The 143,966-nt window shown below is 43.0% G+C and overlaps 3 protein-coding genes and 1 long non-coding RNA gene across 7 annotated transcripts in view; 2 read left to right on the top strand and 2 right to left on the bottom strand.

Moving 5' to 3' along the window:
* Positions 1–20,916, top strand: part of LOC133562618 (troponin C, slow skeletal and cardiac muscles-like) — a 24,327-nt gene extending 3,411 nt beyond the window's left edge. The window contains exons 4-5 of the mRNA XM_061916634.1: positions 17,361–17,627; positions 20,733–20,916. Coding sequence (XP_061772618.1) covers positions 17,361–17,627; positions 20,733–20,761 — 296 coding nt within the window. The 3' untranslated portion in view covers positions 20,762–20,916. The remainder of the gene's footprint in view (positions 1–17,360; positions 17,628–20,732) is intronic.
* Positions 20,917–24,009: 3,093 nt separating this feature from the next.
* lonrf1 (LON peptidase N-terminal domain and ring finger 1) lies at positions 24,010–66,590 on the bottom strand. The gene is made up of 12 exons (XM_061887801.1): positions 65,736–66,590; positions 60,611–60,729; positions 54,270–54,392; positions 45,179–45,361; positions 44,895–45,093; positions 41,098–41,185; positions 40,898–41,012; positions 37,194–37,315; positions 36,964–37,122; positions 36,729–36,891; positions 36,500–36,652; positions 24,010–24,579 (listed from the first exon to the last, which is right to left on the bottom strand). Exons 1-12 carry the CDS (start codon positions 66,373–66,375, stop codon positions 24,421–24,423), a joined length of 2,223 nt encoding a protein of 740 aa, XP_061743785.1. The 5' UTR covers positions 66,376–66,590; the 3' UTR covers positions 24,010–24,420.
* Positions 40,924–43,044, top strand: LOC133543355 (uncharacterized). The gene is made up of 2 exons (XR_009804362.1): positions 40,924–41,286; positions 42,754–43,044. It is a non-coding gene; the product is annotated as an uncharacterized LOC133543355 (long non-coding RNA).
* Positions 66,591–97,517: 30,927 nt separating the features above from the next.
* Positions 97,518–143,966, bottom strand: part of dlc1 (DLC1 Rho GTPase activating protein) — a 261,583-nt gene continuing 215,134 nt past the window's right edge. For all 4 annotated transcript variants that reach the window (XM_061887484.1, XM_061887563.1, XM_061887643.1 and 1 more), the window contains 11 exons: positions 138,951–139,014; positions 129,663–131,305; positions 126,999–127,178; positions 117,155–117,314; positions 110,437–110,644; positions 109,128–109,344; positions 106,835–106,949; positions 106,171–106,371; positions 102,242–102,459; positions 102,000–102,173; positions 97,518–99,239 (listed from right to left, as the gene is read on the bottom strand). In XM_061887484.1, coding sequence (XP_061743468.1) covers positions 99,140–99,239; positions 102,000–102,173; positions 102,242–102,459; positions 106,171–106,371; positions 106,835–106,949; positions 109,128–109,344; positions 110,437–110,644; positions 117,155–117,314; positions 126,999–127,178; positions 129,663–131,305; positions 138,951–139,014 — 3,280 coding nt within the window. In that variant the 3' untranslated portion in view covers positions 97,518–99,139. The remainder of the gene's footprint in view (positions 99,240–101,999; positions 102,174–102,241; positions 102,460–106,170; positions 106,372–106,834; positions 106,950–109,127; positions 109,345–110,436; positions 110,645–117,154; positions 117,315–126,998; positions 127,179–129,662; positions 131,306–138,950; positions 139,015–143,966) is intronic.

Genomic DNA, 143,966 nt, shown 5'->3' with positions numbered 1-143,966 from the left:
TCACACCTCACACTAACACACCTCACACTAACACACCTCACACTAACACACCTCACACTAACACACCTCACACTAACACACTCACACACCTCACACTTCACACCTCACACTAACACACCTCACACCTCCACCTCACACCTCACACTAACACACCTCACACTAACACACCTCACACTTCACACCTCACACCTCACACCTCACACTAACACACCTCACACACCTCACACTTCACACCTCACACTAACACTAACACACCTCACACACCTCACACTTCACACCTCACACTAACACACCTCACACTAACACTAACACACCTCACACACCTCACACTTCACACCTCACACTAACACACCTCACACTAACACACCTCACACTAACACACCTCACACTTCACACCTCACACCTCACACTCACACTAACACACCTCACACTAACACACCTCACACTTCACACTTCACACCTCACACTAACACACCTCACACTTCACACCTCACACCTCACACCTCACACTAACACACCTCACACTAACACTAACACACCTCACACACCTCACACACCTCACACTTCACACCTCACACTAACACACCTCACACTAACACACCTCCCACCTCACACTAACACACCTCACACTAACACACCTCACACTAACACTAACACACCTCACATTCACACCTCACACCTCACACTAACACACCTCCCACCTCACACTAACACACCTCACACCTCACACTAACACACCTCACACTAACACACCTCACACTAACACACCTCACACTAACACCTCACACTAACACACCTCACACTAACACACCTCACACTAACACACCTCACACTAACACACCTCACACCTCACACTAACACACCTCACACTAACACACCTCACACTAACACACCTCACACCTCACACTAACACACCTCACACCTCACACTAACACACCTCACACTAACACACCTCACACCTCACACTAACACACCTCACACTAACACACCTCACACTAACATACCTCACACCTCACACTAACACACCTCACACCTCACACTAACACACCTCACACTAACACACCTCACACTAACACACCTCACACTAACACACCTCACACTAACACACCTCACACCTCACACTAACACACTCACACTCACACTAACACACCTCACACTAACACACCTCACACTAACACACCTCACACTAACACACCTCACACCTCACACTAACACACCTCACACCTCACACTAACACACCTCACACTAACACACCTCACACCTCACACTAACACACTCACACCTCACACTAACACACCTCACACTAACACACCTCACACCTCACACTAACACACCTCACACCTCACACTAACACACCTCACACCTCACACCTCACACTAACACACCTCACACTAACACACCTCACACTAACACACCTCACACTAACACACCTCACACCTCACACTAACACACCTCACACCTCACTCTAACACACCTCACACCTCACACTAACACACCTCACACTAACACACCTCACACTAACACACCTCACACTAACACACCTCACACCTCACACTAACACACCTCACACTAACACACCTCACACCTCACACTAACACACCTCACACCTCACACTAACACACCTCACACTAACACACCTCACACCTCACACTAACACACCTCACACCTCACACTAACACACCTCACACTAACACACCTCACACCTCACACTAACACACCTCACACTAACACACCTCACACCTCACACTAACACACCTCACACTAACACACCTCACACTAACACACCTCACACCTCACACTAACACACCTCACACTAACACACCTCACACCTCACACTAACACACCTCACACCTCACACTAACACACCTCACACTAACACACCTCACACCTCACACCTCACACTAACACACCTCACACCTCACACTAACACACCTCACACCTCACACTAACACACCTCACACCTCACACTAACACACCTCACACTAACACACCTCACACCTCACACTAACACACCTCACACCTCACACTAACACACCTCACACCTCACACTAACACACCTCACACTAACACACCTCACACTAACACACCTCACACTAACACACCTCACACCTCACACTAACACACCTTACACTAACACACCTCACACCTGACACTAACACACTAACACACCTCACACTAACACACTAACACACCTCACACCTCACACTAACACACTAACACACCTCACACTAACACACTAACACACCTCACACCTCACACTAACACACCTCACACCTCACACTAACACACCTCACACCTCACACTAACACACTAACACACCTCAAACTAACACACTAACACACCTCACACTAACGCACCTCACACCTCACACCTCACACTAACACACCTCACACTAACATACCTCACACCTCACACCTCACACTAACACACCTCACACCTCACACCTCACACTAACACACCTCACACCTCACACTAACACACCTCACACTAACACACCTCACACTAACACACCTCACACTAACACACCTCACACTAACATACCTCACACCTCACACCTCACACTAACACACCTCACACCTCACACTAACACACCTCACACCTCACACTAACACACCTCACACTAACACACCTCACACCTCACACTAACACACTTCACACCTCACACCTCACACTAACACACCTCACACCTCACACTAACACACTTCACACCTCACACCTCACACCTCACACTAACACACCTCACACCTCACACTAACATACCTCACACCTCACACCTCACACTAACACACCTCACACTAACACACCTCACACCTCACACCTCACACTAACACACCTCACACTAACACACCTCACACCTCACACTAACACACCTCACACTAACACACCTCACACTAACACACCTCACACTAACACACCTCACACCTCACACCTCACACTAACACACCTCACACCTCACACTAACACACCTCACACTAACACACCTCACACCTCACACTAACACACCTCACACTAACACACCTCACACCTCACACCTCACACTAACACACCTCACACTAACACACCTCACACCTCACACTAACACACCTCACACCTCACACTAACACACCTCACACCTCACACTAACACACCTCACACTAACACACCTCACACCTCACACTAACACACCTCACACCTCACACTAACACACCTCACACTAACACACCTCACACCTCACACCTCACACTAACACACCTCACACTAACATACCTCACACCTCACACCTCACACTAACACACCTCACACTTACACACCTCACACCTCACACTAACACACCTCACACTAACACACCTCACACTAACACACCTCACACTAACACACCTCACACCTCACACCTCACACTAACACACCTCACACCTCACACTAACACACCTCACACTAACACACCTCACACCTCACACTAACACACCTCACACTAACACACCTCACACCTCACACCTCACACTAACACACCTCACACTAACACACCTCACACCTCACACTAACACACCTCACACCTCACACTAACACACCTCACACCTCACACTAACACACCTCACACTAACACACCTCACACCTCACACTAACACACCTCACACCTCACACTAACACACCTCACACTAACACACCTCACACCTCACACCTCACACTAACACACCTCACACCTCACACTAACACACCTCACACTAACACACCTCACACCTCACACTAACACCTCACACCTCACACCTCACACTAACACACCTCACACTAACACACCTCACACCTCACACCTCACACTAACACACCTCACACCTCACACTAACACACCTCACACTAACACACCTCACACTCACACTAACACACCTCACACCTCACACTAACACACCTCACACCTCACACTAACACACCTCACACCTCACACTAACACACCTCACACTAACACACCTCACACTAACACACCTCACACTAACACACCTCACACCTCACACTAACACACCTTACACTAACACACCTCACACCTCACACTAACACACTAACACACCTCACACTAACACACTAACACACCTCACACCTCACACTAACGCACCTCACACCTCACACCTCACACTAACACACCTCACACCTCACACTAACACACCTCACACCTCACACTAACACACTAACACACCTCACACTAACACACCTCACACCTCACACTAACACACCTCACACCTCACACTAACACACCTCACACTAACATACCTCACACCTCACACCTCACACTAACACACCTCACACCTCACACCTCACACTAACACACCTCACACCTCACACTAACACACCTCACACTAACACACCTCACACTAACACACCTCACACTAACACACCTCACACTAACACACCTCACACTAACATACCTCACACCTCACACCTCACACTAACACACCTCACACCTCACACTAACACACCTCACACCTCACACTAACACACCTCACACTAACACACCTCACACCTCACACTAACACACTTCACACCTCACACCTCACACTAACACACCTCACACCTCACACTAACACACTTCACACCTCACACCTCACACCTCACACTAACACACCTCACACCTCACACTAACACACCTCACACTAACACTAACACACCTCACACACCTCACACTTCACACCTCACACTAACACACCTCACACTAACACACCTCACACTAACACACCTCACACTTCACACCTCACACCTCACACCTCACACTAACACACCTCACACTTCACACCTCACACCTCACACCTCACACTAACACACCTCACACTAACACTAACACACCTCACACACCTCACACTTCACACCTCACACTAACACACCTCACACTAACACACCTCCCACCTCACACTAACACACCTCACACTAACACACCTCACACTAACACTAACACACCTCACACTTCACACCTCACACCTCACACTAACACACCTCCCACCTCACACTAACACACCTCACACCTCACACTAACACACCTCACACCTCACACTAACACACCTCACACTAACACACCTCACACTAACACCTCACACTAACACACCTCACACTAACACACCTCACACTAACACACCTCACACTAACACACCTCACACCTCACACTAACACACCTCACACTAACACACCTCACACTAACACACCTCACACCTCACACTAACACACCTCACACCTCACACTAACACACCTCACACTAACACACCTCACACCTCACACTAACACACCTCACACTAACACACCTCACACCTCACTCTAACACACCTCACACCTCACACTAACACACCTCACACTAACACACCTCACACTAACATACCTCACACCTCACACTAACACACCTCACACCTCACACTAACACACCTCACACTAACATACCTCACACCTCACACTAACACACCTCACACCTCACACTAACACACCTCACACTAACACACCTCACACTAACACACCTCACACTAACACACCTCACACTAACACACCTCACACCTCACACTAACACACCTCACACCTCACACTAACACACCTCACACTAACACACCTCACACTAACACACCTCACACTAACACACCTCACACTAACACACCTCACACCTCACACTAACACACCTCACACCTCACACTAACACACCTCACACTAACACACCTCACACCTCACACTAACACACCTCACACCTCACACTAACACACCTCACACTAACACACCTCACACCTCACACTAACACACCTCACACCTCACACTAACACACCTCACACACCTCACACTTCACACCTCACACTAACACTAACACACCTCACACACCTCACACTTCACACCTCACACTAACACACCTCACACTAACACACCTCACACTAACACACCTCACACACCTCACACTTCACACCTCACACTAACACACCTCACACTAACACACCTCACACCTCCCACCTCACACCTCACACTAACACACCTCACACTAACACACCTCACACTAACACACCTCACACTAACACACCTCACACTAACACACCTCACACTAACACACCTCACACACCTCACACTTCACACCTCACACTAACACACCTCACACCTCCACCTCACACCTCACACTAACACACCTCACACTAACACACCTCACACTTCACACCTCACACCTCACACCTCACACTAACACACCTCACACACCTCACACTTCACACCTCACACTAACACTAACACACCTCACACACCTCACACTTCACACCTCACACTAACACACCTCACACTACACTAACACACCTCACACACCTCACACTTCACACCTCACACTAACACACCTCACACTAACACACCTCACACTAACACACCTCACACTTCATACCTCACACCTCACACCTCACACTAACACACCTCACACTAACACACCTCACACTTCACACCTCACACCTCACACTAACACACCTCACACTTCACACCTCACACTCACACCTCACACTAACACACCTCACACTAACACTAACACACCTCACACACCTCACACTTCACACCTCACACTAACACACCTCACACTAACACACCTCCCACCTCACACTAACACACCTCACACTAACACACCTCACACTAACACTAACACACCTCACACTTCACACCTCACACCTCACACTAACACACCTCCCACCTCACACTAACACACCTCACACCTCACACTAACACACCTCACACCTCACACTAACACACCTCACACTAACACACCTCACACTAACACACCTCACACTAACACCTCACACTAACACACCTCACACTAACACACCTCACACTAACACACCTCACACTAACACACCTCACACCTCACACTAACACACCTCACACTAACACACCTCACACTAACACACCTCACACCTCACACTAACACACCTCACACCTCACACTAACACACCTCACACTAACACACCTCACACTTCACACCTCACACCTCACACTAACACACCTCCCACCTCACACTAACACACCTCACACCTCACACTAACACACCTCACACCTCACACTAACACACCTCACACTAACACACCTCACACCTCACACTAACACACCTCACACCTCACACTAACACACCTCACACTAACACACCTCACACCTCACACTAACACACCTCACACCTCACACTAACACACCTCACACTAACACACCTCACACTAACACACCTCACACTAACACACCTCACACCTCACACTAACACACCTCACACTAACACACCTCACACTAACACACCTCACACCTCACACTAACACACCTCACACTAACACACCTCACACCTCACACTAACACACCTCACACCTCACACTAACACACCTCACACTAACACACCTCACACCTCACACTAACACACCTCACACCTCACACTAACACACCTCACACTAACACCTCACACCTCACACTAACACACCTCACACTAACACACCTCACACTAACACACCTCACACCTCACACTAACACACCTCACACCTCACACTAACACACCTCACACTAACACACCTCACACCTCACACTAACACACCTCACACTAACACACCTCACACCTCACTCTAACACACCTCACACCTCACACTAACACACCTCACACTAACACACCTCACACTAACATACCTCACACCTCACACTAACACACCTCACACCTCACACTAACACACCTCACACTAACACACCTCACACTAACACACCTCACACTAACACACACCTCACACTAACACACCTCACACCTCACACTAACACACCTCACACCTCACACTAACACACCTCACACTAACACACCTCACACTAACACACCTCACACTAACACACCTCACACTAACACACCTCACACCTCACACTAACACACCTCACACCTCACACTAACACACCTCACACTAACACACCTCACACCTCACACTAACACACCTCACACCTCACACTAACACACCTCACACTAACACACCTCACACCTCACACTAACACACCTCACACCTCACACTAACACACCTCACACACCTCACACTTCACACCTCACACTAACACTAACACACCTCACACACCTCACACTTCACACCTCACACTAACACACCTCACACTAACACACCTCACACTAACACACCTCACACACCTCACACTTCACACCTCACACTAACACACCTCACACTACACACCTCACACCTCCCACCTCACACCTCACACTAACACACCTCACACTAACACACCTCACACTAACACACCTCACACTAACACACCTCACACTAACACACCTCACACTAACACACCTCACACACCTCACACTTCACACCTCACACTAACACACCTCACACCTCCACCTCACACCTCACACTAACACACCTCACACTAACACACCTCACACTTCACACTCACACACCTCACACCTCACACTAACACACCTCACACACCTCACACTTCACACCTCACACTAACACTAACACACCTCACACACCCTCACACTTCACACCTCACACTAACACACCTCACACTAACACTAACACACCTCACACACCTCACACTTCACACCTCACACTAACACACCTCACACTAACACACCTCACACTAACACACCTCACACTTCACACCTCACACCTCACACCTCACACTAACACACCTCACACTAACACACCTCACACTTCACACTCACACCTCACACTAACACACCTCACACTTCACACCTCACACCTCACACCTCACACTAACACACCTCACACTAACACTAACACACCTCACACACCTCACACTTCACACCTCACACTAACACACCTCACACTAACACACCTCACACTAACACTAACACCTCACACTAACACACCTCCACCTCACACTAACACACCTCACACTAACACACTCACACTAACACTAACACACCTCACACTTCACACCTCACACCTCACACTAACACACCTCCACCTCACACTAACACACCTCACACCTCACACTAACACACCTCACACTAACACACCTCACACTAACACACCTCACACTAACACCTCACACTAACACACCTCACACTAACACACCTCACACTAACACACCTCACACTAACACACCTCACACCTCACACTAACACACCTCACACTAACACACCTCACACTAACACACCTCACACCTCACACTAACACACCTCACACCTCACACTAACACACCTCACACTAACACACCTCACACTAACACACCTCACACCTCACACTAACACACCTCACACTAACACACCTCACACTAACACACCTCACACTAACACACCTCACACTAACACACCTCACACCTCACACTAACACACCTCACACCTCACACTAACACACCTCACACTAACACACCTCACACTAACACACCTCACACTAACACACCTCACACTAACACACCTCACACCTCACACTAACACACCTCACACCTCACACTAACACACCTCACACTAACACACCTCACACCTCACACTAACACACCTCACACCTCACACTAACACACCTCACACTAACACACCTCACACCTCACACTAACACACCTCACACCTCACACTAACACACCTCACACCTCACACCTCACACTAACACACCTCACACTAACACACCTCACACTAACACACCTCACACTAACACACCTCACACCTCACACTAACACACTCACACCTCACTCTAACACACCTCACACCTCACACTAACACACCTCACACTAACACACCTCACACTAACACACCTCACACTAACACACCTCACACCTCACACTAACACACCTCACACTAACACACCTCACACCTCACACTAACACACCTCACACCTCACACTAACACACCTCACACTAACACACCTCACACCTAACACACCTCACACTAACACACTCACACTAACACACCTCACACTAACACACCTCACACCTCACACTAACACACCTCACACTAACACACCTCACACCTCACACTAACACACCTCACACCTCACACTAACACACCTCACACTAACACACCTCACACCTCACACTAACACACCTCACACTAACACACCTCACACCTCACACTAACACACCTCACACTAACACACCTCACACCTCACACTAACACACCTCACACTAACACACCTCACACTAACACACCTCACACCTCACACTAACACACCTCACACTAACACACCTCACACCTCACACTAACACACCTCACACCTCACACTAACACACCTCACACTAACACACCTCACACCTCACACCTCACACTAACACACCTCACACCTCACACTAACACACCTCACACCTCACACTAACACACCTCACACCTCACACTAACACACCTCACACTAACACACCTCACACCTCACACTAACACACCTCACACCTCACACTAACACACCTCACACCTCACACTAACACACCTCACACTAACACACCTCACACTAACACACCTCACACCTCACACTAACACACCTTACACTAACACACCTCACACCTCACACTAACACACTAACACACCTCACACTAACACACTAACACACCTCACACCTCACACTAACACACCTCACACTAACACACTAACACACCTCACACCTCACACTAACACACCTCACACCTCACACTAACACACCTCACACCTCACACTAACACACTAACACACCTCAAACTAACACACTAACACACCTCACACTAACGCACCTCACACCTCACACCTCACACTAACACACCTCACACTAACATACCTCACACCTCACACCTCACACTAACACACCTCACACCTCACACCTCACACTAACACACCTCACACCTCACACTAACACACCTCACACTAACACACCTCACACTAACACACCTCACACTAACACACCTCACACTAACATACCTCACACCTCACACCTCACACTAACACACCTCACACCTCACACTAACACACCTCACACCTCACACTAACACACCTCACACTAACACACCTCACACCTCACACTAACACACTTCACACCTCACACCTCAAACTAACACACCTCACACCTCACACTAACACACTTCACACTACACACCTCACACCTCACACTAACACACCTCACACTAACACACCTCACACCTCACACTAACACACCTCACACTAACATACCTCACACTAACACACCTCACACCTCACACTAACACACCTCACACCTCACACTAACACACCTCACACTAACACACCTCACACTAACACACCTCACACTAACACACCTCACACTAACACACCTCACACCTCACACTAACACACCTCACACCTCACACTAACACACCTCACACTAACACACCTCACACTAACACACCTCACACTAACACACCTCACACTAACACACCTCACACCTCACACTAACACACCTCACACTAACACACCTCACACCTCACACTAACACACCTCACACCTCACACTAACACACCTCACACTAACACACTCACACTAACACACCTCACACTAACACACCTCACACTAACACACCTCACACCTCACACTAACACACCTCACACTAACACACCTCACACTAACACACCTCACACTAACACACCTCACACTAACACACCTCACACTAACACACCTCACACTAACACACCTCACACTAACACACCTCACACTAACACACCTCACACCTCACACTAACACACCTCACACTAACACACCTCACACCTCACACTAACACACCTCACACTAACATACCTCACACCTCACACCTCACACTAACACACCTCACACTAACACACCTCACACCTCACACTAACACACCTCACACCTCACACTAACACACCTCACACTAACACACCTCACACTAACACACCTCACACTAACACACCTCACACTAACACACCTCACACCTCACACTAACACACCTCACACTAACATACCTCACCTCACACCTCACACTAACACACCTCACACTAACACACCTCACACCTCACACTAACACACCTCACACTAACACACCTCACACTAACACACCTCACACTAACACACCTCACACTCACACCTCACACTAACACACCTCACACCTCACACTAACACACCTCACACTAACACACCTCACACCTCACACTAACACACCTCACACTAACACACCTCACACCTCACACTAACACACCTCACACTAACACACCTCACACCTCACACTAACACACCTCACACCTCACACTAACACACCTCACACCTCACACTAACACACCTCACACTAACACACCTCACACCTCACACTAACACACCTCACACCTCACACTAACACACCTCACACTAACACACCTCACACCTCACACTAACACACCTCACACCTCACACTAACACACCTCACACTAACACCTCACACCTCACACTAACACACCTCACACTAACACACCTCACACCTCACACTAACACACCTCACACTAACACACCTCACACCTCACACTAACACACCTCACACCTCACACTAACACACCTCACACCTCACACTAACACACCTCACACTAACACACCTCACACTAACACACCTCACCTCACACTAACACACCTTACACTAACACACCTCACACCTCACACTAACACACTACACACCTCACACTAACACACTAACACACCTCACACCTCACACTAACGCACCTCACACCTCACACCTCACACTAACACACCTCACACCTCACACTAACACACCTCACACCTCACACAACACACTAACACACCTCACACCTCACACTAACACACCTCACACCTCACACTAACACACCTCACACTAACACACCTCACACTAACACACCTCACACTAACACACCTCACACTAACACACCTCACACCTCACACTAACACACCTCACACTAACACACCTCACACCTCACACTAACACACCTCACACTAACACACCTCACACCTCACACTAACACACCTCACACCTCACACCTCACACTAACACACCTCACACCTCACACCTCACACTAACACACCTCCACCTCACACTAACACACCTCACACTAACACTAACACACCTCACACCTCACACTAACACACCTCACACTAAAACACCTCACACTAACACTAACACACCTCACACTAAAACACCTCACACTAACACACCTCACACCTCACACTAACACACCTCACACTAACACACCTCACACTAACACACCTCACACTAACACACCTCACACTAAAACACCTCACACTAACACACCTCACACTAACACACCTCACACTAACACACCTCACACCTCACACTAACACTAACACACCTCATACTAACACACCTCACACTAACACACCTCACACTAACACTAACACTAACACACCTCACACTAACACACCTCACACCTCACACTAACACTAACACACCTCACACTAACACACCTCACACTAACACTAACACACCTCACACTAACACACCTCACACTAACACTAACACACCTCACACACCTCACACCGCACACCTCACACTAACACTAACACACCTCACACCTCACACACCTCACACCTCACACTAACACACCACACACCTCACACTAACACACCTCACACTAACACACCTCACACCTCACACACCTCACACCTCACACCTCACACACCACACACCTCACACTAACACACCTCACACTAACACACCTCACACCTCACACACCTCACACCTCACACCTCACACTAACACACCTCACACCTCACACCTCACACTAACACACCTCACACTAACACACCTCACACTAACACACCTCACACTAACACTAACACACCTCACACTAACACACCTCACACTAACACACCTCACACTAACACACCTCACACACCTCACACTTCACACCTCACACCTCACACTAACACTAACACACCTCACACTAACACACCTCACACACCTCACACCAACACACACTTACCAACACACACTTACAAGGTGGGTAATTGCGGAGAGGAAAAAAGACTCCAAAATGAAGAAATGCAAATCAGTTGTCATGGTTGACTTAAAAGAAGCGTTCAAATCTCTGACTGTACTTGTGAAAACAACCAGACCGATGCCATCTGCGTTGGTACCGATGTGATACTGCTGCATGGCATCCAGCGAAGCCCCTCAAGCTACTTTGTCTTTGAAACGTCATTTAAGTGTTGCAAAACAACCTCAGTGCTGATGTGACCAAGCAAGACAGATGTGAGATTCTGCTGTTTTTAGGCAGGCCTGGGAGGTTATTCAGAAATATGCCAAACAAACGACACTGATTAAGTGCTTTTTGTGATCATCAATTTTGAAGTGTGCTTGACGCTCCATTTATATTTCTGGTGATTTACACCTGCAAGTAGTCTCCAGGTAAATATAGTCTCATGCATGTCAAATAGCACCAGGAGCTCTTTATTGCACCCTCGCTAAATACCCACTGACTCATTTACTTATGTTACAGCCCGGTTCACAAATGTCCTCAAAATTCTGCACACAATACCCGATCATGACAGAGTTTTTTTTTTGGGCTCATTTATATTCACTTGAATATTTTGTTGATGCACCTTTGGTAGTTATTGCAGCCTCAAGTCCTTTGGAGTATGACACCACCTTTTCAGGTGTGTCAGTGGATGGTGGAGGGTGTGTCAGTCCATGGTGGAGGGTGTGTCAGTGGATGGTGGAGGGTGTGTCAGTCCATGGTGGAGGGTGTGTCAGTGGATGGTGGAGGGTGTGTCAGTCCATGGTGGAGGGTGTGTCAGTCCATGGTGGAGGGTGTGTCAGTCCATGGTGGAGGGTGTGTCAGTCCATGGTGGAGGATGTGTCAGTGGATGGTGGAGGGTATGTCAGTCCATGGTGGAGGGTGTGTCAGTCCATGGTGGAGGGTGTGTCAGTCCATGGTGGAGGGTGTGTCAGTCCATAGTGGAGGGTGTGTCAGTCCATAGTGGAGGGTGTGTCAGTGGATGGTGGAGGGTGTGTCAGTGGATGGTGGAGGGTGTGTCAGTCCATAGTGGAGGGTGTGTCAGTCCATGGTGGAGGGTGTGTCAGTGGATGGTGGAAGGTGTGTCAGTCCATGGTGGAGGGTGTGCCAGTCCATGGTGGAGGGTGTGTCAGTCCATGGTGGAGGGTGTGTCAGTCCATGGTGGAGGGTGTGTCAGTCCATGGTGGAGGGTGTGTCAGTGGATGGTGGAGGGTGGGTCAGTCCATGGTGGAGGGTGTGTCAGTCCATGGTGGAGGGTGTGTCAGTGGATGGTGGAAGGTGTGTCAGTCCATGGTGGAGGGTGTGCCAGTCCATGGTGGAGGGTGTGTCAGTCCATGGTGGAGGGTGTGTCAGTCCATGGTGGAGGGTGTGTCAGTCCATGGTGGAGGGTGTGTCAGTGGATGGTGGAAGGTGTGTCAGTCCATGGTGGAGGGTGTGCCAGTCCATGGTGGAGGGTGTGTCAGTCCATGGTGGAGGGTGTGTCAGCCCATGGTGGAGGGTGTGTCAGTCCATGGTGGAGGGTGTGTCAGTCCATGGTGGAGGGTGTGTCAGTGGATGGTGGAGGGTGTGTCAGTCCATGGTGGAGGGTGTGTCAGTCCATGGTGGAGGGTGTGTCAGTCCATGGTGGAGCGTGTGTCAGTCCATGGTGGAGGGTGTGTCAGTCCATGGTGGAGGGTGTGTCAGTGGATGGTGGAGGGTGTGTCAGTCCATGGTGGAGGGTGTGTCAGTGGATGGTGGAGGGTGTGTCAGTCCATGGTGGAGGGTGTGTCAGTGGATGGTGGAGGGTGTGTCAGTCTATAATGGAGGGTGTGTCAGTCCATGGTGGAGGGTGTGTCAGTGGATGGTGGAGGGTGTGTCAGTCCATGGTGGAGGGTGTGTCAGTGGATGGTGGAGGGTGTGTCAGTCTATAATGGAGGGTGTGTCAGTCCATGGAGGAGGGTGTGTCAGTACATAATGGAGGGTGTGTCAGTCCATGGTGGAGGGTGTGTCAGTCCATGGTGGAGGGTGTGTCAGTGGATGGTGGAGGGTGTGTCAGTCCATGGTGGAGGGTGTGTCAGCCCATGGTGGAGGGTGTGTCAGTCCATGGTGGAGGGTGTGTCAGTCCATGTGGAGGGTGTGTCAGTGGATGGTGGAAGGTGTGTCAGTCCATGGTGGAGGGTGTGTCAGTCCATGGTGGAGGGTGTGTCAGTCCATGGTGGAGGGTGTGTCAGTGGATGGTGGAGGGTGTGTCAGTGGATGGTGGAGGGTGTGTCAGTGGAAGGTGGAGGGTGTGTCAGTGGATGGTGGAGGGTGTGTCAGTCCATGGTGGAGGGTGTGTCAGTGGGTGATGGAGGGTGTGTCAGTCCATGATGGAGGGTGTGTCAGTCCATGGTGGAGGGTGTGTCAGTCCATGGTGGAGGGTGTGTCAGTCCATGGTGGAGGGTGTGTCAGTCCATGGTGGAGGGTGTGTCAGTCCATGGTGGAGGGTGTGTCAGTCCATGGTGGAGGGTGTGTCAGTGGATGGTGGAGGGTATGTCAGTCCATGGTGGAGGGTGTGTCAGTCCATGGTGGAGGGTGTGTCAGTCCATAGTGGAGGGTGTGTCAGTGGATGGTGGAGGGTGTGTCAGTGGATGGTGGAGGGTGTGTCAGTCCATAGTGGAGGGTGTGTCAGTCCATAGTGGAGGGTGTGTCAGCCCATGGTGGAGGGTGTGTCAGTGGATGGTGGAGGGTGTGTCAGTCCATGGTGGAGGGTGTGTCAGTCCATAGTGGAGGGTGTGTCAGCCCATGGTGGAGGGTGTGTCAGTGGATGGTGGAGGGTGTGTCAGTGGAAGGTGGAGGGTGTGTCAGTGGATGGTGGAGGGTGTGTCAGTGGAAGGTGGAGGGTGTGTCAGTGGATGGTGGAGGCTGTGTCAGTGGATGTGGAGGGTGTGTCAGTGGATGGTGGAGGGTGTGTCAGTGGATGGTGGAGGCTGTGTCAGTCCATGGTGGAGGGTGTGTCAGTGGGTGATGGAGGGTGTGTCAGTCCATGGTGGAGGGTGTGTCAGTCCATGGTGGAGGGTGTGTCAGTGGATGGTGGAGGGTGTGTCAGTGGATGGTGGAGGGTGTGTCAGTGGATGGTGGAGGGTGTGTCAGTGGATGATGGAGGGTGTGTCAGTGGATGGTGGAGGGTGTGTCAGTCCATGGTGGAGGGCGTGTCAGTGGGTGGTGGAGGGTGTGTCAAAATGACAGTTGAGCCACAAAGTTGCTCCCCATCAACAGTTTCCTCTGAGAAGATCATATGTCTTTGTGAGCCGTCCTTCTTCCTGCACACTTGCGTCACAACCACTGCCATAAATAATGAAAGGAGAGACACATTAGTGACTTCACAGCAAGTGTGTGTGAATGAGAGCTTGTTTTTCCCACTTCCCCTGGCTTCCTCACTTGAAAAGCTGCTAGCACTCAGCACTCACGCCTCATGAGTCAATGTCGCCCCATCTGCACACTCAAGCTGTTTGCAGCTTTCCAGGGACCCCACAGAACCTGCGAGGCAGCGACTTGAGGGCGGGTCTGTGTCTTTGACATCTTCAGTAGAGCTTTAATACCTTTTGTCTCATGTGCTGCGTTCAAGACCACCGAGTCTTTCTCTCATCCTGCTGCTGTGTGCTTCCGTCCTTGGCAGTTTGACGGCGACGGCGACGGAAAGATCACGCCGGAGGAGCTGAAGGACGGCATGAAGAGTCTCCTGGGTGAGAAGCTGAAGAAGGGAGAGCTGGAGGAGATCCTGGCCGACATTGACCTCAACAAGGACGGCAACATCGACTTTGATGGTGAGCAGCTGTTGGAAGAGCAGAAGACTTGAACAACATCACCCAGCTTCTATTTGCCATCTTCAAGTACTGACCTGAGTAGGAGACGCCATTACTTTCTAAACATGGTTGAAAAAAGACCCGTCCTCTTAGGTTTGGGGTCTAGAGGAAGTCCGTTGGTGCCAAATATCTCCACAAGACGGTGCTTTTCTTCCTGTCACTCGCAAACACCTGTGACCCAGCAGGGTAGTTATGACCAGGACCAGTCCGTGGCAGAGACCAGGACCAGTCCATGGCAGAGACCAGGACCAGGCCATGGCATGGACCAGTACAGGTGTGCTGGGACTAAATGATGCCCAGTCAAGTACAGGTGTGCTGGGACTAAATGATGCCCAGTCAAGTACAGGTGTGCTGGGACTAAATGATGCCCAGTCAAGTACAGGTGTGCTGGGACTAAATGATGTCCAGTCAAGTACAGGTGTGCTGGGACTAAATGATGTCCAGTCAAGTACAGGTGTGCTGGGACTAAATGGTGTCCAGTCAAGTACAGGTGTGCTGGGACTAAATGATGTCCAGTCAAGTACAGGTGTGCTGGGACTAAATGATGCCCAGTCAGGTACAGGTGTGCTGGGACTAAATGATGTCCAGTCAAGTACAGGTGTGCTGGGACTAAATGATGTCCAGTCAAGTACAGGTGTGCTGGGACTAAATGATGTCCAGTCAAGTACAGGTGTGCTGGGACTAAATGATGCCCAGTCAAGTACAGGTGTGCTGGGACTAAATGATGCCCAGTCAAGTACAGGTGTGCTGGGACTAAATGATGCCCAGTCAAGTACAGGTGTGCTGGGACTAAATGATGTCCAGTCAAGTACAGGTGTGCTGGGACTAAATGATGTCCAGTCAAGTACAGGTGTGCTGGGACTAAATGATGTCCAGTCAAGTACAGGTGTGCTGGGACTAAATGATGCCCAGTCAAGTACAGGTGTGCTGGGACTAAATGATGTCCAGTCAAGTACAGGTGTGCTGGGACTAAATGATGTTCAGTCAAGTACAGGTGTGCTGGGACTAAATGATGTCCAGTCAAGTACAGGTGTGCTGGGACTAAATGATGTCCAGTCAAGTACAGGTGTGCTGGGACTAAATGATGCCCAGTCAAGTACAGGTGTGCTGGGACTAAATGATGTCCAGTCAGGTACAGGTGTGCTGGGACTAAATGATGTCCAGTCAAGTACAGGTGTGCTGGGACTAAATGATGTCCAGTCAAGTACAGGTGTGCTGGGACTAAATGATGTCCAGTCAAGTACAGGTGTGCTGGGACTAAATGAATATACAAAGCCTGTTTCCATATGAGTTGGGAAATGGTGTTAGATGTAAATATAAACAGAATACAATGATTTGCAAATCCTTTTCAAGCCATATTCAGTTGAATATGCTACAAAGACAACATATTTCATGTTCAAACTCATACACTTTTTTTGCAAATAATCATTAACTTTACAATTTGATGCCAGCAACACGTGACAAAGAAGTTGGGAAAGGTGGCAATAAATACTGATAAAGTTGAGGAATGCTCATCAAACACTTATTTGGGACATCCCACAGGTGTGCAGGCTAATTGGGAACAGGTGGGTGCCATGATTGGCTATAAAAACAGCTTCCCCAGAAAATGCTCAGTCTTTCACAAGAAAGGATGGGGCGAGGTACACCCCTTTGTCCACAACTGCGTGAGCAAATAGTCAAACAGTTTAAGAACAACCTTTCTCAAAGTGACATTGCAAGAAATTTAGGGATTTCAACATCTACGCTCCATAATATCATCAAAAGGTTCAGAGAATCTGGAGAAATCACTCCACGTAAGCGGCATGGCCGGAAACCAACATTGAATGACCGTGACCTTCCATCCCTCGGACGACACTGTATCAAAAACCCACATCAATCTCTAAAGGATATCACCACATAGGCTCAGGAACACTTCAGAAAACCACTGTCACTAAATACAGTTGGTTGCTACATCTGTAAGTGTAAGTTAAAGCTCTACTATGCAAAGCAAAAGCCATTTATCAACAACATCCAGAAACGCCGCCGGCTTCTCTGGGCCCGAGATCATCTAAGATGGACTGATGCAAAGTGGAAAAGTGTTCTGTGGTCTGACGAGTCCACATTTCAAATTGTTTTTGGAAATATTCGACATGGCGTCATCCGGACCAAAGGGGAAGCGAACCATCCAGACTGTTATTGACGCAAAGTGTAAAAGCCAGCATGTGTGATGGTATGGGGGTGCATTAGTGCCCAAGGCATGGGTAACTTACACATCTGTGAAGGCACCATTAATGCTGAAAGGTACATACAGCTTTTGAAACAACATATGCTGCCATCTATGCGCCATCTTTTTCATGGACGCCCCTGCTTATTTCAGCAAGACAATGCCAAGCCATGTGTTACAACAGCGTGGCTTCCTAGTAAAAGAGTGCAGGTACTTTCCTGGCCCGCCTGCAGTCCAGGCCTGTCTCCCATGGAAAATGTGTGGTGCATTATGAAGCGTAAAATAGGACCGCGGAGACCCCGGACTGTTGAAGGACTGAAGCTCTACATAAAACAAGAATGGGAAAGAATTCCACTTTCAAAGCTTCAACAATTAGTTTCCTCAGTTCCCAAACGTTTATTGAGTGTTGTTAAAAGAAAAGGTGATGTAACACAGTGGTGAACATGCCCTTTCCCAACTACTTTGGCACGTGTTGCAGCCATGAAATTCTAAGTTAATTATTATTTGCACGAAAAAAAATAAAGTTTATGAGTTTGAACATGAAATATGTTGTCTTTGTAGCATATTCAACTGAATATGGCTTGAAAAGGATTTGCAAATCATTGTATTCTGTTTATATTTACATCTAACACAATTTCCCAACTCATATAGAAACGGGTTTGTATATATATATATATATATATATATATATATATATATATACACACTTCATATCTGTATGTATAGGAGGTAATGGGAGTGACTCAACCTGCGTCTCCACGGCCACTGCACCTGCTCATTGTCTCACACCAGCACTTCCTATGCAACTCCTGTCATCATGTCATGACGTCATAATGTCATGATGTCATCATGTCTCTGTGCAGAGTTTGTGATGATGCTGTCTGCTCGCTGACCGGAGGACCACACACTGCTCCTGTCCTGCAGTCTGCCTTGCTGTGGATTCTACTTCGTGACCACGCATGGCAGGAGGGACAATGGATTGGATTTTCAAAATAAAATGGTGCAGTCTGTGCAAAAAGCGAGTTATGAAACGTTTGATTGAAAGAAGCAAAGATGCTGCAATGTCGCCCCCTTGTGGCTGCAGACGCCAAACACACACACACACACACACACACACACACACACGAAACTCCAAAGACGTGGGGGCCAGATGGATATTTTTCATACTGCAAACATTACAGATAAATATACTTTTTAAGCCTCTCAAGGTCGCAGTCATATAAATGTTTTAAAATTAAGTCATTTTAACATTTTTATTCAAGGCCTAAACCTCAAGATCAACTTCAGACCTTCTTGTTGGTATAAAGTTGCTGTTTTTGTTATGTTTTATGCCCTTTTTGTCAAACCCCACAAACACAAAATATGTGATATTTTCCCCCCAAAAAATATTTAAAAGTGGAATATTTGACATGATTTCAGCCTTAAATAGATCAACAGTTCATAACATTGATTTTAGTTTTTAAATTCTATTAATATTCTTGGGGATCCAAATTGACCCCCACTCATGAAAGTGTTAAAAATAAGTCATACTTTTCTCTCTCTTTTTTTTTTTTGCTTTTTTTTTTGCTTTTAGCACTCAAGTCTCTTGATCCACTTTAGATCTATCCATTGATTATACCTTCCTATTATTTTTGTCATGTTTTTTGTTTGTTTTATGGTAATTTTGTGGAATAAAACATGTTTTATAAGGCAAACACATGACATAAGTAACGTAACATAAGTAAATTAATCAATAATGCATAGCATTGATTTACATTTTTTTGTTTGATCAATAGCAATAAAAAAAAATAAATTAAAAAATAAAAGAGAGAATAAAAATGATTGGGGATCCAAAAGGGCCCCACTCATAAAAATGTTGAAAATACTCATACTTTTTTTTTTTTTTTCACTTTTTAAGGCTTAAGTCTGTAGATCCACTTCAGATCTACCAGATTATACACCTTTATTTTATTTTATTTTCCAAAGAAAACTTAGTTTTTATATAGCAAATACACAAGATATGCAAAATGGCCAATAATTTTTAACTTAGATTTTAGTTCATTATTTTTTAATCAATGACTGTTTTATTTTTATTTTTAACGCTTAAGTCTCTAGATCAACTTTAGATCTATCCATCAATTATACGCTTCATTATTTTTTTCAAGTTTTTTTGTTTGTTTGATGCTGCTTTTGTCAGAGACAACTTAGTTCAATCAATCAATCAATGTTTATTTATATAGCCCCAAATCACAAATGTCTCAAAGGACTGCACAAATCATTACGACTACAACATCCTCGGAAGAACCCACAAAAGGGCAAGGAAAACTCACACCCAGTGGGCAGGGAGAATTCACATTCAGTGGGACGCCAGTGACAATGCTGACTATGAGAAACCTTGGAGAGGACCTCAGATGTGGGCAACCCCCCCCCCTCTAGGGGACCGAAAGCAATGGATGTCGAGCGGGTCTAACATGATACTGTGAAAGTTCAATCCATAGTGGCTCCAAGACAGCAGTGAGAGTCCCGTCCACAGGAAACCATCTCAAGCGGATCAGCAGCGTAGAGATGTCCCCAACCGATACAGGCGAGCGGTCCATCCTGGGTCTCGACTCTGGACAGTCAGTACTTCATCCATGGTCATCGGACCGGACCCCCTCCACAAGGGAGGGGGGGACATAGGAGAAAGAAAAGAAGCGGCAGATCAACTGGTCTAAAAAGGAGGTCTATTTAAAGGCTAGACTATACAGATGAGTTTTAAGATGAGACTTAGTTGTGTATTTGGCCAACACACATTTGCAACACGGCCAACAATTCGTAACATTGATTTTAATCCATTCTTTTTTGATCGATGACCGTTTAGAAGAAAAAAAAATCCCACTAAAATTTTTGGGCATCCAAAAGGTCATAAAAGTGTTAAAAATAACCATACAATTTTTTTTGGGTACTTTAATTTTTTTGATGGTTTTATTTCGCTTTTGGCAAAGAAATATTTGCTGGTTTATATGGCCAACACAAAATATGCAATATTTCCACAACAAATATTTTCAAGTGGAATATTTGATGTGCCTTAAACCAGTGTTTTTCAACCACTGTGCCGCGGCACACTACAGTCTGGTGTGCTGTGGGAGATGATCTAATTTCACCTATTTGTGTTCAAAAATATTTTTTGCATAGCAGTAATTCTAGTCTGCAAATGTGTTGTTGTTGAGTGTCGGTGCTGGGCAGAGTAACCCTGTAATACTCTTCCATATCAGTAGGTGGCAGCAGGTAGCTAATTGCTTTGTAGATGTCGGAAACAGCGGGAGGCAGGGCGCAGGTAAAAAGGTGTCTAATGCTTAAACCAAAAATAAACAAAAGGTGAGTGCACCTAAGAAAAGGCATTGAAGCTTAGGGAAGGCTATGCAGAACTAAACAAAAACTGAACTGGCTACAAAGTAAACAAAAACAGAATGCTGGACAACAGCAAAGACTTACTGTGAAGCTAAGACAATCTGAACATGACATGGCCATCTACAATGTCCCCACAGAAAAGTGTAAAAACAACTTGAGTAGTTTTGATTGCTAAAACAAAGTAAATGCGGGAAATATCGCTCAAAGGAAGACATGAAAGTGTGACAGGAAAATACCAAACAAAAAGAAAAAAAGCCAGCAAAATAGGAGCGCAAGACAAGAACTAAAAGACTACACACGGGAAAAGAGTGCAAAGAAGTCAGGGTGTGATGTGACAGGTGGTGACAGTACACCTACTTTGAGACAAGAGCTATAGTCATGCTTTAAAGTCACATCCAACAATTGCAACGACCACTTTTTACGGTCAACTGAGTTTGTTTGAATATTTTCTGCTGGTCTGCCGCCGCATTTTTGTCTCTGCAAAAAATGTGCTTTGGCTGAAAAAAGGTTGAAAAACTGCATTAAAGAAAACAAAGTGTCGTAACGTTGATTTAATCCGGGATTATTTTTGAGCGGTGACAGCTTTAAATAAAATAACAACCTGCGTTGCATCTTTCTGTCATTAGAGTCAAACTTGCAACTTTTTCTTGTTACATTTGACTTGTTTGCTCTTTTTTTAATGGGGATTTTTATAGAGTATTTTTTATAACGGCCAATAATAAAAGAGAAAGCCAGATTGCAGCCCATTAAACTAAGCACAAGAGTCTGGAGTAGAAAAGAAGTCCTTTTATTGAAAATGCTTGATGTTCTCTCCAAAAAGCCGGACTACAAATGATTTCCAAAAAACAAGCCCCGCCTCCTCACCCAGGTGACAAAGAAAGGTGCGTGGTGACCTTGAGGCCGGGGGAGGACAAGATGGTCGGCAAGGAGATGGAAGGCATTGCGCTCACATCCAGCAGCTCAGACTTCTTCTTCTTCTTGGGCTGCAGTCGCCAAGCAGACGTGTGGAAGAGTTGATGTGGAAGAATGTGAAAGAGTGAAGCAACTTAGCAGCCAGGACACACCATCAACCTGCTTTTTTTTTTTTTTTACAACAGTCTGGATTTTTCCTGCCATCAGAAATTTGCTGAGAGTTGAGGAAGATTGTGGAAGCCCTAGTGCATGATGGGAAGAGGGGAGGTGCTAATTGTTGGGGGTGCTCTGTAGATACGTGAGGATGTGCTGCAGCTTCTCCAGCCGCTCCTTCAGGCTGCTCATGGACAGCAGGGACAGCTGGTACAGTCGGTCGATGGGCAGCACGGCCAGCAGCCACCAGCAGCAGGCCGGCCCGTCCGGAGTGGCCTGGACACAGTCAAACACACTCTTTAGGGGGGCCACAACAATCCTGGGGACAACATTCCATTCAAGACATTCTTTGCTCGCAGAATTCTACTGCAGGCCCGCCTACAGCTTTTATACAGCCTGCCAACAGCTTTTATACGGCCTGCCACCAGCTTTTAATGGCCCGCCAACAGCTTTTACACAACCCGTCAACAGCATTTATACGGCCCGCCAACAGCTTTTATACGGCCCGCCTACAGCTTTTATACGGCCCGCCTACAGCTTTTATACAGCCTGCCAACAGCTTTTACACGGCCTGCCACAAGCCTTTATATGGCCCGCCAACAGCATTTACACAACCCGCCAACAGCTTTTATACGGCCTGCCACCAGCTTTTTTCGGCCTGCCAACAGCTTTTACATGGCCCGCCAACAACATTTATACGGCCCGCCACAGCTTTTATATGGCTTGCCAACAGCTTTTATTCGGCCCGCCAACAGCTTTTATACGGCCTGCCACCAGCTTTTTTCGGCCTGCCACCAGCTTTTACATGGCCCGCCAACAACATTTATACGGCCCGCCACAGCTTTTATATGGCTTGCCAACAGCTTTTATACAGCCTGCCAACAGCTTTTACACGGCCTGCCACCAGCTTTTACACGGCCTGCCAACAGCATTTATTCGGCCCGCCAACAGCTTTTATACGGCCCGCCTACAGCTTTTATATGGCCCGCCAACAGCTTTTATACGGCCCGCCAACAGCTTTTATACGGCCCGCCTACAGCTTTTATACAGCCTGCCAACAGCTTTTATACAGCCTGCCAACAGCTTTTATACGGCCTGCCACCAGCTTTAAATGGCCCGCCAACAGCTTTTATACAGCCCGCCAGCAGCTTTTAAACGGCCCACCTACAGGTTTTATATGGCCCTCCACAGCTTTTAAACAGCCTGCCTACAGCTTTTATACGGCCCGCCAACAGCTTTTATACGGCCCGCCTACAGCTTTTATACAGCCTGCCAACAGCTTTTATACGGCCCGCCAACAGCTTTTATACGGCCCGCCTACAGCTTTTATACAGCCTGCCAACAGCTTTTATACAGCCTGCCAACAGCTTTTACACGGCCTGCCACCAGCTTTAAATGGCCCGCCAACAGCATTTATACAGCCCGCCAGCAGCTTTTAAACGGCCCACCTACAGGTTTTATATGGCCCTCCACAGCTTTTAAACAGCCTGCCTACAGCTTTTATACGGCCCGCCAGCAGCTTTTATACGGCCCGCCTACAGCTTTTATACAGCCTGCCAACAGCTTTTATACGGCCCGCCAACAGCTTTTATACGGCCCGCCTACAGCTTTTATACAGCCTGCCAACAGCTTTTATACAGCCTGCCAACAGCTTTTATACGGCCTGCCACCAGCTTTAAATGGCCCGCCAACAGCTTTTATACAGCCCGCCAGCAGCTTTTAAACGGCCCACCTACAGGTTTTATATGGCCCTCCACAGCTTTTAAACAGCCTGCCTACAGCTTTTATACGGCCCGCCAACAGCTTTTATACGGCCCGCCTACAGCTTTTATACAGCCTGCCAACAGCTTTTATACGGCCCGCCAACAGCTTTTATACGGCCCGCCTACAGCTTTTATACAGCCTGCCAACAGCTTTTATACAGCCTGCCAACAGCTTTTACACGGCCTGCCACCAGCTTTAAATGGCCCGCCAACAGCATTTATACAGCCCGCCAGCAGCTTTTAAACGGCCCACCTACAGGTTTTATATGGCCCTCCACAGCTTTTAAACAGCCTGCCTACAGCTTTTATACGGCCCGCCAGCAGCTTTTATACGGCCCGCCTACAGCTTTTATACAGCCTGCCAACAGCTTTTATACGGCCCGCCAACAGCTTTTATACGGCCCGCCTACAGCTTTTATACAGCCTGCCAACAGCTTTTATACAGCCTGCCAACAGCTTTTATACGGCCTGCCACCAGCTTTAAATGGCCCGCCAACAGCATTTATACAGCCCGCCAGCAGCTTTTAAACGGCCCACCTACAGGTTTTATATGGCCCTCCACAGCTTTTAAACAGCCTGCCTACAGCTTTTACATGGCCTGCCACAGCTTTTACACGGCCTGCCACCAGCTTTTATACGGCCTGCCACCAGCTTTAAATGGCCCGCCAACAGCATTTATACAGCCCGCCAGCAGCTTTTAAACGGCCCACCTACAGGTTTTATATGGCCCTCCACAGCTTGTACACGGCCTGCCACCAGCTTTTTTCAGCCTGCCACGAGCTTTTATACGGCCTGCCACCAGCTTTTATACGGCCCGCCAACAGCTTTTATACGGCATGCACAGCTTTTATACGGCTTGCCAACAGCTTTTATTCGGCCCGCCAACAGCATTTATACGGCCCGCCACAGCTTTTATATGGCTTGCCAACAGCTTTTATACAGCCTGCCAACAGCTTTTACACGGCCCGCCACCAGCTTTTACACGGCCCGCCACCAGCTTTTATACGGCCTGCCACCAGCTTTTAATGGCCCGCCAACAGCTTTTACACAACCCGTCAACAGCATTTATACGGCCCGCCAACAGCTTTTATACGGCCCGCCTACGGCTTTTATACAGCCTGCCAACAGCTTTTACACGGCCCGCCACCAGCTTTTATACGGCCTGCCACCAGCTTTTAATGGCCCGCCGACAGCATTTACACAACCCGTCAACAGCATTTATACGGCCCGCCAACAGCTTTTAAACGGCCCGCCTACAGCTTTTATACAGCCTGCCAACAGCTTTTACACGGCCTGCCACAAGCCTTTATATGGCCCGCCAACAGCATTTACACAACCCGCCAACAGCTTTTATACGGCCTGCCACCAGCTTTTAATGGCCCGCCAACAGCTTTTACACAACCCGTCAACAGCATTTATACGGCCCACCTACAGGTTTTATATGGCCCTCCACAGCTTTTATACAGCCTGCCACCAGCTTTTAATGGCCCGCCAACAGCTTTTATACAGCCTGCCAACAGCTTTTATACGGCCTGCCACCAGCTTTTAATGGCCCGCCAACAGCTTTTACACAACCCGTCAACGGCATTTATTCGGCCCACCAACAGCTTTTATACGGCCCGCCTACAGCTTTTATACAGCCTGCCAACAGCTTTTATACGGCCTGCCACCAGCTTTTTTCGGCCTGCCACCAGCTTTTACATGGCCCGCCAACAACATTTATATGGCTTGCCAACAGCTTTTACACGGCCTGCCACCAGCTTTTACACGGCCTGCCACCAGCTTTTACACGGCCTGCCACCAGCTTTTATACGGCCTGCCACCAGCTTTTATACGGCCTGCCACCAGCTTTTAATGGCCCGCCAACAGCTTTTACACAACCCGTCAACAGCATTTATACGGCACGCCAACAGCTTTTATACGGCCCGCCTACAGCTTTTATACAGCCTGCCAACAGCATTTACACAACCCGCCAACAGCTTTTATACGGCCTGCCACCAGCTTTTTTCGGCCCGCCAACAACATTTATACGGCCCGCCACAGCTTTTATATGGCTTGCCAACAGCTTTTATTCGGCCCGCCCACAGCTTTTATTTGGCCCAATTTTTGAATGAAAGAAACCGCGGTTGTAATTGTGTCCACTAGATGTCACAATAGCAAGTCTTTGTATGTTTGTATTTGATCCTCCATGTTGGAAAAGACAATCAAACATCAGCTTGTTATCTTCTTCTAACTCCCTTTCAGGTGAAACTGACATACTACACATTAACTTTTGCACTATATTCTTTTATCAAATGTGTTGTCAACTTTGTACTTTTTTATGTCATTACCTGAATTAAATAAATACTTAAATGGAATGAAAGAAGTCAGTGCACCAGTTAAAGAAAAATGATCAAACTACATAAATAATATTTTTAACAGAAAATGAGCAGCAAAGAGTTGACTGATGAACATCATCACAGCATTTCTTCAGAAAGTACAAATAAAGATAGAATACTATTAAGTGCAACATGGAAGTGTAAAAAGAAACAAACAAGGGCATGATTTGAACATTTTCAGAATGTGCTTATTATATTTAGAAAGAAAGAAAAGAATGTGAAGTTGTCTTCAGGTTGAAGTGATGCTGCCGTGATTTAACCACTTTGCCAACTAAAAGAAGTTTGACATGTTTCAGTCAGTATTCAAAAATAACAATTTTAACTTTTTAAAAGTGTTTCTTCTTCTTAAACGGTCAAATGATGGAAGCATTCAGCTGCTTGATGACATGTGGTCATGGCATGGTTGACATTTCACACCGTCTTCCACCCCAAGGTGGACCCCCATGGACCCCCATAACCACCATGGACCCCATGGACCACCATGGACCACCATGGACCACCATGGACCTCCATAGACCCCCATGGACCACCATAGACCCCCATGGACCCCCATAAACCCCCATAGACCACCATGGACCCCCATGGACCTCCATGGACCACCATGGACCTCCTTGGACCCCCATGGACCCCCATGGACCTCCTTGGACCCCCAAGGACCCCCATGGACCTCCATAGACCCCCATAGACCCCCATGGACCATCATGGACCCCCATGGACGCCCATGGACCTCCATAGACCCCCATGGACCCCCATGGACCCCCATGGACCACCATGGACCACCATTGACCTCCATAGACCCCCATAGACCACCATGGACCACCATGGACCACCATTGACCTCCATAGACCCCCATGGACCCCCATAGACCACCATAAACCCCCATGGACCACCATAGACCCCCATGGACCCCCATAGACCCCCATGGACCCCCATGGACCCCCATGGACCACCATGGACCTCCATAGACCCCCATGGACCACCATGGACCACCATAGACCCCATGGACCCCCATAAAGCCCCATAGACCACCATGGACCACCATGGACCACCATGGACCTCCATAGACCCCCATGGACCACCATAGACCCCCATGGACCCCCCATAAACCACCATGGACCCCCATGGACCTCCATGGACCACCATGGACCTCCATGGACCCCCATGGACCCCCATGGACCTCCATGGACCCCCATAGACCCCCATAGACCCCCATAAACCCCCATGGACCCCCATGGACCTCCATGGACCACCATGGACCTCCATGGACCCCCATGGACCCCCATGGACCTCCATGGACCTCCATAGACCCCCATGGACCCCTATAGACCCCCATGGACCACCATGGACCCCCATGGACGCCCATGGACCACCATGGACCCCCATAGACCCCCATGGACCCCCATAGACCCATGGACTCCCATAGACCCCCATGGACCCCCATGGACCCCCATGGACCACCATGGACCTCCATAGACCCCCATGGACCACCATAGACCCCCATGGACCCCCATGGACCACCATGGACCCCCATGGACCACCATGGACCCCCATGGACCCCCATGGACCACCATGGACCCCCATAGACCTCCATGGACCCCCATAGACCTCCAATGGACCACCATGGGACCACATGGACCTCATGGACCTCCATGGACCTCCCATGGACCTCCATGGACCCCCATGGACCCCCATAGACCCCCATGGACCACCATGGACCCCCATGGACGCCCATGGACCACCATGGACCTCCATAGACCTCCATAGACCTCCATAGACCCCCATGGACCCCCATAGACCCCCATAGACCCCCATAGACCCCCACTCCAAGCGTGCTGGAGACTGTGGACTACAATCCTGCACTTCTTTCTTCTTTGCTCGCCATCAGTCGTGCAAAAAGGGTCTTTATTGCGGCGACCGGCACTCGGCCGTGAGGTCACATGACTGATGTGCACGCAGCACTTGAGTCAGACCAGGGGATTCTCTCCACGCCACTTGTGACGTGAAAGCAGCAGTGGGGGGGGGGGGGGGGGGGGGGGGGGGGGGATTAGCTAGGAAGCGCCTGCAAAGCTCTTTAGCCAATATTGTCAAAGACTCCGCCCCCTGGTTGTCCTCGGGAGCTGTAATCCTCTCCAAGCACTTCCTGGTATTAATGACCTAAGGCGGGTTAAATCCACAATAATGTAGGCTTTCCTCCAAAAAGCAAGCATCAATAGAATTAACTGTATATATATATATATATATATATATATGTATACATGAATGTGTGTGTTTATAAATATATATATATATATATATATATATATACATATAAATGTGTGTATATCCATCCATCCATTTTCTACCGCTTATTCCCTTTTGGGGTCGCGGGGGGCACTGGCGCCTATCTCAGCTACAATCGGGCGGAAGGCAGGGTACACCCTGGACAAGTCGCCACCTCATCCCAGATGTGTGTATATATCTATGCATACATATATACAGACACAAATGTGTGTATATATGTATCCATCCAATTTCTACCGATGTTACATACATAATAAATAATAATAAATGGGTTGTACTTGTATAGCGCTTTTCTACCTTCAAGGTACTCAAAGCGCTTTGACACTACTTCCACATTTACCCATTCACACACACATTCACACACTGATGGAGGGAGCTGCCATGCAAGGCGCCAACCAGCACCCATCAGGAGCAAGGGTGAAGTGTCTTGCTCAGGACACAACGGACGTGATGAGGTTGGTTCTAGGTGGGATTTGAACCAGTGACCCTCGGGTTGCGCGGCCACTCTCCCACTGCACCACGCCGTCTCTACACATGTATTTACATACACTATATATATATATATATATATATATATATATACATATATATATATATATATATACATACACATACATACATACATATATATATGTGTATACATACATATATATATACATATATATACACAAGTATATGTATACATATATATAAGTGTGTGTGTGTGTATATATATATATATATATATATATATATATATATATATATATACATATATATATATATATATATATATATATATACATACACATACATACATACATATATATATGTGTATACATACATATATATATACATATATATACACAAGTATATGTATACATATATATAAGTGTGTGTGTGTGTATATATATATATATATATATATATATATATATATATATATATATATATCCATCCATCCATTTTTTCTACCGCTTATTCCCTTGTGGGGTCGCGGGGGGCGCTGGCGCCTATCTCAGCTACAATCGGGCGGAAGGCGGGGTACACCCTGGACAAGTCGCCACCTCATCGCAGGGCTACATATATACATATATATATATATATATATATATGTCATTAAATCCCTCCAGTAGTTGTCACTTGAAGACATTGCTGCCTACAAATTATTTGTTTATCAAACAGTAAGTTGTACTGGACTATTATTTACTGGCTGGCAAAGGCGTCCAAAGTGTGGCCTGCAGCTTTTTTTTTTTTTTTAACGGACCGCGCCACATTCTACAAATCCTAGTAAAAAACATAGAAAAAGTGCCACAAAATAGCCAGCAGTTAATATTGCATACTTTGTGTTTTCCATATGAATAAAACTAAGTTTTCTTTGACAAAAAAGGCCGACAACCAACAAAGACAAACAAAAAAGATGTGAGGAAAACGATAAAAATGAATAATAGTTGATCAAGAGATTTAAGCATTAAAAGTCTCATCTTAAAACTCATCTGTATACTCTAGCCTTTAAATAGACCTCCTTTTTAGACCAGTTGATCTGCCGCTTCTTTTCTTTCTCCTATGTCCCCCCCTCCCTTGTGGAGGGGGTCCGGTCCGATGACCATGGATGAAGTACTGACTGTCCAGAGTCGAGACCCAGGATGGACCGCTCGCCTGTATCGGTTGGGGACATCTCTACGCTGCTGATCCGCTTGAGATGGTTTCCTGTGGACGGGACTCTCACTGCTGTCTTGGAGCCACTATGGATTGAACTTTCACAGTATCATGTTAGACCCGCTCGACATCCATTGCTTTCGGTCCCCTAGAGGGGGGGGGGTTGCCCACATCTGAGGTCCTCTCCAAGGTTTCTCATAGTCAGCATTGTCACTGGCGTCCCACTGGATGTGAATTCTCCCTGCCCACTGGGTGTGAGTTTTCCTTGCCCTTTTGTGGGTTCTTCCGAGGATGTTGTAGTCGTAATGATTCGTGCAGTCCTTTGAGACATTTGTGATTTGGGGCTATATAAATAAACATTGATTGATTGATTGAAAAAAATGACTATTGTGAAGTGAATTATATTTATATAGCGCTTTTTCTCTAGTGACTCAAAGGGCTTTACATAGTGAAAGCCAATATCTAAGTTACATTTAAAGCAGTGTGGGTGGCACTGGGAGCAGGTGGGTAAAGTGCCTTGCCCAAGGACACAACGGCAGTGTCTAGGATGGCGGAAGCGGGAATCGAACCTGCAACCCTCAAGTTGCTGGCACGGCCACTCTATTAACCTAGCTATACCGCCTATGCCGTCTCTTTTCTTTTCTTCTCTGCCCCCCTCTCTGGGGTGGCATAGCTCGGTTGGTAGAGTGGCCGTGCCAGCAACTTGAGGTTTGCAGGTTCGATTCCCGCTTGCGCCATCCTAGTCACTGCCGTTGTGTCGTTGGGCAAGACACTTTACCCACCTGCTCCAAGTGCCACCCACACTGCTTTAAATGTAACTTAGATATTGGGTGTCACTATGTAAAGCGCTTTGAGTCACTCGAGAAAAGTGCTATATAAATATAATTCACTAATTTCACTCTCCTTCATGGAGGGGGGGGTCTCCACATCTGTGGTCCCCTCCAAAGTTCCTCATTGTCATCCCATTAGGTTGAGTTTTTCCTTGCCCTGATGTGGGATATGAGCCCAGATGTGGTTGTGGCTTGTGCAGCCCTTTGAGACACTGGTGATTTAGGCTTAAATAAGTAGATATTGATAGATTCTTATAGGCAGGTATGGAAATAAGCACACAGGTCTGGCTATCAGAAGAACACGATGCCAATAGTTGCTAGTCTGCACATGCCGTTTAGCACGTGCTATTAGTTAGCACATGAATTTAGGGTTATATAAGTAGATATTGATTGATTCTTATAGGCAGGTATGGAAATAAGCACACAGGTCTGGCTATCAGAAGAACATGACGCCAATAGTTGCTAGATTGCACATGCCGTTTAGCACGTGCTATTAGTTAGCACATGAATTTAGGGTTATATAAGTAGATATTGATAGATTCTTATAGGCAGGTATGGAAATAAGCACACAGGTCTGGCTATCAGAAGAACACGATGCCAACAGTTGCTAGTCTGCACATGCCGTTTAGCACGTGCTATTAGTTAGCACATGAATTTAGGGTTATATAAGTAGATATTGATTGATTCTTATAGGCAGGTATGGAAATAAGCACACAGGTCTGGCTATCAGAAGAACACGATGCCAATAGTTGCTAGTCTGCACATGCCGTTTAGCACGTGCTATTAGTTAGCACATGAATTTAGGGTTATATAAGTAGATATTGATTGATTCTTATAGGCAGGTATGGAAATAAGCACACAGGTCTGGTTATCAGAAGAACACGATGCCAATAGTTGCTAAATTGCAGATGCCGTTTAGCACGTGCTATTAGTTAGCACATGAATTTAGTGTTATATAAGTAGATATTGATTGATTCTTATAGGCAGGTATGGAAATAAGCACACAGGTCTGGCTATCAGAAGAACACGATGCCAACAGTTGCTAGATTGCACATGCCGTTTAGCACGTGCTATTAGTTAGCACATGAATTTAGGGTTATATAAGTAGATATTGATAGATTCTTATAGGCAGGTATGGAAATAAGCACACAGGTCTGGCTATCAGAAGAACACGATGCCAATAGTTGCTAGTCTGCACATGCCGTTTAGCACGTGCTATTAGTTAGCACATGAATTTAGTGTTATATAAGTAGATATTGATTGATTCTTATAGGCAGGTATGGAAATAAGCACACAGGTCTTGCTATCAGAAGAACACGATGCCAATAGTTGCTAGTCTGCACATGCCGTTTAGCACGTGCTATTAGTTAGCACATGAATTTAGGGTTATATAAGTAGATATTGATAGATTCTTATAGGCAGGTATGGAAATAAGCACACAGGTCTGGTTATCAGAAGAACACGATGCCAATAGTTGCTGGATTGCACATGCCGTTTAGCACGTGCTATTAGTTAGCACATGAATTTAGGGTTATATAAGTAGATATTGATAGATTCTTATAGTCAGGTATGGAAATAAGCACACAGGTCTGGCTATCAGAAGAACACGATGCCAATAGTTGCTAGTCTGCACATGCCGTTTAGCACGTGCTATTAGTTAGCACATGAATTTAGGGTTATATAAGTAGATATTGATTGATTCTTACAGGCAGGTATGGAAATAAGCACACAGGTCTGGCTATCAGAAGAACACAATGCCAACAGTTGCTAGATTGCACATGCCGTTTAGCACGTGCTATTAGTTAGCACATGAATTTAGGGTTATATAAGTAGATATTGATAGATTCTTATAGGCAGGTATGGAAATAAGCACACAGGTCTGGCTATCAGAAGAACACGACGCCAATAGTTGCTAGTCTGCACATGCCGTTTAGCACGTGCTATTAGTTAGCACATGAATTTAGGGTTATATAAGTAGATATTGATTGATTCTTATCGGCAGGTATGGAAATAAGCACACAGGTCTGGCTATCAGAAGAACACGATGCCAATAGTTGCTAGATTGCACATGCCGTTTAGCACGTGCTATTAGTTAGCACATGAATTTAGGGTTATATAAGTAGATATTGATTGATTCTTATAGGCAGGTATGGAAATAAGCCCACAGGTCTGGCTATCAGAAGAACACGATGCCAATAGTTGCTAGTCTGCACATGCCGTTTAGCACGTGCTATTAGTTAGCACATGAATTTAGGGTTATATAAGTAGATATTGATTGATTCTTATAGGCAGGTATGGAAATAAGCACACAGGTCTGGCTATCAGAAGAACACGATGCCAACAGTTGCTAGTCTGCACATGCCGTTTAGCACGTGCTATTAGTTAGCACATGAATTTAGGGTTATATAAGTAGATATTGATTGATTCTTATAGGCAGGTATGGAAATAAGCACACAGGTCTGGCTATCAGAAGAACACGATGCCAATAGTTGCTAGTCTGCACATGCCGTTTAGCACGTGCTATTAGTTAGCACATGAATTTAGGGTTATATAAGTAGATATTGATTGATTCTTATCGGCAGGTATGGAAATAAGCACACAGGTCTGGCTATCAGAAGAACACGACGCCAATAGTTGCTAGTCTGCACATGCCGTTTAGCACGTGCTATTAGTTAGCACATGAATTTAGGGTTATATAAGTAGATATTGATTGATTCTTATAGGCAGGTATGGAAATAAGCACACAGGTCTGGCTATCAGAAGAACACGACGCCAATAGTTGCTAGTCTGCACATGCCGTTTAGCACGTGCTATTAGTTAGCACATGAATTTAGTGTTATATAAGTAGATATTGATTGATTCTTATAGGCAGGTATGGAAATAAGCACACAGGTCTGGCTATCAGAAGAACACGACGCCAATAGTTGCTAGTCTGCACATGCCGTTTAGCACGTGCTATTAGTTAGCACATGAATTTAGTGTTATATAAGTAGATATTGATTGATTCTTATAGGCAGGTATGGAAATAAGCACACAGGTCTGGCTATCAGAAGAACACGATGCCAACAGTTGCTAGATTGCACATGCCGTTTAGCACGTGCTATTAGTTAGCACATGAATTTAGGGTTATATAAGTAGATATTGATTGATTCTTATAGGCAGGTATGGAAATAAGCACACAGGTCTGGCTATCAGAAGAACACGATGCCAACAGTTGCTAGTCTGCACATGCCGTTTAGCACGTGCTATTAGTTAGCACATGAATCCGCTGTATCGTTGCATGTTGGCACGGACACAAGACACCAACCTGGATGTCAGCTTCTCGCTCCGGCATGGCTCCGAAGTGCTGCAGGATCTGGTTGTGGAAGCGGACTTTGAGGTTCTGGAACCAGACCCGGGCCTGCTCGTACACGGCGTCGTGCAGCTCTTGGAGACTCTCCAGCTCCTTCCTGTCCTCCACCTAAAAGCCGAGGAGGAGACTTCAGTGCTGGACGTGCCGACACGAGGACTTGAGAGAGGAGAGTGCAGGCTGGTACCCGAGTGTCTTCCAGATGCTGGATGTCAGCGATGCTGTAGCCGTCCTTCATCCCTCGGGAGAGGACCCGGAAGCGCTTGCCTCCGACCGTGTCCACCACTGACCTCCCGTCAGGCAGGAAGTGGACACTCCTGATGATGAGCATGCATCCGTAGTCGGCGAACCTGCCGAGGAGGACCGCATGTTTTTAACGGGAGAAAGGAAAACCAAATAAGGTGTAGTTGAGGCGTGCTCACCCTCTCTGCGGGTCGCTGATACACATGCCAAACTGCCGCGTGCCCGTGTCCATGCAGCGGCGGATCATCAGGCGGTAACGCGGCTCGAAGACGTGCAGGGGACAAGGCACGGTGGGGTAGGCCATGGTGCACACGAAGATGGGCACCTGCTTTGTCAGGCTGAGAACAAAAGACCGTTAGCCCCGGTCCTCTTCCGGGAAACAGGAGCTGAAGGGAAAAGCAGAACTTACTCGGAAAGTTCTCTGGTCTCCTGCAGGTGAGTCCTGGAGCGCTCCTCGTACTCCTGACCCAAGTACTGTTGGATCAGCACATCCAGCACCCTTGTCACCGTGTACTTCCTGCAGGCCAGATACTGCGGAGGAGGACAGGCGCTTGACTAAAGTGTTCACTCCCGCACTCTGCATAGCGAGTCCAACTGCATGGCTCGCTAGCACCGCACACATCCTGCTTGAGCCACAATAACAATCTCTGACACCTTTGCTGGCAAAACATCCAAGCCAGAGGTTGTCAAACTTCAGTCCCCAGCTGAGAAAAGACCAAGGACCACCGTGCAGGGAAGTGCAGTATCATAGTAGGCCTAAGTATTCATTTAAAAATGTGTTATTTGGAACATTACGCACGGTTTGAATATTTCATGAAGTGATTCTTTGGCTTACCACACTTTGACAATCACAGATCTTTCATAATAAAAGTTGCACATTTATCTGGGAGTCTGACAAAAATATTTTAAATTGATGGACTCATTCAACCCTTCTTCGATTACGCTTGCACCTCCTGGTACCCCAGCACCTCCAAAACCCTCAAATCTAGACTCCAAACATCCCAGAATAAGCTAATCCGGTTACTTTTAGACCTCCACCCCAGATCACACCTCACTCCTACCCACTTCTCCAAAGTGGGCTGGCTCAGGGTGGAGGACAGAGTCAAACAACTTGCACTGAGCCTGGTCTATAAAATCTGCTACACCTCCTTGATACCGAAGTACATGTCAAACTACTTCCTTAACGTAAATGAGCGCCATAACCACAACACCAGGGGGAGCTCCACAAACCACGTTAAACCCAGATTCCCATCTAACAAAGGTCTTAACTCATTCTCCTTCTATGCCACATCAATGTGGAATGCACTCCCAACAGGTATAAAAGTAAGTGCATCTCTATATTCCTTCAAAAGCGCTCTAAAACAACACCTCCAGGCAACTTCAACACTTTACTAATATACGGCGAGTTCTTGGTTTCTTATGTGGGTTTATTGTTAGGCAGTTTCATTAACGTCCTCCCAGCGCGGTAACAACACACAACAACAGCAGTCACGTTTTCGTCTACCGTAAAGCAGTTCGTCTGCCGTAAACAGCAATGCTGTGACACTCTTCAACAGGACAATACTGCCATCTACTGTACATGCACCACAACACCTCCAGGCAACTTTAACCCTTTACTAATACCCTCCTCCCTGGATGATAAATAACCTAATGTAAATAATCAAATGTACTTCTAATGTATATACTTGTTCTTATGCTATGTGAACTCACTATGTTCTCTGCTGGCTGTACATATCCTACTAAGTCACACCTACACTGTTTCAATGTCCATTTCTCTGTTGATGCAATTGTTGATGACTGAAGTTCTGATATCAACCAAAGCTCCTCATCCCACCCCCCGGATTGTAAATAATGTAAATAATTCAATATATATACTATGATGATTAACTTGTGTGATGACTGTATTATGTTGCTAGTATATATTTGTACCATGAATTGATTAACGTGGACCCCGACTTAAACAAGTTGAAAAACTTATTGGGGTGTTACCATTTAGTGGTCAATTGTACGGAATATGTACTGTACTGTGCAAACTACTAATAAAAGTATCAATCAATCGATCAATCAAAGGTTTTCCGCTGCCTGGATGTTTGTGGTGTGATTCCCAGCAGTCGACTGCACACTAATTTCCCGTCACTTCCGACGCTAATTTCATTGAAAATACCGAACTTATTAAAAATACACTCCATGACCCTATATTTGTTCATTCCGGGCCACTAATTATCTTCTTTATGCATACTTTGAGAGCCACATTACTTAAAGCGAGGATTGGGTTCTGATTGTCTCTGGGACTTTATTTTGTAAACCTTGGTCATGTGCCTTCTCACGGTTTCCTGTTAAGTAAAGAGAATTACTTTGGTGGATTCCTGGTTTTCCAACATATTTTCATGGGTCTTATGTGCTCCTCACACCTTTTCCCTGCAAAAACTGAGAAGTTAATTGTGATTTCTTCACAGTATTCACGTTTTTTGAAATCCTGTTTTTGTGGGTTTTACGAGCTGGAAGCCCGAATTATGTACAAATAAACAACTTAACACTTGAAATCGTTGAAGTTGTGGGCCCTGAGCTGATCACCTGTGCCCAAATGCAGCTGAGATAGACTACAGCACCCCCGCCACCCCGAACGGGACAAGCGGTAGGAAATGGATGGATGGAAGTTTAACATTTTGACTGGAATTATGGAAATTAATACCTTTTTCCATGATATTCACATTTTTGGGAAATTGGTCTGTATGTGTGTACAAACTACAGCAAAACACTTATTGTTAGAATAAATATGTATAAGTTATCACACAAGTCTTATGCTTGAAGGCTGTTGCTATAGTTGTTATCAATTGTGCTGACGTTATACTTTTCTATCTGTGCAAAGGGACAACTCGCAATCGTATCAGTGTTTGTGTCCAGACAAAGCCGAACATCCTGTTTGTCACGCAGACAAAGCAGAGACAAGGCGATATCACGAGTGTTAGCACATTTCCATTTCTGAATAATTATTATATATTGTGTCTCACTGGGGCTGCTGAAATTACCCCCCGCCCCCTTCCTTCAGCAGCAGCCTCAGTGATGTAACCAGGGACCTCTCAAATAAATAGATGAGCACGTGGGCTGGACCTTGGAGCGTGAGTTGGATCTGTAACTAAGTGTACAGCCCAATACGTCTCTCCTCATTGAGCTAAATTGAACTCTGTCGCTGCGTGGTTCCTTGCTTCTTGTCTGTTTAATAGATGGCATCAGTGTTTGAACCTGACACTTATCTATAGCAAAAAAAAAAACTGCTTGTGATTCTGTGTTGAGATGTAATTCTAATAATATTAATTGTAGTTTTCAAATTCTGATGATGCTTGTTATCTTCATTTTTTTTTTTTTTACATCAATATTGCATGTAATAACTTATTTGCTTTCCAATGATAGCAACATTTTTTAAAAGGGGTGAATATAAAGAAAGTTATGATATTTAGAAAGTTGGATTTAATAAGAAGTCACAGCTAAAATGTTTTAATAATCCCTAACTTTTTTCCAACATATTTTCATGGGTCTTATGTGCTCCTCACACCTTTTCCCTGCAAAAACTGAGAAGTTAATTGTGATTTCTTCACAGTATTCACGTTTTTTGAAATCCTGTTTTTGTGGGTTTTACGAGCTGGAAGCCCGAATTATGTACGAATAAACAACTTAACACTTGAAATTGTTGAAGTTGTGGGCCCTAAGTTTATCACCTATGCCCAAATGCAGCTGAGATAGACTACAGCACCCCCGCCACCCCGAACGGGACAAGCGGTAGGAAATGGATGGATGGAAGTTTAACATTTTGACTGGAATTATGGAAATTAATACCTTTTTCCATGATATTCACATTTTTTGGAAATTGGTCTGTATGTGTGTACAAACTACAGCAAAACACTTATTGTTAGAGTAAATATGTATAAGTTATCACACAAGTCTTATGCTTGAAGGCTGTTGCTATAGTTGTTATCAATTGTGCTTTTTTTTTATTTATCACAGGAAAATGATGCAATGTTTTTACAAGACCTGTGTGATAATAAATACCGCTCCCATGGAAATGAATGATCTGTACAAAAAGATGCAGTATAGTTCTTAATGATTGTTCCTCACCTCCTTTAAGCTCTCTTTGCAGAGGGGACACTGCGGCGTGTGGTCCAAGCAGCGCTCCAGACAGGTTTTACAGAAGGTGTGTCCGCAGGGTGTGGTCACAGGCTCGTACAACAACCTGCTTTCAACAACGGACGACATTTCAAGCTGAGAGTCAGACGCATGCTGTGATGCAGCGCATGGCGGCGTGCGGCGGGCCTCACCGCATGCAGAGAGAACACTCAAAATCGTTGGGGTCAACGAGGTTCTTGGGAACACTTCTGCAGGTCTTAGCCCGGATTTTCGTCACACCTTCAAGTAGACACAATGACATCACTTTGGTCAGGCTGGAAAAGTCACTTCGTGAGTGCAGGACTTATATTTCATGCCGAGGGACGAGTTTGAAATGAAAGGTGAATATAATGTCAATTATAGAGTTTATATACAGTATTATACACTGTCAATAACTAAAACACTTAGTCAGTATACAGCAGGGGGTCACCAAGACCAGGTCGCCCGTAAGGACCAGATGAGTCGCCCGCTGGCCTGTTCTAAAAATAGCTCAAATAGCAGCACTTACCAGTGAGCTGCCTCTATTTTTTAAATTGTATTTATTTACTAGCAAGCTGCTCTCACTTTGTCCGATAATTCTAAGAGAGACAAAACTCAAATAGAATTTGAAAAGCCAAGAAAATATTTTAAAGACTTGGTCTTCATTCGTTTAAATAAATTCATTTATTTTTTTAACTTTGCTTCTTATAACTTTCAGAAAGACAATTTTAGAGAAAAAATACAACCTTAAAAATGATTTTAGGATTTTTAAACACATATACCTTTTTACCTTTTAAATTCCTTCCTCTTCTTTCCTGACAATTTAAATCAATGTTCAAGTCAATCTATTTGTTTTATTGTAAATAATAATAAATACATTTTAATTTAATTCTTCATTTTAGCTTCTGTTTTTTCAACGAAGAGTATTTGTGAAATTTTTCTTCAAACCTACGATTAAAATTAAAAAAAAAATATTCTGGCAAATCTAGAAAATCTGTAGAATCCAATTAAAATTGTATTTCAAAGTCTTTTGAATTTCTTTTAAAAATCTGCGTTCAAAGGACTCCGGCTTATTAGTGATTCCCAAAGCCCAAAAAAAGTCTGCGGGCTATAGAGCATTTTCCGTTCGGGCTCCAGTACTCTGGAATGCCCTCCCGGTAACAGTTCGCGATGCCACCTCAGTAGAAGCATTTAAGTCTCACCTTAAAACTCATTTGTATACTCTAGCCTTTAAATAGACTCCCTTTTTAGACCAGTTGATCTGCCGTTTCTTTTCTTTTTCTTCTATGTCCCACTCTCCCGTGTGGAGGGGGTCCGGTCCGATCCGGTGGCCATGTACTGCTTGCCTGTGTATCGGCTGGGGACATCTCTGCGCTGCTGGTCCGCCTACGCTTGGGATGGTTTCCTGCTGGCTCCGCTGTGAACGGGACTCTCGCTGCTGTGTTGGATCCGCTTTGGACTGGACTCTCGCGACTGTGTTGTATCCATTGTGGATTGAACTTTCACAGTATCATGTTAGACCCGCTCGACATCCATTGCTTTCCTCCTCTCTAAGGTTCTCATAGTCATTATTGTCACCGATGTCCCACTGGGTGTGAGTTTTTCCTTGCCCTTATGTGGGCCTACCGAGGATGTCGTGGTGGTTTGTGCAGCCCTTTGAGACACTAGTGATTTAGGGCTATATAAGTAAACATTGATTGATTGATTGATTGATTGAAAATTTTTGTTCGGGAAAATCTAGAAGAAATAATGATTTGTCTGTTAGAAATATAGCTTGGTCCAATTTGTTATATATTCTAACAAAGTGAAGATTGTTTTCTGTCTTTCAGCCTTGCTAACAGCCAAGGACGAGCCGGCACCTGCACAAAGATAAGATATATCCACGGCAGACAAAGCAGAGAGAGGAACGTAATCAGAAAGCCGCCAGCACATTCCGTCACGTAATGTGCGTACTGAGCTGCTTGCATAATGTGTGACCCCTCCCTCCTGAAGCAGCCTCAGCGATGTAACTAGGGAAGTCCCAAAATGAATAAATAGGGGAACGCGTGGACTGTTCCTCAAAGCGCAGGGTGAAACTGTAACTGAGTGTGCAGCTCCATGCCTTCTCTTCATGAGCTAAATTGAACTCTGTCTCTGCCTGATTCCTTGCTTCTTGTTCTGTTTAATAGATAGTTCCGTGCTTAAACCTTGACAGTCATCCGTGTGTATTTATTCATTTTTATTTCATGTATGTTATACTGTGTTAATAATACTTGGAATGCATATAATTACCATCAATTCCGGACTATAAGCCGCTACATTTTCCCTACATTTTGCACCATGCGGCTTATAAAACTGTGCGGCTAATCTATTGACTTTCCTTCCCGGAGGGCCATAATGCAAATAGTTTAACACAAAATACGACAACAGCAAATACACTGATAAGGTGTGTTGTTTCTGTGACATGTGCTGCAGTGTCCTATTTTGCGCTTTCAACCGAAAGTAGAAGCGCCTTTCCGTCTTTTAGCCGTCCATTGCGTTCCTACTCGTATGGATTATTCATTCGTCACTCCAAACAACGTTTGTAAGTTTCACAATAAAACTAAAACTGTTACAACTGATGTCTGTAGGCATATTTGTACGTGCTGTCGTAATGTAATCAAGCTGGCGTCGTTAGCATTAGCTAAAATGCTAAAACATTTGCGAGTGTCTGTGTTAGTATTATAGACTTACTACGATAGTTATTTTTATATTGTTCCAGTTCCCCAAATTCCTCAGTAAATTCACTGAAACTTCATTGTGGAGTTATCGAGTCTGTTTAGCTGATTGGAGAGCTAGCTTGCGCAGCTAGTGGGTCCCTGACCATGACTTCAGTTTTGTTTGATCAGCCGTTTTACTGCCCTGTTACAGACACCGTTTAGAAACAATTAAGGTATAAACATTTAATAAACATTTGCAAATCTTTCTGTATGAATGACTCTTATCCCAACTATATACTCCTCTTCCTCCTATCCAGGAGATGGCAAAAAGCCGCTGCCTGACCAGGGCTCAGAAAATCTTCAAAGACTCCTCCCACCCCCACCAAGGACTCTTTTCACTGCTGGACTCTAGAAAGAGGTTCCGCAGCCTCCGAAGCAGAACCTCCAAGTTCTGTAACAGCTTCTTCCCACAGGCCGTAAGACTCTTGAACGCATCATAAATTAAATGATCCCCTCAACTCCTCCCAAAATGGATTAACCCGCTGGAATGAAGTGAAGTGAAGTGAATTATATTTATATAGCGCTTTTCTCAAGTGACTCAAAGCGCTTTACATAGTGACACCCAATATCCAAGTTACATTTAAACCAGTGTGGGTGGCACTGGGAGCAGGTGGGTAAAGTGTCTTGCCCAAGGACACAACGGCAGTAACTAGGATGGCACAAGCGGGAATCGAACCTGCAACCCTCAAGTTGCTGGCACGGCCACTCTACCAACCGAGCTATGCCGCCCCGAATGAAAAAGACAATATAACATACATCCATAAACGTGGACGCATGCGAAAAAAATGCAATATATTTATCTGTACAGTAATCCATTTATTTATATGTATATATATTTATATATTATTTATATATATATTTATTTAATTATATATGCACCTTATTGCTTTTTTTTATCCTGCACTACAATGAGCTTATGTAAGGAAATATTGTTCTTATCTGTGCTGTTAAGTTCAAATTTGAATGACAATAAAAAGGAAGTCAAAGTCTAAGTCTAGTCGACTTTTAGTCCGCTGCAGCTAATATATAGAAAAAAAGATACAAAATGTCAAATGTATTGGGTGTGGATTAAATAAAGGTGTGATTTAAGTTTGTAAAATAACGTATTCAGACAATAATTGCTTGGTGTCGCTAGTCAAGCTGCACACGGACTACTCTGAAAATGTATCCAAGTTTGATTATTTACAGTATCTACTGTAACAAAAGGAGCTGCTTTTTTTTCAGACTTTCACCTTGTTTTTTATGCTCCACGATGCAAGCCTCTGCTTCGGAAACAGACAACTTCCTCTTCAGCAGGGTGACCTTCTCCTGCTCTCCAAGCTGAGGGGCGGAGCTAACCCTCTTCAGACTCTCCTCGCCGCGTACCGACCCGTTCAAGCGAAGCGAATGGGCTCGGCTCAGACCGGGACGCCGGAGACTCTCCCGCCGTTTCTGTGGAGTCCGAAGCAAGACGAGCAGGATGTTAGTTCGGCCAGGAGAGAACGTGGTCGCAGCGCTTCTGGGAGGCTCAGCTGACCTGCTGGCCGTCCGACGCCGCGCCCGACCGATGTGGGCTTTGTCTCTGGACCGGACCGTGCGCCACGGCTTGTGCGTCGGCCACCAGGGTTTTACTGCGCAAGTGAGCCGCCGTGTTTTGTGACGTTTCCCTCAGAACCAACTTGACGTCGTCGCCGGAAGAAGACAGCAAACTGCACAGGATCTGTCCCAAAAAAAAAAAAAAAAACAGTTTATCGTGACCGTGGTGGAGAATCTAGACGACCGAATGTTGTTTCTTAGTAAAACTAGTCTCTCACATGCATTTGTCAAATATGATGACATCATTTGTTTCCGGTCCAAGATGACGCAACATTGGCTTTTGTCAGCGTGGTTTCAGGCAGATATAAAAGTTGTTACAAAAGTGACAACTCTGGATGGATTATGTAACTGCAACATCCGCTAAGTGGTGCTAATGTTGTTACGTGACAGTCATGAGACTTCATGCCAGTCCAGTAAATACAGGACTTTATACAAACCCTGTTCCATATGAGTTGGGAAATGGTGTTAGATGTAAATATAAACAGAATACAATGATTTGCAAATCCTTTTCAAGCCATATTCAGTTGAATATGCTACAAAGACAACATATTTCATGTTCAAACTCATAAACTATTTTTTTTGCAAATAATTATTCACTTAGAATTTCATGGCTGCAACACGTGACAAAGTAGTTGGGAAAGGGCATGTTCACCACTGTGTTACATCACCTTTTCTTTTAACAAGACTCAATAAACGTTTGGGAACTGAGGAAACTAATTGTTGAAGCTTTGAAAGTGGAATTCTTTCCCATTCTTGTTTTATGTAGAGCTTCAGTCCTTCAACAGTCCGGGGTCTCCGCTGTCCTATTTTACGCTTCATAAATTGTCACACCTGTCTCCATGGGAGACAGGTCTGGACTGCAGGCGGGCCAGGAAAGTACCCGCACTCTTTTACTACGAAGCCACACTGTTGTGACACGTGGCTTGGCATTGTCTTGCTGAAATAAGCAGGGGCGTCCATGAAAAAGACGGTGCTTAGATGGCAGCATATGTTGTTCCAAAACCTGTATGTACCTTTCAGCATTAATGGTGCCTTCACAGATGTGTAAGTTTCCCATGCCTTGGGCACTAATGCACCCCCATACCATCACACATGCTGGCTTTTGCACTTTGCGTCAATAACAATCTGGATGGTTCGCTTCCCCTTTGGTCCGGATGACACGATGTGGAATATTTCCAAAAACAATTTGAAATGTGGACTCGTCAGACCACAGAACACTTTTCCACTTTGCATCAGTCCATCTTAGATGATCTCGGGCCCAGAGAAGCCGGCGGCGTTTCTGGATGTTGTTGATAAATGGCTTTCGCTTTGCATAGTAGAGCTTTAACTTGCACTTACAGATGTAGCGACCAACTGTATTTAGTGACAGTGGTTTTCTGAAGTGTTCCTGAGCCCATGTGGTGATATCCTTTAGATATTGATGTCAGTTTTTGATACAGTGCCGTCTGAGGGATGGAAGGTCAAGGTCATTCAATGTTGGTTTCCGGCCATGCCGCTTACGTGGAGTGATTTCTCCAGATTCTCTGAACCTTTTGATGATATTATGGAGCGTAGATGTTGAAATCCCTAAATTTCTTGCAATGTCACTTTGAGAAAGGTTGTTCTTAAACTGTTTGACTATTTGCTCACGCAGTTGTGGACAAAGGGGTGTACCTCGGCCCATCCTTTCTTGTGAAAGACTGGGCATTTTTTTGGGAAGCTGTTTTTATAGCCAATCATGGCACCCACCTGTTCCCAATTAGCCTGCACACCTGTGGGATGTTCCAAATAAGTGTTTGATGACCATTTCTCAACTTTATCAGTATTTATCACCGCCTTTCCCAACTTCTTTGTCACGTGTTGCTGGCATCAAATTCTAAAGTTAATGATTAGTTGCACAAAAAATAAATAAAGTTTATGAGTTTGAACATCAAATATGTTGTCTTTGTAGCATATTCAACTGAATATGGCTTGAAAAGGATTTGCAAATCATTGTATTCTGTTTATATTTACATCTAACACCATTTCCCAACTCATATGGAAACAGAGTTTGTAGCTGCAACATCATGCTGCTTTAATTAAGTGGTGCTAATGTTGTTACGTGACAGTCATGAGACTCCATGCAAGTCTACCACGAGTCCAGTAAATACAGGATTTTTTACTTCCAGGTCTTCTCTGTAAAATTAGTACTTTGATTGCTACTCAAAATAAATATTCATTTATTTTAAAACATGAGCATTCTTTGTCCCACCAAAACTCAGCTTTATCTAATCCAGTCCACTTAGGATAGGACAGGTCTTTATTGTCATTGCAACAAGTACAAGGAAACTATGTTTCTAGCACCAACCCAGGAAGATGAGACACAAACAAACAGTGTTCAGCGTTACAGAACAAGAACGCTGACGAGTCGCCACGTAAAAGGTGGGAAAAAGGTAAAACGCTGGGGAAGAAGAAGAGTAAAAACCGGGCTCCTGAGGGCTGGAGTCACATGACTTGGACCCGAGTCCACACCTCTGGTAACACTACATTAAAATAACAATAACAATACAACATTCCGAGAGCAGAGATTGTACAGTAAGTGATGAGATGATTAGTTTGTATGTTTAGCAGTGAGCGATGCTGCTGATGTTTTAATAATGCTGCGTCTGTTTAGCACTTCTTGTGTTGGGGATCAAGAATACAAAGTTCTGGAACATCATTTCCCCAAAATGTCTGTTTCCACAACGTCTGCTTGATTAGCATGGTTGTTGATGGGGAAGGGATCTGTGGTTCCTACCTCTGCGTCACGGATCGTGTGACTGGCTTCCTGGTGAACTCTAAGATTGACACTGGATCATATTTAGTGTTTTGCAACCCAAGTCTTTTGGTCTCCTTTTTTAGATACATATGATAATAGCTTCAATCAAGAGGTGGTACTTTAACTTCAAAGGGGAACATTAGCACAATTTCAAAAGGGTTAAAAACAATACAAATCAGTTCCCAGTGGCTTGTTGTATTTTTTGAAGTTGTTTTCAAAATTTTACCAGTCCAGGAATATCCCTAAAAAAAGCTTTAAAGTGCTTGATTTTTGCTCTTTGCGATGCCACTATCCATTTCCCTGTGACGTCACACAGTGCTGCCAATGTAAACAAACAATGGGAATACCACAGCAAGACATAGCGACATTAGCTCGGATTCAGACTCGGATTTCAGCGGCTTAAGCGATTCAACAGATTACGCATGTATTGAAACAGATGGTTGGAGTATGAAAATATTGAAGAAGAAACTGAAGCTATTGACGCTATTCATAGCCGTAGCATGGCCGAATAGCTGCGTTAGCATCGCCGGTAAAATGTGCGGACCAAACGATCAGGACTTTCGCATCTCGTGACACTGGAGCAACTTAAATCCGTCGATTGGTAAGTGTTTGTTTCGCATTAAATGTGGGTGGAAGGAAACGTAATATAGTTGCAAATGCATCTACAGGTTATCCATACATCTCTGTGCCATGTCTGCTTTAGCACCGCCGGTAAATAGCATGTTAGCATCGATTAACGTAGCATGTTAGCATCGATTAGCTGGCAGTCAACATCAACAAAACTCACCTTTGTGATTTCGTTGACTTTATTGTTGCAAATGCATCTGCATGTTATCCATACATCTCTGTGCCATGTCTGCCTTAGCACCGCTGGTAAATAGCATGTTAGCGTCGATTAGCGTAGCATGTTAGCATCGATTAGCTGGCAGTCAACATCAACAAAACTCACCTTTGTGATTTTGTTGAATTTATCGTTGCAAATGCATCTACAGGTTATCCATACATCTCTGTGCCATGTCTGCCTTAGCACCGCTGGTAAATAGCATGTTAGCGTCGATTAGCGTAGCATGTTAGCATCGATTAGCTGGCAGTCAACATCAACAAAACTCACCTTTGTGATTTTGTTGAATTTATCGTTGCAAATGCATCTACAGGTTATCCATACATCTCTGTGCCATGTCTGCTTTAGCACCGCCAGTAAATAGCATGTTAACATCGATTAGCGTAGCATGTTAGCATCGATTAGCTGGCAGTCAACATCAACAAAACTCACCTTTGTGATTTCGTTGACTTTATCGTTGCAAATGCATCTGCAGGTTATCCATACATCTCTGTGCCATGTCTGCTTTAGCACCGCTGGTAAATAGCATGTTAGCGTCGATTAGCGTAGCATGTTAGCATCGATTAGCTGGCAGTCAACATCAACAAAACTCACCTTTGTGATTTTGTTGAATTTATCATTGCAAATGCATCTGCAGGTTATCCATACATCTCTGTGCCATGTCTGCTTTAGCACCGCCAGTAAATAGCATGTTAACATCGATTAGCGTAGCATGTTAGCATCGATTAGCTGGCAGTCAACATCAACAAAACTCACCTTTGTGATTTTGTTGAATTTATCGTTGCAAATGCATCTGCAGGTTATCCATACATCTCTGTGCCATGTCTGCTTTAGCACCGCCGGTAAATAGCATGTTAGCATCGATTAACGTAGCATGTTAGCATCGATTAGCTGGCAGTCAACATCAACAAAACTCACCTTTGTGATTTCGTTGACTTTATTGTTGCAAATGCATCTGCATGTTATCCATACATCTCTGTGCCATGTCTGCTTTAGCACCGCCGGTAAATAGCATGTTAGCATCGATTAACGTAGCATGTTAGCATCGATTAGCTGGCAGTCAACATCAACAAAACTCACCTTTGTGATTTCGTTGACTTTATTGTTGCAAATGCATCTGCAGGTTATCCATACATCTCTGTGCCATGTCTGCTTTAGCACCGCCAGTAAATAGCATGTTAACATCGATTAGCGTAGCATGTTAGCATCGATTAGCTGGCAGTCAACATCAACAAAACTCACCTTTGTGATTTTGTTGAATTTATCATTGCAAATGCATCTGCAGGTTATCCATACATCTCTGTGCCATGTCTGCCTTAGCACCGCCGGTAAATAGCATGTTAGCGTCGATTAGCCTAGCATGTTAGCATCGATTAGCTGGCAGTCACGCCACGACCAAATATGTTTGATTAGCACATAAGTCAACATCAACAAAACTCACCTTTGTGATTTCGTTGACTTTATTGTTGCAAATGCATCTGCAGGTTATCCATACATCTCTGTGCCATGTCTGCTTTAGCACCGCCGGTAAATAGCATGTTAACATCGATTAGCGTAGCATGTTAGCATCGATTAGCTGGCAGTCAACATCAACAAAACTCACCTTTGTGATTTTGTTGAATTTATCGTTGCAAATGCATCTGCAGGTTATCCATACATCTCTGTGCCATGTCTGCTTTAGCACCGCCGGTAAATAGCATGTTAGCATCGATTAGCGTAGCATGTTAGCATCGATTAGCTGGCAGTCAACATCAACAAAACTCACCTTTGTGATTTCGTTGACTTTATTGTTGCAAATGCATCTGCAGGTTATCCATACATCTCTGTGCCATGTCTGCTTTAGCACCGCCAGTAAATAGCATGTTAACATCGATTAGCGTAGCATGTTAGCATCGATTAGCTGGCAGTCAACATCAACAAAACTCACCTTTGTGATTTTGTTGACTTTATTGTTGCAAATGCATCTGCAGGTTATCCATACATCTCTGTGCCATGTCTGCTTTAGCACCGCCGGTAAATAGCATGTTAGCATCGATTAACGTAGCATGTTAGCATCGATTAGCTGGCAGTCAACATCAACAAAACTCACCTTTGTGATTTTGTTGAATTTATCGTTGCAAATGCATCTGCAGGTTATCCATACATCTCTGTGCCATGTCTGCCTTAGCACCGCCGGTAAATAGCATGTTAGCGTCGATTAGCCTAGCATGTTAGCATCGATTAGCTGGCAGTCACGCCACGACCAAATATGTTTGATTAGCACATAAGTCAACATCAACAAAACTCACCTTTGTGATTTCGTTGACTTTATTGTTGCAAATGCATCTGCAGGTTATCCATACATCTCTGTGCCATGTCTGCTTTAGCACCGCCGGTAAATAGCATGTTAGCATCGATTAACGTAGCATGTTAGCATCGATTAGCTGGCAGTCAACATCAACAAAACTCACCTTTGTGATTTTGTTGAATTTATCGTTGCAAATGCATCTGCAGGTTATCCATACATCTCTGTGCCATGTCTGCCTTAGCACCGCCGGTAAATAGCATGTTAGCGTCGATTAGCCTAGCATGTTAGCATCGATTAGCTGGCAGTCACGCCACGACCAAATATGTTTGATTAGCACATAAGTCAACATCAACAAAACTCACCTTTGTGATTTCGTTGACTTTATTGTTGCAAATGCATCTGCAGGTTATCCATACATCTCTGTGCCATGTCTGCTTTAGCACCGCCGGTAAATAGCATGTTAACATCGATTAGCGTAGCATGTTAGCATCGATTAGCTGGCAGTCAACATCAACAAAACTCACCTTTGTGATTTTGTTGAATTTATCGTTGCAAATGCATCTGCAGGTTATCCATACATCTCTGTGCCATGTCTGCCTTAGCACCGCCGGTAAATAGCATGTTAGCGTCGATTAGCCTAGCATGTTAGCATCGATTAGCTGGCAGTCACGCCACGACCAAATATGTTTGATTAGCACATAAGTCAACATCAACAAAACTCACCTTTGTGATTTCGTTGACTTTATTGTTGCAAATGCATCTGCAGGTTATCCATACATCTCTGTGCCATGTCTGCTTTAGCACCGCCGGTAAATAGCATGTTAACATCGATTAGCGTAGCATGTTAGCATCGATTAGCTGGCAGTCAACATCAACAAAACTCACCTTTGTGATTTCGTTGACTTTATTGTTGCAAATGCATCTGCAGGTTATCCATACATCTCTGTGCCATGTCTGCTTTAGCACCGCCGGTAAATAGCATGTTAACATCGATTAGCGTAGCATGTTAGCATCGATTAGCTGGCAGTCAACATCAACAAAACTCACCTTTGTGATTTTGTTGAATTTATCGTTGCAAATGCATCTGCAGGTTATCCATACATCTCTGTGCCATGTCTGCCTTAGCACCGCCGGTAAATAGCATGTTAGCGTCGATTAGCCTAGCATGTTAGCATCGATTAGCTGGCAGTCACGCCACGACCAAATATGTTTGATTAGCACATAAGTCAACATCAACAAAACTCACCTTTGTGATTTCGTTGACTTTATAGTTGCAAATGCATCTGCAGGTTATCCATACATCTCTGTGCCATGTCTGCTTTAGCACCGCCGGTAAATAGCATGTTAACATCGATTAGCGTAGCATGTTAGCATCGATTAGCTGGCAGTCAACATCAACAAAACTCACCTTTGTGATTTTGTTGAATTTATCGTTGCAAATGCATCTGCAGGTTATCCATACATCTCTGTGCCATGTCTGCCTTAGCACCGCCGGTAAATAGCATGTTAGCGTCGATTAGCCTAGCATGTTAGCATCGATTAGCTGGCAGTCAACATCAACAAAACTCACCTTTGTGATTTTGTTGAATTTATCGTTGCAAATGCATCTGCAGGTTATCCATACATCTCTGTGCCATGTCTGCTTTAGCACCGCCGGTAAATAGCATGTTAACATCGATTAGCGTAGCATGTTAGCATCGATTAGCTGGCAGTCAACATCAACAAAACTCACCTTTGTGATTTTGTTGAATTTATCGTTGCAAATGCATCTGCAGGTTATCCATACATCTCTGTGCCATGTCTGCTTTAGCACCGCCGGTAAATAGCATGTTAACATCGATTAGCGTAGCATGTTAGCATCGATTAGCTGGCAGTCAACATCAACAAAACTCACCTTTGTGATTTTGTTGAATTTATCGTTGCAAATGCATCTGCAGGTTATCCATACATCTCTGTGCCATGTCTGCTTTAGCACCGCCGGTAAATAGCATGTTAGCATCGATTAGCTGGCAGTCAACATCAACAAAACTCACCTTTGTGATTTTGTTGAATTTATCGTTGCAAATGCATCTGCAGGTTATCCATACATCTCTGTGCCATGTCTGCCTTAGCACCGCCGGTAAATAGCATGTTAGCGTCGATTAGCCTAGCATGTTAACATCGATTAGCTGGCAGTCACGCCGCGACCAAATATGTTTGATTAGCACATAAGTCAACATCAACAAAACTCACCTTTGTGATTTCGTTGACTTTATTGTTGCAAATGCATCTGCAGGTTATCCATACATCTCTGTGCCATGTCTGCCTTAGCACCGCCGGTCAAATGTGGAGACACTCTGGCACATTCCATGGGGGTCTGGCGGCAGACACTTTGGCATCTTGGGGCCGGTGGTGCAACTTGAATCCCTCCCTGTTAGTGTTGTTACACCCTCCAACAACATGATGTCTCCAAAGTTACAAAAAAAATGTCGAAAAAACGGAAAATAACAGAGCTGAGACCCGATGTTTGTAATGTGTTGAAAATGAAAATGGCGGCTGTATTACCTCGGAGACGTCACGTTCTGACGTCATCGCTACAAGACCGATCAACAGAAAGGCGTTTAATTTGCCAAAATTCGCCCATTTAGAGTTCGTAAATCGGTTAAAAAAACATATGGTCTTTTTTCTGCACCATCAAGGTATATATTGACGCTTACATAGGTCTGCTGATAATGTTCCCCTTTAAAGGAGTCCCATTATAATGTATTTCTACATTTAAACCACTTCCTTGTGCGCTAGATAAAAAGGTGCAGCTCCATAGTATTCAGGTATAGGTTGAGTGTCCTTACACAAGACTTCTTAATGACAGCGTAAAGGAAGCAATCTTGTTTCGGAGATTTTAAAAGCATAGCAGGGTGTGTTCAACTCTCTCAGGATGAATCATCTCATTTGCAGCCTTTGCCAGAGCTTCAATCAAGACAATAAAGAGCTTGATGCAAGACTGACAAAGGTCTGCTGGGACCAAGCTCAACTTATATTTGATAATAATATTTTCGACAACAAGTTGTGAACGTGCAACTTTGCAGAGAAATAATAGGAGCTGGGGGAAAAACAACAACTTTGGACTTGGATTGACTTGATAAACTCACCTTCTCGACTTGTCTCTTGGCACAGGGGAAGTCCTCGTCCACGGCCAGGCAGTCCAGGAGGACTTGGAGAGACTGGTCCACTTCGCCCATCTCTTGCAGCACCATGGCTTTCAGGAATAAAGCCTGACAAGGTCATGAAGAGCACAGAACATGATTAGCTTGCGTTTCTCAGCCCTGCAATCTATTTGTGGTGGCGCTATCTTGGTGATGTCATTGTCTAATTAGCATCAGTGGCACTGTAGCAAATGCATAGATTTTTTTAAAGGCTATAAACAACAAAATGATACGTTTATTTAAAGATGAATATTAGTTTTATTATCAGTTGTGTCATTTGTTCACGACCAGGTCGCCCGTAAGGACCAGATGAGTCGCCCGCTGGCCTGTTCTAAAAATAGCTCAAATAGCAGCACTTACCAGTGAGCCGCCTCTATTTTTTAAATTGTATTTATTTACTAGCAAGCTGCTCTCACTTTGTCCGATAATTCTAAGGGAGACAAAACTCAAATAGAATTTGAAAATCCAAGCAAATATTTGAAAGACTTGGTCTTCGCTTGTTTAAATAAATTCATCAAATATGTTGTCTTTGTAGCATACTCAACTGAATATGGCTTGAAAAGGATTTGCAAATCATTGTATTCTGTTTATATTTACATCTAACACAATTTCCCAATATCATATGGAAACGGGGTTTGTACTAAAAATATATTATTCATTGTTCTTTTAAATTATATTTCAAATTGAGTTTTGGGGGTACAATAATGACTTATGTTTTTAAATAGACTCCCTTTTTAGGCCAGTTGATCTGCCGTTTCTTTTCTTTTTCTTCTATGTACCACTCTCCTTTGTGGAGGGAGTCCGGTCCGATCCGGTGGCCATGTACTGCTCGCCTGTGTATCGGCTGGGGACATCTCTGCGCTGCTGATCAGCCTCCTCTTGGGATGGTTTCCTGCTGGCTCCGCTGTGAACGGGACTCTCGCTGCTGTGTTGGATCCATTATGGATTGATCTTTCACAGTATCATGTTCTCATAGTCATCATTGTCACCGATGTCCCACTGGGTGTGAGTTTTCCTTGCCCTTATGTGGGCCTACCGAGGATGTCGTAGTGGTTTGTGCAGCCCTTTGAGACACTAGTGATTTAGGGCTATATAAGTAAACATTGATTGATTGATTGATGTTTTCAAATTAATCAATACTCCTACTGTTAATCATGATTTCGATATGAATCAAAACAATTGTCAATATTATTTTCTGCCATAAACACCTGGCTTCATTTCAAAAGTACTCTTGGCGGGTTGTTTCAAAGAAATGAGACTTTGTAAACTCTGTCTTGTTCGCTTTGACAAACATCTATGAAACATCACCTCCAAAATATGAATTGTATATAATGACTTTTTGTCCTGTCCGGCTTCTCAGGCACATCATATAGTAGATGTAGATGTAGATTAGGGATGCACCGATTAATCGGTAACCGGATATATTCGGCCGAATATGGCAAAAAAAGCCACATTCGGCCTTCGGTGGAATGAGTTAAAAACAAGGCCGAATAGTGGCGTGTGACGCAATTATTTGAGGCTGTGACGCAATCAACCAAGGTGCAGTGACGTTGGGATATGTTGTGTACCTGTATAAGTGTATGAGGTTACAAGCACACACTTATTGAGATTTAGCCTGTATCGGTTGGGGACATCTCTACGCTGCTGATCCGCTTGAGATGGTTTCCTGTGGACGGGACTCTCACTGCTGTCTTGGAGCCACTATGGATTGAACTTTCACAGTATCATGTTAGACCCGCTCGACATCCATTGCTTTCGGTCCCCTAGAGGGGGGGGGTTGCCCACATCTGAGGTCCTCTCCAAGGTTTCTCATAGTCAGCATTGTCACTGGCGTCCCACTGAATGTGAATTCTCCCTGCCCACTGGGTGTGAGTTTTCCTTGCCCTTTTGTGGGTTCTTCCGAGGATGTATGTTGTAGTCGTAATGATTTGTGCAGTCCTTTGAGACATTTGTGATTTGGGTCTATATAAATAAACATTGATTGATTGATTGATTGATAGTGGGGCCTCTGTTTACATTATTAGCCTGTTGTGTAGGCTACCTGTATAAGTGTATGAGGTTACAAGCACACACTTATTGAGATTTACTTGAGCCTTCTGTTTACATTATTAGCATATCTACTGTGGCTAAGCAGACTTTTGCCAAAAGGACAATAATTCATTTGTTGTGGGTTTATCCACTTTAATGGTCCGGTCCGATGACCATGGATGAAGTACTGACTGTCCAGAGTCGGGACCCAGGATGGACCGCTCGCCTGTATCGGTTGGGGACATCTCTACGCTGCTGATCCGCTTGAGATGGTTTCCTGTGGACGGGACTCTCGCTGCTGTCTTGGATCCGCTTGAACTGAACTCTCGCGGCTGTGTTGGAGCCACTATGGATTGAACTTTCACAGTATCATGTTAGACCCGCTCGACATCCATTGCTTTCGGTCCCCTAGAGGGGGGGGGTTGCCCACATCTGAGGTCCTCTCCAAGGTTTCTCATAGTCAGCATTGTCACTGGCGTCCCACTGAATGTGAATTCTCCCTGCCCACTGGGTGTGAGTTTTCCTTGCCCTTTTGTGGGTTCTTCCGAGGATGTATGTTGTAGTCGTAATGATTTGTGCAGTCCTTTGAGACATTTGTGATTTGGGGCTATATAAATAAACATTGATTGATTGATTGATTGACAGTGGGGCCTCTGTTTACATTATTAGCCTGTTGTGTAGGCTACCTGTATAAGTGTATGAGGTTACAAGCACACACTTAATTGAGATTTACTTGAGCCTTCTGTTTACATTATTAGCATATCTACTGTGGCTAAGCAGACTTTTGCCAAAAGGACAATAATTCATTTGTTGTGGGTTTATCCACTTTAATGGTCCGGTCCGATGACCATGGATGAAGTACTGACTGTCCAGAGTCGAGACCCAGGATGGACCGCTCGTCGGGACCCAGGATGGACCGCTCGCCTGTATCGGTTGGGGACATCTCTACGCTGCTGATCCGCTTGAGATGGTTTCCTGTGGACGGGACTCTCGCTGCTGTCTTGGATCCGCTTGAACTGAACTCTCGCGGCTGTGTTGGAGCCACTATGGATTGAACTTTCACAGTATCATGTTAGACCCGCTCGACATCCATTGCTTTCGGTCCCCTAGAGGGGGGGGGTTGCCCACATCTGAGGTCCTCTCCAAGGTTTCTCATAGTCAGCATTGTCACTGGCGTCCCACTGGATGTGAATTCTCCCTGCCCACTGGGTGTGAGTTTTCCTTGCCCTTTTGTGGGTTCTTCCGAGGATGTTGTAGTCGTAATGATTTGTGCAGTCCTTTGAGACATTTGTGATTTGGGGCTATATAAATAAACATTGATTGATTGATTGATTGATTGATTGAATGCACTTTATTTTTTTTTGGAATGCATGTTTTGTTTGAAGGCCTAATATAAATGAAAAACTTTGTGCTTTTTTTGAAAAGCAAAGGCTACTGGAATATTAAAAAAATGTCAATATTCAATAAAAAAATGACTCTATTTGAAAAACATGTCTAAATATTTATTCTAGGCTATTTATGCAATATTTTAAAAATTGTGAAAAACTGCATTCATTATTCGGTATTCGGCCTTCGGCCAAGCGTTTAAATTTTGTTCGGCTTTGGCCACAAATTTTCATTTCGGTGCATCCCTAATGTAGATGTAGATGTAGATGTAGATATTGGCTGTTGACATTGACTTCACACAAGACAAGTGCAGGAAACTTCTCTTGTTGCATTGTTTCTATTTGACTTTATTAAATGTATTTAAATTATTATTTGGTGCAGCCGGGCCGGAGCAGGAGGGGGATAGATATATTCTAACTATTTTGCTAGATAACCTAATAGCAGACTCTCATTTCCTTCCGTGGTGTTGAGTAAATCCAAGTGTTGTTGATTACAACAGTGTGCACTCCAAATATAGTCTGCATTCATTGGTTAATCTATGTTTATGGTGTAATCCGCCAGTAGGTGAAGTTGTTATCAGTCTGCGCTTTGTAGGTCAACCCTCTTTTAAAATACACACAGCGCTTGACTTCTTGGTAACGGCCAGCCGACCAACAGAACAGACACTTTTCAACTCTGACTTTACACAAAGACGTCTTTTGATCGTGCAGGTCGTTAAAGACATCCTTCAATGTCCAGAACCAGCAGAGTCCCTCTCTACTATCCAAGGTTGTTCAATGATACACTTAAGGAATAATAAAGCCTGACAAACAACCAAATAAGTGATAAAAACATGTTTATGTCAATGATGTAACATTGTTCTGTTACATTCTGTTCATTTTGATGATGACGCCGAGCCAACAGTTAGGATAAGAGTTCTTTGTTCTTACTTTGTGTTCATGAACTCCAACAACCTTGGAGATTGAGTCCACCAACTTCTGAACATACCCAAGTCAGAGAATATTGCCAAAAGGTACGCTCACTCAGGATTTGATGTAACGATAAACCAGGGGTGTCCAAACTTTTTCCACAGAGGGTCGCACACGGAAAAATGAAGCATTTTGATCTCTTTCATTTTCAAACCATAACAAAATGTATGGATTTTTTTTTTTTTTTATCCTTAAGGCTCCTGGGGAGCATAGAGGGTCTCAGTCACTAAAATGTTAAAAATAAGTCAAATTATTATCATTATTTTTTATTTCATGCTTACAGTAAATCTCTATATCAACTTGAGGTTGATATAAAGTAAAACAAATAAGGTTTTATGCCTTTTCTGTCAAAACAAACTTTGTTTTTTTATAGTAAAACTGAAATATGCAGTATTTAGATAGATAGATAGATAGATAGATAGATAGATAGTACTTTATTGATTCCTTCAGAAGAGTTCCTTTATTTAGTAACTAAAGCCCTCAAAGATCAATAATGCAGGACACCATTGGTTTTAATTATTTAATATTTTTGAGTAATCACTGTGAAAAGTTCAATAAAATCCTACTAAATATATTTGAGATCCGAAAGGTTCCCCACTCATAAAGTGATGCATTTTTATTAGTTTTTTTGTTGTTTTACTTTTAACACTTAACTTTCGACAAATAAGAATCTCAATTGAGATGTAAATCAATTTTTTTTTCACCTCTCGTGACAACCCTGATCATTTTGGTCACGATAACTGTGATATGAAATGTTCATTTCATTAAATCCCTGAATGTACGTGTCATATAACTCATAAGTTGGTGTGTCCAGCCAGTTATTACCGTATTTACTTGAATTGCCGCCAGGTATCTAGTGTGCGCTTGTCTAGAATTTCCGCCGGGTCAAACTGGTTTCGCCAAATAATTAGCATATGCCTAGAATTTCCACCGGGTCAAACTCGTCACGTCACGAGTGACACTTCACCTGTCATCATTTTCAAAATGGAGGAGGCTGATTTCAATCATTTGAAATCGCATAAAGGCAAGAAGATTAAGAGCTATTCAGTAGGATTTAAGGTCCAAGCTATTGAATATGCTAAGAAGAACAGTAAGCAGCTATGTTTTATTAATATACCGTAGCTGCGTGTGTCAAATATGAGTCATTAAATGACTCCTGCCTCCTGGTGGTAGAGGGCGCTAGTGATCCTTCTTGCGACTACTCTGCTGCAGAAGAAGTGACAACAAGCAGCAAGAGTGTGTTTATTTTTTCCTCTCGCTTGCACTTTTAACATGGAGGATTACATATCTAAAATAAAACTGTTTTCTAAACTGGACTTTCAATGGAAGCAGGAGGTAATAAAGGAAGATCTCCATGGAGACAGAGAGACTTTTAAAACTGAAGAAAGATAAGGAAGACTTCTATAAACAAGTTATCGATGCTTTTGATCAGAAGGAGCTGCGCATGGACTTCATTTATAAGTAAAGGTAAGACCATAATAACGTTTTTTTTATTAAATGTGCTTTTCATGATGGTATCCTTACATCACACTCAAATTTATAAGCGCAGGCTTAAATTTACCGCATGCCTTTGATAAGTGCCGGAGTGAGAAGAGGTTTTAAATTAATTAGCACCCCGGCGGCAATTCGAGGAAATACGGTATTCCTAACAGCCACCTGGCACAGTAAACAGTAAACAGAAGGCGATGCAGCCTCCAGCCGCTTGAACTACCTTCAAACAATGACTGCTTGTTTGGGGACTATCATGCATATCAATCAATGTTTACTTATATAGCCCTAAATCACAAGTGTCTCAAAGGGCTGCACAAGCCTCAACGATGTTCATGTTCTCCCCAAACAAATGTATGTGCCCGTTTACTGTCCTGCTTTCCAAGTACAGTTGATCATTGACAGCCGGAGACCCACCTCAGCAGACCAGCTGGACGCCAGACAAAAGTCTGCGTCGGCCAGAGCGCGGTCCAACTGCCGGAGAGACATGCAGGCCTGTGCTCGGGAGAGGCGGGCCCTCACCGCCATGTCGGGGTCTGCACAAGCAGAGACATTCACTGTCAGTATTCACACAGTCACTCAATCAGTCTTTATTTATATAGCCCTCAATCACAAGTGTCTCGAAGGCAGTCACCTCCATCAATGTCACATCACAAGTTCAGCAAAGGGATGCAACTTTTCCTCAAAAGTTTCTGGAAATTGGCAATTTAGGAAATAGACTGGCATGAAAATAAAACTTCTGAGGATCAACGCTTTGATGTTATTTTGTGGAATAAACGGCCATTTTGCACTTTGCCAGCCTGCTGGGAGGAGAGGTGAAAGGCCTTCGAACACAAAGGAGAAGTCCATTTGGATTGAATTGAGCTACCAGCCTAACACCTCTTCTTACTGTACATTAGGGGTGTAACTACCAGCCTAACACCTCTTCTTACTGTACATTAGGGGTGTAACTAGGGATGCACCAATTAGTCGGTAACCGAATATATTCGGCCGAATATGGCAAAAAAAGCATGAAATAACAAATAATAATAATAAATTGACTAATACTGTATTAAGCATTTGTTTCATACTGTACTAGCATTTGTTTCATACTGTACTAGCATTTGTTTCATATGTACTAGCATTTGTTTCATACTATACTGTCTTAAGCATTTGTTTCATACTGAACTAGCATTTGTTTCATACTGTACTAGCATTTGTTTCAAACTGTATTAAGCATGTTTCATACTGAACTAGCATTTGTTTCATTCTGTACTAGGCGTGTTTCATACTGTATTAAGCATGTTTCATACTGTATTATCATTTGTTTCATACTGTATTAAGCATGTTATTAGGCATTTCTTTCATACTGTACTAGAATTTGTTTCATACTGTCTTAAGCATTTGTTTCAAACTGTATTAAGCATGTTTCATACTGTACTAGCATTTGTTTCATACTGTCTTAAGCATGTTTCATACTGTATTAAGCATTTGTTTCATACTGTACTAGCATTTGTTTCATACTGTATTAGCATTTGTTTCATAATGTCTTAAGCATTTGTTTCATACTATACTAGCATTTGTTTCAAACTGTATTAAGCATGTTTCATACTGAACTAGCATTTGTTTCATTCTGTACTAGGCGTGTTTCATACTGTATTAAGCATGTTTCATACTGTATTATCATTTGTTTCATACTGTCTTAAGTATTTTTTCATACTGTATTAAGCATGTTATTAGGCATTTCTTTCATACTGTACTAGAATTTGTTTCATACTGTCTTAAGCATTTGTTTCATACTGTATTAAGCATGTTTCATACTGTACTAGCATTTGTTTCATAATGTATTAAACATTTGTTTCATACTGTACTAGCATTTGTTTCATACTGTACTAGCATTTGTTTCATAATGTACTAGCATTTGTTTCAAACTGTATTAAGCATGTTTCATACTGAACTAGCATTTGTTTCATACTGTCTTAAGCATTTGTTTCATACTCTACTAGCATTTGTTTCATACTGTATTAAGCATTTGTTTCATACTGTACTAGCATTTGTTTCATAATGTATTAAGCATGTTTCATACTGAACTAGCATTTGTTTCATTCTGTACTAGGCGTGTTTCATACTGTATTAAGCATGTTTCATACTGTATTATCATTTGTTTCATACTGTCTTAAGTATTTTTTCATACTGTATTAAGCATGTTATTAGGCATTTCTTTCATACTGTACTAGAATTTGTTTCATACTGTCTTAAGCATTTGTTTCATACTGTATTAAGCATGTTTCATACTGTATTAGGCATTTGTTTCATACTGTACTAGTATTTGTTTCAAACTGTATTAAGCATGTTTCATACTGTACTAGCATTTGTTTCATACTGTCTTAAGCATGTTTCATACTGTATTAAGCATTTGTTTCATACTGTATTAGCATTTGTTTCATAATGTCTTAAGCATTTGTTTCATACTGTATTAAGCATTTGTTACATACTGTACTAGCATTTGTTTCATACTGTATTAAGCATGTTTCATATGTACTAGCATTTGTTTCATACTGTACTAACATTTGTTTCAAACTGTATTAAGCATGTTTCATACTGAACTAGGCGTGTTTCATACTGTATTAAACATGTTTCATACTGTATTAAGCATGTTTCATACTGTACTAGCATTTGTTTCAAACTGTATTAAGCATGTTTCATACTGTACTAGCATTTGTTTCATACTGTCTTAAGCATGTTTCATACTGTATTAAGCATTTGTTTCATACTGTACTAGCATTTGTTTCATACTGTATTAGCATTTGTTTCATAATGTCTTAAGCATTTGTTTCATACTGTATTAAGCATTTGTTTCATACTGTACTAGCATTTGTTTCATACTGTACTAGCATTTGTTTCATACTGTATTAAGCATTTGTTTCATACTGTACTAGCATTTGTTTCATACTGTATTAAGCATGTTTCATATGTACTAGCATTTGTTTCATACTGTACTAGCATTTGTTTCAAACTGTATTAAGCATGTTTCATTCTGAACTAGCATTTGTTTCATACTGCACTAGGCGTGTTTCATACTGTATTAAGCATGTTTCATACTGTATTATCATTTGTTTCATACTATACTGTCTTAAGCATTTGTTTCATACTGTACTAGCATTTGTTTCAAACTGTATTAAGCATGTTTCATACTGTATCATCATTTGTTTCATACTGTCTTAAGTATTTTTTCATACTGTATTAAGCATGTTATTAGGCATTTCTTTCATACTGTACTAGAATTTGTTTCATACTGTCTTAAGCATTTGTTTCATACTGTATTAAGCATGTTTCATACTGTATTAGGCATTTGTTTCATACTGTACTAGCATTTGTTTCAAACTGTGTTAAGCATGTTTCATACTGTACTAGCATTTGTTTCATACTGTCTTAAGCATGTTTCATACTGTATTAAGCATTTGTTTCATACTGTACTAGCATTTGTTTCATACTGTATTAGCATTTGTTTCATAATGTCTTAAACATTTGTTTCATACTGTATTAAGCATTTGTTTCATACTGTACTAGCATTTGTTTCATACTGTATTAAGCATTTGTTCCATACTGTATTAAGCATGTTTCATACTGTACTAGCATTTGTTTCAAACTGTATTAAGCATGTTTCATACTGAACTAGGCGTGTTTCATACTGTATTAAGCATGTTTCATACTGTATTAAGCATGTTTCATACTGTACTAGCATTTGTTTCAAACTGTATTAAGCATGTTTCATACTGTACTAGCATTTGTTTCATACTGTCTTAAGCATGTTTCATACTGTATTAAGCATTTGTTTCATACTGTACTAGCATTTGTTTCATACTGTATTAGCATTTGTTTCATAATGTCTTAAGCATTTGTTTCATACTGTATTAAGCATTTGTTTCATACTGTACTAGCATTTGTTTTATACTGTATTAAGCATTTGTTTCATACTGTATTAAGCATGTTTCATATGTACTAGCATTTGTTTCATACTGCACTAGCATTTGTTTCAAACTGTATTAAGCATGTTTCATACTGAACTGGGCGTGTTTCATACTGTATTAAGCATGTTTCATACTGTATTAAGCATGTTTCATACTGTACTAGCATTTGTTTCAAACTGTATTAAGCATGTTTCATACTGTACTAGCATTTGTTTCATACTGTCTTAAGCATGTTTCATACTGTATTAAGCATTTGTTTCATACTGTACTAGCATTTGTTTCATACTGTATTAGCATTTGTTTCATAATGTCTTAAGCATTTGTTTCATACTGTATTAAGCATTTGTTTCATACTGTACTAGCATTTGTTTCATACTGTATTAAGCATTTGTTTCATACTGTATTAAGCATGTTTCATATGTACTAGCATTTGTTTCATACTGTACTAGCATTTGTTTCAAACTGTATTAAGCATGTTTCATACTGAACTAGGCGTGTTTCATACTGTATTAAGCATGTTTCATACTGTATTAAGCATGTTTCATACTGTACTAGCATTTGTTTCAAACTGTATTAAGCATGTTTCATACTGAACTAGGCATGTTTCATACTGTATTAAGCATGTTTCATACTGTATTAAGCATGTTTCATACTGTACTAGCATTTCTTTCATACTGTACTAGAATTTGTTTCATACTGTACTAGAATTTGTTTCATACTGTATTAAGCATGTTTCATACTGTATTAAGCATGTTTCATACTGTACTAGCATTTCTTTCATACTGTACTAGAATTTGTTTCATACTGTACTAGAATTTGTTTCATACTGTATTAAGCATGTTTCATACTGTATTAAGCATGTTTCATACTGTACTAGCATTTCTTTCATACTGTACTAGAATTTGTTTCATACTGTACTAGAATTTGTTTCATACTGTCTTAAGCATTTGTTCCATACTGTATTAGTATTTGTTTCATACTGTACTAGAATTTGTTTCATACTGTACTAGAATTTGTTTCATACTGTATTAAGCATGTTTCATACTGTATTAAGCATGTTTCATACTGTACTAGCATTTCTTTCATACTGTACTAGAATTTGTTTCATACTGTACTAGAATTTGTTTCATACTGTCTTAAGCATTTGTTCCATACTGTATTAGTATTTGTTTCATACTGTACTAGAATTTGTTTCATACTGTACTAGAATTTGTTTCATACTGTATTAACATTTGTTTCATTCTGCATTAGTATTTACAGTTAGTGCCCCCCCCCGCGCCAGAAAGGTTACAAAAGCAGGTGGCCTAATAAATGTCATAACCTGCCTTATGCAAGCTGAGCGCCGCGTGCGCATGCGCGCTGTACACGTTGCGTAAGAGTGACGTCAGTCAGGGCGGAAAAAGACGGAGCGTCGACGACGCGTCGCTATGGCGACAGTTTGACCCTAAAGGCTCGCCACGCGGCGTCTCGACGGAAACGACAACAAAAAGCAGCATATTCACGCGAGCTTATCGTCACGTTTAACGTTACAGCGACTGAAAGCGACTTTGGAGAGACACATTGCTCCTGCCCAACATGGCGCCCGTACTCACCACTTCGAATGACGTCACTCGCCAGCGTCACGGCCTCTTGATGACGTCTTCGCTGACACAGTTCTTCAACTTGAGTCAACAGTTCCGACTTTTTCACCTCTTCCGGGAACCATTTGGCCAGAAGTCCGCCCAGCAGCACGTTGGCCTTGGCGGCGTCTTGTCCGGCGTCTTGGTCGCACAACTTGCACTTGGAGAAGAGCTGCAAACACCTCCTGCAGAAGGAATGTCCGCACGTCAAGGTGACAGCTGGCGCCAACAAGCCGCCACACTGCGGACAGTCCAACACTTTTTCCCGGGGCTCCAACACTTTTTCCCGGGAGTCCAAGACTTTTTCCCGCGAGCTCTCCTCCTCCTCTTCCGCGTGCCGACGTCCGGGGTCGCTCTTCTTCTGCTTCAAATTCCGCACAATACAGTCCACAAAAGTGCTTAACTGCTCGGGTCGGACCGGCCCGCGGCGCATGGCCACGGAGAGCCAGTAAATGGCGTCTTTGAGCGAGTTCTGCGAGGCCAGCATGCCGGCTCTCTGCAGGATGAGATGGTGATGGAGGTGATGGTTGTCCTCGTCTTCGCCAGAGTCGCTGCCGACAAAGAAGGCCCTCTTCTCCCCCGTCGTTTCCTCGGCGGGCAGCTGCAGCGACATGTTTGTTCCGGGGGGAGGCACGACGGACAAATAATGTCAGGCGGGATTGACGCTCCTTCCGTGGACGCAACACCCCATGGTGTGAGCTGTGCGTCGGGATTCTACACTGGCGTTCGCCGAGGACACCCCTTGGGTTACGTAAAAAAAAATAAAAAAAATAGCCAGGTCACGTGAGAAAAAGCTGGCCTCTGATTGGCCGGCGCGGCTTTGTTACAAAACCTGCTGGAGACAAGTTTCATAACTGCGCGGATTGGAAAGGACGCGCCGAGCAAAGAAAACATGCATGAAACTTGGAGAGATTATCTCCACAACAACACCATATTGATTGCTTCAAAGTTTATCTGCTACTTTGTTTGTTTTGACGAGCAGTCCAGTTATACTGAAGTATGTAAGTAAGTTATGTTTCAGGAGGACTTGTTATGCAACACTCACTATTATGTATTTCTGCACACAAACCAAGTCAAGCAGTTTGTTTTCTACAATGGTTCTCCAATTTTTTTCCCACCAGTACTACCTCAGAAAAAACTTGACCACCATAATGACCAGCATTTAAATACAGTAGCGTAGTAGGCCAAGTATTCATGAAGTACCACCATAATGATTAACATGTAAATACAGTTGCATAGTAGGCCTAAATATTCATTGGGTACCACCATAATGACCAACATTTAGATACAGTAGTGTAGCAGACCTAAGTATTCATTAAGTACCACCATAATGACCAACATTTAGATACAGTAGTGTAGCAGACCTAAGTATTCATTAAGTACCACCATAATGACCAACATTTAGATACAGTAGTGTAGCAGACCTAAGTATTCATTAAGTACCACCATAATGACCAGTATTTAAATACAGTAGCGTAGTAGGCCAGGTATTCATTAAGTACCACCATAATGGCCAGCATTTAAATACAGTAGCGTAGTAGGCCAAGTATTCATTAAGTACCACCATAATGACCAGTATTTAAATACAGTAGCGTAGTAGGCCAAGTATTCATTAAGTACCACCATAATGACCAGCATTTAAATACAGTAGCGTAGTAGGCCAAGTATTCATTAAGTACCACCATAATGACCAGCATTTAAATACAATAGAGTAGTAGGACAAGTATTCATGAAGTACCACCATAATGATCAACAGGTAAATACAGTAGCATAGTAGGCCTAAATATTCATGGAGTACCACCATAATGACCAGCATTTAAATACAGTAGCATGGTAGGCCAAGTATTCATTAAGTACCACCGTAATGACCAACATTTAAATACAGTAGGCCTAAGTATTCATTAAGTACCACCATAATGACAACATTAAATACAGTAGTGTAGTGGACCTAAGTATTCATTAAGTACCACCATAATGACAACATTAAATACAGTAGCGTAGTAGACCTAAGTACTCATTAAGTACCACCAAAAATGACAACATAAAAAACAGTAGTGTAGTAGACCTAAGTATTCATTAAGTACCACCATAATGACAACATTAAATACAGTAGCATAGTAGACTTAAGTATTCATTAAGTACCACCATAATGACAGCATTAAATACAGTAGTGTAGTAGACCTGAGTATTCATTAAGTACCACCATAATGACAGTATTAAATACAGTAGTGTAGTAGACCTGAGTATTCATTAAGTACCACCATAATGACAGCATTAAATACAGTAGTGTAGTAGACCTGAGTATTCATTAAGTACCACCATAATGACAGTATTAAATACAGTAGTGTAGTAGACCTGAGTATTCATTAAGTACCACCATAATGACAGCATTAAATACAGTAGTGTAGTAGACCTAAGTATTCATTAAGTACCACCATGATGACAACATTAAATAAAGTAGCGTAGTAGACCTAAGTATTCATTAAGTACCACCATGATGACAACATTAAATACAGTAGTGTAGTAGACCTAAGTATTCATTAAGTACCACCATAATGACAACATTAAATAAAGTAGCGTAGTAGACCTAAGTATTCATTAAGTACCACCATAATGACAACATTAAATACAGTAGCGTAGTAGACCTAAGTATTCATTAAGTACCACCATAATGACAACATTAAATAAAGTAGTGTAGTAGACCTAAGTATTCATTAAGTACCACCATAATGACAACATTAAATACAGTAGTGTAGTAGACCTAAGTATTCATTAAGTACCACCATAATGACAACATTAAATAAAGTAGTGTAGTAGACCTAAGTATTCATTAAGTACCACCATAATGACAACATTAAATACAGTAGTGTAGTAGACCTAAGTATTCATTAAGTACCACCATGATGACAACATTAAATAAAGTAGCGTAGTAGACCTAAGTATTCATTAAGTACCACCATGACGACAACATTAAATACAGTAGTGTAGTAGACCTAAGTATTCATTAAGTACCACCATAATGACAACATTAAATAAAGTAGCGTAGTAGACCTAAGTATTCATTAAGTACCACCATAATGACATTAAACACAGTAGCGTAGTAGACCTAAGTATTCATTAAGTACCACCATAATGACAACATTAAATAAAGTAGTGTAGTAGACCTAAGTATTCATTAAGTACCACCATAATGACAACATTAAACACAGTAGCGTAGTAGACCTAAGTATTCATTAAGTACCACCATAATGACAACATTAAATAAAGTAGTGTAGTAGACCTAAGTATTCATTAAGTACCACCATAATGACAACATTAAATAAAGTAGTGTAGTAGACCTAAGTATTCATTAAGTACCACCATAATGACAACATTAAACACAGTAGAGTAGTAGACCTAAGTATTCATTAAGTACCACCATAATGACAACATTAAATAAAGTAGTGTAGTAGACCTAAGTATTCATTAAGTACCACCATTATGACAACATTAAATAAAGTAGTGTAGTAGACCTAAGTATTCATTAAGTACCACCATTATGACAACATTAAATAAAGTAGTGTAGTAGACCTAAGTATTCATTAAGTACCACCATAATGACAACATTAAACACAGTAGCGTAGTAGACCTAAGTATTCATTAAGTACCACCATAATGACAACATTAAATAAAGTAGCGTAGTAGACCTAAGTATTCATTAAGTACCACCATAATGACATTAAACACAGTAGCGTAGTAGACCTAAGTATTCATTAAGTACCACCATAATGACAACATTAAATAAAGTAGTGTAGTAGACCTAAGTATTCATTAAGTACCACCATAATGACAACATTAAACACAGTAGCGTAGTAGACCTAAGTATTCATTAAGTACCACCATAATGACAACATTAAATAAAGTAGTGTAGTAGACCTAAGTATTCATGAAGTACCACCATGATGACCAACATTTAAATACAGTAGCAGTGATTAGTGGCTTGTTCCCAAGGTCCAGGAGACGGCGAAGGCAAGGAAGGCATGGAAGCATAAGGAGGGCTATGTAAAAACAAAAGTAAAACTGACAGGTGGCAAACAACAAAATGGTTTGCTGGAACACAGCAAAACTCACGGCAGGAGGAAAGATTGTCCACATGAAGACCATCCACTCCAAACAAAGTCCTTAACTTACATAGTCTTAATCACCAACAGAAAACAGGTGAGGGGAAAGGTGCTTGAAGACATGTGTAAAGTAGTCATGAAAAAACAACGCAACAGGAAGTGCCACCAAAATAAGAGCACAGGACAGGAACAAGCACTAAACACAGAAAACAGCCAACAAAAACCAGGCATGGACTGGTGTGACTAGCCCGGGTGACTATAGTCATTAAACACCAACATGGAACTGTGGACCAGCTCTATACTCTGGGCAGAGTTCTTGGGGCTGCATGGGAGTTTGTCCAACTAGTCTACATGTGCTTTCAATCAATCAATCAATCAATGTTTATTTATATAGCCCCAAATCACAAATGTCTCAAAGGACTGCACAAATCATTACGACTACAACATCCTCGGAAGAACCCACAAAAGGGCAAGGAAAACTCACACCCAGTGGGCAGGGAGAATTCACATCCAGTGGGACGCCAGTGACAATGCTGACTATGAGAAACCTTGGAGAGGACCTCAAATGTGGGCAACACCCCCCCTCTAGGGGACCGAAAGCGATGGATGTGGAGCGGGTCTAACATGATACTGTGAAAGTTCAATCCATAGTGGCTCCAACACAGCCGCGAGAGTTCAGTTCAAAGCGGATCCAAGACAGCAACGAGAGTCCTGTCCACAGGAAACCATCTCAAGCGGAGGCGGATCAGCAGCGTAGAGATGTCCCCAACCCATACACAGGCGAGCGGTCCATCCTGGGTCTCGACTCTGGACAGCCAGTACTTCATCCATGGTCATCGGACCGGACCCCCTCCACAAGGGAGGGGGGGACATAGGAGAAAAAAGAAAAGAATCGGCAGATCAACTGGTCTAAAAAGGAGGTCTATTTAAAGGCTAGAGTATACAGATGAGTTTTAAGGTGAGACTTAAATGCTTCTACTGAGGTAGCATCTCCAACTGTTACCGGGAGGGCATTCCAGAGTAGCTTTGTGGACTTGGAGAAGGCATTGGACCGTGTCCCCCGGGAAGTCCTGTGGGGAGTGCTCAGATAGAAGGATGGATGTCAATAAGGTAGAAGGATGGATGGATGTCAATAAGATAGAAGGATGGATGGATGTCAATAAGATAGAAGGATGGATGGATGTCAATAAGATAGAAGGATGGAGGGATGTCAATAAGATAGAAGGATGGATGGATGTCAATAAGATACAAGGATGGATGGATGTCAATAAGATAGAAGGATGGATGGATGTCAATAAGATAGAAGGATGGAGGGATGTCAATAAGATAGAAGGATGGATGGATGTCAATAAGATACAAGGATGGATGGATGTCAATAAGATAGAAGGATGGATGGATGTCAATAAGATAAAAGGATGGATGGATGTCAATAAGATAGAAGGATGGATGGATGTCAATAAGATAGAAGGATGGATGGATGTCAATAAGGTAGAAGGATGGATGGATGTCAATAAGATAGAAGGATGGATGGATGTCAATAAGATAGAAGGATGGATGGATGTCAATAAGAGAAGGATGGATGGATGTCAATAAGATAGAAGGATGGATGGATGTCAATAAGATAAAAGGATGGATGTCAATAAGATAGAAGGATGGATGGATGTCAATAAGATAGAAGGATGGATGGATGTCAATAAGATAAAAGGATGGATGGATGTCAATAAGATAGAAGGATGGATGGATGTCAATAAGATAGAAGGATGGAGGGATGTCAATAAGATAGAAGGATGGATGGATGTCAATAAGATAGAAGGATGGATGGATGTCAATAAGATAGAAGGATGGATGGATGTCAATAAGATAGAAGGATGGATGGATGTCAATAAGATAGAAGGATGGATGGATGTCAATAAGGTAGAAGGATGGATGGATGTCAATAAGATAGAAGGATGGATGGATGTCAATAAGGTAGAAGGATGGATGGATGTCAATAAGATAGAAGGATGGATGGATGTCAATAAGATAGAAGGATGGATGGATGTCAATAAGAGAAGGATGGATGGATGTCAATAAGATAGAAGGATGGATGGATGTCAATAAGATAAAAGGATGGATGTCAATAAGATAGAAGGATGGATGGATGTCAATAAGATAGAAGGATGGATGGATGTCAATAAGATAAAAGGATGGATGGATGTCAATAAGATAGAAGGATGGATGGATGTCAATAAGATAGAAGGATGGATGGATGTCAATAAGGTAGAAGGATGGATGGATGTCAATAAGATAGAAGGATGGATGGATGTCAATAAGATAAAAGGATGGATGGATGTCAATAAGATAGAAGGATGGATGGATGTCAATAAGATAGAAGGATGGATGGATGTCAATAAGGTAGAAGGATGGATGGATGTCAATAAGATAGAAGGATGGATGGATGTCAATAAGATAGAAGGATGGATGGATGTCAATAAGATAGAAGGATGGATGGATGTCAATAAGATAGAAGGATGGATGGATGTCAATAAGATAGAAGGATGGATGGATGTCAATAAGGTAGAAGGATGGATGGATGTCAATAAGGTAGAAGGATGGATGGATGTCAATAAGATAGAAGGATGGATGGATGTCAATAAGATAGAAGGATGGATGGATGTCAATAAGATAGAAGGATGGATGGATGTCAATAAGATAGAAGGATGGATGGATGTCAATAAGATAGAAGGATGGATGGATGTCAATAAGATAGAAGGATGGATGGATGTCAATAAGATAGAAGGATGGATGGATGTCAATAAGATAAAAGGATGGACGGATGTCAATAAGATAGAAGGATGGATGGATGTCAATAAGATAGAAGGATGGATGGATGTCAATAAGATAGAAGGATGGATGGATGTCAATAAGGTAGAAGGATGGATGGATGTCAATAAGGTAGAAGGATGGATGGATGTCAATAAGATAGAAGGATGGATGGATGTCAATAAGATAGAAGGATGGATGGATGTCAATAAGATAGAAGGATGGATGGATGTCAATAAGATAGAAGGATGGATGGATGTCAATAAGATAGAAGGATGGATGGATGTCAATAAGATAAAAGGATGGACGGATGTCAATAAGATAGAAGGATGGATGGATGTCAATAAGATAGAAGGATGGATGGATGTCAATAAGATAGAAGGATGGATGGATGTCAATAAGGTAGAAGGATGGATGGATGTCAATAAGGTAGAAGGATGGATGTCAATAAGGTAGAAGGATGGATGTCAATAAGATAGAAGGATGGATGGATGTCAATAAGGTAGAAGGATGGATGTCAATAAGGTAGAAGGATGGATGGATGTCAATAAGATAGAAGGATGGATGGATGTCAATAAGGTAGAAGGATGGATGTCAATAAGATAGAAGGATGGATGGATGTCAATAAGATAGAAGGATGGATGGATGTCAATAAGATAGAAGGATGGATGGATGTCAATAAGATAGAAGGATGGATGGATGTCAATAAGATAGAAGGATGGATGGATGTCAATAAGATAGAAGGATGGATGGATGTCAATAAGATAGAAGGATGGATGGATGTCAATAAGATAGAAGGATGGATGGATGTCAATAAGATAGAAGGATGGATGGATGTCAATAAGATAGAAGGATGGACGGATGTCAATACGATAGAAGGATGGATGGATGTCAATAAGGTAGAAGGATGGATGGATGTCAATAAGATAGAAGGATGGATGGATGTCAAAGAGATAGAAGGATGGATGTCAATAAGATAGAAGGATGGATGGATGTCAATAAGGTAGAAGGATGGATGGATGTCAATAAGGTAGAAGGATGGATGGATGTCAATAAGGTAGAAGGATGGATGGATGTCAATAAGGTAGAAGGATGGATGTCAATAAGATAGAAGGATGGATGGATGTCAATAAGATAGAAGGATGGATGGATGTCAATAAGGTAGAAGGATGGATGGATGTCAATAAGATAGAAGGATGGATGGATGTCAATAAGGTAGAAGGATGGATGGATGTCAATAAGATAGAAGGATGGATGTCAATAAGATAGAAGGATGGATGGATGTCAATAAGGTAGAAGGATGGATGGATGTCAAAGAGATAGAAGGATGGATGTCAATAAGATAGAAGGATGGATGGATGTCAATAAGATAGAAGGATGGATGGATGTCAATAAGATAGAAGGATGGATGTCAATAAGATAGAAGGATGGATGGATGTCAATAAGATAGAAGGATGGATGTCAATAAGATAGAAGGATGGATGGATGTCAATAAGATAGAAGGATGGATGGATGTCAATAAGATAGAAGGATGGATGGATGTCAATAAGGTAGAAGGATGGATGGATGTCAATAAGGTAGAAGGATGGATGGATGTCAATAAGGTAGAAGGATGGATGGATGGCAATAAGGTAGAAGGATGGATGTCAATAAGATAGAAGGATGGATGTCAATAAGGTAGAAGGATGGATGGATGTCAATAAGATAGAAGGATGGATGGATGTCAATAAGATAGAAGGATGGATGTCAATAAGATAGAAGGATGGATGGATGTCAATAAGGTAGAAGGATGGATGGATGTCAATAAGATAGAAGGATGGATGGATGTCAATAAGATAGAAGGATGGATGTCAATAAGATAGAAGGATGGATGGATGTCAATAAGATAAAAGGATGGATGGATGTCAATAAGATAGAAGGATGGATGGATGTCAATAAGGTAGAAGGATGGATGTCAATAAGGTAGAAGGATGGATGGATGTCAATAAGGTAGAAGGATGGATGGATGTCAATAAGATAGAAGGATGGATGGATGTCAATAAGATAGAAGGATGGATGGATGTCAATAAGGTAGAAGGATGGATGGATGTCAATAAGATAGAAGGATGGATGGATGTCAATAAGGTAGAAGGATGGATGGATGTCAATAAGATAGAAGGATGGATGGATGTCAATAAGATAGAAGGATGGATGGATGTCAATAAGATAGAAGGATGGATGGATGTCAATAAGATAGAAGGATCGATGGATGTCAATAAGATAGAAGGATGGATGTCAATAAGATAGAAGGATGGATGGATGTCAATAAGATAGAAGGATGGATGGATGTCAATAAGATAGAAGGATGGATGGATGTCAATAAGATAGAAGGATGGATGGATGTCAATAAGATAGAAGGATGGATGGATGTCAATAAGATAGAAGGATGGAGGGATGTCAATAAGATAGAAGGATGGATGGATGTCAATAAGATAGAAGGATGGATGGATGTCAATAAGATAGAAGGATGGATGGATGTCAATAAGGTAGAAGGATGGATGTCAATAAGATAGAAGGATGGATGGATGGATGTCAATAAGATAGAAGGATGGATGGATGTCAATAAGATAGAAGGATGGATGGATGTCAATAAGGTAGAAGGATGGATGGATGTCAATAAGGTAGAAGGATGGATGGATGTCAATAAGATAGAAGGATGGATGGATGTCAATAAGATAGAAGGATGGATGTCAATAAGGTAGAAGGATGGATGGATGTCAATAAGGTAGAAGGATGGATGGATGTCAATAAGGTAGAAGGATGGATGGATGTCAATAAGATAGAAGGATGGATGGATGTCAATAAGATAGAAGGATGGATGGATGTCAATAAGATAGAAGGATGGATGGATGTCAATAAGATAGAAGGATGGATGGATGTCAATAAGATAGAAGGATGGATGGATGTCAATAAGATAGAAGGATGGATGGATGTCAATAAGATAGAAGGATGGATGGATCTCAATAAGATAAAAGGATGGACGGATGTCAATAAGATAGAAGGATGGATGGATGTCAATAAGATAGAAGGATGGATGGATGTCAATAAGATAGAAGGATGGATGGATGTCAATAAGGTAGGATGGATGGATGTCAATAAGGTAGAAGGATGGATGTCAATAAGGTAGAAGGATGGATGTCAATAAGATAGAAGGATGGATGGATGTCAATAAGGTAGAAGGATGGATGGATGTCAATAAGGTAGAAGGATGGATGTCAATAAGGTAGAAGGATGGATGTCAATAAGGTAGAAGGATGGATGGATGTCAATAAGATAGAAGGATGGATGGATGTCAATAAGGTAGAAGGATGGATGGATGTCAATAAGGTAGAAGGATGGATGGATGTCAATAAGATAGAAGGATGGAGGGATGTCAATAAGATAGAAGGATGGATGGATGTCAATAAGATAGAAGGATGGATGGATGTCAAGATAGAAGGATGGATGGATGTCAATAAGATAGAAGGATGGATGGACGTCAATAAGATAGAAGGATGGATGGATGTCAATAAGATAGAAGGATGGATGGATGTCAATAAGATAGAAGGATGGACGGATGTCAATAAGATAGAAGGATGGATGGATGTCAAAGAGATAGAAGGATGGATGTCAATAAGATAGAAGGATGGATGGATGTCAATAAGGTAGAAGGATGGATGGATGTCAATAAGGTAGAAGGATGGATGGATGTCAATAAGGTAGAAGGATGGATGGATGTCAATAAGGTAGAAGGATGGATGTCAATAAGATAGAAGGATGGATGGATGTCAATAAGATAGAAGGATGGATGGATGTCAATAAGGTAGAAGGATGGATGGATGTCAATAAGATAGAAGGATGGATGGATGTCAATAAGGTAGAAGGATGGATGGATGTCAATAAGATAGAAGGATGGATGTCAATAAGATAGAAGGATGGATGGATGTCAATAAGGTAGAAGGATGGATGGATGTCAATAAGATAGAAGGATGGATGTCAATAAGATAGAAGGATGGATGTCAATAAGATAGAAGGATGGATGGATGTCAATAAGGTAGAAGGATGGATGTCAATAAGATAGAAGGATGGATGGATGTCAATAAGGTAGAAGGATGGATGGATGTCAATAAGGTAGAAGGATGGATGGATGTCAATAAGGTAGAAGGATGGATGTCAATAAGGTAGAAGGATGGATGGATGTCAATAAGATAGAAGGATGGATGTCAATAAGGTAGAAGGATGGATGGATGTCAATAAGATAGAAGGATGGATGGATGTCAATAAGGTAGAAGGATGGATGGATGTCAATAAGGTAGAAGGATGGATGGATGTCAATAAGATAGAAGGATGGATGTCAATAAGATAGAAGGATGGATGTCAATAAGATAGAAGGATGGATGTCAATAAGGTAGAAGGATGGATGGATGTCAATAAGATAGAAGGATGGATGTCAATAAGGTAGAAGGATGGATGGATGTCAATAAGATAGAAGGATGGATGGATGTCAATAAGGTAGAAGGATGGATGGATGTCAATAAGATAGAAGGATGGATGTCAATAAGATAGAAGGATGGATGTCAATAAGGTAGAAGGATGGATGGATGTCAATAAGATAGAAGGATGGATGTCAATAAGGTAGAAGGATGGATGGATGTCAATAAGGTAGAAGGATGGATGGATGTCAATAAGATAGAAGGATGGATGGATGTCAATAAGGTAGAAGGATGGATGTCAATAAGGTAGAAGGATGGATGGATGTCAATAAGATAGAAGGATGGATGTCAATAAGGTAGAAGGATGGATGGATGTCAATAAGATAGAAGGATGGATGGATGTCAATAAGATAGAAGGATGGATGGATGTCAATAAGATAGAAGGATGGATGGATGTCAATAAGGTAGAAGGATGGATGTCAATAAGGTAGAAGGATGGATGGATGTCAATAAGATAGAAGGATGGATGTCAATAAGGTAGAAGGATGGATGGATGTCAATAAGATAGAAGGATGGATGTCAATAAGGTAGAAGGATGGATGGATGTCAATAAGATAGAAGGATGGATGTCAATAAGGTAGAAGGATGGATGGATGTCAATAAGGTAGAAGGATGGATGTCAATAAGGTAGAAGGATGGATGGATGTCAATAAGGTAGAAGGATGGATGTCAATAAGGTAGAAGGATGGATGGATGTCAATAAGATAGAAGGATGGATGTCAATAAGGTAGAAGGATGGATGGATGTCAATAAGGTAGAAGGATGGATGTCAATAAGGTAGAAGGATGGATGGATGTCAATAAGATAGAAGGATGGATGGATGTCAATAAGATAGAAGGATGGATGTCAATAAGATAGAAGGATGGATGGATGTCAATAAGATAGAAGGATGGATGGATGTCAATAAGGTAGAAGGATGGATGGATGTCAATAAGGTAGAAGGATGGATGGATGTCAATAAGATAGAAGGATGGATGGATGTCAATAAGATAGAAGGATGGATGGATGTCAATAAGGTAGAAGGATGGATGGATGTCAATAAGATAGAAGGATGGATGGATGTCAATAAGATAGAAGGATGGATGGATGTCAATAAGATAGAAGGATGGATGGATGTCAATAAGGTAGAAGGATGGATGGATGTCAATAAGATAGAAGGATGGATGGATGTCAATAAGATAGAAGGATGGATGGATGTCAATAAGGTAGAAGGATGGATGGATGTCAATAAGATAGAAGGATGGATGGATGTCAATAAGATAGAAGGATGGATGGATGTCAATAAGATAGAAGGATGGATGGATGTCAATAAGGTAGAAGGATGGATGGATGTCAATAAGGTAGAAGGATGGATGTCAATAAGGTAGAAGGATGGATGGATGTCAATAAGATAGAAGGATGGATGGATGTCAATAAGGTAGAAGGATGGATGGATGTCAATAAGGTAGAAGGATGGATGGATGTCAATAAGATAGAAGGATGGATGGATGTCAATAAGATAGAAGGATGGATGGATGTCAATAAGATAGAAGGATGGATGGATGTCAATAAGATAGAAGGATGGATGGATGTCAATAAGGTAGAAGGATGGATGGATGTCAATAAGGTAGAAGGATGGATGTCAATAAGGTAGAAGGATGGATGGATGTCAATAAGGTAGAAGGATGGATGGATGTCAATAAGATAGAAGGATGGATGGATGTCAATAAGATAGAAGGATGGATGGATGTCAATAAGATAGAAGGATGGATGGATGTCAATAAGATAGAAGGATGGATGGATGTCAATAAGGTAGAAGGATGGATGGATGTCAATAAGGTAGAAGGATGGATGTCAATAAGATAGAAGGATGGATGGATGTCAATAAGGTAGAAGGATGGATGGATGTCAATAAGATAGAAGGATGGATGGATGTCAATAAGGTAGAAGGATGGATGTCAATAAGATAGAAGGATGGATGGATGTCAATAAGGTAGAAGGATGGATGGATGTCAATAAGATAGAAGGATGGATGGATGTCAATAAGGTAGAAGGATGGATGGATGTCAATAAGATAGAAGGATGGATGGATGTCAATAAGGTAGAAGGATGGATGGATGTCAATAAGGTAGAAGGATGGATGGATGTCAATAAGATAGAAGGATGGATGTCAATAAGGTAGAAGGATGGATGGATGTCAATAAGATAGAAGGATGGATGGATGTCAATAAGATAGAAGGATGGATGGATGTCAATAAGATAGAAGGATGGATGGATGTCAGAACAACACCTTTAATGCTTGCTAGTGCAAAAGTCAGCCAAGCCTGTTTAGTAACTTTTGCAACAAGAAAGTCATCACAGGGCATAAAACTTCATTTCTGTCCCAAATATTCTTTTTACACTCAACTGATGTCACTTGTGTTCTGCCTTTGAGTGGGTGGAGCTTGAATGTTCCCTCCGTGATTGTGGGGGTCTTACTTCTGCTTACTCCCACCTCCAAAGACATGCACCTGGGGATAGGCCCCTCCCACCTCCAAAGACATGCATCTGAGGATAGGCCCCTCCCACCTCCAAAGACATACACCTGGGGATAGGCCCCTCCCACCTCCAAAGACATACACTTGGGGATAGGCCCCTCCCACCTCCAAAGACATGCACCTGGGGATAGGCCCCTCCCACCTCCAAAGACATGCACCTGGGGAAGAGGCCCCTCCCACCTCCAAAGACATACACCTGGGGATAGGCCCCTCCCACCTCCAAAGACTTGCACCTGGCGATAGGCCCCTCCCACCTCCAAAGACATGCACTTGGGGATAGGCCCCTCCCACCTCCAAAGACATGCACTTGGGGATAGGCCTCTCCCACCTCCAAAGACATGCACCTGGGGATAGGCCCCTCCCACCTCCAAAGACTTGCACCTGGTGATAGGCCCCTCCCACCTCCAAAGACATGCACCTGGGGATAGGCCCCTCCCACCTCCAAAGTCATGCACCTGGGGATAGGCCCCTCCCTCCTCCAAAGACATGCACCTGGGGATAGGACCCTCCCACATCCAAAGACATGCACCTGGGGATAGGCCCCTCCCACATCCAAAGTCATGCACCTGGGGATAGGCCCCTCCCACCTCCAAAGACATACATTTGGGGATAGGCCCCTCCCACCTCCAAAGACATGCACCTGGGGATAGGCCCCTCCCACCTCCAAAGACATACACTTGGGGATAGGCCCCTCCCACCTCCAAAGACATGCACCTGGGGATAGGCCCCTCCCACCTCCAAAGACATGCACTTGGGGATAGGCCCCTCCCACCTCCAAAGAAATGCACTTGGGGATAGGCCCCTCCCACCTCCAAAGACATGCACCTGGGGATAGGCCCCTCCCACCTCCACAGACATGCATCTGGGGATAGGCCCCTCCCACTTCCAAAGACATACATTTGGGGATAGGTCCCTCCCACCTCCAAAGACATGCACTTGGGGATAGGCCCCTCCCACCTCCAAAGACATGCACTTGGGGATAGGCCCCTCCCACCTCCAAAGACATACACTTGGGGATAGGCCCCTCCCACCTCCAAAGACATGCACCTGGGGAAGAGGCCCCTCCCACCTCCAAAGACATGCACCTGGGGAAGAGGCCCCTCCCACCTCCAAAGACATGCACCGGGGGATAGGCCCCTCCCACCTCCACAGACATGCACCTGGGGTTAGGCCCCTTCCACCTCCAAAGACATGCACCTGGGGATAGGCCCCTCCCACCTCCACAGACATGCATCTGAGGATAGGCCCCTCCCACCTCCAAAGACATACACTTGGGGATAGGCCCATCCCACCTCCAAAGACTTGCACCTGGTGATAGGCCCCTCCCACCTCCAAAGACATGCACCTGACGATAGGCCCCTCCCACCTCCAAAGACATGCACCTGACGATAGGCCCCTCCCACCTCCAAAGACATGCACCTGATAGGCCCCTCCCACCTCCAAAGACATGCACTTGGGGATAGGCCCCTCCCACCTCCAAAGTCATGCACCTGGGGATAGGCCCCTCCCACCTCCAAAGACTTGCACCTGGGGATAGGCCCCTCCCACCTCCAAAGACATGCACCTGGGGATAGGCCCCTCCCACCTCCAAAGACATGCACCCGGGGATAGGCCCCTCCCACCTCCAAAGACATGCACTTGGGGATAGGCCCCTCCCACCTCCAAAGACATGCACTTGGGGATAGGCCCCTCCCACCTCCAAAGACATGCACCTGGGGATAGGCCCCTCCCACCTCCAAAGACATGCACCTGACGATAGGCCCCTCCCACCTCCAAAGACATGCACCTGACGATAGGCCCCTCCCACCTCCAAAGACATGCACCTGACGATAGGCCCCTCCCACCTCCAAAGACATGCACCTGATAGGCCCCTCCCACCTCCAAAGACATGCACTTGGGGATAGGCCCCTCCCACCTCCAAAGTCATGCACCTGGGGATAGGCCCCTCCCACCTCCAAAGACTTGCACCTGGGGATAGGCCCCTCCCACCTCCAAAGACATGCACCTGGGGATAGGCCCCTCCCACCTCCAAAGACATGCACCCGGGGATAGGCCCCTCCCACCTCCAAAGACATGCACTTGGGGATAGGCCCCTCCCACCTCCACAGACATGCACCTGGGGATAGGCCCCTCCCACCTCCAAAGACATGCACTTGGGGATAGGCCCCTCCCACCTCCAAAGACATGCACCCGGGGATAGGCCCCTCCCACCTCCAAAGACATGCACCCGGGGATAGGCCCCTCCCACCTCCAAAGACATGCACTTGGGGATAGGCCCCTCCCACCTCCACAGACATGCACCTGGGGATAGGCCCCTCCCACCTCCAAAGACATGCACCTGGGGATAGGCCCCTCCCACCTCCAAAGACATGCACCCGGGGATAGGCCCCTCCCACCTCCAAAGACATGCACTTGGGGATAGGCCCCTCCCACCTCCACAGACATGCACCTGGGGATAGGCCCCTCCCACCTCCAAAGACATGCACCTGGGGATAGGCCCCTCCCACCTCCAAAGACATGCACCTGGGGATAGGCCCCTCCCACCTCCAAAGACATGCACCCGGGGATAGGCCCCTCCCACCTCCAAAGACATGCACTTGGGGATAGGCCCCTCCCACCTCCACAGACATGCACCTGGGGATAGGCCCCTCCCACCTCCAAAGACATGCACTTGGGGATAGGCCCCTCCCACCTCCAAAGACATGCACTTGGGGATAGGCCCCTCCCACCTCCAAAGACATGCACCTGGCCCTAGTGTGTGAATGTTGCCCCGCCATGAGGTGGTCACATGTCTGGGTGTACCCCGCCTGACCCCAAAAGGGACAAGCAGTAGAAAATGGATGGATTAGATTTTGTGAGTTGATTTTTTTTAAATCTATTTTTTTACATCAAATTATGCAGATAGTTTAATGGAATAAAAAATAGTGAGCCTTGAGTTTTGAATAGTTCCCCACTGACTTTTTTATACTGAATTTTTCTTCACTTAATTTTTTGTTCTCAATTTTTTTGCACTGATTGCAGCTGAGATTGGCACCAGCGCCCCCTGCGACTCCAAAGGGAATCAGCGGTAGAAAAGGATGGATGGATGGATGGATATAAAACAAATTCAATGTGGTCCAAATATTTTCGCCCAATTGTTGCCTTTGTACTGTAAGGCCGGCACTGCCATCTAGTGGTCAGAGTCGGGATGACATGAAGACAAATCCATTTAAGAACATGCAATATAAGGCTGCTTCTTCATTATTTATATATTATATTTGTTGTACTGCAGTCATTTTCATTTATGATTGTATTTGCCTTTTAGGAAGCACTTTGAACGACTTTGTGTAGGATTTGTGCTCCTAAAACTTACTTTTCCTGGAATCCAATGAAATCCAATCCACTTGACTTGTGTTGCACAATATAAACACAGCACAACTTTGCTCAATAGTTCAAATGACTATTTAAATAGTTGTCACTTTTTGCATGACATTGACTGACTGGCCTGGTTAAAAAAGTGCTTCTTTTTTCTATTTTTGTTTCCTCACATCACATTTTGACTTGAATACGACGTTTATTCTCCATCTCTAATGTTACGTCATTTTTCTTGTGCCATGTTTTGGGTTGTAAGACATTTTTAATAAATTCTGTATTAGGTTTCAACAACCTCTCTTAAAATAGATTAGATTTTTTAAAAGTCTTAAGGAAATGAAATCATTGTAAAGAATTATAAATAATATCTAATTTGGAATTATTTGGTATTTGTGTTGTACTTGTACAGCACTTTTCTATCTTTTTTTCCCTTAAGGAACTCAAAGTGCTTTGACACAATTTATTATTTATGATTATTATTTAATATTGTACATTATTTTTGCTAAACTGCATCCAGAAAGTATTCACATCGCTTCACTTTTTCCACATTTTGGACAACATTGATTTTTATTGTTGGTGTCCTTGAGTGGCCAGAAAGACGCCTTGTAAGTGAAATGTATTATTATTATTATTATTATTTTGTTATTTTACAGCCTTATTACAACATGGAGTAAAGACATTTTTGTCCTCAAAATTCTACACACAATACCCCATGATGACAATGTAAAGGTGTCTTTTTAGAGCTTTGTGTACATTTATTAGAAAAAAAAAAAAAAAACTACAGGCGGAATGAAGAACTCCATCTTCTGCAAAAAACAAGTAAGACGGAAAAAAGGAAATATTAAGCTGGACTTATTGAGGAAAGGAAACAAGCAAACATTTGGCAACAATTACGAGCTTCAAGGCAGCAGATATATTTCTGTCTCCTTCCCTGGATTTGCACCTCGATACGATCCTTGTTTGGAGGTCTGCAGGCCTTACCTTGGACTTCATTGAAGTGTGGATCTTACCTATGGACAGGTGTCTACAAGTCATGTCCAACCACAGGTGGACTCCAACAAAGGTGCAGAACATGTGAAGGATGATCAGTTGAAACAGGATACACCTGCGCTCACTTCTGATCTTCACGGCTGGGAATACTTACGTTATTTCTTAGTTTTTTTGTTTGAAAAAGAATTCAATATTTGTTAAAAAAAAAAGTTTTTACTTTGGCTTAATGGGGTATTGTGTGTAGAATTTTGGGGACAAAAATGAATGTATTCCATTTTATGTAACTTAACAAAATGTGGAAAAAGTGAAATACTGTCATTTGTAAACTAGACTACAGTGCATTGTGTCAAAGTTCATGTCTATTAATAATCGTGGAATAATTGCGGGGGAAACATACAGAAATATATTTTTAAAAAATGTAATCAAGCAAAAGTGTGACGACCCTGCTGGACTTGCATGCACCTGCTCTGCACGACCACTAGAGGGCAGCCTGCTCATTTAGGAGCAGGAAGGAAGATTCCTTCACTAATGAGTGTAATATTTGTTTACTAATGAGTGTAATATTTGTTTAATAATGATTGTAATATTTGTTTACTAATGATTGTAATATTTGTTTACTAATGAGTGTAATATTTGTTTACTAATGATTGTAATATTTGTTTACTAATTATTGTAATATTTGTTTAATAATGATTGTAATATTTGTTTACTAATGAGTGTAATATTTGTTTAATAATGATTGTAATATTTGTTTAATAATGATTGTAATATTTGTTTAATAATGATTGTAATATTTGTTTACTAATGATTGTAATATTTGTTTACTAATGATTGTAATATTTGTTTACTAATTATTGTAATATTTGTTTAATAATGATGGTAGTATTTGTTTACTAATGATTGTAATATTTGTTGAATAATAATTGTAATATTTGTTTACTAATGATTGTAATATTTGTTGAATAATAATTGTAATATTTGTTTACTAATGATTGTAATATTTGTTTACTAATGAGTGTAATATTTGTTTACTAATGAGTGTAATATTTGTTGAATAATAATTGTAATATTTGTTTACTAATGATTGTAATATTTGTTGAATAATAATTGTAATATTTGTTTACTAATGATTGTAATATTTGTTTACTAATGAGTGTAATATTTGTTTAATAATGATTGTAATATTTGTTTACTAATGAGTGTAATATTTGTTTACTAATGAGTGTAATATTTGTTTACTAATGAGTGTAATATTTGTTTAATAATGAGTGTAATATTTGTTTACTAATGAGTGTAATATTTGTTTACTAATGAGTGTAATATTTGTTTAATAATGAGTATAATATTTGTTTACTAATGAGTGTAATATTTGTTTAATAATGATTGTAATATTTGTTGAATAATAATTGTAATATTTGTTTACTAATGATTGTAATATTTGTTTACTAATGAGTGTAATATTTGTTTACTAATGATTGTAATATTTGTTGAATAATAATTGTAATATTTGTTTACTAATGATTGTAATATTTGTTTACTAATTATTTTAATATTTGTTTACTAATGATTGTAATATTTGTTGAATAATGATTGTAATATTTGTTTACTAATGATTGTAATATTTGTTTACTAATGAGTGTAATATTTGTTTACTAATGAGTGTAATATTTGTTTACTAATGAGTGTAATATTTGTTGAATAATGATTGTAATATTTGTTTACTAATGATTGTAATATTTGTTGAATAATAATTGTAATATTTGTTTACTAATGATTGTAATATTTGTTTACTAATTATTTTAATATTTGTTTACTAATGATTGTAATATTTGTTGAATAATGATTGTAATATTTGTTTACTAATGAGTGTAATATTTGTTTACTAATGAGTGTAATATTTGTTTACTAATGAGTGTAATATTTGTTTAATAATGAGTGTAATATTTGTTTACTAATGAGTGTAATATTTGTTTACTAATGAGTGTAATATTTGTTTAATAATGAGTATAATATTTGTTTACTAATGAGTGTAATATTTGTTTAATAATGATTGTAATATTTGTTGAATAATAATTGTAATATTTGTTTACTAATGATTGTAATATTTGTTTACTAATGAGTGTAATATTTGTTTACTAATGATTGTAATATTTGTTGAATAATAATTGTAATATTTGTTTACTAATGATTGTAATATTTGTTTACTAATTATTTTAATATTTGTTTACTAATGATTGTAATATTTGTTGAATAATGATTGTAATATTTGTTTACTAATGATTGTAATATTTGTTTACTAATGATTGTAATATTTGTTTACTAATGATTGTAATATTTGTTTACTAATGAGTGTAATATTTGTTGAATAATGATTGTAATATTTGTTTACTAATGATTGTAATATTCGTTTAATAATGATTGTAATATTTGTTTAATAATGATTGTAATATTTGTTTAATAATGATTGTAATATTTGTTTACTAATGATTGTAATATTTGTTTACTAATGAGTGTAATATTTGTTGAATAATGATTGTAATATTTGTTTACTAATGATTGTAATATTTGTTGAATAATAATTGTAATATTTGTTTACTAATGATTGTAATTTGTGTTTACTAATGAGTGTAATATTTGGTTAATAATGATTGTAATATTTGTTTAATAATGATTGTAATATTCGTTTACTAATGATTGTAATATTTGTTTACTAATGATTGTAATTTTTGTTTACTAATGAGTGTAATATTCGGTTAATAATAATTGTAATATTTGTTTACTAATGAGTGTAATATTTGTTTAATAATGATTGTAATATTTGTTTACTAATGATTGTAATATTTGTTTACTAACGAGTGTAATATTTGTTTACTAATGATTGTAATATTTGTTTACTAATTATTGTAATATTTGTTTAATAATGATTGTAATATTTGTTTACTAATGATTGTAATATTTGTTTACTAATGATTGTAATATTTGTTGAATCATAATTGTAATATTTGTTTACTAATGATTGTAATATTTGTTTACTAATGATTGTAATATTTGTTTACTAATTATTGTAATATTTGTTTACTAATGATTGTAATATTTGTTTAATAATGATTGTGATATTTGTTTGATAATGATTGTGATATTTGTCTACTAATGATTGTAAGATTTGTTTACTAGTAATGATTGTAATATTTGTTTACTAATGATTGTAATATTTATTTACTGATTGTAATATTTGTGTACTAATGATTGTAATATTTATTTACTGATTGTAATATTTGTTTATTTTACGAGTGTAATATTTGTTTACTAATGATTGTAATATTTGTTTATTTTATGATTGTACTATTTGTTTATCTTATGATTGTAATATTTGTTTACTAACAATTGTAATATTTGTTTATCTTATGATTGTAATATTTGTTTACTAATGATAGTAGTATTTTTTTTTTTTTTACTAACGATTGTACTATTTGGTCTCTGACAGCCTGAAGGTTAGAGTTAGGGTTGCCCACATCTGAGGTCCTCTCCAAGGTTCTCATAGTCATCATTGTCACCGGCGTCCCACTGGGTGTGAGTTTTTCCTTGCCCTTATGTGGGTTTTTCCGAGGATGTCGTAGTCTTAGTGGTTTGTGCAGTCCTTTGAGACATTTGTGATTTAGGGCTATATAAGTAAACATTGATTGATTGATTGATTAAAATTCACTTTAAAATGTAATGGATGAGATACTTAAGGATTTTTAGGAAAGAATGACTCTTCAACTTTTGGTTTCTTTCCTTCTGACAAATATTTGGTTGACAAAGTGTTGAGTACAGTTTATACCTCATACAACATACAACATACATCATACATCATACATCATACATCATACATCATACACCATACAACATACATCATACATCATACAACATACAACATACATCATACATCATACATCATACAACATACAACATACATCATACAGCATACATCATACATCATACATCATACAACATACATCATACATCATACAACATACAACATACATCATACATCATACATCATACATCATACAACATACATCATACAGCATACATCATACATCATACATCATACAACATACATCATACATCATACAACATACAACATACATCATACATCATACATCATACATCATACAACATACAACATACATCATACAGCATACATCATACATCATACAACATACAACATACATCATACATCATACAACATACATCATACATCATACATCATACAACATACATCATACAACATACATCATACAACATACATCATACATCATACAACATACATCATACAACATACATCATACATCATACAACATACAACATACATCATACATCATACATCATACATCATACATCATACACCATACAACATACATCATACATCATACAACATACAACATACATCATACATCATACATCATACATCATACAACATACAACATACATCATACAGCATACATCATACATCATACATCATACAACATACATCATACATCATACAACATACAACATACATCATACATCATACATCATACATCATACAACATACATCATACAGCATACATCATACATCATACATCATACAACATACATCATACATCATACAACATACAACATACATCATACATCATACATCATACATCATACAACATACAACATACATCATACAGCATACATCATACATCATACAACATACAACATACATCATACATCATACAACATACATCATACATCATACATCATACAACATACATCATACAACATACATCATACAACATACATCATACATCATACAACATACATCATATAACATACATCATACATCATACAACATACATCATACAACATACATCATACATCATACAACATACATCATACATCATACAACATACATCATACAACATACATCATACATCATACAACATACAACATACATCATACAACATACATCATACAACATACATCATACATCATACAACATACATCATATAACATACATCATACAACATACATCATACATCATACAACATACAACATACATCATACAACATACATCATACATCATACATCATACAACATACAACATACAACATACATCATACATCATACATCATACAACATACAATATACATCATACATCATACATCATACAACATACAACATACAACATACATCATCTTGTCCCTCTGAGGCCCACAGGGATGTTAGAATCTGTCCTGGCTGAAGAAGGACTGAAGGTCTGCTCCTCTTGGACAAGATGCCACCTCACCTCACCTCACCACTTGATGATTCAGCCTTCATTCACAGCTACGGTTTAATCACGGCAACCAACTTTGTACTCCCACTGCTGTTTGGGTGTTAAACAGCACCATGAGTCAAAGTAACCATGTATACAGCTTTAAAATTAGGTATTAAACAGTACCATGAGTCAAAGTAAGTGTGTATATAGCTTTACAATTGGGTATTAAACAGCAGCATGAGTCAAAGCAACCTTGTATATAGCTTTAAAATTGGGTATTAAACAGTACCATGAGTCAAAGCAACCTTGTATATATCTTTAAAATTGGGTATTAAACAGTACCATGAGTCAAAGCAACCTTGTATATATCTTTAAAATTGGGTGTCAAACGGTACCATGAATCAAAGTAACCATGTATATAGCTTTAAAATTAGGTATTAAACAGTACCATGAGTCAAAGCAACCTTGTATATATCTTTAAAATTGGGTATTAAACAGTACCATGAGTCAAAGCAACCTTGTATATATCTTCAAAATTGGGTGTCAAACGGTACCATGAATCAAAGTAACCATGTATATATCTTTAAAATTGGGTATTAAACAGTACCATGAGTCAAAGCAACATTGTATATATCTTTAAAATTGGGTATTAAACAGTATCATGAGTCAAAGTAACCTTGTATATAGCTTTAACATTGGGTATTAAACAGCACCATGAGTCAAAGTAACCATGTATATAGCTTTAAAATTAGGTATTAAACAGCACCATGAGTCAAAGCAACCTTGTATATATCTTTAAAATTGGGTGTCAAACGGTACCATGAATCAAAGTAACCGTGTATATATCTTTAAAATTGGGTATTAAACAGTACCATGAGTCAAAGCAACCTTGTATATATCTTTAAAATTGGGTGTCAAACGGTACCATGAATCAAAGTAACCATGTATATAGCTTTAAAATTAGGTATTAAACAGTACCATGAGTCAAAGCAACCTTGTATATATCTTTAAAATTGGGTATTAAACAGTACCATGAGTCAAAGCAACCTTGTATATATCTTCAAAATTGGGTGTCAAACGGTACCATGAATCAAAGTAACCATGTATATATCTTTAAAATTGGGTATTAAACAGTACCATGAGTCAAAGCAACCTTGTATATATCTTTAAAATTGGGTATTAAACAGTATCATGAGTCAAAGTAACCTTGTATATAGCTTTAACATTGGGTATTAAACAGCACCATGAGTCAAAGTAACCATGTATATAGCTTTAAAATTAGGTATTAAACAGCACCATGAGTCAAAGCAACCTTGTATATATCTTTAAAATTGGGTGTCAAACGGTACCATGAATCAAAGTAACCGTGTATATATCTTTAAAATTGGGTTTTAAAGAGTACCATGAGTCAAAGTAAGTGTGTATATGTGACGGGTATAAGAAATAGTTTGATTCTTTGAGTGAAATTCCTGCGAGAATATGTACATTGTTTTGTAACGCAATGAGAGATCCACTTGCGCCATCTGCTGGTACCTGAAAGTCTTTAAATATGACCACAAACTGGAAGCTATTAGCAGACTTCCTGCACTCTGTTGATGGTAAGCCACGTTCTGATATTGCTCTGCAAAATATTCAAAATGACACTAAAGCTAACATGAGATTTATTGTAAGATTTACAGTTATTTAACAGCAGTTAAAATGCTATGTTGTGGAATTTTGGTTTTGAATTGGTTGTTGCTCACATTAGATGTACTACTATTTTGCACTGAAGTCGATATTATTTTCCCTTTTAGACATCAAAAGCAGCAGAGGTGCTGACCACATATTGTGTGTGTGTGTGTGTGTTCTGAGCATTCATTGCAGGTCATAATTGTTGCACTATGTGTGTGTTACGTGTCAAGACGATCATACTTAAGTTTGTATCATCTGACATTTTAAGATGAAGACAACGTGGTCTGTTGTATTCGCTAGTCACCACCAGAGGGTGCTAGAAGTCCATGTCATGTCCTGTATTGTATTTGCTATTTTGTATTTTTCTATTTTCTATTTCATAAATATATATAAAAAAAGATGATATTGGTTAAAAAAAAAAAAAGTTAAAATATATTGAATTGAATTAATTGTACTACCAGTAAAGATAAAAACAAGTTACAATCACTACGATCACACACACAAAAAGTATGCTGTTAAAAAACATTGTATTAAGTCACATCTGTAATTGCGTTTCATGTAATTGTAAAAATATGAACATTTTATGTAATTGAGCAGACTTCCTGCACTCTGCTAATGACATGGAAACTAGCAGAGGTGCTAACCACATATTGTGTGTATGTGCGTGCTGATCACTCATGGCAGCGACCAGTAAAGAACCACATCGTCCAACCCAGCCTGTGTGTGGATGCTTGGTGGGACAACTACACAGCAGTTACATATATATCTTTAACATTGGGTATTTAAGGGTACCATGAGTCAAAGAAACTGTGTATATATATCTTTAAAATTGGGTTTCAAACTTCACCGTGAGTCAAATGTAACCGTGTATATGGCTTCTCAATTGGGTATTAAATGGTACCATGAGTCAAAGCAACCTTGTATATAGCTTTAGCATTGGGTGTTAAAAGGCACCTTAGGTCAAAGTAACCATGCGTATATCTTTAAAATTGGGTGTCAAACAGTACCATGAATCAAAGTAACCTTGTATATGGCTTCAAAATTGGGTATTAAACGGTACCATGAGTCAAAGTAACCATGCATATAACTTTAAAATTGGGTGTCAAACAGTACCATGAGTCAAAGTAACCTTGTATATGGCTTCTCAATTGGGTATTAAATGGTACCATGAGTCAAAGCAACCTTGTATATGGCTTTAAAATTGGGTGTCAAACAGTACCATGAATCAAAGTAACCTTGTATATGGCTTCAAAATTGGGTATTAAACAGCTCAGTGAGTCAAAGAAACCATGTATATATCTTTAAAATTGGGTTTCAAACAGTACCACGAGTCAAATGTAACCGTGTATATAGCTTCTCAATTGGGTATTAAATGGTACCATGAGTCAAAGCAACCTTGTATATAGCTTTAGCATTGGGTGTTAAACAGCACCTTAGGTCAAAGTAACCATGCGTATATCTTTAAAATTGGGTGTCAAACAGTACCATGAATCAAAGTAACCTTGTATATGGCTTCAAAATTGGGTATTAAACGGTACCATGAGTCAAAGTAACCATGCATATAACTTTAAAATTGGGTGTCAAACAGTACCATGAGTCAAAGTAACCTTGTATATGGCTTCTCAATTGGGTATTAAATGGTACCATGAGTCAAAGCAACCTTGTATATGGCTTTAAAATTGGGTGTCAAACAGTACCATGAATCAAAGTAACCTTGTATATGGCTTCAAAATTGGGTATTAAACAGCTCAGTGAGTCAAAGAAACCATGTATATATCTTTAAAATTGGGTTTCAAACAGTACCACGAGTCAAAGTAACCTTGTATATGGCTTCTCAATTGGGTATTAAATGGTATCATGAGTCAAAGCAACCTTGTATATAGCTTTAAAATTGGGTGTTAAACAGCACCTTAGGTCAAAGTAACCATGCATATATCTTTAAAATTGGGTGTCAAACGGCACCATGAATCAAAGTAACCTTGTATATGGCTTCAAAATTGGGTATTAAACGGTACCATGAGTCAAAGTAACCATGCATATAACTTTAAAATTGGGTGTCAAACAGTACCATGAGTCAAAGTAACCTTGTATATGGCTTCAAAATTGGGTATTAAACAGCTCAGTGAGTCAAAGAAACCATGTATATATCTTTAAAATTGGGTTTCAAACAGTACCACGAGTCAAAGTAACATTGTATATGGCTTCTCAATTGGGTATTAAATGGTATCATGAGTCAAAGCAACCTTGTATATAGCTTTAGCATTGGGTGTTAAACAGCACCTTAGGTCAAAGTAACCATGCGTATATCTTTAAAATTGGGTGTCAAACAGTACCATGAATCAAAGTAACCTTGTATATGGCTTCAAAATTGGGTATTAAACGGTACCATGAGTCAAAGTAACCATGCATATAACTTTAAAATTGGGTGTCAAACAGTACCATGAGTCAAAGTAACCTTGTATATGGCTTCTCAATTGGGTATTAAATGGTACCATGAGTCAAAGCAACCTTGTATATGGCTTTAAAATTGGGTGTCAAACAGTACCATGAATCAAAGTAACCTTGTATATGGCTTCAAAATTGGGTATTAAACAGCTCAGTGAGTCAAAGAAACCATGTATATATCTTTAAAATTGGGTTTCAAACAGTACCACGAGTCAAAGTAACCTTGTATATGGCTTCTCAATTGGGTATTAAATGGTACCATGAGTCAAAGCAACCTTGTATATAGCTTTAGCATTGGGTGTTAAACAGCACCTTAGGTCAAAGTAACCATGCGTATATCTTTAAAATTGGGTGTCAAACAGTACCATGAATCAAAGTAACCTTGTATATGGCTTCAAAATTGGGTATTAAACGGTACCATGAGTCAAAGTAACCATGCATATAACTTTAAAATTGGGTGTCAAACAGTACCATGAATCAAAGTAACCTTGTATATGGCTTCAAAATTGGGTATTAAACGGTACCATGAGTCAAAGTAACCATGCATATAACTTTAAAATTGGGTGTCAAACAGTACCATGAGTCAAAGTAACCTTGTATATGGCTTCAAAATTGGGTATTAAACAGCTCAGTGAGTCAAAGAAACCATGTATATATCTTTAAAATTGGGTTTCAAACAGTACCACGAGTCAAATGTAACCGTGTATATAGCTTCTCAATTGGGTATTAAATGGTACCATGAGTCAAAGCAACCTTGTATATAGCTTTAGCATTGGGTGTTAAACAGCACCTTAGGTCAAAGTAACCATGCGTATATCTTTAAAATTGGGTGTCAAACAGTACCATGAATCAAAGTAACCTTGTATATGGCTTCAAAATTGGGTATTAAACGGTACCATGAGTCAAAGTAACCATGCATATAACTTTAAAATTGGGTGTCAAACAGTACCATGAGTCAAAGTAACCTTGTATATGGCTTCTCAATTGGGTATTAAATGGTACCATGAGTCAAAGCAACCTTGTATATGGCTTTAAAATTGGGTGTCAAACAGTACCATGAATCAAAGTAACCTTGTATATGGCTTCAAAATTGGGTATTAAACAGCTCAGTGAGTCAAAGAAACCATGTATATATCTTTAAAATTGGGTTTCAAACAGTACCACGAGTCAAAGTAACCTTGTATATGGCTTCTCAATTGGGTATTAAATGGTATCATGAGTCAAAGCAACCTTGTATATAGCTTTAAAATTGGGTGTTAAACAGCACCTTAGGTCAAAGTAACCATGCATATATCTTTAAAATTGGGTGTCAAACGGCACCATGAATCAAAGTAACCTTGTATATAGCTTTAACATTGGGTATTAAACGGTACCATGAGTCAAAGTAACCATGCATATATCTTTAAAATTGGGTTTCAAACAGTACCATGAGTCAAAGTAACCTTGTATATAGCTTTAACATTGGGTATTAAACGGTACCATGAGTCAAAGTAACCATGCATATATCTTTAAAATTGGGTTTCAAACAGTACCATGAGTCAAAGTAACCTTGTATATGGCTTCTCAATTGGGTATTAAATGGTATCATGAGTCAAAGCAACCTTGTATATAGCTTTAACATTGGGTATTAAACAGTCAAAGTAACTTTGTATAATGCCTTTGTCATCAAATGCCTGAGTAAATTGTTTAAGAAACAACATTTTGCAAGGAATTTAGGGATTTCACCATCAACGCTTCAGAATATCATCAAAAGGTTCAGACAATCTGGAGAAATCACTGCACGTAAGCGGCAAGGCTGAAAACCATCATTGAATACCCTGGCCTTCGATCCCTCAGGCGGTACTGCATCCAGAATCCACATCGGTGTGTGAAGGATATCACCACATGGGCTCAGGAACACTTCATAAAACCACTGTCAGTAACTACAGTTGGTGGCTACATCTGTAAGTGCAAGTTAAAACTCTACTATGCAAAGCCACAGCCATTTATCAACAACACCCAGAAACGCTTGGCTGGGCCCGAGCTCATCTAAGATGGACTGATGCAAAGTTAAAAAAAAAAAAAACACAACTCGTGACATTTTTTTATGACATTTAATAGTGCACTTTGATTAACCTGTACAGAAATAATATTAATAATAAAAAAGATAAAGATTTTTTTTCTTTTTCAATTTGCGTAACAGAGTGTGACATTTACACAACAACAACACCACACTTTATATCTGAGGTATAAATATAGTTGCTTCTTAAATTAAAAGGTGTTGATATTTGGTCAAAGGACAGGTGTGTCGTAGAGAGGACAGGTGTGCAGTAGAGAGGACAGGTGTGTAATAGAGAGGACAGGTGTGTCGTAGAGAGGACCGGTGTGTAGTAGAGAGGACAGGTGTGTCGTAGAGAGGACAGGTGTGTCGTAGAGAGGACCGGTGTGCAGTAGAGAGGACAGGTGTGTTGTAGAGAGAACAGGTGTGTTGCAGAGAGAACAGGTGTGTAGTAGACAGGACAGGTGTGCAGTAGAGAGGACAGGTGTCTAGTAGAGAGGACAGGTGTGCAGTAGAGAGGACAGGTGTGCAGTAGAGAGGACAGGTGTGAAATAGACAGGACAGGTGTGTAGTAGAGGACAGGTGTGTAGTAGAGAGGACAGGTGTGTAGTAGACAAGACAGGTGTGTAGTAGACAAGACAGGTGTGTTGTAGAGAGGACAGGTGTGTAGTAGAGAGGACAGGTGTCTAGTAGAGAGGACAGGTGTGCAGTAGAGAGGACAGGTGTGCAGTAGAGAGGACAGGTGTCTAGTAGAGAGGACAGGTGTGCAGTAGAGAGGACAGGTGTGCATTAGAGAGGACAGGTGTCTAGTAGAGAGGACAGGTGTGCAGTAGAGAGGACAGGTGTGTAGTAGACAAGACAGGTGTGTAGTAGACAAGACAGGTGTGTTGTAGAGAGGACAGGTGTGTAGTAGAGAGGACAGGTGTGTAGTAGAGAGGACAGGTGTGTAGTAGACAAGACAGGTGTGTTGTAGAGAGGACAGGTGTGCATTAGAGAGGACAGGTGTCTAGTAGAGAGGACAGGTGTGCAGTAGAGAGGACAGGTGTGAAATAGACAGGACAGGTGTGTAGTAGAGGACAGGTGTGTAGTAGAGAGGACAGGTGTGTAGTAGACAAGACAGGTGTGTAGTAGACAAGACAGGTGTGTTGTAAAGAGGACAGGTGTGTAGTAGAGAGGACAGGTGTCTAGTAGAGAGGACAGGTGTGCAGTAGAGAGGACAGGTGTGCAGTAGAGAGGACAGGTGTGCATTAGAGAGGACAGGTGTGCAGTAGAGAGGACAGGTGTGCAGTAGAGAGGACAGGTGTGTTGTAGAGAGGACAGGTGTGCAGTAGAGAGGACAGGTGTGCAGTAGAGAGGACAGGTGTGCAGTAGAGAGGACCGGTGTGCAGTAGAGAGGACAGGTGTGTTGTAGAGAGAACAGGTGTGTTGCAGAGAGAACAGGTGTGTAGTAGAGAGGACAGGTGTGTAGTAGAGAGGACAGGTGTGTAGTAGAGAGGACAGGTGGGTTGTAGAGAGGACAGGTGTGTTGTAGAGAGGACAGGTGTGCAGTAGAGAGGACAGGTGTGTAGTAGAGAGGACAGGTGTGTAGTAGACAAGACAGGTGTGTTGTAGAGAGGACAGGTGTGTAGTAGAGAGGACAGGTGGGTTGTAGAGAGGACAGGTGTGTTGTAGAGAGGACAGGTGTGCAGTAGAGAGGACAGGTGTGTAGTAGACAAGACAGGTGTGTTGTAGAGAGGACAGGTGTGTAGTAGAGAGGACAGGTGTGTAGTAGAGAGGACAGGTGGGTTGTAGAGAGGACAGGTGTGTTGTAGAGAGTGGGAGAAGCTGGCCCGCCAGGTATTTACAGTAAAACCTGTAAGATGCGCACCTTTATAAAAGGACATGTCCTCCTCGCTGCCCGCCCCCAAAGTCCAAAGTGTTGTGATGCTAACATGCTAATGATTAGCATCCTGTCATCTTTTTGTTTGGTGAGCAACTCACTGTTTCTCAACTCTGGTGCGCCTCACCTTCTTCATGTTCGAGGGAAACTCCGCACCTGACACCACTTTTTTTTCACGCCCCCCCCCCCCCCCCCCCCGAGAAAAAACAATTCTTTTTTTTTGCCCTCTCAAGATATTCTATTTTTTATCCTCAGAGGGAAAAACATTTTTCACAACCCCCGGAAAATGTTCCCTTTGCCATTAAATACGTGAACATGTTTATTTCATTCACAATCTGTTTTTTTATGCATTCTAAGTCATAAATAAATGCAAGCAAAAGTCAGCTAACGATGGAGGTAATGGACGTCGATCTATAAGTTGCTCTAAAAACATCCAAAAATCTCCATTATTGTTTTATATACACACACTTCAAGTATATACATAATGGAGTAACATTTATAATAAGATGTAATATATACATGATGTTAGTATATATGTAGTATCTAGTAACATTCATAATAACATGTAATATATACATGAAGTAAGTATATATGTCATGTAGTAACATTCATAATAACATGTAATATTTACACATTTTGGTCATTTTAAGCATACAGTGGTGTATTAAATTCACAGATGCATCACAACGTTCGCCAATTCCTTCAACAACAACAACAACAAGACTACTAAACATGACAGACTTGATGAGAGACAACAAAGACTACTGTGAGACAAACGATGATCAGAAACTTATATTTTTTGAGGCTGAATATAAGGAGGACGATCTAGAAGTTTTAGAAGCTGAGTGACAAGCAGATTCAGCAAGTAGCAGCATTGCTAAGTGCTAAACTAGAAATCCAAACTATGAACATAATAAACCAATTACCCACTGTACAATGTCTGCTCTCACCGGTATGCCGACTGATATTTTCCTGTTTAGATGAAGAATTATTGTAATCCTCAGGAAGGGTTAAAACAAAGATGTTTGACTTGCTGTAAGTTGGATGTCAAAGTTGACCAACTTGCGGCTTTTTGTCCACAACCTTCTACTATCCAGGTGAGAGGCAGGATTTATCGCCTACTATTGACTTTCACCAGCTCAGAGGCCATGCAGCAGCTCAATATGTCAATATAGCAGCATAAGCTAGTTAGCTCCGTGTGATCAAAAGTAATTCCTCTACGTTAGTGCATACAATAACAAAATTGCCACTACTGGTTCATATTCAGGTCAGGACGTATAAATAAAGTATTGTTGGATGTTTTTTTTTAGAGGTTTTTATGGGCGGAATAATGTACCCCCATTAGCCACCTCGGACTTGCCATATTTTACGACATAGAATGCATAAAACTACACTTTTGTTCTTGTCTTACATTAGGATTGTCAATGACTGAGTTTTGGCAAAAAAAAAAAAGCGCAGTTCCCCTTCAAAGCACACACATTCCCGTCTTTCTTCAGCCGTCGCTTAACCTGCGGGGCCCCTCACCAAACCTGCGGGGCCCTCACCAAACATGCGGGGCCCTCACCAAACCTGCGGGGCCCTCACCCAACTGTGGTCACCACTAAGCAGCCAGGAGAAGCCAAGAGTCCTCACTGCAACCTCTCGCTTCTCAGAAGCAACAACTTCTCCTGGCGCGTGTCCTCCTCCCAAACAGGACATGACAGGACACGCACAAGCTAGGAAGATGCTGTCAGGGTCCAAAGTCCTTCAAATCCAGGAGGCAAAGTTTGTCAATGGAATGACCGTAAAAACAAAACAAAAACAAAGTCTCATTTGTCGGCGGGCGCACTGAAGGAGTCTCGGATGTGCGCCACTCGGGCCGCACACACGTGTCCGTGCAGCTTGTTGTACCACTCGGGGAAGCGACCCCTGCGGAGGAGGAACACAGCCTGCGTCAACAACAACAACAACAACAACAACAACAACAGGAAAAGGTTGTGGCTGTCAAACGGTCACATCTGGAAAATGAGATGAATCACATCATTTTTATTGATTTATTTTTTCCAATTTTTAATCCGTGCCTTCAGGGATTTTGACTGATTTTTGTTGTTTTGTTTGTTTTGAGAGAAGAGCTGCGTGTGTCTGAGTCAGAACGATGAGTGTGTGTCACACACGACAGAAGAGCCCGTGAGAACATGTGCTCCTACTTGCTAGCATTAGCTGACGACCTTCATCGAATTAAAGAAGGAAATCATCGCGCCATGTGCGAGCGTGCAGTTCTGCACCGTATTGAGTCTACTGATGTTCGAATGATATCAAACAGCAGGCTTTTATCTGTGAAAAGATGGGAAAGCTGCTGATGGTGTGTTTGACAAAAAAGAAGATACCGCTACTATTAAGAGACACCATTTTTTTTTACGTCCACGCAGTCACAGACATTTTTTCATTGCCCCTAAACCGGATTTTTTCACCTCCACGGGAGACAAAAAATTTTTCACGCCCCCCCCCAAGACCTGTTTTTTTGCTGCCCCCCCTCAATTACAGACATTTTTTTCTGCCCCCCCCCCCTGCAAAACAGAATTTGTAACACCCCCAGAGATACACAATTATTTTTCACTGTCCCACCACTAGGTAAAAAAAAATTTCACGCCCCACCCCAGGGAATAGAGGAATTTTTTCACGCCCCCCCCAGGCAAATTAAAATGTTTCAACCCCTACAGAAGAAAAAACATTTTTAATGACCCCCCCGATACAGAATTTTTCAATGACCCCAGGAGACCACATTTTTTTACAGCCCCCCCCAACAAGTTAATTTTTTTCAACTTCCCAGAAGACCCAATTTTTTTCACGCCCCCCCCCCCCGGGAAACCACATTTTTTTGTACCCCCCCCCCCCCCCCAGTAGACCTTTTTTTCCACACCTCAAGGAACCACATTTTTTCACGTCCCCTTGGGATAAAAAAAAATTTTCACGCCCCCCCCAAAGAATAGTTTTTTTTGCTGCCCCCCCTCAATTACAGACATTTTTTTCAGCCCCCCCCTGCAAAACAGAATTTGTAACACCCCCAGAGATACAAAATGTTTTTTCACTGTCCCCCCAGCAGGCAAAAAAAATGTCACGCCCCACCCCAGGGAATACAGGAATTTTTTCACGCCCCCCCCAGGCAAATTAAAATGTTTCACCCCCTACAGAAGAAAAAACATTTTTTTAATGACCCCCCGATACAGAATTTTTTAATGACTCCAGGAGACCACATTTTTTTCACGCCCCCCCCAACAAATCAATTTTTTTCAACTCCCCAGAAGACCCAATTTTTTTGTACCCCCCCAGTAGACCTTTTATTCCACCGCTCAAGGAACCACATTTTTTCACGTCCCCTTGGGATACAAATTGTTTTTCACGCCCCCCATCAATTAAAATGTTTCATTCCTATAAAAGACAACATTTTTTTCACGCCCCCCAGGATAATTAATATTTTTCACTGTCCTTTTTTTGCACATCCCCTTCCCAGATACAGACATTTCTTCACACCCCCCCACTACAGAATTTGTAACGCCACCAGAGATACAGACATCTTTTCACCCCCCCTCCCCAAATTTTTTGTACCCCCCCCAGTACACCATTTTTTTCACCCCTTAGGGGACCACATTTGTTCACGTCCTCTTGGGACACAACATTTTTAACACCCCCGCCCCCAAAATACAGATTTTTTTTTCTCACCGTTCCTGCCCACCCCAGCAAGACAAATGTTTTCAACCCCCCCAGGAGACCAATTTTTTGTACGACTCCCCCCGGAGGATGCAGACATTTTTTCGCGGCCCTTCCCCCCATCAAAGATTTTTAACCCCCCTGGAGATACAGAATATTTTTTCACTGTCCCCCCCAGCAGGCAAAATAAATTTCACGCCCCCCCAGGCAAATTAAATGTTTCACCCCCACAGAAGACAAAACATGCTTCACGATCCCCCCCCGATACAGAATTTTTTAATGCCCTCAGGAGATCGAATTTTTTTCACGCCCCCCGCCCCCCAACAAGTCAATTTTTTTCAACTCCCCAGAAGACCCAATTTTTTTTCACGCCCCCCCGGGAAACCAATTTTTTTTTGTACCCCCCCAGTAGATGTTTTTTTTTTCACCCCTCAAGGAACCACATTCTTTCACGTGCCCTTGGGATACACAATTGTTTTCACGCCCCCCACAATTAAAAAGTTTCACTCCCACAAAAGACCAAACATTTTTCACGCCCCCCAGGATTATGATTATTTTTCATCGTCCCCGTCCCCAATTTTTTTACACGTTCCCCCCAAATACAGAAATTTTTTCACGCCCCCCCCGGCACAATAAAATGTTTCACTCCCACAGAAGACCAAACATTTTTCACGCCCCCCAGGATTATGATTATTTTTCATCGTCCCCGCCCCCAATATTTTTTGCACGTTCCCCCAAGGTACATATATTTTTTCACGCCCCCCCGGCACAATAAAATGTTTCACTCTCACAGAAGACAAAACATTTTTCACGCCCCCCCTTTTTCACGCTAACACTGAAAGACTTTTCGTGGACATTTTTTCTCCTCCCCATGAATGAGATTTTGATGGAAAAGAAGACGATGATTACTAATTAGACGCCACTAACACTGACAGCCTTTTCCCGCCCCCCCGCCCCCTGACTCCCTGAAGAAGCACAGACCTGCAGTCCACCCTGGAGAAGTGCGTGAGGCGGGACTTGTTGGCGCCGCAGGGCTCGATGAAGTAGCGTGACAGCAGCACGTTGGCGCGCACGCCCACCACGGGCGCCGCCGCGTGATCCACCGACGTGGCCACCAGCGCGCACGCCCCCTTCGGCAAGTCCGTGGTCCAGGTTCTGGTTCCCAGGAGAGTCCAGGTCAGACGGGCGACCAGACATGGCAAAAAGGACACAGGTGTGTTTACCTGAGCACCAGGTGGTCCCTCATGGGATGCGGGGCCATGCTGGTCCTGACGTACTGGTACACCTCCGTCTTCTGGTCCAGGACTTGCACCACGCGGCTCTCGTGCAGGTCCTCGTCCCAGCTGGCCTGATCCCTCAGCAGGCGGGTCAGGACCTCCTCCGGATGTGCGGGAACCTCCACGCTCGCCTTCCACAGCCTGAGTGGGAAGCCATCCTGGACCTGAGGGACATGTCGGGATGAAGATGCTGATGACATCGTTAAATCACTGACTTTTCCAAAAATGCGTTAGCTCGATGCTAATATACATTGGCTTTGCCAATGACATGCTACTGATTAGCATTAGCGATTTCAACACCTCCAAATTTGGTAGTGAAAACTACAACTAAGATGCACCTGTGTAATAAGTACAGTACTTACAGTATCAACACTTTCTGGGGCACAACACACACTGTTTGGACTTGCAACTGGTCGTCATACTTGCACACGATAATACTGGCAGTTGGTACCGTATCGATTCAAATGTGAATGGTACCCATTGTTTGAGTGGTGATACCACTGAGTTTGGATCCCCTTACGATACCAAGTCAAATTCAGACTGGTATCGGCGATACTGTTCCGATAATTTGTGCAAATATACCTAACTTTTAAAAAAGTTGTGTATTTTTAAATAATAAAAAAGTCATAATAATGGGGTAAAAATGTAAAAAAAACGCACAAAAATGGGGATTTAAGGAGAAAAGGCAGAACATTTTGAACTAATAATTAATAATAATAAACTCAGTCACATGTAACACAAAGTTTTGTCTTTAAAGTAGAATATCTGTTTTTAACATTTTTTAAGTAAAACAATATCAAAATGTCCCCTGTTTAGACACCTTCGATCTAAAATACTAAATGCTCTCAAAATAAAAATAGTATATAAACACAGTTTAGTTAGTCAGTTTATTTAAAAATAAAATAATACCAACTTTCAATATTCATATTGAAAGTTGTTGAAAGAAAAATATATCAATGTGTGAATTAACAACAATAATAAATTAAATGTGTAACTAAACATGAATATTTTTGGACACACTAGGTTATGCACTTACATGATTGTATTATTATTATTACTTTTATCTATTCTCACATGGGAAAAAACAACAGTAAAAATGTAAGAAAAAGAGCATATGTGATGAGAAAAAGCGCAACATTTTAAACTAATAGTTAATAATAATATACTTTAGTCACATACAACACAAAGTTTTGGTTTTAAATATATATAATGTCTGTTTTTAGCATTTTTTTTTTAGCTAAAAAATATCCAAATGGCATACTTGACTTTTCAGTATGTGAAAAGTCTGATCTAAAATATTAAAAGCTTTCAAAACAAAAATTAAATATAAACAAAGTTTAGTTAGTCAGTTAATAAAAAAAAACAAAAACTAATGAATTAATTAAAACTGCAAGCAGCGATGGACGGGACTGCTTTGGCTGCTTAGGCTGCTGCCCCCGTGACCCAAGCCCAGATAAGCGTTAGCTAGCCGGCAGCCATCTTAACAAATATTTCACACGAGGGCGAAGCACAACAAATGTTAATATTATTCAAATATTCTGTCACTGGATGATCACAGCCCCTCCCCCACAAATGTTGGTGCGTGCGCAACAGCAGCAGACGGTACGGAAAAAAACGGGAAAAAAACGTCTCCCTCACTGTGTCTGCGCACGGCGGCCATCTTTGAAATGGTTTTCAGCGCAGCGGTTCTTCAAATCCGTAGTGGTGATTAAAACTATTACATCAACTTTTAATCAGAAGGGTTCAATCGCTCATCTTTTACTTATTTCAAGCCGAGACGACAAACGGCCTCAGAGGAGATCATGTTTGAAAAAAAGCAACATTTTTTTAGCCAACTTTTGTATTTAAGTGGGAATTGCAAACTTCCTGTTGATTTTAGCTGGGAGGTAAGAGTGTATGAAATATAGGTCTAACTGAGACCTACATAGGGTTTTTTGTTTCATGTTTCTACGACGTTCCTACTGGAAGTTACAGACAGTTTGTCTGTGTTTTCTTCCTAGGGGGCGCTAGAGCACAATTTTGACTTTTGGTTTTTTGATTAGATCGTAATTTTCACCAGTCCTGATGTGTGTGTCAAATTTGGTGAGTTTTGAAGCATGTTAAGGGGGTCAAATTACAGCTCAAAGAGGCGGCGGTATAATAAAGAATAATAATAAAACCTTGGAAATTCAATAGGGTCCTCTGTCGGTCCCTAATTATTGATTTATAAATTGACAATTATAATAAACACCATTCAACGTCTAACTGAATATTAAGGTTTAGAATTATTTTGACAAGTATGCACTTACACAATCTTATTATTATTTTTATTCCATTCCCACATGGGAAAAAAAAACAACAGTAAAAATGTAAAAAAATAAACAAAAAATAAAGAGCAAAATAAATAAGGATAAGTAATGAGAAAATGATGAAATATAGATAAATGTTTGGAAAATCCCTGAATTAAAGTATGAAAAGTATCGATATTTTGACATTAGTGTGTGGAGGTCTGGTATCGGCGGTGTGGATATTTCAGTATGGATCAGCACATCATGCCTAAAGTTGGGGCAAGCGGACCCGACCGAGCCCTCAGGGCCTGCAGCCCAGCCGGCCGCCATCCACTGGTCAAGTTAACTCCTCCCACTAAAGGGGGAAACGTGTTCCTCCTGCCCAGGTGACATTTACACGGCACGCACATGGATGGATGGATGGATGATGGATGGATGGATGGATGATGGATGGATGGATGGATGATGGATGGATGAATGATGGATGGATGGATGGATGATGGATGGATGGATGAATGATGGATGGAAAGATGATGGATGGATGTATGGATGGATGGATGGATGATGGATGGAAAGATGGATGGATGATGGATGGATGGATGGATGGAATGTATGTATGGATGGATGATGGATGTATGGATGGATGGATGATGTACGGATGGATGTATGGATGGATGGATGGATGTATGGATGGATGGATGGATGTATGGATGATGTATGGATGTATGGATGGATGTATGGATGGATGATGGATGGATGATGGATGATGGATGGAAAGATGGATGGATGGATGATGTATGGATGGATGTATGGATGGATGGATGGATGTATGGATGGATGGATGGATGGATGTATGGATGATGTATGGATGTATGGATGGATGTATGGATGGATGATGGATGGATGGATGGAATGTATGTATGGATGGATGATGGATGTATGGATGGATGGATGATGTATGGATGGATGTATGGATGGATGATGGATAGATGGATGGATGTATGGATGGATGATGGATGGAAAGATGGATGGATGGATGGATGATGTATGGATGGATGTATGGATGGATGGATGGATGTATGGATGATGTATGGATGTATGGATGATGTATGGATGTATGGATGGATGTATGGATGGATGATGGATGGATGGATGGAATGTATGTATGGATGGATGATGGATGTATGGATGGATGGATGATGTATGGATGGATGTATGGATGGATGGATGTATGGATGATGTATGGATGTATGGATGGATGTATGGATGGATGATGGATAGATGGATGGATGTATGGATGGATGTATGGATGGATGATGGATAGATGGATGGATGTATGGATGGATGATGGATAGATGGATGGATGTATGGATGGATGATGGATGGAAAGATGGATGGATGATGGATGGATGGATGGATGGAATGTATGTATGGATGGATGATGGATGGATGGATGATGGATGATGTATGGATGGATGTATGGATGGATGATGGATAGATGGATGGATGGATGGATGTATGGATGGATGATGGATGGATGGATGTATGGATGGATGATGGATGATGGATAGATGGATGTATGTATGTATGATCAGGGTGAGGGCTCACCTTGCGATAGGACAGCTCGACCTGCTCGAGGGTGGACAGGCTGTCGTAACCTTTGAACTTGTCCTTGGCCTCCTTGAGGAGTGAGTCCAGACCGAGGCGCAGGTGAGCCCGGTAGTCACCTCCGGACATTTCCTCCAGACGTGGCGGCAACAGAGCCTGCTCCACGTAAGAGTTCCTGCAGCGGCTCATCTCCTCCGGCACCTGGGGGTGGTTAGTTCTCATCATGTGTGATATCACTCATCCTCTTTCCCATCCCACACATCAGGCTGGTATCGATGTGATACTGAAACTGTGTGACAAAGTATGATGGCGGCTACACAACTCAGGGGTGTCCAAAGTGTGGCCCGAAGGTCATTTATTTGACGGCCCCACGGCACATTTTAAAGATACGATTGAAAAAAATGAAAAACATAAAAAGTGGTCTAAAAGAGCAAAAAGGTGATATGTAACAAGAAAATGTTTGTGAACTTTGTCAGGCTCACACTAATTCAATTCATGCTCGTTTAGCCAAACAGCTAACTTTGTTAGCAGACAGGAAGCTCTCCTGCAATCTTATTAACGCTAACGACCTGCAGAATGTCGACCTTTAGCTCTCTGTGTGTGTGTGTGTCTGTGTGTGTGTGTGTGTGTGTGTGTGTGTGTCCTTCTCAGTGCCACAACTCACCCGGAAGAGTTTCCTGCACTCCTGGATCATGTGCGCCAAGCCATGAGTCGCCGCCAGGTTCTCGTTCAGGTCTCTCTGGTCCGGCTTGCCCAGAGTGGGCTTCCTGTTCATCACCCTGCCAGATTAGGGGCGGGGACACCTCGTTAAGTGTCTGCCTTAATTAGATGGACATGTTCCCCTTTTTACCACATCCTGCCCTCTTCTTTCTGCATATATATACATACACACACACACATATATATATATATATATATATATATATATATATCAATCAATCATATATATATATATATAAACATTTATATGTACAAATATATATATATATATATATCGATATATATCGATGCTGTCATCCAGCAAAGCTGAATTCGACCAAGCAACCCCCCCGTACCAGAAAGCACTTGATGAAAGCGGATACAACTTCACCCTTACCTATGAACCCACCCCAGGAAACCAACCAAAAAAGAGCAGAAAACGAAACAACATCATCTGGTACAATCCGCCATTCAGCAAAGACGTCTCAACCAACATCGGCCGCAAGTTCCTCACTCTGATCGACAAACACTTCCCCAAAGGCAACACCCTAAGAAAAATATTCAACAAGAACAACATTAAATTGAGCTACAGCTGTATGAATAACATGCAACAAATCATTTCAAACCACAACAAAGCAATTGTAAAAGGACTGCCTACCCCCAGACTAAACGACTCTGAAACCAATAATGAATGTAACTGTCGCAAGAAACCTGATTGCCCTCTCAACGGAAGGTGCTTACAGACATCAGTCGTTTACCAAGCAAAGGTAATACGCAAGGACATTAACACATCCGACACGTACGTAGGATTAACCGAAGGAGCGTTCAAAACAAGATGGAATAATCACAACGCCTCCTTTAGAAACCAGACTTTGCAGAATTCTACAGAACTCATCAAACATATTTGGAACCTCAAAGACAATAATGTTGAATATTCAATAACATGGCAAATTCTTGCATCCAGCACACCTTACAACAGTGGTAATAAAAGATGCAACCTATGCTTAAAAGAGAAACTGTTTATTATATATCATCCAGATCTATCATCTCTCAACAAGCGCAGTGAAATCATTTCAACATGCCGCCATAGACGGAAACACCTCCTAGGTAACACATGAGCCAATCACCACACCCTACGCCTGCCTGTACCCACCCACTCTGTGCTCTATATAAACCCTTGTATGTGAATGCTTCCATTAAAATCTCCTGATGATTGAGGGAACCCCTCATGAAACAGATCTGTAGAGATGAAGTAGTCTTGTGATTTTTTCCCACACCTACATACATATATATATATATATATATATATATATATATATATATATATATATATATATATATATATATATATATATATATATATATTGAAGTTGGAATGGACAAAAACAGTTTAAAAATGTGGACTGTGAAAAACTTCCCGGAAAAAGGTAAAACAGGGCTTTGGAAAACTGGGAATTCCTGGAATAAATCTGAACTTGGAAAATGTTGAGCGGAGTGTGTGGATGCTGGAATACTTCACATCAGGTGATAATTGTGGGACATGCAGTCTATTAAATATGTCCCATTCATTGTCAATGGGGAGAAAATTCCTGGAAATTCCAGAAAAAACAGGAATTTGGGAAAAAGGACGACATGTTTTGGTTGAAAGGTTAGAATCAGCTAAGAAAAAGGAGCAACATTTTGGGAATTGTGGGCGTTGTTTAACCATGACTATGTCCATTTATTCCAGTGGGAATTTCCTGGATATTTGGGGAAAAACGTGAATTTGGGAAAATATAGAATGATATGAATAGGTTGGTGTTGGAATTTTTCAAAATGGTTGAAAAATGTTGACGTAGTAACAGTTTGCATTTCATTGGTATTTTGGAATTTCTGGAATTTCAAGAAAACTGGAATTTTTGATGGAAAAAAAATAACGAAACTTTTGTTTTCCTAATTAAAAAGAATGAAAAACTTCCAGGAAAAAAGGTAAAATAGGGCTTTGGAAAACTGGGAATTCCTGGAATAATTTAGAAATTGGAAAATGTGGAGTGGCGTGTGTGGAAGGTGGAACAAGTCACTTCGGTTGGGAAATGTGGAAATAGTGCAAGTTCCAAAAATGGCCCACTGGGAAAAAATGACCCGTAAAACCAGGATTTTGGGTAATCTGGGATATTAAAAAAATGTTTTTGGGGGGGATCACCATTTCCCGTCACACCGGTTCTGATTTCAATCCAAAAATTGATATTTAGTGAATGAAAAAGTGTGTGTTTGCCCACCTGGGCGAGGGGCTCTCCTTGCGCCTGAGGGTGTTGAGGTGGAAGAGGGAGGGGGCCAGGCACACGGCCAGGTTGGTGGGCGTCATCTGGTTCTCCGCCACGCTGGCCGTCACGTCGCTCAGCAGGCACAGCAGCGTCCGCAGGGCCTCGCGGTTCTCGTCGGGCAGCAGCAGCACGGCGGCGCGGGCGGCCTGGAGGCGGAGCTCCTTGGGCATGTCTGGGGGGGGGCGGGACATGAAAGTCTTACATAAGAGACGCTACGTGTGTTTTCCTTCCACCTTATGAAAACATTTCCTCACGCCGCCATCATGATCAATGACATCATCCCTCAGGTATTTCCTGCCTTGCTCTGAGGGCCTGTTTGTGTCGCCATGGCGATGGAGTGTGTGTGCGTGTGTTTTGCTCATTTTTCACTTTCTTCTCATTAAAAAAAAAAAAATTGAGGACTGCTTTATTTGAATTTCCTTTTATAGCAAACACCAAAATCATGTTGGAGTTAAAAAGGTCCCGTTTATTTTATTTCCAATTCTTAGATGCAAATCAATAAAGTCATTTTGGAACAATTGTTTTCTGTTTTCATTTCTGAAACAAAAGTTGGACACTTATTTGATGAGACTTTTTAAAGAGGACTCCTGCTCAACAAACATGCTAAATGCAAAGGAAAAGCTGAAAGGTCCGCGTAGCTTCTGTTCTGAAATGCGATTAAAAAGATAAAATTAGGCCCGTTTTTTGATTTGTATTATATGTCGATTAAAATGTTTCCAGATTAACACAAAAATGGAATATACTGTACGTTCATCCAAAATGCAAATGTGTGTTTATTTGTGATGACAAAATTGAACAGGAAGCAGTAATTGAGATTTTTCCAAGTGTTAGCATGTTTTTAGCATAAGGCTAACACCTTTATTCAGCAGGTGTCTTATTCTCCTTTTAAAAAGTCTCATTAAATAACTTTTCTTTCAAAAAATGAAAATAGATAAAATGGTCAAAAATTACTTTTTTGATTTGCATTTGAGAATTGGGAAAGAACAGAAGCTGGACGGACTTAAAATCTGCTTCAGGTTCAATTTGTCATCTCACAGATAAAGAAGTATTTTTGCATTTTGGAAGAACATGAATTGGATTTTTGTGTTTATCTGGAAAAATACATCGGTGCACCAACTTCCTGTTTCTCAGAGAATGGACTTGAAAACAAGTCTTTTAATGGTCTTGTAGAAGCGGTGGACTTAGAAGTCCTTGAGAGCTGAAGTACGGAGAACACGAGGAAGGCCAGAGTTGACAGAGTTTCACTTCTGGGACAAATTCTTACACTGATAGATCTGCAGGAAGGTCTCGGACAACTTGCTGGTCAGCAGCGGTTCTGGCAGGTCTCGGAAGTACTGCTTGAGCATGTCTGCCACGTCGTAGGCTGATTGGCCCTCGTAGCTGACCCCGCCCCCGTCGGCCCCGCTGGCCTCGTTCATCTGCCTCAGAGCCTGGATACGGGACTTGACTCCCGACTTCCTGAAAAGACCCACCTGGGGACAAGAAGACTTGGATTAGTTTTTGCCTCATCCATCACTTCAAGCCTGAGGGAAAGAATGCATGGAAAAATAAATAAATTATATATATTATATATATATATATATATATATAATGAAAACATCCCCCTGATCACTATATGGTGCATCCAGAAAGTGCTTCACTTTTTCCAGATATTTTGTTACAGCCTTTTTCCAAAATGGAATAAATTCATTTTATCCTCAAAATTCTGCACACAATACCCCATTATGACAAGATGTGAAGAAGAAAAAAATGAAGAAATCAAATGCACTCTTTTGAGGACAAAAGTGAATTTATTCCATTTTGTAATAAGGCTGTAAGATAACATGTGGGGAAAGCGAGGCGCTGTGAATACTTTATGAATGTACTGTATGTCCTACACGCATAAATGAACGTGAAACATAAGAGTCATTTGCGAGTATCACCTAAGGAAAGCATAAAATTGCTTTTATGGGATAATATTCTTACACATCTCCAGTTCACAGCCAGCATGGTGACATCACAGCCAACATGGTGACATCACAGCCAACATGGTGACATCACCGCCAGCATGGTGACATCACAGCAAACATGGTGACATCACCGCCAACATGGTGACATCACAGCCAACATGATGACATCACAGCCAACATGGTGACATCACAGCCAACATGGTGACATCACAGCCAGCATGGTGGCATCACAGCCAACATGGTGACATCACAGCCAACATGGTGACATCACAGCCAACATGGTGACATCACAGCCAGCATGGTGACATCACAGCCAACATGGTGACATCACAGCCAACATGGTGACATCACAGCCAGCATGGTGACATCACAGCCAACATGGTGACATCACAGCCAACATGGTGACATCACCGCCAACATGGTGACATCACAGCAAACATGGTGACATCACAGTCAACATGGTGACATCACAGCCAACATGGTGACATCACAGCCAGCATGGTGACATCACAGCCAACATGGTGACATCACAGCAAACATGGTGACATCACAGTCAACATGGTGAGATCACAGCCAACATGGTGACATCACAGCCAGCATGGTGACATCACAGCCAACATGGTGACATCACAGCCAACATGGTGACATCACAGCCAACATGGTGACATCACAGCCAACATGGTGACATCACCGCCAACATGGTGACATCACCGCCAGCATGGTGACATCACAGTCAACATGGTGACATCACAGCCAACATGGTGACATCACAGTCAACATGGTGACATCACAGCCAACATGATGACATCACAGCCAACATGGTGACATCACAGCCAACATGGTGACATCACAGCCAGCATGGTGACATCACAGCCAACATGGTGACATCACAGCCAACATGGTGACATCACAGCCAACATGGTGACATCACAGCCAACATGGTGACATCACCGCCAACATGGTGACATCACCGCCAGCATGGTGACATCACAGTCAACATGGTGACATCACAGCCAACATGGTGACATCACAGTCAACATGGTGACATCACAGCCAACATGATGACATCACAGCCAACATGGTGACATCACAGCCAACATGGTGACATCGCAGCCAGCATGGTGACATCACAGCCAACATGGTGACATCACATCACAGCCAACATGATGACATCACATCACAGCCAGCATGGTGACATCACAGCCAGCATGGTGACATCACAGTCAACATGGTGACATCACAGCCAACATGGTGACATCATCACCAGCATGGTGACATCACAGCCAACATGGTGACATCACAGCCGGCATGGGGACATCACAGCCAGCATGGTGACATCACAGCCAGCATGGTGACATCACAGCCAGCATGGTGACATCACAGCCAACATGGTGACATCACAGCCAACATGGGGACATCACATCACAGCCAACATGATGACATCACATCACAGCCAGCATGGTGACATCACAGCCAACATGGTGACATCACAGCCAACATGGTGACATCACAGCCAACATGATGACATCACATCACAGCCAGCATGGTGACATCACAGCCAACATGGTGACATCACAGCCAACATGGTGACATCACAGCAAACATGGTGACATCACAGTCAACATGGTGAGATCACAGCCAACATGGTGACATCACAGCCAACATGGTGACATCACAGCCAACATGGTGACATCACAGCCAACATGGTGACATCACAGCCAACATGGTGACATCACAGCCAACATGGTGAGATCACAGCCAACATGGTGACATCACAGCCAACATGGTGACATCACAGCCAACATGGTGACATCACAGCCAGTATGGTGACATCACAGCCAACATGGTGACATCACAGCCAACATGGTGACATCACAGCCAACATGGTGACATCACAGCCAACATGGTGACATCACCGCCAACATGGTGACATCACAGCCAACATGGTGACATCACAGCAAACATGGTGACATCACAGTCAACATGGTGAGATCACAGCCAACATGGTGACATCACAGCCAGCATGGTGACATCACAGCCAGCATGGTGACATCACAGCCAGCATGGTGACATCACAGCCAGCATGGTGACATCACAGCCAACATGGTGACATCACAGCCAACATGGGGACATCACAGCCAACATGATGACATCACATCACAGCCAGCATGGTGACATCACAGCCAACATGGTGACATCACAGCCAACATGGTGACATCACAGCCAACATGATGACATCACATCACAGCCAGCATGGTGACATCACAGCCAACATGGTGACATCACAGCCAACATGGTGACATCACAGCAAACATGGTGACATCACAGTCAACATGGTGAGATCACAGCCAACATGGTGACATCACAGCCAGCATGGTGACATCACAGCCAACATGGTGACATCACAGCCAACATGGTGACATCACAGCCAACATGGTGACATCACAGCCAACATGGTGACATCACCGCCAACATGGTGACATCACCGCCAGCATGGTGACATCACAGTCAACATGGTGACATCACAGCCAACATGGTGACATCACAGTCAACATGGTGACATCACAGCCAACATGATGACATCACAGCCAACATGGTGACATCACAGCCAACATGGTGACATCGCAGCCAGCATGGTGACATCACAGCCAACATGGTGACATCACATCACAGCCAACATGATGACATCACATCACAGCCAGCATGGTGACATCACAGCCAGCATGGTGACATCACAGTCAACATGGTGACATCACAGCCAACATGGTGACATCATCACCAGCATGGTGACATCACAGCCAACATGGTGACATCACAGCCGGCATGGGGACATCACAGCCAGCATGGTGACATCACAGCCAGCATGGTGACATCACAGCCAGCATGGTGACATCACAGCCAACATGGTGACATCACAGCCAACATGGGGACATCACATCACAGCCAACATGATGACATCACATCACAGCCAGCATGGTGACATCACAGCCAACATGGTGACATCACAGCCAACATGGTGACATCACAGCCAACATAATGACATCACATCACAGCCAGCATGGTGACATCACAGCCAACATGGTGACATCACATCACAGCCAACATGGTGACATCACAGCCAGCATGGTGACATCACAGCCAACATGGTGACATCACAGCCAACATGGTGACATCACAGCCAACATGGTGACATCACAGCCAGCATGGTGACATCACAGCCAACATGGTGACATCACAGCCAGCATGGTGACATCACAGCCAGCATGGTGACATCACAGCCAACATGGTGACATCACAGTCAACATGGTGACATCACAGCCAACATGGTGACATCACAGCCAGCATGGTGACATCACAGCCAACATGGTGACATCACATCACAGCCAACATGATGACATCACATCACAGCCAGCATGGTGACATCACAGCCAGCATGGTGACATCACAGCCAACATGGTGACATCACAGCCAGCATGGTGACATCACAGCCAGCATGGTGACATCACAGCCAACATGGCGACATCACAGTCAACATGGTGACATCACAGCCAACATGGTGACATCACAGCCAGCATGGTGACATCACAGCCAACATGGTGACATCACATCACAGCCAACATGATGACATCACATCACAGCCAACATGATGACATCACATCACAGCCAACATGGTGACATCACAGCCAACATGGTGACATCACAGCCAACATGGTGACATCACAGCCAACATGGTGACATCACAGCCAACATGGTGACATCACAGCCAGCATGGTGACATCACAGCCAGCATGGTGACATCACAGCCAACATGGTGACATCACAGTCAGCATGGTGACATCACAGCCAACATGGTGACATCACAGCCAGCATGGTGACATCACAGCCAACATGGTGACATCACCGCCAGCATGGTGACATCACAGTCAACATGGTGACATCACAGCCAACATGGTGACATCACAGTCAACATGGTGACATCACAGCCAACATGATGACATCACAGCCAACATGGTGACATCACAGCCAACATGGTGACATCGCAGCCAGCATGGTGACATCACAGCCAACATGGTGACATCACATCACAGCCAACATGATGACATCACATCACAGCCAGCATGGTGACATCACAGCCAGCATGGTGACATCACAGTCAACATGGTGACATCACAGCCAACATGGTGACATCATCACCAGCATGGTGACATCACAGCCAACATGGTGACATCACAGCCGGCATGGGGACATCACAGCCAGCATGGTGACATCACAGCCAGCATGGTGACATCACAGCCAGCATGGTGACATCACAGCCAACATGGTGAGATCACAGCCAACATGGTGACATCACAGCCAACATGGGGACATCACATCACAGCCAACATGATGACATCACATCACAGCCAGCATGGTGACATCACAGCCAACATGGTGACATCACAGCCAACATGGTGACATCACAGCCAACATAATGACATCACATCACAGCCAGCATGGTGACATCACAGCCAACATGGTGACATCACATCACAGCCAACATGGTGACATCACAGCCAGCATGGTGACATCACAGCCAACATGGTGACATCACAGCCAACATGGTGACATCACAGCCAACATGGTGACATCACAGCCAACATGGTGACATCACAGCCAGCATGGTGACATCACAGCCAACATGGTGACATCACAGCCAGCATGGTGACATCACAGCCAGCATGGTGACATCACAGCCAACATGGTGACATCACAGTCAACATGGTGACATCACAGCCAACATGGTGACATCACAGCCAGCATGGTGACATCACAGCCAACATGGTGACATCACATCACAGCCAACATGATGACATCACATCACAGCCAGCATGGTGACATCACAGCCAGCATGGTGACATCACAGCCAACATGGTGACATCACAGCCAGCATGGTGACATCACAGCCAGCATGGTGACATCACAGCCAACATGGCGACATCACAGTCAACATGGTGACATCACAGCCAACATGGTGACATCACAGCCAGCATGGTGACATCACAGCCAACATGGTGACATCACATCACAGCCAACATGATGACATCACATCACAGCCAACATGATGACATCACATCACAGCCAACATGGTGACATCACAGCCAACATGGTGACATCACAGCCAACATGGTGACATCACAGCCAACATGGTGACATCACAGCCAACATGGTGACATCACAGCCAGCATGGTGACATCACAGCCAGCATGGTGACATCACAGCCAACATGGTGACATCACAGTCAACATGGTGACATCACAGCCAACATGGTGACATCACAGCCAGCATGGTGACATCACAGCCAACATGGTGACATCACATCACAGCCAACATGATGACATCACATCACAGCCAGCATGGTGACATCACAGCCAGCATGGTGACATCACAGCCAACATGGTGACATCACAGCCAGCATGGTGACATCACAGCCAGCATGGTGACATCACAGCCAACATGGTGACATCACAGTCAACATGGTGACATCACAGCCAACATGGTGACATCACAGCCAGCATGGTGACATCACAGCCAACATGGTGACATCACATCACAGCCAACATGATGACATCACATCACAGCCAACATGATGACATCACATCACAGCCAACATGGTGACATCACAGACAACATGGTGACATCACAGCCAACATGATGACATCACATCACAGCCAACATGGTGACATCACAGACAACACGGTGACATCACAGTCTAGAATTAAAATCCAAAAGAATGTGTAGTGTATTAGGAATGAATGAGCCAGACGTGAAATATTAATCCTTGTTGTTTCTTGTTCAACAGCGATGATGTAACCCCCCCCCCCCCCTCCCCCTCAGCATGTGTGTGTCAGAATGGAAAAAAAAAGGGTGAATGTTTGGAAGCAGACGTGGAGGAAAGTGAGTGCATTATGTAACTCTTGCTGAGTGACACTTTGAAAAAAAGGCAGTAGGAGCTTGAAGGTAATTATTTGAGGTGTCAGGTGTGTTGTACGTTACCTGGTCCAGGCACTGGTTCCTCAGGTAACGCATAGCTTGCTGGATGCCCTGGGGGAGGGGCTGAGCGGTGCGTTGAACGATGACTTGCAGCGGGACGCCGAACACATTCCGGTCTTTGTAGTCACGCACCTTCATCCGCTTCATAAACTTTGGAACGGCCCTGCCAGAGGAACCACGCCGTGTTAAGTTATGGACCACTCTTTTTAGGATGGAGACAATAGCTGTCCACAGTGGGACCCTGGGGGCCACTTGGGTACTTTTTGGAACGGCCCCTGTCGCATACAATCACACAGAAGTGGAATAAAGAGGCCAACTGTCAGAGTTAGTTTGTGACGAACCCCAAAATGCAGAGAAGCAGGCAGGCATTGAATAAGAAAACATGGTTTTACTTTTCCACACTACAACAAAACCAATCAAAAAGGTACTAACATATAGCGCGCACGAGGCGGATAACAAACTAAAAGAGCTAGCATGGGAGCTAGAAGATAACGAACTAGGCTATGAAGAAACAAAACTAAAAACAGGGAACAAAAGACAGTAAGCTATAAACAGCTACCAAATATAGCTTGTCGCTACGCTGCAACGACTCGACATGACACGACAGGAGCGACACGACAGGAGCGACAACACCATACAGAAGCGACATGCAATACGTGACAACAATCCAGCACTCGACTGGAGGACAAAACAGGTTAAAAAAGGAGCGGGCTGATTGACACCAGGTGTGGCCAGGCGCCCATCAGCCGCAGCTGAGGGGAAACAGCGCTCAGGGACGAAGACAGGAAACCAACAAAATAAGAGTGCTGACAGGAAATACTACACACACAGGAAAAAAATAGAACACAAACTGTCAGGGGCCAGCCTTACACAAACAAGTATAATGCGAGGATTAAAAAATGATGACATTTTTACACTAATGGTGCCTATATATATATATATATATATATATATATATATATATATATATATATATATATATATATATATATATATATATATATATATATATATATATATATATATATATATAGGCACCATTAGTGGTGACATCACCGCCAACATGGTGACATCATAGCCAACATGGTGACATCACAGCCAACATGGTGACATCATCACCAGCATGGTGACATCATAGCCAGCATGGTGACATCACAGCCAACATGGTGACATCACAGCCAACATGGTGACATCACATCACAGCCAACATGATGACATCACATCACAGCCAACATGGTGACATCACAGCCAACATGGTGACATCACAGCCAACATGGTGACATCACAGCCAAGATGGTGACATCATCACCAGCATGGTGACATCATAGCCAGCATGGTGACATCACAGCCAACATGGTGACATCACAGCCAAGATGGTGACATCATCACCAGCATGGTGACATCATAGCCAGCATGGTGACATCACAGCCAACATGGTGACATCACAGCCAAGATGGTGACATCATCACCAGCATGGTGACATCATAGCCAGCATGGTGACATCACAGCCAACATGGTGACATCACAGCCAACATGGTGACATCACATCACAGCCAACATGATGACATCACATCACAGCCAACATGGTGACATCACAGCCAACATGGTGACATCACAGCCAAGACGGTGACATCATCACCAGCATGGTGACATCACAGCCAACATGGTGACATCACATCACAGCCAACATGATGACATAACATCACAGTCAACATGGTGACATCACAGCCAACATGATGACATCACATCACAGCCAGCATGGTGACATCACAGCCAACATGGTGACATCACAGCCAACATGATGACATCACATCACAACCAGCAACCATATATATATATATATATATATATATATATATATATATATATATATATATATATATATATATATATATATATAGGCACCATTAGTGTCAAAATGCTAATGTAAGCGTTTTAAAAATAAAATGAATATGTCAGTGACCTAAATACCTGTCACTGTGTATACCTGCAAAGTAGCTAAAAAAGCTAACATATTATGGTTAGCATTCAAACAGTACAAATTGTGTCAAGAACCACCTGGGGAATTAATCAAATATTCCTGATTCTGAACATAAATGACTGTGTGCAAAGCTGCCAAATAGCTTCGAAGAAAAGCTAACATGCTAATTTTAGCATTGTAACAATATCATGCGGGGATAAACAAACTATACTGCCTGACCCTGAGATGTACCTGCAAAAATTGTCCAAAAAAGATCACTAATGCTTACAATTGACTAAAGTTAGCAGGGAGCACTTTGGTTTAAATCGTGGGAGAAATGAGAGACGAGGGAAACGTGGACGTTTGAATAATTGTGGGGAGAAAGTGACTCAGATAATGTGGAATTCCTGGGAATTGTTGAGAACATTTTGAGAGCAGAAGGGTTTGAATCGGACAAAAAAATCTGGTAAATGAAGGAAAATAGGGCAACAAAACAGTTCAAAGTTCCTAAAACTAGCAGAAGGGTCATAGATGAGCACAACGTATCCCCGCTGGCAGATGAGCAGGAGGACAACAGGAGTGTAGTTGACACATTTCATGTTGAAAGTGGAAATGTGCACAAGTCCTCGTGTGTCAGTGTGTCACCATTAAAGGTGTCATCAGGATGTGAAGTGAAGTGAATTATATTTATATAGCGCTTTTTCTCTAGTGACTCAAAGCGCTTTACATAGTGAAACTCAATATCTAAGACACTTTACCCACACTGGGAGCAGGTGGGTAAAGTGTCTTGCCCAAGGACACAACGGCAGTGACTAGGTTGGCAGAAGCGGGAATCGAACCTGCAACCCTCAAGTTGCTGGCACGGCCACTCTACCAACCGAGCTAAACACTCACATTCACACACTAGGGCCAATTTAGTGTTGCCAATCAACCTATCCCCCCAAACAAGTTTTATATGCAAAATCGAGTTCAAATACCGTATTTTTCGGATTATAAATCGCCCCGGAGTATACGTCGCAACCGGCCGAAAATGCATAGTAAAGAAGGAATAAAACTTACAGGTATACCGGATTTCCTCGAATTGCCGCCGGGTATATAGTATGCGCCTGCCTGATAATAAAATAATTAGCGCATGCTTAGCATTACCGCCGGTTAAGGATTAAACTCGTTTCGCCAAATAATTAGCGCATGTCTAGAATTTCCACCGGGTCAAACTCGTCACGTCACGAGTGACACTTCACCTGTCATCATTTTCAAAATGGAGGAGGCTGATTTCAATCATTTGAAATCGCACAAAGGGAAGAAGATCAAGAGCTATTCAGTAGGATTTAAGGTCCAAGCCATTGAATATGCCAAAAAGAACAGTAAGCAGCTATGTTTTATTAATATACCGCAGCTGCGTCCACACATTGATGGTCAGGTCAGGAAATGTGCACAAGTCCTCGTGTGTCACCATTAAAGGTGTCATCAGGATGCATCCACACGTGTTTTTTACTTGGCCACGCCTTCTTCTTCTTCTTCCCAAACCTCCCACTTCCAAGTCGGGAAGAAGAGAATGCTGACCCTGAGTGGGAATGCAGCAAATGTGTGCAGATCCAGCTGCCAACAAGTGGCCCACAGCTTCTATTCCTGGGCTCACCAACCGCCTCAAATGGACATCAATTATCCCACTTTTATCATTTCTCTGCAACATTTTACTGTGCAAAGACAACGTGTGGCTTTAAAGTATTGTGTTTAAAGGGGGGGGGGGGGGGGGGGGGGGGGTACTATACCAGGGGGGTCCACAGCTCATTTTTTACACATGCTAAAAATACTATTATAAAGACACATTAAAAGTGGAATAAAAGAGCACATTTTGTAAGTTGACTCCAATAAAACAAAGCTGCCATGCAGGTTTTTTCACCCATTTTTGTTGCTCTTATGAATGATTGACAACATGAAACATTCTATTTTGAATATTTCTGTGGAAAATATTGCATATTTGGCGTGTTGGCCAAGTGAAAAGTGTCTGTACTTGGACTAAAAAGGCATCAAACAAACAAAAATAATAAAAATATACATTTGGAGGTGATCAAGAGACTTAAGCGTTACAAGTAAAAAGAAGAAGTGGGATTTTTTTTTTTTCCGAATGACAAGGCGGGCCACTTCAATGATTTCGTAGCTTGATTAAAGGATGTGGTGGGCCACTTACATGACAAGACAGGCCACTTACATGACAAGACAGGCCACTTACATGACACAGCAGGCCAATTAAATTACATAGTTTGATTAAAGAGTGTGGTGGGCCACTTACATGACATGACAGGCCACTTACATGACATGACAGGCCACTTACATGACACAGCAGGCCAATTAAATTACATAGTTTGATTAAATAGTGTGGTGGGCCACTTAAATGACACGGCCAGCCACTTTTACGATATTATAGCTTGATTAAAGGGTGTGGTGGGCCACTTACATGACAAGACAGGTCACTAAAATGACTCGGCCGGACACTTAAATGATGTTGTAGCTTGATTAAAAGATGTGACAGGCCACTTACATGACATGACAGGCCACTTACATGACAAGACAGGTCACTAAAATGACTCGGCCGGACACTTAAATGATGTTGTAGCTTGATTAAAAGATGTGACAGGCCACTTACATGACATGACAGGCCACTTACATGATAAGACAGGTCACTAAAATGACTCGGCCGGACACTTAAATGATGTTGTAGCTTGATTAAAGGATGTGACAGGCCACTTACATGACATGACAGGCCACTTACATGACATGACAGGCCACTTACATGACATGACAGGCCACTTAAATGATACGGCAGACCAATTATATGACATAGCTTGATTAAAGGGCGTGGCAGGCCAATAAAATGACACGGCCAGCCACTTTTACGATATTGTAGCTTGATTAAAGGATGTGGCAGGCCATTTACATGACAGGCCACTTACATGACAGGGCCGGCACCTTAAATGATATTGTACCCTGATTAAAGGACGTGGCAGGACACTTAAACAATATTGTAGCTTGGCTAAAGGACGTGGCAGGCCACTTACATGACATGACAGGCCACTTACATGACATGACAGAACACATAAATGATACGGCAGGCCAATTAAATGACATAGCTTGATTAAAGAGTGTGGTGGTCCACTAAAATGATACGGACAGCCACTTAAATGATATTGTAGCTTGATTAAAGGATGTGGTGGGCCACTTACATGACATGACAGGCCACTTAAATGATACGGCAGGCCAATTAAATGACATAGCTTGATTAAAGGGCGTGGCAGGCCAATAAAATGACACAGCCAGCCTCTTTTACGATATTGTAGCTTGATTAAAGGATGTGGCAGGCCATTTACATGACAGGCCACTTACATGACAGGGCCGGCACCTTAAATGATATTGTACCCTGATTAAAGGACGTGGCAGGACACTTAAACAATATTGTAGCTTGGCTAAAGGACGTGGCAGGCCACTTAAATGATGTTGTAGCTTGATTAAAGGACGTGGCAGGCCACTTACATGACATGACAGGCCACTTACATGACATGACAGGACACATAAATGATACGGCAGGCCAATTAAATGACATAGCTTGATTAAAGAGTGTGGTGGTCCACTAAAATGATACGGACAGCCACTTAAATGATATTGTAGCTTGATTAAAGGATGTGGTGGGCCACTTACATGACATGACAGGCCACTTAAATGACACGGCAGGCCAATTAAATGACATAGCTTGATTAAAGGGCGTGGCAGGCCAATAAAATGACACGGCCAGCCTCTTTTACGATATTGTACCTTGATTAAAGGATGTGGCAGGACACTTACATGACATGACAGGCCACTTAAATTACATGACAGGCCACTTAAATTACATGACAGGCCACTTACATGACATGACAGGCCACTTACATGACATGACAGGCCACTTAAATTACATGACAGGCCACTTAAATGACATGAAAGGCCACTTACATGACATGACAGGCCGCTTACATGACATGACAGGCCACTTAAATTACATGACAGGCCACTTACATGACATGACAGGCCACTTAAATTACATGACAGGCCACTTAAATTACATGACAGGCCACTTACATGACATGACAGGCCACTTAAATTACATGACAGGCCACTTACATGACATGACAGGCCACTTAAATTACATGACAGGCCACTTACATGACATGACAGGCCACTTAAATTACATGACAGGCCACTTAAATGACATGACAGTCCACTTACATGACATGACAGGCCACTTACATGACATGACAGGCCGCTTAAATTACATGACAGGCCACTTACATGACATGACAGGCCACTTAAATTACATGACAGGCCACTTAAATTACATGACAGGCCACTTACATGACATGACAGGCCGCTTAAATTACATGACAGGCCACTTACATGACAGGCCACTTAAATTACATGACAGGCCACTTACATGACATGACAGTCCACTTACATGACATGACAGGCCACTTACATGATACGGCAGGCCAATTAAATGACATAGCTTGATTAAAGGGCGTGGCAGGCCAATAAAATGACACGGCCAGCCACTTTTACGATATTGTAGCTTGATTAAAGGATGTGGCAGGCCATTTACATGACAGGCCACTTACATGACAGGGCCGGCACCTTAAATGATATTGTACCCTGATTAAAGGACGTGGCAGGACACTTAAACAATATTGTAGCTTGGCTAAAGGACGTGGCAGGCCACTTACATGACATGACAGGCCACTTAAATGATGTTGTAGCTTGATTAAAGGACGTGGCAGGCCACTTACATGACATGACAGGCCACATACATGACAAGACAGGCATATTAAATGATACGGCAAGCCACTTAAATGACATAGCTTGATTAAAGAGTGTGGTGGGCCACTAAAATGATACGGCCAGCCACTTAAATGATATTGTAGCTTGATTAAAGGGTGTGGTGGGCCACTTACATGACAAGACAGGCCACTTAAATGACACGGCAAGCCACTTAAATGACAGCTTAATTAAAGGGCGTGGCAGGCCAATAAAATGACACGGCCAGCCTCTTTTACGATATTGTACCTTGATTAAAGGATGTGGCAGGACACTTACATGACATGACAGGCCACTTAAATTACATGACAGGCCACTTACATGACATGACAGGCCACTTACATGACATGACAGGCCACTTAAATTACATGACAGGCCACTTACATGACATGACAGGCCACTTAAATGACATGACAGGCCACTTACATGACATGACAGGCCACTTAAATTACATGACAGTCCACTTACATGACATGACAGGCCACTTAAATTACATGACAGGCCACTTACATGACATGACAGTCCACTTACATGACATGACAGGCCACATAAATTACATGACAGGCCACTTACATGACATGACAGGCCACTTACATGACATGACAGGCCACTTACATGACAAGACAGGCCACTTAAATGATACGGCAAGCCACTTAAATGACAGCTTAATTAAAGGGCGTGGCAGGCCAATAAAATGACACGGCCAGCGTCTTTTACGATATTGTACCTTGATTAAAGGATGTGGCAGGACACTTACATGACATGACAGGCCACTTAAATTACATGACAGGCCACTTAAATTACATGACAGGCCACTTACATGACATGACAGGCCACTTACATGACATGACAGGCCACTTAAATGACATGACAGGCCACTTACATGACATGACAGGCCACTTACATGACATGACAGGCCACTTACATGACATGACAGGCCACTTACATGACATGACAGGCCACTTACATGACATGACAGGCCACTTAAATTACATGACAGGCCACTTACATGACATGACAGTCCACTTACATGACATGACAGGCCACATAAATGACACGGTGAGCCTCTTAAATGATTTTGTAGTTTGATGTGCTGCTAGAAAGTTGCAGAAGACGTCCATGCAGCCGTTGGCAGAAGTTGTGAGCAGCATGCAGGACAGGAGACAGGAGGTGAGAGACAGGAGACAGGAGACAGGAGACAGGAGGTGAGAGACAGGAGACAGGAGGTGAGAGACAGGAGACAGGAGACAGTAGGTGAGAGACAGGAGACAGGAGACAGGAGGTGAGAGACAGGAGACAGGAGACAGGAGACAGGAGGTGAGAGACAGGAGACAGGAGGTGAGAGACAGGAGACAGGAGGTGAGAGACAGGAGACAGTAGGTGAGAGACAGGAGACAGGAGACAGGAGGTGAGAGACAGGAGACAGGAGACAGGAGGTGAGAGACAGGAGACAGGAGACAGGAGGTGAGAGACAGGAGACAGGAGACAGGAGACAGGAGACAGGAGGTGAGAGACAGGAGACAGGAGACAGGAGACAGGAGACAGGAGGTGAGAGACAGGAGACAGGAGACAGGAGACAGGAGACAGGAGGTGAGAGACAGGAGACAGGAGGTGAGAGACAGGAGACAGGAGACAGGAGACAGGAAGGTGGGGGGATAATTGAGAATTGTAAAGGACAGATCTTTGCAGCCTGCAGCTCTTGTAACACCAAGTGTGTGAAGCGCCATGATTGCTCCTTCTAGAAGAGAAGACAAAGCAAAGCTCCTTCCCGCCAATTACAGCTCTGGGAAAAGAATGTGAAACCCAAGCTGGGAGGACAGCCGTCACCACCACGTAGAGACCAGACCTAAACACCCAGCGGACAGTTTCAGCAGCCACAAAACTACTGCAACTCACTTCTTGTGGGGACCCCAGCAAGAACATGCAGTATTTACACTTCTTATGGGGACCCCAGCAAGAAGCTGCAGTACTTACACTTCTTGTGGGGACCCCAGCAAGAACATGCAGTACTTACACTTCTTGTGGGGACCCCAGCAAGAACATGCAGTACTTACACTTCTTGTGGGGACCCCAGCAAGAACATGCAGTACTTACACTTCTTGTGGGGACCCCAGCAAGAAACATGCAGTACTTACACTTCTTATGGGGACCCCAGCAAGAACATGCAGTACTTACACTTCTTGTGGGGACCCCAGCAAGAACATGCACTACTTACACTTCTTGTGGGGACCCCAGCAAGAACATGCAGTACTTACACTTCTTGTGGGGACCCCAGCAAGAAACATGCAGTACTTACACTTCTTATGGGGACCCCAGCAAGAACATGCAGTACTTACACTTCTTGTGGGGACCCCAGCAAGAACATGCAGTACTTACACTTCTTGTGGGGACCCCAGTAAGAACATGCAGTACTTACACTTCTTGTGGGGACCCCAGCAAGAACATGCAGTACTTACACTTCTTGTGGGGACCCCAGCAAGAAGCTGCACTACTTACAGAATTGTGCTGCAAGGATACTGATGACGGTGTGGAAATACCACCACATCACACCGCTTCACTGGCTTCCTGTTCCACTCAGGATTGAATACAAAGTCTATCTACTAACTCACCAGTGCCACCATGGAAATGCCCCCCTCTGTCTTTAATAACTGCTCACCCCCCAAATCCTCCACACCACACCTGCTACCTCCGAGGACAAAACTCCGAACTTTCTGCTACGCCATTCCCAATCTGTGGAACGCTTTCCCTGACCATCTGAGGGCACCACAGACTGTGAATGTTTTAAAAAAAGGCCCAAATACCCTTATTTTTGAAAAATACCTTTTTAGATGTATGTGTGCTGGTTCTAGCTATTAGACTGTTCTAGGTTTAATTTTTTTTACTATTTATTTTCTTTGTTGGGGGCGGCTAGTTGTGGTTCTCTCGTTATTTTTTGTTGTTGTTGTAGTACTTTGAGGTTGTATGCTCAATTAAACGTGCTTTTACAAATAAAATATATTGTTATTATTATCCATACTTTTTTGTTTTGTCCCCCGGTCCACTCACCAGCTGAAGCCATGTTTGTTGGTGGGGGTGTGTCGCTCCAGCAGGGCGGTGAGCTGCAGCAGCGAGAGTTTCTGGAGGAGGTTCATCTGCAGCACAGACTGGCAGCTGATCTGCAGCTGGGCCGAGGCCAGGCTGGGCCGATGGGAGTTCTGGAAGCTCAACCAGCGCAGTTTCTGTGGCCTGCAGGGACCAAGTGAGAAGAATGTCGGTCCGGGGAAAAAAAAAGGCATGTACACACAAAATAAGGATATCACTTACACACACGCACACACACACACAAGGTTTCTAGTACTAAAGAGCAGGACATCAGTTCCTGGGGTTTGTGTACCATGATGAGATTGAGGAAAAGCCCGAGTCACCAGATTCCTGGAGAACAGCAACAGTCCCTATGGAGACCCAGGAACATTCCAGAGGATTCCGGACTATTACGTCAGAAGAGCAATCTGAGCGTCTCCCCCGTCTCCCTTTGTGAATTTCTTTGCACCACCTTCGTCCGCCAGAAAACGTGGAAAGTCAATCAAAATGTCTTGGAAAAGACTTATTTGTTGGAGGTGGGAGTCTTTGGGCACCTCAGCACTCCATTCCATTCAGAATCACAACAATTCTTGTAATATGTTGTTTGGTACTAAAAAGGCCTACTCAGTGGCCTAGTGGTTAGAGAGTCCGCCCTGAGATGGGTAGCTTGAGAGTTCAAACCTCTAACTTGAACTTAAAACCTCCTCAGAACAGGTTATATGTTACAGAAGCTGCACTTGGCAGCAGACCTGGGACTGCGGTCGCCTCAAAAACGTTTTTACAATGATTTTCTTTACAAAAATCACAGAATCAATCCCACAAATTTGATCAACCCGAAGTCCAGCCCGGATTTACGATGCTGAGGATAGAAATGTACAAAGACATAGCGTTAAAAGATTACAGTTGGTACAAAATGCGGCTGCTAGACTTTTGACAAGAACAAGAAAGTTTGATCACATTACGCCTGTACTGTATATACCTTTATATACATATATACATACATATATACCTATACTGTATATACCTTTATATACATATATACATACATATATACCTATACTGTATATACCTTTATATACATATATACATACATATATACCTATACTGTATACACCTTTATATACATATATACATACATATATACCTATACTGTATACACCTTTATATACATATATACATACATATATACCTATACTGTATATACCTTTATATACATATATACATACATATATACCTATACTGTATATACCTTTATATACATATATACATACATATATACCTATACTGGCTCACCTGCACTGGCTTCCTGTGCACTTAAGATGTGACTTTAAGGTTTTACTACTTACGTATAAAATACTACACGGTCTAGCTCCATCCTATCTTGCCGATTGTATTGTACCATATGTCCCGGCAAGAAATCTGCGTTCAAAAGACTCCGGCTTATTAGTGATTCCCAAAGCCCAAAAAAAGTCTGCGGGCTATAGAGCTTTTTCCGTTCGGACTCCAGTACTCTGGAATACCCTCCCGGTAACAGTTCGAGATGCTACCTCAGTAGAAGCATTTAAGTCTCACCTTAAAACTCATTTGTATACTCTAGCCTTTAAATAGACTCCCTTTTTAGACCAGTTGATCTGCCGTTTCTTTTCTTTTTCTTCTATGTCCCACTCTCCCGTGTGGAGGGGGTCCGGTCCGATCCGGTGGCCATGTACTGCTCGCCTGTGTATCGGCTGGGGACATCTCTGCGCTGCTGGTCCGCCTCCGCTTGGGATGGTTTCCTGCTGGCTCCGCTGTGAACGGGACTCTCGCTGCTGTGTCTTGGATCCTCTTTGGACTGGACTCTCGCGACTGTGTTGTATCCATTGTGGATTGAACTTTCACAGTGTCATGTTAGACCCGCTCGACATCCATTGATTTCCTCCTCTCTAAGGTTCTCATAGTCATTATTGTCACCGACGTCCCACTGGGTGTGAGTTTTCCTTGCCCTTATGTGGGCCTACCGAGGATGTCGTGGTGGTTTGTGCAGCCCTTTGAGACACTAGTGATTTAGGGCTATATAAGTAAACATTGATTGAGGTACAGTACTAAACAAAAGGAAAACCAATCATTCATAAAAGCCATTTTTTCAAACTAATCTTGCTCTTCAGATTTTACACACATGTGCTTGCCGCTCCCCTAAAGGTTTGCACCAAGTGTCCTGGTAACCTGGCCAAACACCCGGACGTTACAGTGGGTGTTTGGAGAGAACGTCTCCCATCCAAAGGCAAAACCCAGTAACTAAATTCTGGTCAAAACTGAGCTAAAAATAATTTTGGAGTTACTAGGTGATATCCTTTACATTAGTGTATGCTATATTGCAATTTGTTCCGTAAGTAAGCTGTTACGCGCGTGGCAGGACCTAGCAACTACCACATAACCGCGTAGATACAACAGAAAAACTTAGTATCTCAAGGGTATCTCTAAGAGTGAGTTACTAGGTTCTGCTTTTGGACCGGAGACGTGTCAAGTCAATCTGAAGTAAAGCGTTAAACGCAACAGTGCCACCATGTGGTGAATGGAAATAGTAGACGTAGGGTGCACGTTTTGTGTGCAGCGGTTTAGAAATGGAGGAGTTAGCTTAAACAAAGACAATGTTTCATGTTGTTGACTGACCTGCTGGTTCTTGTTAGCGACGCTCCCACACCGGAGTCCCGGCGCTCCCTCATCCCATCCTCGCCCTCCCGCAGCGGGTTCCCCGTGCTGTCTTGGTCACTTCCGTTCTCGGCCTCCTCCAGATGGTTCTGCAGAGGGGAGGAAGGACAAGGCGAGGCAGAGTCCAAGGCTGAATCGGAGTCTCCTTCCTCCTCATCCTCCTCCTCTTCATCCTCTTCCTCGTCGGCCCCCACCGCCTCGGACCAGGCGTTGACGAAGCGCTGCAGGCCGCTTACGTGTTGGAGCACTTGGTCCAGCTTTTCTTCGTCCCCTTCCCTCTCAATGTTTGGGACATTGTCATAAAAACTAAGGCGGCTGTCCACGGAGCTGGAAGAGACGCGGTGCTGGCGTCTACTTTGCCGCCCCCTCAGGATGACAGAGTTCCCGTTGTCGTTCCCGTTGTTGTTGGATGAGCTCCCGTCTTGCAGAGCTTTGGGGAAAGTGCCCGGTTTGTGACCTTCTGGTAAATAGAAGACGATCATACCATCCTCCTCTTCGTCCTGAGCTTGTCCGCCATTGTCTTGAACTCTGTGGTTGTTCCTTCGATTCTGCTCGTCAATGCTCATCCCAGTACTTGCCTGACACGGGATAGGTGGGGCAGATTTCGGGGGCGGCGGCGTCGGCTGGCGATCTGATGCCTGCTGCAGGACGCTGAAGGGATCGAAGCCCTCCAAGTACATGCCTGCTCTCTTGGCCGAGCCTGCCGCCGTGCTGTGGCTACGAGCCCGCGTCACCGGGCTGGGCGTACTCACCGCACTGCCGCTGCTCGCTTCAGACTGGCTGCTCCCAGTGCTCCCAGTGCTGCCGTTGCTGGTCTGAGTGGAGTATGAGACGGAGCGATTCCTGTTAAGAGTCATAGTCTGAGTTGGATTGTGTTGGTGATTGAGGTTCTGGTTGAAGTTGATACTCGGTATGTCCACACAGTTGAGCTGCCGCAGCTTGTCATCATCCAGACCTTCTTTGATGACAGGGCCGCTGATCTCTATCTTCCCTCCACTGGTGCTGCCTTTCTTCTTCCTCTTGGAGGTGGTGCCGCTGCGGAGTCGTAGACTCTCCATTCTCTTGAGGAAGCTCTTGGCTCTGGACCGTGTGCTTTTACCGCTCCCGCCGCCACGGTCGAGACTTCCCCCGAGTTCTCCCATTTTCACATCAAAGGTGAACTGTCCGAGCGTATCCAAAGGTGATGGAGGCAGCCCGTCGGACAGAGAGTCCTCATTGGCACACCCCGACCCGCCAGTGCCTGACGAGGAGCACATGCTCGCTATAGAGCTGGCACGGGTGGCTCCGACGGGAATGGGCTCATTCAGTAAATGAAGGTTTGCGTCATGGCTCTTGTGCTCCACTCTTCCTCCGCTACCGCTGCTATGAATGGAGCCCACTTCAGGCTGCTCGCTGAGATCTGTCAGCACACTTTCAGAACTGTTGCCCTCGCACAGGGTCAGCTTTTTGGTTGCTTGGTCTTTTGCCGGAGGTGGTTGTGCCACATCGGTGTACAATGTAGAGAAAACCTCCAGCTCGTCCATACGAGACCAGCGCTTGCTGTCTCTCTGAAAAGTCCAGCGACCACTGATGGCACAGGGCTCATCCTCATCCGAGTCTTCGCTCTGGATAAGAGAGAGGGTGGAGTGAGACAAAGTAAAAACTGGGGCTGTAACAAAATAAAGAGTAACTCATGTGATTATTCACCAAAAATGCATATGGCGAGTTGTTTAAAGGGTTGGGACGGACGCTGAGATCATTATCCATGCGTTTGTTACGTCTCGCCTCGACTACTGTAACGTATTATTTTCGGGTCTCCCCATGTCTAGCATTAAAAGATTACAGTTGGTACAAAATGCGGCTGCTAGACTTTTGACAAGAACAAGAAAGTTTGATCACATTACGCCTGTACTGGCTCACCTGCACTGGCTTCCTGTGCACTTAAGATGTGACTTTAAGGTTTTACTACTTACGTATAAAATACTACACGGTCTAGCTCCATCTTATCTTGCCGATTGTATTGTACCATATGTCCCGGCAAGAAATCTGCGTTCAAAGGACTCCGGCTTATTAGTGATTCCCAAAGCCCAAAAAAAGTCTGCGGGCTATAGAGCATTTTCCGTTCGGGCTCCAGTACTCTGGAATACCCTCCCGGTAACAGTTCGCGATGCCACCTCAGTAGAAGCATTTAAGTCTCACCTTAAAACTCATTTGTATACTCTAGCCTTTAAATAGACTCCCTTTTTAGACCAGTTGATCTGCCGTTTCTTTTCTTTTTCTTCTATGTCCCACTCTCCCGTGTGGAGGGGGTCCGGTCCAATCCGGTGGCCATGTACTGCTCGCCTGTGTATCGGCTGGGGACATCTCTGCGCTGCTGGTCCGCCTACGCTTGGGATGGTTTCCTGCTGGCTCCGCTGTGAACGGGACTCTCGCTGCTGTGTCTTGGATCCTCTTTGGACTGGACTCTCGCGACTGTGTTGTATCCATTGTGGATTGAACTTTCACAGTATCATGTTAGACCCGCTCGACATCCATTGCTTTCCTCCTCTCTAAGGTTCTCATAGTCATCATTGTCACCGACGTCCCACTGGGTCATTATTATTAGAGCGTATCAAAATACGAATTGGTATGTCAGACTCAGCCCTGTCATGGTTTAACTCTTATCTTACTGATAGGATGCAGTGCGTCTCCTATAACAGTGTGACCTCGGACTATGTTAAGGTAACGTGTGGAGTTCCTCAGGGTTCGGTCCTTGGCCCTGTACTCTTCAGCATCTACATGCTGCCGCTAGGTGACGTCATACGCAAATACGGTGTTAGCTTTCACTGCTATGCTGATGACACCCAACTCTACATGCCCCTAAAGCTGACCAACACGCCGGACTGTAGTCAGTTGGAAGCGTGTCTTAATGAAATTAAACAATGGATGTCCGCTAACTTTTTGCAACTTAATGCCAAAAAAACGGAAATGCTGATTATCGGTCCTGCTAGACACCGACCTCTATTTAATAATACAACTTTAACATTTGACAACCAAATCATAAAACAAGGTGACTCTGTAAAAAATCTGGGTATTATCTTCAACCCAACTCTCTCCTTTGAGGCACACATTAAAAGCGTTACTAAAACGGCCTTCTTTCATCTCCGTAATATCGCTAAAATTCGCTCCATTCTGTCCACTAAAGACGCTGAGATCATTATCCATGCGTTTGTTACGTCTCGTCTCGATTACTGTAACGTATTATTTTCGGGTCTCCCCATGTCTAGCATTAAAAGATTACAGTTGGTACAAAATGCGGCTGCTAGACTTTTGACAAGAACAAGAAAGTTTGATCACATTACGCCTGTACTGGCTCACCTGCACTGGCTTCCTGTGCACTTGAGATGTGACTTTAAGGTTTTACTACTTACGTATAAAATACTACACGGTCTAGCTCCATCTTATCTTGCCGATTGTATTGTACCATATGTCCCGGCAAGAAATCTGCGTTCAAAGGACTCCGGCTTATTAGTGATTCCCAAAGCCCAAAAAAAGTCTGCGGGCTATAGAGCGTTTTCCGTTCGGGCTCCAGTACTCTGGAATGCCCTCCCGGTAACAGTTCGAGATGCTACCTCAGTAGAAGCATTTAAGTCTCACCTTAAAACTCATTTGTATACTCTAGCCTTTAAATAGACTCCCTTTTTAGACCAGTTGATCTGCCGTTTCTTTTCTTTTTCTTCTATGTCCCACTCTCCCGTGTGGAGGGGGTCCGGTCCGATCCGGTGGCCATGTACTGCTCGCCTGTGTATCGGCTGGGGACATCTCTGCGCTGCTGGTCCGCCTACGCTTGGGATGGTTTCCTGCTGGCTCCGCTGTGAACGGAACTCTCGCTGCTGTGTCTTGGATCCTCTTTGGACTGGACTCTCGCGACTGTGTTGTATCCATTGTGGATTGAACTTTCACAGTATCATGTTAGATCCGCTCGACATCCATTGCTTTCCTCCTCTCTAAGGTTCTCATAGTCATCATTGTCACCGACGTCCCACTGGGTGTGAGTTTTCCTTGCCCTTATGTGGGCCTACCGAGGATGTCGTGGTGGTTTGTGCAGCCCTTTGAGACACTAGTGATTTAGGGCTATATAAGTAAACATTGATTGATTGATTGATTGATAATCTTTCTTGCTTTCAAAGCTGTTCCCAGACTACCCTCAGCTATATCCAAGTTTCGTTGTGAGGGCATTGTCCCGCCTTGAGGGGATATAATACAATGACATGTGAGGACTGTACTCACTCTTGTGAGATTCTCTAGCAAGATAGCCAAAGAAACTCAAGAACCTTTACATGTGAACATCTGGCGCGTATTTTACGGGCAATTTTCCGCTGAGGTCTGGTTGTGAAGCCTTGATGACGTGAAAACATTCACGACCAAGGAAACATACTTGCTGACTTCTTGGAAGATATTTGCATGCCAGAGAATAAAGGAGAGCATTATTGAAGCACACACACACACACCTCCCCCATGACTTGGTTAATCTATCTCATGCCTCCGGGGGCACTTGAAGAAATTCCATTATGACCCCCATAGATCACAACGCAGCCGGACAGACGCAGGTCATTCCCCTCCTATGGTTTGTCTTTTAAACAACCTCGCTGATACTGCTTCTGTCATTCAACACTTACAGTCTATTCTCCTCAGATTCCACAGCCCACGTCCCTGCGGACAAAACCCCCTGAATGGGACCAGAACTTGCTTGACTTTTAACCTATAGTGACCGCAAGCCTTCTGAAAAGAGTCCATGCTGGGAAATTAGCAGACACAATTCAGATAAAGGATCCAATCCCCCAAAGCCGTCTTACTGTAGTTCATTTTAGGTCAAAGAAAGCGAGGATGTTTCATTGAACTGTCACCAAGCTATTGGTCGTCAATCAATCAATCAATCAATGTTTATTTATATAGCCCCAAATCACAAATGTCTCAAAGGACTGCACAAATCATTACGACTACAACATCCTCGGAAGAACCCACAAAAGGGCAAGGAAAACTCACACCCAGTGGGCAGGGAGAATTCACATTCAGTGGGACGCCAGTGACAATGCTGACTATGAGAAACCTTGGAGAGGACCTCAGATGTGGGCAACCCCCCCCCTCTAGGGGACCGAAAGCAATGGATGTCGAGCGGGTCCAACATGATACTGTGAAAGTTCAATCCATAGTGGCTCCAAGACAGCAGCGAGAGTCCCGTCCACAGGAAACCATCTGAAGCGGATCAGCAGCGTAGAGATGTCCCCAACCGATACAGGCGAGCGGTCCATCCTGGGTCCCGACGAGCGGTCCATCCTGGGTCTCGACTCTGGACAGTCAGTACTTCATCCATGGTCATCGGTCGTGGTCATCCACGGTCAATGGATGTCGAGCGGATCTAACATGATACTGTGAAAGTTCAATCCACAATGGATACAACACAGTCGCGAGAGTCCAGTCCAAAGAGGACCCAAGACACAGCAGCGAGAGTCCCGTTCACAGCGGAGCCAGCAGGAAACCATCCCAAGCGGAGGCGGACCAGCAGCGCAGAGATATCCCCAGCCGATACACAGGCGAGCAGTACATGGCCACCGGATCGGACCGGACCCCCTCCACAAGGGAGGGGGGCACATAGGAGAAAGAAAAGAAGCGGCAGATCAACTGGTCTAAAAAGGAGGTCTATTTAAAGGCTAGAGTTTTCAAATGAGTTTTAAGATGAGACTTAAATGCTTCTACTGAGGTAGCATCTCGAACTGTTACCGGGAGGGCATTCCAGAGTACTGGAGCCCGAACGGAAAACGCTCTATAGCCCGCAGACTTTTTTTGAGCTCTAGGAATCACTAATAAGCCGGAGTCTTTTGAACGCAGATTTCTTGCCGGGACATACGGTACAATACAATCGGCAAGATAGGCTGGAGCTAGACCGTGTAGTATTTTATACGTAAGTAGTAAAACCTTAAAGTCACATCTTAAGTGCACAGGAAGCCAGTGCAGGTGAGCCAGTACAGGCGTAATATGATCAAACTTTCTTGTTCTTGTCAAAAGTCTAGCAGCCGCATTTTGTACCAACTGTAATCTTTTAATGCTAGACATGGGGAGACCCGAAAATAATACGTTACAGTAATCGAGACGAGACGTAACAAACGCATGGATAATGATCTCGGCGTCTTTAGTGGACAAAATGGAGCGAATTTTAGCGATATTGCGGAGATGAAAGAAGGCCGTTTTAGTAACGCTTTTAATGTGTGACTCAAAGGAGAGAGTTGGGTCGAAGATAATACCCAGATTTTTTACAGAGTCACCTTGTTTTATTATTTGGTTGTCAAATGTTAAAGTTGTATTATTAAATAGAGGTCGGTGTCTAGCAGGACCGATAATCAGCATTTCCGTTTTTTTTGGCATTAAGTTGCAAAAAGTTAGCGGACATCCATTCAATCATTTAGACGATTCGACACATTCCACAGTGGCTTGTTTCTTATGTTGTTTGGAATGCCAGATAAGAAAAGCATGCTGTAGATATCTTATCATCCATCCATCAAACAGAATCAGTCAGCAGAATGTTGGTATGGTGTGATTTTTGCAAAGGTGCAAACAAGATTTGGGAGGCATCAATGCATTCCTCGGCTGCATAAAGAAGCTGCTTGTCACCCCACTAAAAGACCGCAAGTGACCTCTCGGACTGGCCGGGCTCTGCAATGAAAGGTGAGGCACAAGAGGGTCACCCCGATGAATAGCAGCACACACGGGACAAGGGTGTTACTGTGTAGCACTTAAGACCATTAGGGAATTACACTTGATTTGCTTGAAAAGACAACGTGTGTCAGGTTCTTGGAGCTTGGACTTCTATTGATTCGTCCACACAAAGATTGCCTGTCTTTAAAGAAGAAAAGAGCACTTTCCGCTTGGGCTGACAGATCCTTGCACTAAATTAGCCTGATTTCTCACATCGTTTGTGGGTTTTTTTGTGTATTTTCACACTTATATGTGAAGTCCCCGTGTCTCTCTATCGCGACTATTGGCCGTACGTTGTGTGCCTCCTGCACGCCACATGGGGGGTGGGGCTTATTAAATGTAATGCTTCTCCGGTTGACAAAATCAGGAGTCAACAGCCCAGCTCTGATGCCCGCTGTATGAATAAGCCGGTTGTACAGTCATGTTTATCTTTTCTTTTCGTTTGGCTCACCTGCACTGGCTTCCTGTGCACTTAAGATGTGACTTTAAGGTTTTACTACTTACGTATAAAATACTACACGGTCTAGCTCCAGCCTATCTTGCCGATTGTATTGTACCGTATGTCCCGGCAAGAAATCTGCGTTCAAAAGACTCCGGCTTATTAGTGATTCCTAGAGCCCAAAAAAAGTCTGCGGGCTATAGAGCGTTTTCCGTTCGGGCTCCAGTACTCTGGAATGCCCTCCCGGTAACAGTTCGAGATGCTACCTCAGTAGAAGCATTTAAGTCTCATCTTAAAACTCATCTGTATACTCTAGCCTTTAAATAGACCTCCTTTTTAGACCAGTTGATCTGCCGCTTCTTTTCTTTCTCCTATGTCCCCCCCCTCCCTTGTGGAGGGGGTCCGGTCCGATGACCATGGATGAAGTACTGACTGTCCAGAGTCGAGACCCAGGATGGACCGATCGTCGGGACCCAGGATGGACCGCTCGCCTGTATCGGTTGGGGACATCTCTACGCTGCTGATCCGCTTGAGATGGTTTCCTGTGGACGGGACTCTCACTGCTGTCTTGGAGCCACTATGGATTGAACTTTCACAGTATCATGTTAGACCCGCTCGACATCCATTGCTTTCGGTCCCCTAGAGGGGGGGGGTTGCCCACATCTGAGGTCCTCTCCAAGGTTTCTCATAGTCAGCATTGTCACTGGCGTCCCACTGAATGTGAATTCTCCCTGCCCACTGGGTGTGAGTTTTCCTTGCCCTTTTGTGGGTTCTTCCGAGGATGTTGTAGTCGTAATGATTTGTGCAGTCCTTTGAGACATTTGTGATTTGGGGCTATATAAATAAACATTGATTGATTGATTGATTGAAGTCTGCATGAGGAGTAGATTGATTGATTGATTGAAGCTTTTATTAGTAGGATGCACAGTACAGTACATATTCCGTACAATTGACCACTAAATGGTAACACCCCAATAAGTTTTTCAACTTGTTTAAGTCGGGGTCCACCTTCATCAATTTATGGTACAAATATATACTATCAGCGTAATACAGTCGTCCCACAAGTTCATCATCAGAGTACATACACTGAATTATTTACAATTGGGGGGCTGGAGCGTACTTCAGTCATCAACAATTATATCATCTGAGAAATGGACATTGAAACAGTGTAGGTGTGACTTAGTAGGATATGTACAGCCAGCAGAGAACATAGTGAGTTCACATAGCATAAGAGCAAGTAAATATATACATTTGATTATCTACAATCCGGGCAGGTGGGATGTGATGGGGGGAGTGCATTCCATATTGAAGGAGAATGACTTAAGACCTTTGTTAGATGGGAATCTGAGTTTGACCTGGTTTGTGGCGCTCCCCCTGGTGTTGTGGTTATGGCGGTCATTTAGGTTCTGGCAGTAGTTTGACATGTACTTGGGTATCAGGGAGTTGTATCAGGGGGGTTGCCCACATCTGAGGTCCTCTCCAAGGTTTCTCATAGTCAGCATTGTCACTGGCGTCCCACTGAATGTGAATTCTCCCTGCCCACTGGGTGTGAGTTTTCCTTGCCCTTTTGTGGGTTCTTCCGAGGATGTTGTAGTCGTAATGATTTGTGCAGTCCTTTGAGACATTTGTGATTTGGGGCTATATAAATAAACATTGATTGATTGATTGATTGTAGTGGATTTTATAGACCAGGCTCAGTGCAAGTTGTTTGACTCTGTCCTCCACCCTGAGCCAGCCCACTTTTGGAGAAGTGGGTAGGAGTGTTGTTGTTGTTGAAGAAAAAAGTGAATGCTGTGATCTATGACAAAATGTGACATGTTATCTACTTACAGCGTTTGTATAAAAACAGGTGTTTGGATGGTTTTTAAAGCGCTACATAAATAGCTGACCTTTTCTAACCTTTATTTCCGATTTAGAATGCATGAAAAAAGAAACGAGTGTTGTCTTACACGGGATTGTGAATGACAAAAGTGCGGTTCCCCTTTAAGGAGTTTCCGTGGCTTGTTTACATTGAGAGTGGAAATACTTGAGGAATCCGACTAACTGAGGCCACGCACTGCAAAAGTCACGCGTCTGCATTTGCACTTTCAACAACCCACCCTCTTTCTTTGCGGCGATATCTCCAGTCTCATTAGGGCGCATTTGTTGAGGGTGTTGAGTCTCCTGCAAAAAAAGGGAAACACACAGGTGATGTTAGAAGTCCAGCCCCAGAAGAAAGGGGGGCGCTAACGAGCTGGCGAGGGATAATCCCCGCATGAGCGGCCAGAGACAGCAGAGCAGAGAGAATTTAATCTGCTGAAGTGGCCACCAAATCACAGAGAGTTTACCCCCCCCCCGGCCCCCTCCTCGCCGGGCCACCTGGCCAAGGAGAGCGGCACCGGCGGGGTCTCTCTGGAGAGCTTTTAGAGGAGATCGCGTAACAATGGGGAGATGGAGGAGGTGCTGGGAGGAGGCATTGATATGATAGCTTCCAGATGTTTGGAGGAACACCTGCTGAGCTGCGTGACTGACAGCTGCACTTTGATGAAGGTTCCTTCATTGACTTATATGCTAATGAGATGTTGGAGATTGCTGAGGTTGAATATGACAGGAAGTGGAGTGCTGCCTCAATTTAAGAGCGTTAGTCTCTGGGCTGCTTTTGAAATAAGAGCCAGTTGTTGTGCTGGAAGTTGCGAACCAACATTAGTCGGCGTGGGGAATGTCACAGATCCGCCCAAAACATCTGGTCGTACTCGCTCACAGCTGGAGATGTTTTTTTCAGTTTTATTTTTGGGCTAAGAAGAAGAAGCGGATGACTTTTTCCATGAATTAAAGAAAGAAATCAGCAAAAACACGACAGAGCGCGTGGCTAACAGTCTTAGCGCTCGCAGCTAGTCTGCATCGAGCTGGTCGTACTCGCTCACAGCTGGAGATGTTTTTTTCAGTTTTATTTTTGGGCTAAGAAGAAGAAGCGGATGACTTTTTCCATGAATTAAAGAAAGAAATCAGCAAAAACACGACAGAGCGCGTGGCTAACAGTCTTAGCGCTCGCAGCTAGTCTGCATCGAGCTGGTCGTACTCGCTCACAGCTGGAGATGTTTTTTTCAGTTTTATTTTTGGGCTAAGAAGAAGAAGCGGATGACTTTTTCCATGAATTAAAGAAAGAAATCAGCAAAAACACGACAGAGCGCGTGGCTAACAGTCTTAGCGCTCGCAGCTAGTCTGCATCGAGCTGGTCGTACTCGCTCACAGCTGGAGATGTTTTTTTTCTGTTTTATTTTTGGGCTAAGAAGAAGAAGCGGATGACTTTTTCCATGAATTAAAGAAAGAAATCAGCAAAAACACGACAGAGCGCGTGGCTAACAGTCTTAGCGCTCGCAGCTAGTCTGCATCGAGCTGAAGTAAAAACCAGTCCGACGCCAGCCAAGGACGTTAAAATCATATTTATCCGTGAAAATAACGATGACTTCATTTCATAAAAAATGTTACTTCAATTTCACAAAACTACTGCAGTTGTTCGTGGAACATTCTATTGTATTTTGTTTATACAATAATAAAGTTTGTTTTGTCACATGTTAAAACCTTGAGTTCATTTCAATGAATTTGAGAAACGAGGGTTTTGAGTTGTTAGCGCCATCACAAAACTAATCAAGCATGCATGCCAAGTATTCTACTCCTCAATCGCCGCACAAAAAAATTGTTCAAAACATGCACTCCTAATTCTACTTTATTAGAATTCTATTCTAATTCTATTGAAAACCCAAAGTTTGACCCTATAAGTAGAATCGACTTGAAATTTCTCATATAGCTCAAAACACTCGTAACTTTACGGCACGGAGCAGAATGGCCATGAAACTCGGTACACACCTTTAAGGGACTGACAGGTACATGTCTGTCAAAGTGGAGGCAGATTGGTAGAAAAACATGCTTGCCGTCAAGCCAAATGTCTTTGTGGGGGAAGGGTTGGGACTAATTGTCCATAAGTCATTAATCCTGTGTCTAATTATTGCAGTGGAACCTTCTTCTTGAACATGGTTCGTGAAGCAAAAAGTTCTTACAGTGAAACAGAGTTTCCTGCGTGGAACAAAGTAACCATGAAGAATTAGTTCTAGCCTCCATATTTTAGTCAAAAAGTGCACACTTTGAAGACACGACCCCGCAGGCACGAGACTTCAAAGGGGAACATTATCAGCAGACCTATGTAAGCGTCAATATATACCTTGATGGTGCAGAAAAAAGACCATATATATTTTTTAACCAATTTCCGAACTCTAAATGGGTGAATTTTGGCGAATTAAACGCCTTTCTGTTAATCGCGCTGGAGGCGATGACGTCAGAATGTGACGTCGCCGAGGTAACACAGCCGCCATTTTCATTTTCAACACATTACAAACACCGGGTCTCAGCTCTGTTATTTTCCGTTTTTTTGACTATTTTTTGGAACCTTGGAGACATCATGCCTGGTGGGTGTGTTGTCGGAGGGTGTAACAACACTAACAGGGAGGGATTCAAGTTGCACCACTGGCCCCAAGATGCCAAAGTGTCTGCCGCCAGACCCCCATTGAATGTGCCAGAGTGTCTCCACATTTGACCGGCGATGCTAAGGCAGACATGGTACAGAGATGTATGGATGACCTGCAGATGCATTTGCAACGATAAAGTCAACGAAATCACGAAGGTGAGTTTTGTTGATGTTGACTGCCAGCTAATCGATGCTAACATGCTATGCTAATCAACACTAACATGCTATTTACCGGCGGTGCTAAAGCAGACATGGCACAGAGATGTATGGATAACCTGCAGATGCATTTGCAACGATAAAGTCAACGAAATCCCAAAGGTGAGTTTTGTTGATGTTGTTGACTTATGTGCTAATCAGACATATTTGGTTGTGGCGTGACTGCCAGCTAATCGATGCTAAAATGCTATGCTAATCAACACTAACATGCTATTTACCGGCGGTGCTAAAGCAGACATGGCACAGAGATGTATGGATAACCTGCAGATGCATTTGCAACCATAAAGTCAACGAAATCCCAAAGGTGAGTTTTGTTGATGTTGTTGACTTATGTGCTAATCAGACATATTTGGTTGTGGCGTGACTGCCAGCTAATCGATGCTAAAATGCTATGCTAATCAACACTAACATGCTATTTACCGGCGGTGCTAAAGCAGACATGGCACAGAGATGTATGGATAACCTGCAGATGCATTTGCAACCATAAAGTCAACGAAATCCCAAAGGTGAGTTTTGTTGATGTTGTTGACTTATGTGCTAATCAGACATATTTGGTTGTGGCGTGACTGCCAGCTAATCGATGCTAAAATGCTATGCTAATCAACACTAACATGCTATTTACCGGCGGTGCTAAAGCAGACATGGCACATAGATGTATGGATAACCTGCAGATGCATTTGCAACCATAAAGTCAACGAAATCCCAAAGGTGAGTTTTGTTGATGTTGTTGACTTATGTGCTAATCAGACATATTTGGTTGTGGCGTGACTGCCAGCTAATCGATGCTAAAATGCTATGCTAATCAACACTAACATGCTATTTACCGGCGGTGCTAAAGCAGACATGGCACAGAGATGTATGGATAACCTGCAGATGCATTTGCAACCATAAAGTCAACGAAATCCCAAAGGTGAGTTTTGTTGATGTTGTTGACTTATGTGCTAATCAGACATATTTGGTTGTGGCGTGACTGCCAGCTAATCGATGCTAAAATGCTATGCTAATCAACACTAACATGCTATTTACCGGCGGTGCTAAAGCAGACATGGCACAGAGATGTATGGATAACCTGCAGATGCATTTGCAACCATAAAGTCAACGAAATCCCAAAGGTGAGTTTTGTTGATGTTGACTGCCAGCTAATCGATGCTAACATGCTACGCTAATCGATGCTAACATGCTATTTACCGGCGGTGCTAAAGCAGACATGGCACAGAGATGTATGGATAACCTGCAGATGCATTTGCAACGATAGTCAACAAAATCACAAAGGTGAGTTTTGTTGATGTTGACTGCCAGCTAATCGATGCTAACATGCTACGCTAATCGATGCTAACATGCTATTTACCGGCGGTGCTAAAGCAGACATGGCACAGAGATGTATGGATAACCTGCAGATGCATTTGCAACGATAAAGTCAACGAAATCACAAAGGTGAGTTTTGTTGATGTTGACTGCCAGCTAATCGATGCTAACATGCTATGCTAATCGATGCTAACATGCTATTTACCGGTGGTGCTAAGACAGACATGGCACAGAGATGTATGGATAACCTGCAGATGCATTTGCAACGATAAATTCAACAAAATCACAAAGGTGAGTTTTGTTGATGTTGTTGACTTATGTGCTAATCAGACATATTTGGTTGTGGCGTGACTGCCAGCTAATCGATGCTAAAATGCTATGCTAATCAACACTAACATGCTATTTACCGGCGGTGCTAAAGCAGACATGGCACAGAGATGTATGGATAACCTGCAGATGCATTTGCAACCATAAAGTCAACGAAATCCCAAAGGTGAGTTTTGTTGATGTTGTTGACTTATGTGCTAATCAGACATATTTGGTTGTGGCGTGACTGCCGGCTAATCGATGCTAAAATGCTATGCTAATCAACACTAACATGCTATTTACCGGCGGTGCTAAAGCAGACATGGCACAGAGATGTATGGATAACCTGCAGATGCATTTGCAACCATAAAGTCAACGAAATCCCAAAGGTGAGTTTTGTTGATGTTGTTGACTTATGTGCTAATCAGACATATTTGGTTGTGGCGTGACTGCCGGCTAATCGATGCTAAAATGCTATGCTAATCAACACTAACATGCTATTTACCGGCGGTGCTAAAGCAGACATGGCACAGAGATGTATGGATAACCTGCAGATGCATTTGCAACGATCAGGTCAACGAAATCACAAAGGTGAGTTTTGTTGATGTTGACTGCCAGCTAATCGATGCTAACATGCTATGCTAATCGATGCTAACATGCTATTTACCGGCGGTGCTAAAGCAGACATGGCTACAGAGATGTATGGATAACCTGCAGATGCATTTGCAACGATAAAGTCAACGAAATCACAAAGGTGAGCTTTGTTGATGTTGACTGCCAGCTAATC

Source organism: Nerophis ophidion, linkage group LG01 (genome assembly GCF_033978795.1).
Source record: "Nerophis ophidion isolate RoL-2023_Sa linkage group LG01, RoL_Noph_v1.0, whole genome shotgun sequence".
In the NCBI taxonomy this organism is placed as follows: domain Eukaryota; kingdom Metazoa; phylum Chordata; class Actinopteri; order Syngnathiformes; family Syngnathidae; genus Nerophis; species Nerophis ophidion.
Note: the sequence above shows the minus strand (reverse complement) of the source record. Positions and strands in the feature narration are given on the sequence as shown.

What these genes read in the sequence shown, in the direction of transcription:
- lonrf1 (XM_061887801.1), bottom strand. Translation starts at nt 66,375, where the DNA reads ATGTCGCTGCAGCTGCCCGCCGAGGAAACGACGGGGGAGAAGAGGGCC. An exon ending in GAGTGTTCTCTCTGCATGCG is followed by an intron (nt 41,013 to 41,097) that starts GTGAGGCCCGCC and finishes TGTTGAAAGCAG; the next exon opens with GTTGTTGTACGAGCCTGTGA. An exon ending in GCAAAGAGAGCTTAAAGGAG is followed by an intron (nt 37,316 to 40,897) that starts GTGAGGAACAAT and finishes CCTCCTCCGCAG; the next exon opens with TATCTGGCCTGCAGGAAGTA.